The sequence below is a fragment of the Sorex fumeus genome, unplaced genomic scaffold (genome assembly GCF_029834395.1).
Source record: "Sorex fumeus unplaced genomic scaffold, SorFum_2.1 ptg000095l, whole genome shotgun sequence".
NCBI classification, from domain to species: domain Eukaryota; kingdom Metazoa; phylum Chordata; class Mammalia; order Eulipotyphla; family Soricidae; genus Sorex; species Sorex fumeus.
Window position 1 is genome coordinate 4,298,438 of NW_026606152.1, and position 116,171 is coordinate 4,414,608.

A 116,171-nucleotide genomic window follows, 5' to 3' on the forward strand; every position below is an offset into this window, starting at 1 on the left:
TGCAGTGGGGCTATCTGAGGACCCCTCGGCCCCTGGGGACCTCACAGCAGCTGGGACATGCAGCTCCTCAGCCAAGGCGGACGCACTGCCTCTGGAGCCTTGCCCGCCTTTCCCTGAACAAATGATAACCAGCCTGAGCCTCTACCCTCTTTCACTGCTGCCTCACAGCCTGAGGGTGTGCAAGAGGGTGTCATGGCCAAAGATGTAGGCAGGGCCAGGTGGCTTAGGGGGGTGCTCGGCATGTGTCTGGGTCAGGGTTGGATCCTGGGCTCCACAGGAAAGGGAAAAGAAAATGTGGGCAGGCAGTGCTCACACAGACCCCATTCCCGCGAACCCCATTCCCACAAACCCCCTTCCCTCAGACCCCACTCCCTCAAACCCAATTCCCTTGGACCTCATTCCCTCAAATCCCCGTTCCTGCAAACTCCATTCCCCCAGACCCCTGTTCCCGCGGACCTCACTCACTCAGACCCTGTCCTGCAGACCCCTTTCCCAAGACCCCTTTTACCTTTTCCTGCTTCCCAAAGCCCCGCCTTTCTCCACAACACCTGGGTATCACTAATGCGAGGCGGGCTGGGGAAGGGACCCGCACGGGCAGCTGACCCAGTGCTTCCTGCACCTGGCCTGAGGTTGTTCCATTGTGGGGGCTGCAGGGCAGGAAGGGGAGCCAGGGCTCACAGCGGGCCACCTCATCTGGTGGCAGGTCCATCTCCCCCAGCAAAGGCCACCCTGTCCTTGCTCCCGGCACGCAACGCCTGGACACTGGCTGGAAAACGGGCCCTCAGCCTGGGCTCTGGACCTTGCGTGGGTGTGAGTGGGGGTTCAGGAGAGGAGACCCAGGGCGACAGATGGCGGGCGCTTTGGAAAGGGGCAACTGCAGACTCGGGCCCTTGAGGCTTGGGGGTGGGGGAAGCGTGTGCCAGGCAGGGCCAGTGCTGACTACCAGGAGGCTGAGCCCATTCACCTCCATGGGCTGGGGCCAAACCCTCCCCGCCTGGGGTCCCTCAGCCCCCTCGGCACACGGCAAGGTGCACACCTCACGCAGGTGGGCCCAGAGAACACGGCCTGCCAGGGGCCAGCTGGGTCTAGGTGCCGCGACCACCAGGACGGGAACTTGGGGTGTCCTTGAGGTGGCCAGTCTCGCCTGACCTAGGTAACCTAGGAACGGGGCCAGGGGCCAGCGTGCCCGCCTGCCCGTGCCCACCCCCATCACACATTCCAGGTAAGGGGGCTCAGCTCCGCGGCACGCCTAGCCGGGCCCCAGCACTCATGGTGTCTACACTCTGCAGAGGCCCAGGCTGGACCTGCATTGCATTTGGCCCCTTGCTGGGCTGCAGGCTTTCTGCTCCCCATGAAAAAAGAATGTGATGGGGGTGTGGGGAGGAGGGGAGAAGGGAGAGGGGGAGGAGAGAGAGAAGGAGGGAGGAAAAGGGAGGGAGGGGAGAGAAGAAAAGGGAGGAGGGGGGAGGGAGAGAGAGCAGGGACTCCTGAGTTCATCAAGGTTTTTATTTATTCTGCCGTGGGGGACCCAGACCCACTGCTGGCCCCCAGGTACTGACAGGAGCCTTCAGGGCCCCGGAAGGGACTCAGTTCTCTGTGTCCTGCAGGCTGGGCAGCTCCAGGACAGACGCACTCACCAGACTGGCCTCTGTGCTCCGTGGGAGCAGGGACACTCAGGCGGGCAATAGATAGGAAGGGGGGGACGAGGTGCGGGCGGGGGCTTCCGTCAAGTGTTGTGGGGGCAGCGGGCGGCCAGTGTCGCTTCACTCGGAGGGGTGGGCACTCTGGGGACATGCGTTCAGGAGCGCCGGGTCTCGGGGTGGGAGGGGACCACCCTGGGCCTGCACACACATGCATGCACGCGCACGCAGACACTTGGATCGCACATACTCGGGTCACACGGTCGGCATCACACACGCGCTCGGGGCCACGCGCTGGGGGCCACACGCGCTCGGGGTCACACGCGCTCGGGGCCACACGCGCTCAGGGCCACAGGCGCTCGGGGCCACAGGCGCTCGGGGCCACACGCGCTCGGGGCCACACGCGCTCGGGGCCACACGCGTGCAGCCACACCCCCTCGGGCGCGGGCTCAGGCGGCCGACAGGAAGGGGAAGAAGAAGAAGTCGAAGGCGAACCTGAGGGCGCCGCGCACGACGCCGCGCCAGTCGCGCTCCAGCTTCACGTGCCGGCGGGCGGGTGCCAGCTGGGCCATGCAGTTGAGGCAGCGCAGCGCGCGCAGCTCGAACACGGGCCACTTGCTGCCCAGCCGGCCCTCGAGCACGGTGCTGAACTCCAGCAGGCTGCCGTGGCGCAGGTGCAGCAGCGCCTCCCGGAACTCGGCCCCCGCGCGCAGCACGATGTCCTTGGTCACGTCGTCCTCCTCGGCGCCGCGGCCGTCCGCCCCGCCGCCCAGCGGCATGCCCACCGTCAGCTCGAACTTGTAGCGGTCGAAGCGCTTGATGTGGCAGGGGTGCTTGGCCAGCTGGCGCAGGCGGCACAGCTCGGCCGGCACGGTGGCGGCGGGCCCGGGCGCGCAGTCTGGGTAGGGCTCGCCGTAGAGGCAGCGCAGCCAGTCGCCCAGCGCGTGCGGCAGCATGTTGACGGCCGCCTCGGCGCTGTTCTCGATCTCCGTCACCCGCACGTACTTGAAGCGGCCCGTCCAGGTGACGCGGTGGCCCTCCAGGTGGCTGCAGAGGATCTGCGTGCGGGCCATGTTGGTCTCCTTCCAGGCGCGCGGGCCGCACAGGGCGCTGTACTGCGGCCAGGTCAGCGTGGAGTTGTACACCTTCATGCCCTCCGAGCGGTACACGTAGAACCAGCAGAAGAGCACGATGGCCGACAGCCACACCAGGATCAGCTTGACCACGGAGCTGCGCGACAGGGACCGCAGCACGCCCAGCACAGACACGTGGGCCCGGGCCCACCCGCGGCACAGCAGGGGCAGGCCACAGGCCGCCAGCGTGACCGCGATCTTGGTCAGCTCCAGGGAGAGGAACCAGCGGGCCAGCTGCACCACGCCCATCAGCGCCAGGCCGGCCACCAGCACGGGCAGGGCGAAGAGGAAGAGCACGTAGCCGATGGAGGCGCGGACCAGGCCGAGGGCGGTGGCCTGCAGCAGCAGGACCACGGCCAGCTCGCACCACATGAAGCACACCAGGTAGGGCACCAGGTAGCAGTAGGTGCCCTTGAAGCCGCGCAGTTGGGCCATGCGGAAGAAGAGGTAGAGCAGGTAGGCGTAGAGCGCGCAGGGCAGGCTGGCGTGCAGCACCACCGCCTCGCCCAGCGGCAGCGTGAAGAAACTCTGGCCCAGCGGCTTGAGCCACGGCCACTCCCCGGGCAGGCTGGGAAGCAGCGACAGCAGGCCGGCGGCCACCTCGGAGAGCAGCGCCCGGCGCGTGTAGGGCTCGGCGGAGGCGCTGAGGCTCACGTAGCTGGCGACGGTGAAGAAGACGGAGAGGGCGGCCAGCTCGGAGCAGGGGATCCAGTCCTTGCTGGCCACGGGGAAGGAGAAGATGACGAAGAAGACGGAGAGCAGGAAGTGCAGGTGGGGCTCCAGGTGGTTCCAGCTGAAGTTGCCCTCGGCCTGCTCCACGTCCAGCCGCGGCTCGAAGCGCAACAGCAGCCCCGTGAGCGTGCGAAAGCTCTCCCAGGCCTTGCTGTCCTGGAAGACCTTGAGCGTGCAGATGACCATGGACACGAAGGACAGGTAGAAGACCACCAGGGGCACGGCGAAGGCGAAGAAGTCGATGGTCAGGTTGCTGATGATGAAGAAGAAGACGAGGGCGTTGATGTGGTGCGTGGGCACGATGGTGGACAGCCAGTGCATGCCAGCCCGCGAGGCCACGTCGATCAGGTACTCCTTGACCTCCATGATGGCGTGCAGCGGGTACTTCACCACCTGGGGGTGGCACCAGGGAGCCTCAGCCCAGCCCAGCGGCTCTCAGCCCCGGCGCCCTCTGCTGCCCTCCCGCTCTGCCCTGCCGACTCCCCCCTCCCCTGAGGCCTTGGGTGCAGGTGTGGTTTCCGGCGAGACCCCAGGATCTGGGCCCCCTCGATGGCACTGTGGGCTGGCGGGTGACGGTTTGGACTCTGCTGGTGCCCACCCACCCACCAAGGGTGCGAGGACCCTCTCAGGGCCCTCGGGAGTCGGGGCAGCTGGAGGGGAGTGAGCGGGGGTCCAGGACAGGCTCACAGGCGCCTCTGACCCACCACAGCAGGCGCTGCGGGCAGCACGAGGCCCCCGCGGCCACTCCCAGCCCCCACCTTGAGGTGCAGCGGCAGCTCCTCGGGACCCTTCCCTGCCAGCTCGTCGTCCTCGTCCTCGTCCTGCAGGCAGAGATCGGCAGGGAGGATGCCGCGGGCGTACTTCTTGGTGAGCTCCACGAAGTCGTCCAGCGCCATGTGGCTCTTGGCTGCACACAGAAGGGCACGTGGGCGCCCGGACCACATGCCAGGGACCCTCGCCGCCCACTGTGCCCCCTGAGCGTGGCCCATGTGGCTCGCTGCCCCCCAGCCGGGCACGCCCACCCCCACCCACAGGACGCCGGTGAGCCCCTGCTGGGCCCAGGGCTGAGGGTCCCCAGCCGTGACGAGAGCAGAGTCGCCAGCCAGCAGGCAAGAGGGGGGCAGGGGCCATGGGGACAGGGACCCTCCCCCACAGGCCTGGGGATGGGGACCCCCTCCACAGGGCCGGCCTGAGTCCGGTGATACTCACACTCACTGCTCACCAGTCGCTCCAGCACCCGCCTCTGCTTCTGCAGGGACTTGGGGACGGGGCCTGGCTGCTGCCCTCCATCTGCGGGGACAGAGTGGGCCAGGTGTCTGTCCCTTCACTCCCCCGAGCCCATGCTGAACACAGCTCCTGGGTACCCAGAGCTGGGCCACCTGCCTGGGCAGCCGGATGGCAGCGAGCCCCCGGAGATGCACACGGGCTCTGGGCCGGCAGGGGGACCCCGGGGCACATCCGCCCCTGCTCGCTGATGCTGGGTGTCCCCCCTGCTGGCCGACCCCGGGGCGTGTCCCCCCCCTGCCCCCCGCCGGTTGGCCCCGGGCTGTCCTACCCTGCTCATTGACCTGGCCCACGTTCTCCAGCAGCTCCGACACGGCCACCTCCTTCTTCTTCTTGGGGTTCAGCTTCCAGTACATGACCAGGGCGGCCTTGCGCACGGCACGCTCCAGGTCGGTCTCCGAGGACAGCTGCCTCACCTCGGCCTCGTTCTCGGAGGTGATGCCTGCGGGACAGGCTGTCAGCGGACCCTGCCCACCCACCCTCCTCCTCCCAGCCCCTGCGGAGGCCACTGGTCCGGAGCCCCCAAGCGCATGGGCAGGACCCCAGGGGGCAGGGGTGGGGCAGGACGGGTCTGGCCTCCCCCGCACGCAGCCCACACGGCATATCTGCACCTCGGCCTTCCCAGAGCCGAGAGCGTGAGCAGAGGGGGCTGAGGCTGGGCCACCCCTGCGCCCGCTGGGGCTCTGACAACAGGCTGCTATGGGGCGGGGGGAGGGCACAGAGTGAGCTGCACGGGGGCAGCGCCATAACCAGGGGCCCCGCGGAAGCAGTTCTCCGGGACAAACCGGCTCAGGCCACGGAGAGACCCCACACGGGCCAGAGACAGGCTGGGGAAGCGGGGGACGCTGGACGCCAAGGGGTCCCGCCGCACAGCAGCCTCACCAAGCCTGCTCCCAGAACAGCCAGGGTGCTGAGAGAGTCTCCAGCACGGCCCACCCCAACCCCAGGACTCCCTGGCCCCGTGTCCAGAGTGTCCAGGCTGGTCCCACAGGCCTCCCGGCCCCTGTCCCGTTCTGCCCGCAACACCCAGAGAGCCCTGAACAGAGGCTGCCCCCACCGGTCCTCAGCCCCCACTTCTGCCTGCGCCCCGTCCCGTCCCAAGCCCTCACTCTCCTGTCCCAGCAGTGCCCGTCGCCCCCCCCCTCACCTCTCCTGTCAGCCAGGCAGCGGCGCAGCAGCTTGACGGCCTCGCGCCGGCCCTGCTTGGCGGCCCGCAGCAGCCAGTCCACCGCCGAGCAACTGTTGAGCTCCTCGTCCTCCTCGGCCGCCAGCTGCAGGTAGCGCTTCCCCACCTGCGGGCCCCACCCCCATTCACTGGAGCTTCCAGAACCTTCTCCAACCCCGCAGCCCCGGACGCAGTGGGCGCGAGGGGTGGGGGGTCAGGCAGGGGCGGGGGCGGGGAGGAGAGGGCGCGGGGCCTGCTGCTACCCGGGGGGTCCTCACCTCTGTCTGGGCCTTGGGGTCCCCGGCCTTGGCCTTCTCCAGGACTTCCTCAAACGGAGGCTCTGCATCTCCCTGGGACCCTTCCCCTGGGAAGCAAACGGAGACCAGAAGCTGCTTCCGGCTCAGTTCCAGGGGTGGGGGCAGAGTGAGCCCAGAGAAGCATCTAGAAAGCTCCCACATACAGCGCACCTGAGGGCTGCACTCGAGAAAGATGGGGGCTCAGTCTGAAAGCCCGGGACCCCCCATGCAGAGTGGGGCATGCACCCACACACATGGCAGAGCGCCCTGCCCCCACACCCCGGTTCACTGGGCAGCGTCTGGCCACAGAGCTCAGGATCCAGCTGCTCCCCTCTGGAGCCACCCAAGCCCGACGGTGCCCATCAGTTAGGCCAGAGAACCCTCTGCGCCTCCTTGCTGGCCCTTCAGGACCGTCTGTGGGGGACAGGACCCGCCCTGTGCAGACTCGCCCTCCAGAGCAGGGGGCAGGCACGGGAGGCTCAACCCCGGGGGCGCTGCCTGATCTGAGTTCCCTGGACAGCGGGAGAGTCCCCGGAGCAGCCTCCCGCCCAGCCTCTGCCTGCCTCCCCATTCTTCCTCCCCACTCTCTCCTTCTCTCCCTCCACCCCTCCGTCCATCCCTCCCGCTGTCCCTGTCAATCCCCAGCCCCTTCCTCAGGGCTGTGGGTCTCTCCACACACCATCCAAGCGGATGATCAATGCCCCAGTTCCTCAGATGAGGGCATGTCAGTGAGTTGCCCCTACTTAGAGGGTCCCCCAAAGCCCACCCGTACACCCACACCCCCGAACGCCCTCACACCCCCCTACCTACACACCTGTACACCCACTCCTGCACACCAGCCGACCTGACATCCTTACACGCACACACATGCCTGCACAAATAGTCGCATGTTCGCATGCCAACACACGCAGCTGCACCCCCCACGCCCACACACAGCTGCACCCCGCAGACACACACAGCAGCACCCCCACACACAGCCGCACCCCTCACCCCCGCACATTGTATACATGGAATGGGGGTGGCCCTCCCCATGCCAGCAGGAGCCCCCGGGAAGGACGGACCCAGCGTTTTCACCATCAGGGCTCTGCGTCTCCCTGGCCATGCCCAGCACATGGGCGGGCCCTGGGACGAGGCTGCCCTCCTGTGGGTGGGCAGAGCTGGCCAGAGCCCTGGGGCCAGGGCGGGAGGGGCCTCTGGGTGAGACTCAGACCCCTCCTGGGTGCCAGGACCTGGCAGCCAACGACCCTGCCACCCCCGGTGGCAACACTGTATGCACATCTGGGGACAGGCACCCCTCCCCCCTCGGGACCACGGTACTCTGCACCCCTCTCCTGTGTCTAGACAACAGTCTCCTGCTCCCCTTCCTGTCCTGTTTGAGTGCGTACTAAGCATGCGTGTGAGTGTGAGTATGTGAGCTGAGTGTGTGTGCCAAGTGTGTACAGTGTGTGTTGTGTACCAACTGTGTGAGCAGTGAGTGTGTGCCCAGTGTGTGGGCCAAGTGTATACACTGAGTGTGTGTGCTGAGTGTGTGTTGTGTACCAACTGTGTGAGCTGAGTGTGCCGGTAGAGCATGTGGGCCAGATGCGTGTGCACCTTGCAAGCTGGGCCCCCCACCCCCGCCCGGACTCCCCAGGCCCAGCGGGGCAAGCCCCCTCCCGAGATCAGACCCCAGGGGCAAAGGCAGAGGGGGCCCGGGCGGCAAGGCCGGCTCTCACCTGCTCCTCCCGCCCGGCACTGGCTCCTGGAGCGGGGCCCCCTGGGCACAGCTGCGGCAGGTGGGTCTCCCGTGCCGGGTCTAGGTCCGGGCTGGGGTGCGGGGGCGGGCGGTGCCCCCATCCTCTCATCTTCCATGGAGGTCGTGGCGTTGAGTCGGGCACGGGCTTGGGGCGGCAGCGGGGGCAGGGGCGGCTGGAGGGCCGAGGGGCTGGGGGTGCGGGCACTGGAGTCCATCCTACGGGCAACACAGCAGGGGAGTGGCCAGCCCCGCATGGAGGATGCCAACGAGCCCCGATTCCTGGCAAAGGGCCTCCCAGTGGCCCCGACGCCAGGCGTATCATGGCAAACACCCTGAGGGTCACCAGGCCCCCCAGAGGCGGGAAGGCCCCACAGGGCTTCGGGGCACAAAGCCCCCCAAAGCATCCATACTGTGGGCGTCGGGGGACCCTCTCCGATTCATCAGCCACCCGAGCTGGAGGCCCCCCCATCCCGGGGTGAAGGTGAGGGTCCCGAGCTGCACGCAGGGAGACGTGGGGGACAGTCACTCCTGCTATGCCCCCGTGCTCCTGGCTGGGCCAAGGCGCGCCCCAAGCTCCGAGCAGGAGCCCTGCCGGGTGGCCGCCCACAAAAAGGCCCTGATTTCCATCTGGACATTCCTCTCGTTCCCTTCCTGGCCAGCACTGCCCCGGGTGCAGACCAAGGCCGGCCGGCGGGGGGAGGCGCTTCCGCACAGGTCCCCTCTCACGTGCCTGAGCCCCGCTGGGCACTCGGGCAGGGCCCACACCAGATGGACAGGGACCCTTCCCTCCCCGTCTCTCACAGGAAGGGGGGACAGCAGAGTCAGGCGTGCAGACCTCTGCGCTGGGTCCCGAAGGAGACCCCCACGCCCTCACCCCCAGCCGCGCTGCCCCCTTCCCTGCAGGGCAGGTCAAGGGCTCATCCTCTCTCTCCCTCCCTCTCTCCCTCCCTCTCTTTCTCTCTCTCTCTCTCTCTCCACCCCCCTCGGCCCCTTGTGCCCTGTGTTCCCTCTGTGAGGCCTCACTGGGCAGCAGACAGTCCTGTTCCCCGATGTCACCCCTGGACGTACCCTCCAGGGTGACCATGCCCACCCTCTACAGCAGCTACTCGGCTCTGTCTTGCCATGCCCTCCTGGGTAGGCGCTCTGGAGCCCACTGCAAACTTCTCCTGGACCAGCTAGCACTGCCCACACTCGGGTGACGGAGATGCACCACGGCCTCCGGGCTGGCCATTGTGCTGACCCCCGGGGGAGCCCTGGATCTGGCCCTCTCTCCTCTGGCCACTGTGCTGACCCCCAGCCCTCTCTCCTTTGACTCGTCCCTCTTGGGACACAGGGCCCAGGGGACAGGGCTGCTGAGTCTCCTTCACTGGACGGAGCGCGGAGCACAGGGCAGCTGGCTGCGGACCCTGCCTGTGATTGTGTGCAAAAGGACCGCTCGGCAGACTGCAGCCCCCAGGACACCCCACCCTTCCCGGGAGCCACTAGCCTGAGCGCCCGCATTCTTTCCGGGTGAGCCTCGGGCATATTTTTATCCCGAGCAAACACAGAGGAGGGCGGCCAGCGGAGGGGCTGCCCGGGACAGGCTTGGAAGTGAGCCCCACCCACGGGGACCAGGAGCCCTTCTCCGAGGGAGAGCAGGGCAGGAGGTTTGCTTCACCTCGGTCTGGGAAGCCGGTGCGGGCTTTGATACTAAAATAAAACGCTCCTCTAACACCCACCTGCGGCTCCGCTTCAAGGGGGGGGGGGGGCGAGTCTGCCCAGACTAGGGGTGCGGCAGGGCTGGATCGGAGTCTCCCACTGCACCCTCGGGAGTTCGGGGTCACGTGGGTCCAGGTGGGCACTGACCACTGCAGCCGGGGCCACTACAAGTGCCAAGGTGCTGGTGCCCGCCAAGGAACTGAGCCCCATCACCCCGGGCCCCGCGGGACCCAGCCCCATCACCCCGGGCCCCGCGGAACCCAGCCCCATCACCCCGGGCCCCGCGGGTCCGAGCCCCATCACCCCGGGCCCCGCGGGACCGAGCCCCATCACCCCGGGCCCCGCGGGACCGAGCCCCATCACCCCGGGCCCCGCGGGACCGAGTCCCATCACCCCGGGCCCCGCGGGCCCGCGCAGGGTCGCAGTGGGCCTCGCGGAGCGGCCGGGCGCGAACTTCGGGGAGCTGCGGGGCTGCGGGCCCGGCCGTCCGTTCGGAACCGGGGAACCTGGGTCCCGAGCCGGCCCCAAGTACTCACAAGCCGGCGGGCAGCCACGCGCGGCGGGAGAGCGGCCGCACTGAGCGAGCCGGCCCGAGCGGGCCGGGGGCGGGGCGGGCGGGGGCCGGACCGCCGGCCGCGCTCCACTCGCCACGCGGCTCAGGGGACGCGCCGCCGGGTCGCCGCGCTGAATGGTCGCGGCGCCTGCCAGTCATAGAGCACTTCCGCCAATCACGGCGCGCCTCGCCTGACTGCGGAGGCACCGGGGGCGGGAGCGACAAGCCCGCAGCGAAAGTTTCCGAGCGGTCTCGGCCCGGTCCGCGGGGTCCGGGGCTGGCTCCGCCCTGCCCCGCCCCGGCCCCGCCCCGCCCGGCCACGCCCTGTCTGGCCACGCCCCCGGCCGGCCCCAGGGTATCAGGCGTCTGCACCTGGCCCCCTGACCCGTCTTGGGCCCTCGGACCCACCTGGGCCGCCTTTCACCCAGTGCCCTGGCCCCAGAGGCGGCATCCCCAGATACCATCTCTGCTCTTGCAATAGTAACCGTCAGGTCGAGCGAGTTCTGTTGCCCGGGCGCTCACGGGGAAACTTTCCATTTCGCAGCTTGAGCTTCGGTTCACAAACAAGGAAACCAAGGCTTGGGACCGCTGGGCAACCGCCTCTGTGGGATGGGAGGCCCGGGACAGAGAGAGAGAGATGAGGCAGAGAGACAGACAGGCTGGGAGGGAGGGAGAGCGAGAGAGGGAGAGTAAAATTGAATCTCAGACATAGTACATTGCAAAATCACTCGGACCCTGTACCATCACAAGCCCGGAAAGTTTCTACCACAGAAAGAATAAAAATACTACTCCAATACTGTGGGTGGGGGGGAGGTGGTACTTAGTGAAGAGCTTCTGGGGTAGCGAGATGGCTCAGAGGACTGGAGTGAGGGCTATGCAGATGGGAACCCAGCTTGGATCCTGGGAAATGCTCTGTCCTGCTCTTGCCAGAATGACCTCTGAGCACTATGGCAGTAACCCCCAGTACTTATGGATGTGAAGGAAAAAGATGAATGGGGTCCGAAGAGGTTCAGCCGAGGTGCATTGTGGGACTGCCCTGCCGGGCGAGGTTCGGGGTGGGGGCAGAAGTGTGGATCAGGAAAGACCCTTTCTTGTCTGAAGCTGTGTTTTGCCAAAACGATTTCTTAAGGTTGTTTCCAATTCATCCCTGGGGACACACCGAGGAGACCTTCATTTTTTTTAAACCCTTTCCCAATGTGGTAAATAAGAAATCAATCACTTTGCAGCTGCCACTTGCGATTCCAGAAATTTGCAAATCTGCCATTTGCAAATCCTGCCATCTGTGGCTAAAAGGGTGGGCATTTTGTGCTCTTTCATGTCGGGGCTAGCCACGGTCTCCCTTCTCTGCTGGGGTCTGAGAGACTCTCCCCTTCCCACACTCCTGTCTCACTGCACCCCCACACCTGCTGCCATACCAAGCCTCACAGCCAAACTCCTGCAGGACTTGCCCTTCCATCCTCCGTTGCACAGGGAAGATAGCAGTGTGTCATCCACCCTCTGGGGCTGGGTCACCACCCCACGAGACCACCTTGGTGGGTCCTCAGGGCCAGCATACTCCCCAAACTCACAAAAGTACTCAGTAAGCTGAGGACGAAGGACAGGGGAAGAAGAATCCCAGGGAGCTTAGGGAGGAGAGAACGTGGGCCTCCAGGAAGAGAAGATGAGGCAGCTCAGGGAGCCTCTGTCCGAGGGCGCTCCAGGGAACCAAAGAACTCCAACAGCTCCCAGCCGATTCAGATTGCAGTGCCTCAGACAGAGGAAGCAAACCCACAAGACCACAAGACGTTCATCAGGAAGAGAGAGGCTGTGGGCAGGAGGTTCAAGAGTCTGGAAGGAAAAGAAGGGCAGCCAAGCTGAATAAATGAATGCTAGGGCACACATGGCGTTGAAGGAATGCAGAGAATAAAGGGGAAATTCTTCAGAGCTCCTCAAAGAGCCGGCCAGGGCTGGGGAAATAGTATAGTAGGCAAGGCACTGGCCGTGCACATGCCTGGTTTGATCTCAGGCACCCTGCAAGCCATCAGGAGTGACCCCTGAGCACAGAGCCAGGAGTAAGCCATTGGGTGTGGCCCTCAAAACAAAAGAGCTGGCCCTGGGAAGGAGAATGGAGTGAAGGAGTCTCAGGACCCTGGAAGCCGCAGGTCTGGGGTGCTGGTTGGAAGCTGTCCCTCGCCAAGGATGGGTCTCATCTGCCAGTCTGCCGAAAAAGATGCTATCCCACACTGCAAGGTGCAGAGAGGGGCCCGCATGTTACTGGAAAGCCAGAGAAGACCCCTCGCACAGAGATGTCAATCTCAGGAGTATGGGAACGGAGTCAACACAGAGAACAGGAAACAGTGGTGAGCCCTGACTTGCAAAATCGAGTTTCCTCTAGTTTCCATGGGATTTTGAAGGATGTCTGCTAAGTCAGGATCCTTAAAACATCGGGCATGTTTGGGTGAGGCCGAACCACCTTGCATACCCAAGAGTGTAGGCAGCAGGAGATGGCGTGAGTGGAGGATGCGGAATATTCTAGACTCATATCTAGTATGGGAGAGGTTCGGGCACTGGACTGGCTTTGGAGCCCGTGGGGAGTGTGTAAGAAAGGGAAATCGGTCATCTGATGTGTGTGTGGGAGCGGGGGCGGGGGGCATCACTCATCTTAATGTACTAGAAGGGAAATCGCAGCTTTACTCTGACTACAGGGATTGCAAGTGAAGCAAAGGGAATGGGAGAAACAGTTTCTGGAAAGTCGGTGCTGGCCTGGGTCGGCGGAGTGGGCAGATGAGGAGGGGCAAAAAGCAGAGATAACAACGCGCAGCTTCAAAGAAGTGACCAGGAAACAAGCCAAGCTGCTCATCTTGGACAAGAAGTGTGGATGGGAGGGGCAGCAGGGGAAGCGCAGGGGAAGAAGATGCTTTCCCTGACCCGGCTGGCCCTTGGTTTGATTCCCGGCGCTGCCAAGAACACAGAGCCAGGAGCGAGCCCCAAGCACTGCCAGGAATGGCCCCAAACACATTGGGCAAAAAGGAAACATGGGTGGGCTCAGCTTCTTATCTACGTCCTCTAAGGTTGGCATGAAAAGGGGACTCCCCAGCTCAGAGCTATTGGCAAGAAATACACCCAAAATACAGATGCATACTGGACAAGGTCCAAAACTTGAGATAACAAAAATAAAAATAATAATTTCCATATCAAGAATGGGAATTGACATCGCACGATGAATGAGACCCTGGCGGGGGGGGCGGGGGCTCTCCGGTAATGGTGTGGTATGGAATGATGTATAAGTAACAGGACTGCAAAGCCCATCACCTCAATAAAAGAGAAAAATAATTCCGGGCAGAAACATTTCCCAGGGAAAGAGGGAGGCTGGGGTTCAACAAGGCATAACCCACCAAGACCTCATGCCCGGGACTTGGAGCTGCCGGGCCGGGCCGGTCCGATACGGCAGTGCAGGGAGACATGTTGAAGATGAGTCAGCACTGAACACTGTGGACTTTGAGCAAAGCAGCTGAGGTTTTGGCTGGGGGTGGCCACCGTGAAGTTGTGCAAGGCCTGAGGAGAAGCAGTCCGAATGAGAGGAAGTGATGCTGGGGGCCTGTGTGACCCCAGCAAGCGCAGGTCAAGGCTGGCCAGGGCTGGGCCCAGGAATGAGAGTTTTATGGGGTTCTGGGGAGCAAGAAGGCCGGTGGAGGTAAAGAAGCGGAAGCCTGAGATTCCTCACTCAGCCTTTCACACGCTGACCCTTGACCCTGCCGCCTAGGCACGGGGCCCAGCGCTGCCCCTGCCCCCAGACCTCCAGGGTTGGGATCTGTACTTTGAAGGGACACTTCCCTTGTGGGGCTGGCGCGCGCGCGCGCACACACACACACACACACACACACCAGGACTCCTCGCTGCGTCTGTGCTGTGCAGGCCAGGGAAGCAAGAGAGCGCAGTTCCTGAGGGTGTCCTAGAGAGTTGGGGGGCCATGCCCATACTCCCCTGGCGAGCAGGACCCCTTCCCACTCTACCTCGGAGCACCTGCTGGAGGAGGCCCTGTCTGTGCCACAGTCAAGGAGGAAAGGTCTCTGCTGCCGCATCTATTCTTTCGTTTTGTTTGACGGTGTCAGGGCTGACTCCTGGCTCTGTGCTCAGGGGTCACTCCGGAGGGACTCGGGGGACCACATGGGATACCGGGGATCAAACCCAGGCCAGACACACGTAAGGGAAGTACCCTCCCGCTGTGCTTCTCTGGGCCACAGGGAGGAGGCCGTGCCTGAGAGCAGGGTGGCTGCACAGCCCTGCAGAGGATTGATGCTCTCCTCTCTTTCCTCACTCTGGCAGCACTGGGGGCCAAACCCAGGGCCTCATACTGCCAGGTAGGTGCTCTCCTGCTCGGCTAGCACCTGGCACTGCAATGCCACATTTGAACGGCTCCCCCAGTACCTTGACCAACCCAGTGCCCTTCCTGTCTCCAAGGAGATGGGGACCCCCAGATCACAAGCCATCACCCAGGGGGCTCCACGCCTTGCTCGACCCCCAGGCCCTGAGCTGGGCCAGCCACTCCCCTCAGCCTGAGCTCGTGTCCAAGCTGTCTCTGGAGACAGCTGAGTGGGTAGAGGTTGGGGTGCGCACCCCCAGCACCCACACACTGCACCGAGGCGGGAGTTAGTCATCCCGAGGGCAGAGACGACCCACAGGGCGAGTCACCGGCATGCAGGAAGCTTCCTGTGGGAAGGAGCCGAGGAGGGGGTGCAGGGGGGAGCACAGGGAAGCAGGCGGAGCACCCAGAGTGCCCACCAGCCGTCACTGCAGGCGCTCAGACCCACAAAGACGAGGACTAAGCCTGAGACCCGCAGGGCCACAGGCTCCAGGCCCTGCTTCCTCCCCACTCAGCGGGATGCAAGCCCCTGTGAGCCCACCCTGCCCCCGCCAGGCAGGACAGCTGCTCCAGCCCTGCAGGGCTGCTCTGGCTCAGCGGCCCAGAGGCTGCACCAGTCTGGAGCCAGCACCCCTCCAAACCTCAAAGAGGGTGGGGCAGGCGTGCCCTCTGAGGAAGCCCTGGAGGGGCTAGTGGCTGGTTCTCTTGTTCCGTCCTTTTCCTCCTCTCTCTTCTTTTCAAAATGGACTTGACTTCTTAGGGGCAGTTTGGGGGCCTCAGCAGAATTTAGCCTGAAGGACTGAGACAGCCCCAAGCTCTCCCCAGGCCCCTCCAGACATCGTCAGCCCGCAGCCACGCTTCCTGCTGACCCAGGCTTCCCTGCATGCCAAGGACACGCGTGCCCCTCACCTCGCCTGGTAGCGCGCGAGGGCTCGGCTGCCCCATTAGAGTGACGTCAGAGTCCCTCGTCCTCAGCTCTGGGCTGGGCCCGGCGAGAAGAGGAAGGCACAGGAGGAAGCTGGGGCATCCTACCGCCCCATCTGTCCTGGCGACAAAGCCCACAGCCCCCCAAACCCAGGCCTGCGGGCTGTGGTCCCCGTCCTGCTTCTGTGTCTCTGATGTGGGCCAAGAACACTGCAGAGTAAGACTCAAGAGAGAAACCACATTCCCCGATGCCCGAGGGGCTGTTGTCACAGTCGCTCAGTTTCCTTGTTCTGCTGGTCACTCTTTCCGAGGGTCTGTGGCTTAGAACGTCCCCTGGGGATAAAGGTGGGGATGCTGTGACTATTGTCCCACTGCCCCAAATCCCCTGCCCCTGGGCCCCTTACAGTCACAGTCTATTCCCCCTCCACCCCCCAGTCTCAGTGGTTGGGCCCCAGGGACAGTCCTGCAGGGCCTCACACACCCAGACCTGGGTCCCTCACAGGCTGGCCCACCCTGCTCTTGGTGTGACCTTTCCTTCCAGGAGGCCTGGAGCTGGACCCCAGCCTGCCCCCCACATCCCCGCTCCTCTCCTCTGGGCTGAATGCTGGGGAGTGTGGTTTTGAAGCTGGCGGGCCCATCCCACCCTGCTCCCCAAGACTGTGTGGAGGAAGGTCCCTGCACTCTCTCTGGGAGCCTCACCCCCTAGGGATGGCGGGACAGCCAGGCCACTGGGTTCCCTCCACATCCGCGCCCCAGAAATCAGCACCACGACTCACCCAGTGACACACCCAGGTGGGGTCATGAAACCCTCACGACTGTCCTGAGGGGCAGGGGAGGGGTAACCCCCGGTGGGTCACTTTCAGGGACCCACTGAGACTGCACATCCTGGCTGCCGCCCAGCAGCTCAGAGCCCACGGGCTCATCAGGGAGGCAGGCGTGCAGCGGTGGGATTGCTCAGGGGCTGAGACCAAGGGCCTTTCTCTTTGCAACCAAGACCCCCAAAGAGTGGGCCCCAGGCTTCCTCCCATGCGTTCGGGGGGTGGGGGACAGCTGCCCCTCGCTTCTGCAGGAAGGCTTTCCGCCCAAGTCCTGTCAGCCTGGCAAAGCCGGAGCTGGTGGGCGAGAGAACTTCGTGTCACTTTAGAAAAAGACAATAGCAGAAACTCAGACATTACAAGACTTAGAAAATGTCATAGGGGCTGAAATCATTCAGTTCTCCCCCAGACTTTGCAGCCCCCTGTGTGGCTCATCATTAGTGCTCAGAAGTACGTGGGACCAGGTTGGCGCAGACTGGCAGAGCACTCTGGATATTTGTGGAAGCAATTAAATTCCCAGCCACTCGCATTTAAATTGCCCGGAAAGCTCTCCCTGCAGCAATTCCAGCTTCCTGTCAGTGCCTTTAAGGAGTGTCAGAGTGTCGTAGGTCGAGGTGTGAGCAGCCAGCTGCCTTCCAGAAGGAGGCAGGAGGAGGCGGGAGATGAGGTGGCTGGGCACCGCCCTGCTCTCCCTCGGGGGCTTCACAGATGTAGCGCTGTGCCAACACCGGAGCTGGGCAGAGATGGCCCTGGTGCCTGCTGGCCAGCCCCTCGTCCGTGTTCCGCGGCCCCGGGGCACAGGCATTGGGGGGTCAGAATGTGAACTGCCTAGTCGGTCCCAAGCGTCTGGGCCAGACATGCCGAACTCAGGCCAGGGTAGCACGGAGCCCGCACCCCTGAAATGAGGCACGGAGCAGTGGCAGGTGAGGCAGCCAGCAGGGGTCTGGGGTGAGGAAGCAGCTGGAGCTGCCCCAGGAGAAGGAAGTGTGTGGGGGGCAACTCTGTCTATCTCCCCCGCAGCCTGAGTTTGGGAGTCTCACGCCCCTTCCCCCACCCGGGGGAGGCCCGTGGTGGAGGGCAGGTGAAGGAAGGACCGAGGGCCATGGTTGGTGTCCGCTGCAGTTCATTCCAAATGGAGGCTCTCCATTCTCCTCTGATTCTTCTCCTGCTTCTTCCTCCCCCATGCTGCTTCGTTCTCCTCCTCCATGCCCCTTCATTCTCCTTCTGGCTCTGGAATCCCTTCTCCTCTTTACATCCTAGCTAAATCCCCCTGTACGGGGTAACAATTGGGGTAACAATTACACAAGAAGCGGATGTAGGTCCTTCCCTCAGGGGAAGCTACTTCCAGGACAGATTCTTATCCAGCAAGACTTGCCTAAAGGGTGTGTTTCTCCTCTCCTTAGTCCAACAAACATATAAACATTCACAATATTAATCATTTTGTATGGACACAGTAAGAGTTACATTAAGCTTATAGAATTACTCTCCTAGGGCCATCTCAATCTCAGACTACAGTGCTCAGGCCAGATTAGTCTTTTCTATCCCTAGCAGGGTCCTTATCGCGTCATTGCTTTTGGATCATGACAGATTTGTCCATGACCATGCTCTCAACTTAGAGTTGAGTATCATGGTGCTTTGGCCTGGCCCATTTCGATGCCAGAGTAGCTCACAGCTTGCCCTGGGTCCATTCAATCCCTCGTCGGGGCCCTGCTTTTGGGGTGCTAGGAACTAAGGGCAACTGAGGCTTAAGTCGAGAAAGCAGATGCCCGGGAGGGAATAATATTCAAAGTGAATTAAATCCCAAATTACAAAAGCATAATATTAACTGTCTTCCTGTATCTATGCAAAAGGACATTGCTTTAAAGTAAACTGTTCAAAAGACATAAGGAGAGGAAAAAGGCAATATTAACTTAATAATACAAGTTCAGTGTCCTAGAAAGATCTGACCTCACAAATTAACAGAAACTGATTTGGGGAATAAGCTGATTAACTGGTTGGGGAAGAGAGCATAGAGAAGTCACAGATAAGCACAAAGGAATGGGAGTGACTCGGGAGCACTGTGATGGGTGTAACCCAATACATCTCAGCTCCTTGTGGCAAGGGAGAAAGGACAAATCAATGCTATCCTACAGGGAAGGGACATTGAGGGCCACGTGGTGCCACCTGCCACCTCGGTAGGGGGCTGGTTCCCGCCTTGGGGCCAGCGTAGGAAGCTGCTTCTTAGTCCCGGGATTTTGGCCCCAGCAGGCACAGGCTGGGCTCATTTGTGAGGTGGCATGTTGCTGCTGGTGGCTGAGCCGGCTGGAAGGTTCCAGAAAGCTTCCCCCAGCTGAACTGGGTGGCAGTCCACAGGCCTCATCTCTCCCTGCAGTGATGAGCGTCTCCCTCCAGCATGGCCCCAGGTTTATGGGGGATGCTTGGCCCCAGCCTCAGCAGTCTCCTCGCAGCATCACAGAGTCACTGCAGGCCCAGTGCCTGCGTGACCTTTCATTCCAGGGTCAAAGGGGGGCTCCCAGGCAGAGTCTCCCATGCTCCGTTCTCCTGCTGGCCAAGCCAGTGCAAACCACATTGTCAGAACGAGGGGTGGTGTCTCCCCTAAAGCTGCTCATTCCTGGGGCTCTGGGCTGGGGGCTGTGCCCACACCTTTTCCTTCACGGTCATCTTCCCATCCCTGCTGTGGGCTGGAGTGACCCATCTGCTTGAGCTCCGGGCTCACACAAGCGGAATGTAGGTTGCACTCAGTGATGTGGGGTGCTCTAGAACCAAGCCACGTCCTCAAGTCCCCAGGGAAGGTTTTAGTCTATTTCGCTTAACAAAAAAAAAAGCAGGAGGAGTTTGTCTTTTGTGGGGGAAAATAAGAGCCAGGAGCCTGTGTTACTAAGCAACAAACAGAAGGTAAAATGGAATGAATAAGCTTCAAATTACACAGGGCTTCTCAGTGTTTTACACGTCACTGCACTCAGAACGAGGCTGTTGGCAGAGTGGGGAAGGCGGGTAAGCCACTGGAGAGGGTCTTCACCAGTCCTGAGGGCCTTTAGGTACCCCGGGAAACTATGAATTCCAGTGCCGAGGAAGCATATTCTAGCACACAATAACCAATTTTCTGTTATCATCATCACCATCATCACCAACAACACCTTCACCATCATTACATCCTCACCAACATCACCATCATCACCATCATTACCATCCTCACCAATACCACCATCATCATCATCCTTACCAATGTCATCCTCACCAACATCACCATCAGCACCATCAGTGTCCTTACCATCATTACCACCATCCTCATCAACATCACATCAACATCATCATCACCATGACCATCACCAACACAACCACCACAATAATCACCACCATCATCACCATCGTCATCACTGACCCCACACTCTCACCACCACTACCAACACCACCACCAGCAGCACCATCACTGTCATCACCACCACCACCACCACTACCAGCATGACCACCAGCAGCAGCAGCGCCATAACCCCACCAGCACCAGCACCACCGTTTCCAACATAGCACCATCCTCACCACCACCCCCCACCGTCAGCATCATGATCACCAGCACCATCCCCACTGCCATCCCCCCCGCCACCACCATGATCATCATGATCGTTATCACTAGAGCCATCATCATCATCAATAGCCACATATAATGGGAACTTTCAACCCCACTTTCCACTCCCAAACTGCCTAGTCCCCCAACATTGTCCCCGTGGCCCAGGAAGCCCCCAAGCCCTGCAGGGGTAACCCAGGTAATTCTTGGCACTGCAGGGCCTGAGCAGAACCACATCCTCTGACCCGAGTATTGAACCGTCTGACCCAATTGGCTGAGTGGCCCCTAGGAGTGGCCCTTGGCACATGAGAGCCACTTGGTTGGTTTCCTACCCCCTAAAATAACACAGTCCTAGAATCAGGAGGTCAAATTTTGTCTCCCCTTCTTGTCCAGGGTCTGTGACCAAGACCACAGCGTGGTGGCACCAGTGCACTGGGGAAGAGTGTGAGGCGAGGCTGAATCTGGGAGATAGGATGCTCTGTCTTCCCAGAACTTGTGCTCTCTGAAAGCCTTTTCAACAAAGGGTGCTGGGAAGCTGGGTGGTTACCATGTGGGGAAACCGGGCAACCCCGTGGCAGGAAACTGGTTAACTGCATGTAGAAGCATGAATCGGGACCCGACCTCACACAGTACACAGGGGTTAATTAAAAATGGATTAAAGACTCCATATTACACCTCAATTCATAAAATACATCCGGAAAAACAGGGGCAGGATGCTTCCTGATAGCAGCTTCAGAGGCATCCTCAAATGACGCCATGCCACTGACCAAGCAGGCAGAATCAAAAACAAGATGAGATCACATCAAATTAAAAAATTTCTGCACTGTGAAAGAAAGATGATTGGAGTATAAAGATCCCTACTGACTGGGAGGAAGTATTGGCTCACCAAACACCTGACAGAGCTAACACACAGATTTATAATGCACTTGCAGAACATATCAGTTAGAAAAAAAAGGGCCAGAGAGATAGGATAGCCAGTAAGGTGCTTGACTGGCACAGTCCCAACTGGGTTTAATCCCTGGCACCCCATATGGCCCCCTGAGCCTACCAGGAGTAATCCCTTAGCACAGCGCCAGGACAAAGCTCTTAGTACCACCAGGTATGGTCCAGCCCCATCCAAAAAATTAACTTAAGACCAAAATACAGAAAGAAGAATGAAGAGACACCTCCTTAAAGAAGACAGACAGATGAACAACAGGTATGTGGAAAAAACGCTCTCCATCACTGATCAACAAGGAAAGGCAAGCACAGGCAACAGCCCCCGCACACAGCACGCATCCTAGAGAAGCGACAATGAGTGCTTATGGGCAGGTGGGAAAAGAAACCCTCATCCACTCTCGGTTGGAATCCTGTGGTTCTGTCTCTGTACTAAATAGTACGTAGACTTCTCTAAAAGTTAGAATTGAGTTTTCATGCCATCCCGAAATTTCACTTCTTGACATCTGCCCCGAGTCCAAAATTGCTATTTTGAATGACTCTATGTTCTGACGTTCATTCAAGTGCTATTCACAGAGCCAAGACCTGGGAAGAACCCAGAGCCCAGGGACAGAGCCGTGGACAAAGAGCTATGGTGTATGTTCACAGCACAGTGCTGCTTAGCTTGAAGAAAAGATGGAATTCTGCAATTCACTGCTATGTGGATGGCATTGGAGCATTTCATGCTGAGCGAGGTCACTAAGGAGAGGGAAGACGCAGAGCGATGGCTCTCGTGTGTGGAACATAAGGAAATTGTGAAGCAAGAACAACGGTGACAGACCCTGGGAATCAGCTGAACCAGCAAGGGTGTGTGTGTGGGGGGGGGGGTGAGAGAGCCGCAGGTGGCAGGTTTGATGTTGGGTCTTTGTATGCCGGAAACACTACTATTCACAAAACTGTATGCCACAGTCTCTAGAAACAAGTCGGAAGAAAAGCAAAACAAAACTTACAGCATTATACACCAAGCAACAACTAAAAACCAGGCGGGCTCTGAGCCAGGAACTACATTTCCCAGCGGCCCTTGCTCTCCGCTCATCACGTGACAACCTCTCTCCAATGGGCTGCATGAGCCCAACGTCACTTCCAGGCTCGTGTATTTAAACCAGAGCCGTCTTTACCGGAGGATGATCAGAGGTCATTGCTGCGCCTCCCGAACGACCTTCTCGGGTTGACCTGCTGAAATCTGGGGCATCTTGGTCACAGCAGCGGGACGAAACTGTTTTGACTCTGGCTTCACCTCTGCTGTCCTTCTCACCTGGGCGGGGATCTTCCTTCCAGCTGCAGTTCCCCTTCTCTAAGCTGCCAGAGCCTCGCGGCTGCAGAGGGGTCAGAGGAGGACGGAGGAGATGGAGGCCGGCGGGAAGTGATTGGCACAGACTCTGGTGGCCAGCTGGCCTTCTCCTGGGAGCTGGCCAGGCCCCGGGCTTCCCTCGCTCAGCTGACATCACTGGCTCTGGCTTGCAGGGAGCCAGCCACAGTGACATTGGTGGGGCTCTCTGAGCCATCCCGGACAGTTCCACCGTCCGTGCTGACCATGCTGGCCCCTGCCTGGCCCCGGTTCCCAGGCGCCTGATTGCCAAGGGCAGTGCTTCCACCCCACGCCTTAGCAGGGCTGGGAGGGTTAGTCCTGAATCCCCTGGGAATATGCATTTTAGTCGCCCACTCTGGTTCCTGCCAGCTGTTGGCTCTGATTCTAGAATCTGCCCTTGGGTGAGTGGGGGGGTCCAGATGCACCCCGCGGTAACTGGGTAGGGGGGACCTTGCGTGGCTCCTTGGCTTCCTCCACTTTCCCTCCTGCCCCCTCTCCCCGACAGCCACCCAGCAGGGCAGGTGTGTGTCTCACCTGAGCACGCCCCCTCCCCCCCCCCACGGGGCCACTGAGCATGGGGAGTGTGGGATCGGCTCCCCAGAGCTCAGAGGGAACAGACAGGGCACGGGCGGTTCAGTAGGGCGAGTCTCCGGAAGCCGACCGAGCCCCCCAGCTGTTCTGCAGGCAGAGATGACCCACGGCCCTGGCAGGCCGGTGACCAGCACACTGATAGCCCCTGGAGAACTCATGCCAACACACGTGCACAGGCATCAGCCAAGGCCACGGGTGGACTCCACGGAGCCAGGGGGCAGCTCCATGTTCGGGACAGAGCAGAAGTGAATTCCCCAGGAATGAGAGCCGGGGTGCTGGAGGGAACAGCTTGAGGTCCCTGTTGGGGGGGGTGACTGTGCATTCAGGGTGCTCAGCACTCAGCCGTCGCCTGCTGCAGCGCATCCGACTGACCTTGGGTTCTTGTGGACGGAGTGCAAGGACAGCACGCTGGCCATCAGGCCCTTACAGCTCAGAGGCACATCTGGACAGGGCAGCTCTCCAGGGAATCTGCAGTGGGAGTAACGCAAGCTTCACCTCTGCCACTGTCCTTCCTCCTTCCTCCTCCTCCTCTCCCTCCAGGCCTCTTCCCTCTCCTGTCCTCTTCACAGCCTGACCCGCGTTTTATGTCTTGCACATGGCCCACCCCCTTGCTGTTTCTGCTGCTTGGTCATGCCCGATGTAAATGAGGGTCTTTGGACAGACCATTTGGATCACGTGTGACCCACTAGCTTGCACTTGCCCTTCTGCAATGAGGGTCCGTAGGACGACCAATCTGATCATGCTATGAACCAGAGTGTGGGATGATTATGGAACAGCCAATTGGATTACATATGCCCTAATAAGGGCTTGTTAGAGGCCCCACCAGAAGTCTTGGGTGTGGGACCCCCACCCAGCTTCCGCACTTCCTCCTACCACACACTGAGCAGGCAGGGGGTGGGGCAAACAAGGGCTTGGAGGTGGGGTCCCTGCAGATGCCCGGGGAAACCTCCCATCCAGGCTCCAGCACTGTGCCGCCTCCCGCTGCTCCCGCGTGCCTGGGGGCAAACCAGCACCCCCTGTGCACCTGTGCAAGCACAGGTTTGGAGGTAAACACCCTTTGCGGCCTGCGGGTGGGGATGTGCCTGGAGGAGGAGCCGGCAGAGTCAGCCCTTGGGCCACGCCTCTGATCTGACTGTTTTTGCAGGGCGGCCGCACCCCCCAACTAATTAACCAGCGGGCTCTGGTGCCCTCTAGTGGATATACTGCTAACAGCACTCAGGACCAGGCGCAGTTAGTCCTGGCGGCTCACAGGTCACGGGGTTAGAAGCGCAGAGTCCGGCCCAGGCGTCCGCGGTGAGGCAAGAGTCTGCGTTTCTCATGCGCTCCTAGGTGACGCCTGTGCTGCCGAGGGTCCAGCACAGGGATGAGCGCGGAGGGACGGAGCAGGGTGTGTGGGGGGGTGCATTCAAGGGCTGTCTTCCTGCCCTGGTCAGAAGGGCAGACTCCACCCAAGATCCCACCCCATCCACGTGACCTCCTGAGAGTCTTCTGTGAGCCCCTGGTGCTGGGGCGGGGGCTACTCCCAGCTCAGTGCTCAGGGGTCCTGTGGCTTGTGGCTTTGGGAGAAGAGTGCGCTGTTCCTAGTGACTTGCCAGGTTCTCTTCCAGGGCCCAAAGGGTGACCCTGTAGCGCCCTTCCCAGGGCTGCTTTGGTTCTTCTGCCAGGGAGAAGCGGATGTTTGCACACAAGCCCCCAATGCCCCCAGAGAGCCCGTTGCTTGCTCCCGACCTCGCTCCGTTGTAACTGAACCTGGTTCAGCATCAGTGCGACATCAGCTCCCTGAGCCCAGGACGAAGACCACGGGGGGTGGGGGATGCCCTGCCAGGAGCCCCCAGCCCAGCCCCAGGATGGAGGTCCCGTAGCGGCCAGCTCACTGGGCCGGGTGAGAACAAGTCCCGGGACCCAGGGATGCGGCCGGGAGCCCGGGGAAGGAGGCGGGGGCCAAGGACTGGCCCTGGCCAGGCGGAGCAGGTGGTCCTGAGCAACTGTGGGTCCCCAGGGGCTCACGTGTGTACTGAACCCCCGGAGCACGGCAGGATCTTGAGAGCAGGTGCCCAGCGCATGGACACTGCCCTGGGAACTCAGGAGGAGAAACCTGCCACAGAGGGCCGGCGCCCTGAGGCGACACCAGAGGCAGGGAGGGACTTGTTCAGACACAGACGCTTTATTTCTCCTCGGGAGCCGCGTCCTGCTGTCCTGACCACGAGGCACGAATCTCCCGACGTTCCCCCAGGACGCCAAGGAGGCCGAGGTCTCCGGACTCCAGGACAGACGTGGGGCTCCGGGCACAGGGAGCGCTGCTTTAGGCTGCGGGGTTGGGGACAGAGTCAGCCTGGGGGAGGCCCGGCGGTGGGGGGCGCAGAGCGGAACCTCCCGCACACGCTAGACAGAAAGCTCGGTGGGCACAAAGCGGAGGGTCCAGCTCCCTGCTTGCCTGTAGTCTCACGCATGCGCACCCAGGGCTGAGGGACCGCCCTACACCTGACTCGACTCCCCGAGCAGCCCACACCCTGGGCACTGGTGCCGAGGCCTTACACCACCTCCGGGCTTGCTGTGAGGGCATGTGGGGGGTTATCTGGGCCGGGGGCTGGGGTTCACCTCCTGCTTGCCCCCAGCCGATCCTGGGAACTGATTCTACATGGAAATGCTACTGAGCACTAGTTCCAGGAAGGGAGGGTCTCTGGCAAGCTCTGCGCCAGGAAACTTCCTGTGACCCCCACACCTTGCTGCTCTCCATGGGACCCTTCTGGGGGCCAACTGGTGTCACCCCACACTGTAATGGGTCCCTGGAAGGCACCGCCCAGAGCACAGAACCCCAGTGTCCAGGGCCTGCGCCCAGCACTGCAGTGACAGGGGTCTGTCCGCTCAGGGCTGTCCTGACCGGGTGAGTACAGATACTCTGGCCAGGGATTCCCATACTGAGGAGAAGTGAGAGGTGCAGGTGGGTGTGGGGTGGGAGAACTTGGCCCTGGGGGGGCACGGGGGGTGCGGCTCACCCGTGAACGTGGCCTGCATCCCCGGGGGCCACAGCGCCCGCGCCCGGTACACACTCTCCAGCTCCTTCTCCAGGACCAGCCCGTAGGCGCGCAGACCCGCCAGCTCCAGCTCCAGCCTCTGCCTCTGGTTCTGGAAGGAATGCGGGCGGTGGGCAGGTGGCACTGGCAGCTAGCCCCGGCTCCACCCTGTGGGCCACGCCTGGCGATGCCAGCAGTGCTGATGCACCAGGAGGTGCTGGGTGGGGGCTCTGGTGGACACAGAAAAGGCTGTGTGGACACTCTCCTGGCCCGCTGCAGGAACAGGCTCCTGGAGGGGGCGGGCCAGGTGAGCAGAGACTGGCCCTGCCCCTGCAGTGCCCGGCCCGTTTCCAGAATGCCCCCCGTGAGCTGCCAGTGAGTGGTCTGGTGACGGCTGTCCTCCCCTCTACTGCCGTCGGGCACCTTTCCCTGATCCCAGCAACTGAGTGAGCGGAGGGAAGGAGCAGCCCCCCGAGAACATGGAGCGTGAGGCACACAGGGGACTGGGCAGAGGCCGAGAGGAGGAGTGCTGGGACTGGGCTGAGTTGGCCTCTGGGTCCCTTCAGGGTGCCCGGGTTGAGCTGGGTCCATAGTCTGGGCAGAGCCCACTCTCACCCACTGACACACGAAAGGAAGGAAGGAAAAGAAAGGAGAGAAAGGGAGGGCAGGATGGGAGAGGTGGGAGGAGGGAGGAGAGGCAGGCAGAGGTGGGGTCAGGCAGCAGGATGGCCCCTTTGCTGGGAGGGGGTACAGCAGGGGGGCTGTGAAGTGTTGGTGGGTTAAGGGACCTTAGACACAGCTTCAGCCCCCCACCGACCCCCCAGACCCTCCCCTACACCCCCAGACCCTCACCTGACCATCCCCCTGGCCCCTCCTGCCTGCCTCACCTGCAGCTGCCCCAGCCGCGCCTGCAGCGCCTCCTGCTCCTCCTGTGCCTTTTCCAGACTCTTCCTCAGTGCCTGGAGCTCATGGTCCTTACCTGCGGGGCGGCAAGAGGCAGGTTATCTGCCACCTTCACCTGCCTGGGGTGGGGAGGGGCAGTGGTCCCCACAGAGCCCGTGAACTATGCAGCTGTCCCCGGACACCTCCAGGGACGCCTGTGTCACCGAGGGGTCATGGCCAGGGCAAAAATGAAGGGCACGTGTCCCTTCCCTGACTGCCCAGAGCATGGCTGGGGCGGCCCGTGTCACCTGGCAGGGCGGAGGGCGTGGGAAGTCTTCCAGGACGCACCCCCCCACCCCCACTCACTCCTCGCCCGTCGGGGGAGGGGCCCCACAGCACAGCTTCTCCCAAGAAGGGGCCGGGGCCTCCGTGAGCCCCTCAGCCCGGGGCTCCTGGTCTCTGCCAGTGGCTCCTGTGAGTGCCCGGGGCAGCTGCTGGCCTCGTACTCACTTTTCAGAAGCTGGAAGATGAACTCTTGCAGGAAGCACAGGTCGAAGGAGCCAGAGCTCGTCTCTGGCATCAGCGGCCTGGGCAGAAGTGGCCGTGGGCACTCAGCGTCCTTGGCCCAGCCGCCCCGGTTCTGGCTCTGTCCCCTGCCTTCCTCTAGAGGCTCCGGGCGCTGGGAGAACTCCGCAGAACCCTTCTCGAATTCCCCTGCAACAGCAGCCGCAAGTTGCCCTGTGCCAGCTCCTGACACATGCAGCCACGGTGGGCCCTGCCTGGGCCACAGACACGCCTCAGGAAGATAGCGTGTGTGTGTGTGTGTGTGTGTGTGTGTGTGTGTGCGCGCGCGCGCGGGGGGGGGGGGGGGCTCCAGGCAGGGCTCCTGACTGCTGGCAGGGGTGGGGGGAGGCCCTGTCTTAACCATTAGAGCGTCATTCATGTTCCACATCTCCACATTTACGTTTCATGGGGAGGGAGCTGGGGGCTGCACCCAGCCGGCTCCGGCTTCCTCCTGCCTCTATGCTCAGGACCATATCTGATGCTGGGACAGCCCTGGGCTCAGCTGAACAAAGCAAGCGCCACAGCCCCTGCGCTCTCCGTCTGCCGGTGACGTTTCAGGTCAAAGTGCACCCGGAGCAGTTCCGGGGCACCCACAGGGACCTGCAGCCACCCTGACACATCAGAGCCCCTGGCCCTGACTTGCCCGGCACCCTCAGGGTCACCTCCTGCCACCCAGCCTGAGCCACGGTGGCTGTGCCCAGGCGCCACCAGGCCTTTTCCTGGACAGCTTGGGCCTTCCTCAGGCGGGGCTTCCATGCCCAGAGCCGGTCTAGCTGCCTCCAGCGGCCGCTCCCGCCCCAGCCCATGAGTTTATAGGTGAATCGCCCTGTCCTCTCCCAGGGACTGCAGCAACGATGCATTTGTGCCTGCATCACCTCAAGCCAGGCCCGCGTGGAGGGCTGCTTCCTCCTCGGGACAGAACGTGGTCTCCTGCACAGCGACTGCCCCCAGCTGCAACTGCTATGAGCCGCATGGGCCCACCTGTGCAAGCAGGCATGTGTGTACGCGCAGGGGGTGGGTGCATGTGTGCCTGTCGTGCGCAGATGATGATGGTGTATGCGTGTGTGCACGTGTGTGCACGGTGGATGAACATGTGCATTTACGTGCATACACATACGTGGTGGACACGTGTGCATAAAGGTATGTGGTGGACACGTGTGTTCATGTGTGCGAGGCTCATGTGCATGTGTTTGGCAGTTGCATGTGTGCACGGTGGTGTGACGTGTGTGCGCACAAGTGTGCATGACTGCCCATGTGAAAATGCACGTGTGCATGTCCGTGTGTGTGTGTGTGTGTGTGTGTGTGTGTGTGTACGGGTGTTTCTCTGTGCGTGACAGTGCATGTGTAGACTAGGGTGCATGTTCATGAGTGTGCATGTGTGTGTGCAGTCACAGACCAGAGTATGCCGTGCGTGCATGTCTGTGACTGTGGCGTGCCAATGACATGTTGACCATCTCCATGCAGAGGGCACGGCTGCAGCCCTTTGGGCCAACTCTGATCTCTCAGAGCCCAGCGCTGGCCAGGAGTCTGGGAAGGGCCCCAAGCCCGGGGAACTGGCTGAATGTGTCATCCGATCACACACGTCCGTCCACCTCGGTGGCTGGCAGGAGTGTGGGAAGGGCCTGACCCCAGGAACGGCAGCGAGCAAAGCAGGGAAAACAAAAATCACACACTCGTGCGAGTGCACATGCACACACCTGCACACCCACCCACACGCACACGCACACACGAGGGCTTGGGGAGAGAGCGAGCAGCAAGTGAGTGGGCTCACGGGGGAGGCAGCCGGGCAGGGTGGCGTGCAGGAGAGGAGCGGGGAGGGCAGGAGGGGAGGGGTGCGCTAAGGAGTCAGCCTCAGGGAGGGAAGGGACGCGGGGGAGGGGGCAGCGGCCGAGGGGCGGTTCCCCATGTCCCCTCCACATGCCCCGGCAGGAACTGCCCTTGGCCAGCGGTGCCTGAGTTCCATCAGTGGCTGTCAAGGCCCGGGCACGTCCACTCACCTGCGAGGCTCTGCGGGGGCTGCCGGCCCAGCAGGTGCTCCCTCGTGTGGTGCGGGCCACTGAAGGACTGGCTGCAGGTGCCGCAGTGCCGTCTGCTGCCCTCCGCCCTCTGCGGGGACAGACGGGCTGGCGAGCAAACCCGGGCCTCCCTGCCCAGCTGGGCTCTTCGAGACTCCCCACTCATCCCAAGTGAGACCGCTCTGGAGAGCCGGCGGGACTGTTTGCAGGCATCCATCACCAGCTCTGGGTCAGGTTTGAAAGTGCCTCTGGCCAGCACCGGGGCTGTGTCCAGTCTGTGGACTGATCCTCTGTGCTTGTGGAGCCCTGGAAGCTCTGGCAACTGGTCACTGAGTCCCGGACACCTTGGGATGCGGGAGCCAGAGGGCAAAGGGCAGAGGGCAGGACAGCCTGTGACTGGAAACCTATTATTCCTTTAAACTATGCTCATGTGATCTATTTGAAATGAAAATCCTCATGGCCGGGTGGCACCGTGGCAGAGGCCCAGGTTGCATCCCTGGCACCGCCCACTCTCCATACCCCACAGCACCACCTTCAAGGGCCAGAGCCCTCGAGGGCCATCGGGCCTCACCCATGGGTGTGCGGGCCCCCAGGCGTCGTGGACACAGCCAAGAGAACCGTGGTGGGGAAGCGAGGCAGTGACCTCAGTGACCCTCATCACAAACAGTGGGCAGCGTAGACTCGCTGGGCCCGTGAGCTCAGGACATGCCACCCAAAGCCCTGCTGAGACGGATTCGTGCAGAGGTGACGTCCCTTCCCTGGCCCATGTCTGAGGGTCGCACGCCTCCCCCGTTTCTCAGCAGTCTCCCGTCAGCGGGGTTGCCCTGTGCGTGGGCAGAGCCGGGCCCCAGGACTGAGCGGAGAGCAGTCAGTGGTCCTGGGTCTCACAGGAGGGAGGAGCCCCGGGAGGGAGGGGCAGTGGAACCTGTGCAGGGAGGAGGATGTGAGGGCACACTCGCTCCTCCTGAGAGAGTCAGGCGGCTCCCTGCCTCTGGTGACCCAGTCCAAGCCTTTGGCCCGGGGGGCCTTCAGAAAGCCGTGGGAATCGAACTCCCCTCCTGATTCTGCGTCTGGATCCCTCCCTGACCTGGAGCAGAGAGCCCACCCCGGGGAGGGGCCCGGGTGCTCCACCCGCCTGCCGAGCCAAGCTGGTAGTCTACTAATCACGCTTGTATTTCACTGTCAACCAGAACCCAAAGGGGAGGCGCCCCAGAGTGTGAGGACAGGGAACTTGCCCTGTGTGCAGCGACCAGGCGTCCCTGCCACCCCTTAGGGCCCCCACCAGGAGTGATTCCTGAGCCTCGCCAGGTGTGGCCCCTCAACAGAGAAATCACCCAGAGGAGACACCTACAAATCCCACCTCAGGTCCCACCAATAGCTGACGAGTCCAGTCCCCGCTGCCCGGTCCTCACCGCCCTGGGGGTGTCCTGCACTCTCCCTCCCCGCAGGCCTCCTCCCCAGGCCTGGGCGACACCTGTCACTGTCACCTGCAGCTCCCACTGGATCGACCCTTCAGCCTCTACTGAGTCATTGAAACTGGAAGCCCAGTGGCTGAGAGCTGGGCAGGGGTTGGGGTCCAGGGTCACCTGGGTCCGGCGTGGTTGACTGTCCATCCCTAGTACCACGTGGCTCCCCAGGGAAATTCTGGCACCCCAGGGCCCCGCGGCACCTCATCCTGGTCCTTTGTGGACCCACTGGCCAGCTGCCCAGGAACTGCCCAAAGGCCCTTGGAGCGCAGCTTGGAAGCCCCCGGAGCACCTCAAGCCTCCTCCCTCCCCCGGGCACTGGCACTGGGAGAGCTTGCCTCTCCTCCCCTGGTTCAGGGGCTCCATGCCCACCTGTGGGAGGGGGCTGGGGAGACCCCAAGTCTCTGCTGGGTGCCTCCCCCAAGCCATCTCCACACCCTAAGTGGCTTCTTAGCCCCTACTGCAGGGAGCTGCCCGCATTTCCCGCACCCCCTAACACCTGTCCAGGCATGGCTGGGGGAGGCTGGGCCTGAGACCCCAGATCCTGGGGCCGCAGAGCAGACAAGGTGGGGCCCAGACCCTGCGAGGTGCTGGCAGCGAGGGGTGGGTAGCGTGGGCACCCACCTGCGGTACCCTCTCCCCCGTCTGACTCCCGTGGCTCCTGCCGTCCCCCTCTGCCCCACCCTGGAGGGACACTGGCCACATGGTCGTCCCCCCACCTTCTCCATCACCTGCTAAGGCAAACGTCACTGTTCCTGGGGTCAGGGCCCGAGGGGTCACTCCCCGCACCCCCTCCTGCCCCGACACAAACACTCGCCTCCGCCGTGGAGAAGCCAAGTCCCTCGAGCTCCAGTTCCCTGCTGGCAGCACCTGTGCTCGGGGTGGGGGGACAAACGCAGTTACTAGAGGAGCTGATTGGGCCGGAGCACTCACCTGGGGGCAGCTGCAGTCTGGTTGGGACCCGCGCCTGGGCCACTGCACAGCTTCTTTGAGGCTGGGAACCCAGGGTGATGCCAGGGTCAGTGAGGCAGGCGGGGGAGGGGAGGGAGGGAACGTCGGGCTGACCTGAGAGCCCGGCAGCCCCCCATGCTGCTGCCAATAGGCCACGATTCTCTGGCCGGGAAAATGCGAACAGTTGCCTCGCTCGTAGAGCCATGCCGCATGCCGTCTTAAGACCAAGCGATGCTCAGGGACCCTCCTGGCTCTGCCAGCAGTTACCCCTGCCGCTGCTCAGGGGACCCTGTGGGACGCCGGGATCAAACCTGGACTGGCCGCGTGCAAGGCAAACGCTCTCCCCACTGGGTTATCAACCTGAGTGGGGTTCAGAGTGGGCACCGCAGGACTGGATGTGAAATGTTACTGGCAGGCCGGGCACGGAGGCTCTGACAACAACCATGGCCGGCAAACACTTGCTCTGCGAGGGGCTGACCCGCAGACTCCCCAGGGGAAGGCACAGCGTGCCCGCGACTGCCCTGCCCGCACCTGCCCCTGCCCGCACTTACACCTTCCCAGGCAGGCCCACACCTGCACCTCCCCACACCTGCCCTGCCTGCCCCCCATGTCTGCTCACCGCCCGGCGGGGCCAGCCCCGGCCGTGTGCACCTGCGCTGGACAGCCTGGCAGGCCTCGGGGCCCTGGAAGGTCTGCAGCTCCTGGACGCAGCTCTGCTTGTCCTCGTCTGCCTCGCACACATACCTCTGCAGAAGGACCGTGGCTCTGGGGTCTGCTGCCCGGGGTGAACCGAGTGCCCCCACGTCCCTCAGGGAAGCTACTGCGCTTGCTGCCAGGGCCGAGCTCACTGCCCACCCTCAGCTGGTCCTGTTGGGATGGTGCCCCGCGGCTGGGCAGAGTTTCTGCCCCAGGCTGCCTGCAGCCTCTGGGAAAGGGCCCCATCCGCAAAGTCCTCATGTGTCCTTCCGGGACCCTGGGATGAGCGCGGGGCTAAAGGGGTGATGCACCCCAGCCCCTGGGACCCCGTCTGCCACCGCTGTCCCTCACACCAACTGTGTCACCCCCAGCCCCAGCCATCAGAAGGGCCCTGGTGGGGGCAGATTCACCCCCACTGGACTGGGTGTGCCTGAGTCCTCCCCAGCCTGGTGCCCACCATGTCCCCACCGGGCACTGCTCCCTGGACTGTGGGCTCCCTGGGGGAAGGGACATGACCTCATGGCTAGTGTCAGGAGTGTCCGGTGTTAATTTTGGATCCTGGGGGCCACTCAGGTGCTCCCCGGGACTTGGGAGTGTGACGGAGAAAGGCAGAGATCTGTGCAGTGGGCCAGAGAGATGGAGCGGTGAGCAGGACCCTTCTCTCGCACATGGCTGACCTGGGCTCGATCCCTGACACTGCCTTGGGCACCCAGAGGTCCCTCCCAGGAGTGATCCCTGAGTGCAGAGCCAGGAGTCAGCCCTGAGCACTGAGGGGTGTGGCCCAAACCAAAAAGTACACGAGGAAAAGCAAAAGGAATACTTTTTTTTTTTGCTTTTTGGGTCACACCCGGCGATGCACAGGGGTTCCTCCTGGCTCTGCACTCAAGAATTACCCCTGGTGGTGCTAAGGGGATCCTATGGGATGCTGGGAATCGATCCCAGGTTGGCTGCATGCAAGGCAAACGCCCTACCTGCTGTGCTATCGCTCCAGCCCCCCCAAAGGAATACTTGCCAGGTCCCTAGCAGGCCGTGTAACTGCTTTATGCTTCTGCACTCTGCAGTGACTATACTAAACAAAAACATATGGTATTGGGGGACTCCTAAACAGTGCTCAGGAGGCCCCAGGCCCAGTCCCGAAGGTTGTGAGCCACCTGGGCTGGGCAGTTCAATGGTGGCTGCAGGACACGGAGGTGCTCAGGCCCGCTGTGCCAGTGCTCATGCAGAGCCTGGGACGCCTCAGCTGGCCCGGTCCTGGCGGGGGGCCCTGAGTCAGGGTGCAGCAGAAGACAGCAGGCAGGGGCAGCTGCAACATCGAGCTGAGAGCCCGGCAGGGCAGAGCTGCCCCCACCCACCCACAGGAGCGCCCAGCTCTGCCCTCGCCGGTGTGAGTGGGCACCGGAGGCGGGCATTCCTGTGCTGCTGGTACCACGGGCGCTGGGCTGCGGGCCCCTCAGTCGCATCCAGCACTTGCCCTCCGTGGTGCGGGTCTGCCGAAGGCAATGGGGAGGGCACGGACTCTGGCGATGGGCAGGGCAGTACCTGCTGCTGCTCCCAGGACAGCTGTGCCCACTGCGCGGCCAGCATCCTGGTGACTTCCGGGAAGGGCAGGTCCGGGTGCTGGGCCCCCAGCTGTGTCCTCTGCTCGCTGAGAAACAGCACGTACCTGCGCAGGGGCAGACAGGCGGGGAGACCAGGGCCAGGGCAGGCCAAGGTGAGGGTGAGGGACAGGTCAGGGTGAGGGTGAGGGACAGGCCAGGGTCAGGGTGAGGGTGAGGGACAGGCCAGGGTCAGGGTGAGGGTGAGGGACAGGCCAGGGTCAGGGTGAGGGTGAGGGACAGGCCAGGGTCAGGCCACGGTGAGGGTCAGGTGGAGTCAGGGTCAGAGGGTGGGACAGGCTCAGGGTGTCGGGCTTACCCTGTGGAGGGAGCGTGCGGGACAGGATGGTCACTCGCTGGCCTACGCTCCTTGCCCTTGGGCCAGCCTCCTTTCCGCCTCTGCAAGAGGGACAGGATAGCCTTGAGATTGTCCACGTCCCTATCACACCTGCCCACGTGCAGAGGACAGGACAGGGCACAGTGTCGGGCAGGGCTGGGGCGGGGACACTGCCTCCTGCCCACTGAGGCCATGAGGAGACGCCCTGAGACTTCAGGGCTCCTGGGAAGAAAGGGAGCTTGGCTGGGGCCAGGGCTGCATCTTCGAACTTGGAGGACACTGCCTGGGGTTCACCCAGCACTGACCCTTGCTGGGCGAGCAGACAGGAGCTATGAAACTCAGGGCTTGGCGTGGCCCTCCTGGGCACTTCCAGAGCAGAGGGGCCACGGGCTGGCTAGGCCAGGCTGCTGGGGAGGGGGGCGTGCCCAAACAGCCCTCTGGAGGGGCTCTGGGCACCCCCAAGCCAGCCCCTTCCCACTCTGCTCCCTCTGGTCCCCCCATGCCTGACCCTGGGTGCCCCCACGCTCGGGCCCATCACAGGCAGCCATACTGAGATGAAGCGGGACCAAGCCCACCTTCCCTGCAGGCAGCCCCACATCAGGGCTCAGGGACATGGAGACCGCAGGTGGGAGAGTAGTGGACACATGGCCTCAGAGACCTGTTCTGAGGACAAAGCCTGGGCCGGAGAGACAGGACAGCGTTTGTACCTGCTTTGCATGCAGTGGGCCCATTTGGTCCCCAGCACCCCATGTGGTTCTGACCACCAGGGTCACTTCTGAGCACGGAGCCAGAACTAGCCTTTCACACTAAGGCGAGGGGGAGGGACGCAGGCGCTGTGGGGGAGGGGTAGTACCGCACCGCTACACGCACGAAGCCCTGCTCTAATGTAAGAAGTCTCAGTCGTTCAAACACAATTTTAGGATGGAAGAAAGAGAGGGAGGGAGAGGGGGACAGAGGGAGGAAGGAATGAAAGAGGGAAGGAAGGGGGAAAGGGAAGAGGGAAGGGAGGGAGGGAGGGAGGGAAGAAAGGAAGAGGAAAGGAAGGAAGGGAAGGAGGAAGGGAGGGAGGAAGGAAGGAGGGAAGGAAGGAAGTTCTGTTACAACTGAGTTTTCAAAAGTCCCTTTCAGAGGCCACATGATAGTACAGTGGACAGGGCACTGGCCTGCATGCAGCTGACCCAAGTCCAATCTCTGGCATCGTACAGGGTCCTTTGAGCCCTTCCAGCTGTGACCCCTGAGCACAGAGTGAGGAGTAAGCCCTGAACACCACTGTGCGCTCCCCAGACAAGCTCTTTTGTACCACAGGGCCGGGAGGGACAACAGTGGGCAAGGAGCCGGCAGGGCTGCAGGCCAGGCCAGATGTGCCCAGAGGCACAGGACAGGGTCTGGGCGGCGGCTGGCCCCAGGGGCTTCAGGGCAGGCACCAGGCAGGCCAGAAGTGAGTCCCTCGTTCACTGGCTCGCTCCTGTGCTCAGGCAGTGCGGATCCCCCAGTTTCGAGGCAGAACCTATCAGGACCCTGGAGAGCGCCGCGCTGAAGCCCACCCCTGACCCTCACCCCCCATTAGCTGGGAAAGGACAGCATCTCCATCCACCATGGAGAGCGAGCAGGGCCTTGTGTGGGCCACTGAGGGCAGTGCCATGCCCAGGGCGGGCACACCACACCTGCAGATAAGCCTGGCCTCCTTGAGCCCCCTGGTCCCCTGGAGGACAGCCTCACCCCGCTGTGCTGGCTCCCGCCGAAACACTGGGCCTTGCTTCCTCGGAATCAGAGACAGCATGTCCATGCGTTATGCCGTGTGTCTGTAGCCTCCTCCAATAAGCCCCCCACCTCCCATCAAAATTAAGGTGCGTACCCCCCGCCCCCACCTGGGTGCTGGGCTGGCTTCTCTATAGACAGGAAACCCTGAGTGTTTGCCTGGTTGGCCCAGAAACCATAGTGACGGAGACAAAGGCGCAGGGAGCCTGGGGCTGCTTTCCTGCAAGCTTTTTGTTCTGCTGCATTCCTCACACGGGATTTATTCTCCATCGACTCAGCCCAAAAATAGAGCCCCGAGACCTCGAGCTGGTCACTCACAGGGGCTGCCCTCCCGGGTCGCTGCACGCACCAGAGTGGAGCCCAGCGGCACAGGGAAGAGGGGGCTTGAAGCGTGCAAGCCGTCAGAGGCACAGAAAAGCGACTTGTGGGCAAACCCGGGGTGGAGAAAGTCCCTTCCCGTAGGTGCTGGAGGGGCTTGGACTCGGGTCCCAGACACAGCAGAGACCGAACCTGGGACATAGAATCGTCTACAAAACGATTATCTTTTGGAGTGCGTTCAGAACCATCTCAGCGTCCAGCTCTGCCTTGCCCTCCGCGGACTCACTGGCCATCACGTTCCTGTCTGGAGGGCTGCAGCCCTGCGGGGACACAGGACTCAGTGTGCAGACCCTGTCACCAGGCAGGAAAACACGGAGCACAAGCGCAGGGCCTGATCCCGCAGGGAGACTGACCGCCTCCGGGACAGGCACACGGGGTGGATGCAGCGTCTGCCCGGGCAATGGCTACCAGCGTGGCCTCTGTGGGCTGCACCATGAAGGTCTCCAGCAAATTCTGTGCCCTGAGGGGGTGTGCCCGGGTGGCAGGCAACCCAGCCCACACCATCGGGACCACCAGTCTGCTTCTCATAGTTCCACGAACAACATTCCATGGTGCAGTGCCACATGGTCGCCTTTAGGAATTACCTCCTTGGAGGGCGGGAGTTACATTCCAAAGCACAGACTCAGCAACCCTGAGAACAGGAGCCCTGAGCTGCAGCCCAGAGCCTTGTGATGTGCCTGTCAAAGATGGCAGGTGGGGGGCGGGGGAGGGAGAAGTAAAGGACCCTGGCAGGGGCAACTTGGCACTGGTGACAGGACTGGTGTTGAAATCTGCCTAAAACTCAATTATCAATGACTCTGTAAATCACGGGTCTTTAATTAAATAAAAGGTATTTAAAAAATAATTGTGCTCCTGGGGCAGAGAGATCACGTAGCGGGCAGGCGTGTATCTTGAATGTAGCCTACCAGGGGTTCCATCCCCGGCACCGCCCAGTTTCCCTGGGGCACAAGGAGTGTGGCCCAACGCCCCTCTCCTCAGACAAAAAAAAAGAGAAATAGCCAGCAGGAAATGATGCTCCTGACTACAGGGTACGTTTATTTCTGAAGGCCCTCACGGTACAGTTGCCCCATGGAAATGGCACTTTCTGGGCTTTCAGCTGTGGGGGTGGGAGCTCCCTGTCACCCTGCAGGGGAGATGCTGAAGGGAGCATCTGAGGTTCTGAGCAGGAGGAGGGTGAGGCTCCCACCTCCTGAGTCCAGGGGAGCCTGACAGCCACAGGGGGTCTCGGCCTCAGGTCCCCAGAAGGACACCCCCATGATACTGCCCATTGTCCCCCAGGGGCCTTTCCATCCTTCTGCTTCAGCAATTCAGAATTTCAGAGCACATGGTCACCTGTTTCTCAGCCTCCCTTGAAGCCAGTGGGACCAAGGGACTAAGTTTGGGCCCAAGAGGTAAGTGGAAACTTTTGAAATATTTTCCTAAAAGGGAGCTGGAGTGACAGCACAGAGGGTAGGGCGTTTGCCTTGCATGCGGCCGACCTGGTTTGATCCCCAGCATCCCATATGGTCCTCTGAGCACCGCCAGGAGTCATTCCTGAGTGCATGAACCAGGAGTAACCCCTGTGCACCACCAGGTGGGACCCAAAAAAATTTCCTAAAAGGAAGAAGCCAAATTCTCTTCTTCCCACCTGCTGTCTGAAACACAGATATGAGGGCAGAGCCTCAAGCAGCCACTGTGGGTCATGAGGCTCAGGAGAGCAGAACAGGGCTGGAAGGAGTTGAGAGAGCAGCCAATTACAAGGCCCTCACAGCAGCTCAGCATCACCTCCCTCCCGAAATCATTCACAGGAGAAGAGCAAAGGGAGGAGGGCAGAAGGAAAGAAAAAGCAAAGGGAAAAAGAAGAACGAAAATTTCGTCTTGCCTAAACCACTATTTTTTTTTTTTGAGATTTTGTTGTTCTGTGCCGCTGAGTTTGGCCCTAACTGACATGGAGTATAATGACTTTTATTTTCCTATGGCTGGAGCGATAGCACAGCTGTAGGGCATTTGCCTTGCACGCAGCCAACATGGCCGACCCAAGTTCGATTCTTCCGCCCCTCTCGGAGAGCCCGGCAAGCTGCCAAGAGTATCTCGCCCGCACAGCAGAGCCTGGCAAGCTCCCCGTGACGTATTTGATATGCCAAACACAGTAACAACAAAGTCTCCAATGGAGACGTTACTGGGCCCGCTCGAGCAAATCGATGATCAACGGGAGGGCCTTTACCTTTATTTCCCAGCAAAAACGGTCAGTTGTCAGGGAAACTACTCTTCTGTGTATCTGTTGCAAAGCAGAACCTTAGGGCGACCATCAGCCCCCCAGAGCCTTAGGGGGTCCCTCAGTCCCCAGACACAGCGTCACAGTGGGAAGTACCAGCCCCACTGTACCAGGAAGGACCTGGGGGTACTACAAGCAGGACCTGCACAGTCATGTGTCCCCAGTCCCGTCTCTTGCCCCGTCTCACCTCTCCCCATCGGCTCCACCCACACTGCCAGATTCCCCCATGACAGTAGCTGGGGCCGTGACCCGAGACCTGCTTGTCGCCCAGGGTCTTCTCCGGCAGAACCTGAGCTGAAAGCCCACCTGGGCCAGTCATGTGGCCTCTCTCTGCCTCAGCTGTGGCCCACTGGGCAGCAGGACGAGAGATCTCAGCCTCGAGGGGGGCTTTCGGGAGAGACCCTGTGCCCGGGACGCCCTGCTGCCCACCCCCACCGGCGGCGCCTCACGTGCCTTGCGCTGATTCTCCTCCTGTTCCTGCCCGTCCCCTGGGCTGAGTGCCGGGACCCGCTGCCTGGGCACTGCCGCCGAGTCCTGGCAGTGGGACTGGATCACGGACGTCCTGGGCTGCAAGACTTCTGTGGACGCTGAAACAGCAAGACATGCCTGAGGCCAGGCCCCGTGGCCCCCACGCCCTGCCTGCCCCCATGAGGACACTTCGTGGTGGGGCAGTCGCGTTTCAGATGCTGACGAGTGACAGCACGTGCCTGGAGCCTGAGCCAGGGGACAAAAAGAAGCGACTGGAGGTGTGGACTCCCCAGGGACGGGCAGCTGGCGCCTGCAGCTCTGTTCACAGTGCTCAGCAGATAGAAGGCGGGGTTACAGGTGGGCGTGAGGCACTGGGGCGATAGGCCCAGGATGCGGAGGCCTGAGACTGCGGGGTGTGGCTCAGTGACCCCAGTGCCACCAAACATAGCGACTCTCAAAGGTGCGGGCTCTGGACTCAGGAATTAGGGCTTAGCCCCCGCTCCCAGGCATCGGCTCCCCCACATCTTGGTCCCGCCCGTGGCACGTCCCACGTACCCACAGGTCGCACAGAGGCTGCTCACTGAACAGGGAGCCTCGTGCGTAGGCAGGGAACAGGCGCCCACCAGCCCTCCGGGGTTGTACCTTCTTAGGAATAGGGTGGGTGGAAGGAAGATTTAGAAAAACAAAAGCTTGTGAAGTTCAGGAAGAGCCGTGGCTCTCAGTAAGTGCCACTGTTGTGCCTGTGGGTGATTTGAGTCGTAGCATTTGCAGAAACCTTCCTCATGAGAGCATGGGGTCACAGAGTGCAGGGCTGCCCCCAGAAGGACGCAGGGTGGTGGCTAGGACCCTCTTATGAATGAAGGGGCCGTTAGACAAAGGCCCATCAGTGCCTGCACAATGTTATACATACACACATACATGCATGTGCTCGTGTGCACACACGTGCACACACGCACACACACACACACACACTGTTCAGTGTAGATGGGGAAACCAAGTCACAGAGCCAGAAGATGCTACCGGGTCTGGAACCCAAGTCTCCCAGCTGCCAGCCCGAAACCTACCCCCCAGTCACCTGTCCTGGCTGGAAGGGACGGAAACTGCTCTGGGGGCGCCCCCCCCCCCAGGTGAGCCAACTCCGGCGGGCCGTGTGCTGCGCCAGGCTGCAGAGGCCTCTGCCAGGCCGCCTCCATTCAGCTCCGCCGAGCGCGCAGAGGTGAAGGGAACCCACAGACTTCCCAGCCAGCCTCCACGGAAGAGGAAATGCACAAACACAGGATTCCAGAACCCTCCGTGTCCTTTTCTGCACCACCATGGCCAAGTTTGGCCAGGCCTAATCTCATTAGCTGCCTTTACTCTTGTGAATGGTGCATGCGATCTTTGCAGGATAGTTTGGGAGACCAGCTCAGAACTCAAGAGGGGTCTGCGGGTGAAGACCACACGGAGCCCAGCCCTCCCCGCCCCTGCAGCGCCAAGGCGACCTTGGCAGGAGGCACCGTCCAGGCCCCGTCGGAGCTGGGGCATGCAGGCAGGGGCCCTGCCCCCACGAGGTGGCAAACAGGCTGCGCTGTGCTGGTTTGCTCGTTTCCTTTATGTCTCCCGGCTCTTCCTGCCCTGGCCTGGCTAGAGCTGCTGTGATTTTTGGGCAAGACGTGGTCACAAATCATCGTTGGGCCAGAATGCGCCAAGCAGCGGCTGGAAATCGGAATAGCTTGTTCCTGGTCTCTGCCTGCACCCGCTGGGGACCCTCCCCTCCCCCCCCAGGCAATCAGGTTACTTGGCTAGGGGCTGGACCTCTTGGGGGCTGGACACTCGTCACACGCTCAGCAACTCAAATCCACCTTCCTCCCTACTCCCTCTCCCCCTCTGCACCCCTTCCTCCCTAGCTCCTGCTTCTCCTCTGCAGGTCCCTGACCTGCCCGAGAGGCTCCAGGCACCTGAGCCAGTGTCACTCCCACCCAACTGAAACTGGCTCAGGGAAGGACCCAAACGGGCAGATTTGGATCCTTTACACCTGACTCTGCTTGAACCTCAACAGGGCTGATGCTTCCCTCGTGAAACCTCAGAGCTGCGGCCTGGACATGCTTCCCCAGAGGATGGGGGCAAAAGGGCCCCTGCATCCGGGGCGGCCTCCTTCCGTCTCCAGCTGTTGCCACCAAGCTGGACCCCTCCCTGTCCCGCACAGCCTCGCTCCTCGCTGGGCTCTCTCCTCGCTCTCGGCCCCCTTTCCCGGGTGCTGTGGGGAGATGGGGGGGCCGGGGAGTCCATTTGGGAGGCAGCCCTCTGTCAGTCCGGTCCACCAGAGGACAGCTCAAAGGGCAGAGCTAGACCAGGCCGGAAGCCAGCAACAGATGCAGAAACAGTCCCAGGAGTCTGAGTTCCGGGAGGGCGATGGCTCTACGGATGATTCCCTTCAAATTACGAGGTTCTGGCTCATATCAAAGCCTCCAGGACAGTCACTGCCCTGTGGGCTGTGCCTCCTCCCCCCAGATTCTGGCTGGGCATGGCTGCAGTTCCTGTGACTCAGCTGGATTACCGGGCTCCTGAGACTGCTGCCCCCTGTCGTCTCTCCAGGCCTGTTTACTGCCCAAGGCTGGAGGCTGACACGTGCACAGGCCTGGGATGAAGCTCGTTTGGCCTCAGACAAGGCAGGCTGCCTTGGAACGAGAGAATCCTGTCGGCTGCCTCCACCAGAGGCCCCACTGGTGGCAGATTCACATCAGGGGCGAAGGGCACCCCTGTCACTCAATTATTATTCCTCGGCCTCGGGGAAAGGAATAGGTCAGGTTTTCATAAGGAAAGGCCCAAAGAAAGACCCGAGACTTCCCTGCAGCAATCCTGACGTTTGTGGCTTGGTGCCGGCCTCCTTACTCCCCATCCATGTGGGTTCGGACCTCATTAGCTCAGAAAGCACCGACTTTGGGTTTTTCATACGTCAGCGAGGTGCTCCCAGCCTCCCGCTGCGGTGGGCCTTGATCAGGACAGCCAGGTGACCACGCCCCGCTCCATGCCCAGTCCGGGCCAGCAGCCTGCTCCAAGCGCGGAGCTCCCACTTCAGCACCGTGGCCTGGACAGTGCCAGGAGGCGCCGCCGTGCAGGGATGCCCGGGCCGCCGAGAGACCGGAGCCAAGGACGCAGGGGCTGGACCGGCCAGCAGAGGCCCTGGTCACGTGCCAGGGGGGCACCACCCTGGACTCGCCGCCGGTGTCCTGGGGAGCTCGGACCCCGTCCCGGGACGACCCCCAAGCTCCCGGGGGGCGGGCGCGCGCGACAGGGGGAGTGGGCGCCGCACGTGCAGCACTGACCCGCAGCCTGGCCGCTGTCCCGTTGCATGTCGCCCGCCCGCCGCCGCCGCCGCTCCGCGCTGGCTCCGCCCCGCGCGCCGTGGGGTCACGCCCGGAAGTCGGTGACGGACTGATGACCACCGGCTCCCCGCACCGCCCCGCTCCGCCTGCTCTCGGGCCGGGGCGCGAGTCCCGTCCGGGGCTCCGGACTCCGCGCTCCGGGCTCCGCGAGCAACCCTGGGGGCGTGCCCAGGGGCGTGTCCAGGAGGGGCGTGTCCAGGAGCCCCGCCCCGCTCCCGGGCCGCGGCCCTTACTTGCGGGCTCCTGCGCCTCCAGAGAAGGACCCTTGGTTGATCTTTAAATACTCCAAGGGTCTTTTGCTGGGAGGTCGCAGAATTCAGAGACTCTTGGACCTGAGAGCCAGCCACCTGCTAAGCCCTCCCTCAATCCTTCTATGCGAAGGGGATTGGGGAATTCACATTTTCATTTCAAAGATCTTTTTTTTTAACGGTTAGAAAGACAGATTTGACGGCTTTAAGGTAGAAGGCAACTGATCTCGCTCTAAAAACAAATGAATATTAGCACACAGGCTCAACATGCAAGAACATGGTAGTAATCTCTTATACAAGGGCTTATCGGCTTTGTGTGTGTGAGTGGGGGACAATACCACAATTTTCACACATTTTTCAAATTTTCCTTTAAGGAAACTGTTGGGGATCATTTTAACGTATTATTCATAACAAACCATACAAAGCAAATTATTTAGGACTTGCTTTTGTGACAGACTTGGGTGGTGGCAGGGTAATCCAAAATAATGGAGGTGGGAAGGTTCTCATGATGGTGATGGGATTGGTGTTGGAATACTGTGAAGATTTTTTTTATGCTGTGAAGACTTTTTTTTAAAAAGGGAAATAGTCACAAGCTTCCTTCCCCACTTCTAACCAGGACGATTCCATGCTCCCGTGTGTGGATTTCACGACCCTCTCGGGTGAGCTTTCCACCAGGACGGCACCACTCCACAGCCGGCACTGGCCTCATCATCTACCCTTGCTAGGGTCTCTGCTTTCCCCGCTCCGGGCCTCAGTGTCCTCCTCTGTGGGGTCACCACCATGCCCACAGGCTAGGGCAGCCATGAATCGATTGGTTAATACAACTGGTGCGCGCAGCAAATGTTAGATCTCTTTTTGTTGTTAGTGGTTTGTTGTTTGTTTTGGGGTCACACTTGGCTGTGCTCAGGGTTTACTCCCAGCTCTGAACTCAGGGAGCACTCCTGGCAGCGCTTGGGGTACCATAGGGGGTACCAGGGATTGAAACTGGGTTGGCCACTTGCAAGGCAAATGCCCTCCCCACTGTGCTGTCGCTCCAACCCCGAATGTTAGCTCTGCTTCATGAGGTCTTCTGTGTGTAACAAGGGGAGTGCTCAATGATGGTGTAACAACATAAATTGGTCTTTCGTATGCCCCAGAAATCCCCACTTCATTCCCTGTCTAATATTTCAAATTTATTTGATTTTTAAAAAATAAATAGACTCAGCAAACAAATCCCCCGAGCTGTTTCTTCCTCTCTGGAAAATCGTATTCGTGGACTCCCAGGGATGTTTCCGAGGGCGACTGGGAGGGTCGCATCAGAGGCATGCGAGAGTCTCGCTGATGGGCATTTCACTGCAGGAGTGTATCTTCTCTTCTGACTGGCTTGCCCAGGGTTGGGAGGAAAGTCTCAGGGCTGGATCACAGTTGTGATTTCAGAGCAGCAAAGGAGGCCAATGTCTAGAGTGCCCTTCACTGCTTTGCCAGTGGGGAAACTGAGTCCCACAGGAAATAAGCAATGTGCCCCAGTGACACTCCTTCCACCTCCCATATAAGTAGCTCCTTAGCACAATTAAATGCAGCAAATACACGATGTGATTTCCTCTTTGTAAAAGGAGCGAAAACCATTCCCTGAAAAGAAATCCTTCAGAAGAGCTAAGAAACTTATGAAATGGAAAAATATTCTAGTGACTTGCATTTTTAAGGGCCAGACCATATATCACACCGCTGGCATCTAATCAGTATGGCGCTGACAGAAACGAACAAATGCTTGAGACAACGGAAGTCAGAACTGAAATGAAGTTCTAATCTGAGCTTGATTATTTTAGGACGAACAGGATAGCTCCATTCAGGGGAAAAGAATGAATTATTAATCAATACTGCTGAAAATGAGCTGACCATCCAAAAAGGGGAAAAGATAGTCTCCAATCTTATTCTCAGTATAAGATTTTAGATGATTTAAAGACCTACATTAGTGCCTAATTTAATAAAGGTAAAGGCCCTCCCGTTGATCGTTGATTTGCTCGAGTGGGCCCAGTAACGTCTCCATTGGAGACTTTGTTGTTACTGTGTTTGGCATATTGAATACTCTTGGTAGCTTGCCGGGCTCTCCGAGAGGGGCGGAGGAATTGAACTCGGGTTGGCCATGTTGGCTGCTTGTAAGGCGAACGCCCTACCCGCTGTGCTATCGCTCCAGCCCGCCTAATTTAATAAGCAGCAAAAATCTTACAAAGAAGAATCTGGAATCCCAGAAGCAAGCAGAGTCAATGCAGCAATGCATCTAGGCCATGTTGGGGGGACGCCCAACATCCAAAGTCTCTCTGTCTGTCTCTGTCTCTCTGTCTCTATCTCTGTCCTCTTTTTCTCCCTCACTCATCCCTCCAGGGTTCCAAGGCTCCCGGAGCAAGCAGGTGGCAGGGGTCATTTCCCATACTAGGCAGAACTGGGAACTGCCTCAAGGAGCTGGTGAGAGGCGAGGTTGCAGGTAGGCAGGGGCTCAGGGCCAACTTACATCAGTCCTAGATTCCCCCAAGCATTTTCCCGGATGATGGAGGTTGGAAGAGAGGGAAGCCATAGACTTGTTTCTCCAGGCTGCCGCCTCCCTCCTGCCCACTTCACATAAGCCAGCTGGGACCCGAACCTTCTGGGGCAGGGGCCGTTTCTCCACCAGCAGCACTTGTGTATGTGTCTGAGGTTCAAATCTGCAGTCCCAAAGTAGACCTTTCCCTCCCCACCTCCGACACATACCACACGCACACACACGCCCCAATGCAGATCTTACCAAATGTTGCTGGACATCAATAAGCTTAAAATGATCTTAAAAGCAAGCTAAAACTATATCACACCAAAGGAAAAGACGTGAGACCAGCACAGTCCCACAGCACAGATTTTCAAAAGGTCTTACAAGTCAGTGTGGTGTTGGCATGAAAGACAGACACATGGGTGGACTCCGTGGGTGGGAGAGATGGCACAGGGGTCTAGATGCTTGCCTTGCCTGCAGTTAACTCAACACAGATGGCCCACCCAGCCCCCACCATGCACGTGACTGGCCCCTGTTTTGATCCCCGCCACTCCACACGGTTCCCTGAGTATACCAGGAGTGATCCCTGAGCACAGAGGCAGGGGTAAGCCACCAGCACGGTCAGAGGGCGCCCCTGTAAAAAAATAAAAAATATATAGTATAGCTGGAGCGATAGCACAGCGGGTAGGGCGTTCGCCTTACACGCGGCCAACATGGCCGACCCGAGTTCGATTCCTCCGCCCCTCTCGGAGAGCCCGGCAAGCTACGGAGAGTATTTGATATGCCAGACACAGTAACAACAAAGTCTCCAATGGAGACGTTACTGGGCCCGCTCGAGCAAATCGACGATCAACGGGAGGGCCTTTACCTTTACCTTTTATATAGTATAGTATCAAAAAGCATGACAAGATTAATCATATAAGATTAAAAGGCAACACCCATCTAGCACATGTTTATGAGACCCTCAGAATGACCCCTCCAACTCTATAGGGGTTGGCTAAGGAGAGGGGAGGACAACAGGCTGGTGGGGGTGGAAAATGGTGCCTCTGCCAGTCCTTAAAATGTTAAAGGCCCATTTGGTGCACGGCTTAAGCACTGCACTGTCAGTTACAGAGCCCACAGCAGCGAGGGCATTTGCCACCACAAAGATGTCCAGAAAACCGGACTCTAAGAGCTGAGAGCTGGACACAATCCAGATGGCCATTAACATGTGCACGGAGAAGCAAGTGGGGTGTGTCCATGCAAAGCGCTCATTCCCTGCAGCTAAAAGAGAGCTCACTGCTAATGGGCAGCAAGCCGGGGATCTCAAAATAACCCCCCGAAAATAAGACTCCAAACGAGGAGAGGATGCTCTGGGGGAGGGAAACATACAAACTAAGAGTAAGGAATTTTTTTTGACACACCCGGCAATGTACAGGGGTTACTCCTGGCTCTGCATCAGGAATTACTCCTGGCGGTGCTCAGGGGACCATATGCGATTCTGGGAATCAAACCCGAGTCGGCTACGTGCAAGGCAAGCGTTATACCTGCTGTGCTATCACTCCAGCCCCAAGTAAGGAATTTTCATAAGATTGTAGAAGTAGCAGATGCAACAGACTTTACAACAAGAAACAATGCCAGAGACATTATAGCATGATAAACGGGCTAAATGATCCAGAAAACAGGGGCGATTGAAATCAAGTATCTCTCTAATACTAAAGTAGTACTCTAATTCAAAATGCAGTACCTGTATTGCAAACCATAATGCCCAGAAGGGAAAAGAGAGAGAGAGAAAGAGAGGGAGTGGGGAAGTGCCTACCACAGAGGCTGGTTGGGGGCAGGGCAGAGGTTTGGCTAGAGGGAAACTGGGGACATTGGTGGTGGGAAAAGTACACTGGAGAATGGATAGGTGTTGGAACACTGTATGTCTAAAACCCAATCATGAGCAACTTTGTAACTGTGTATCTCATGTGATTCAATTAAAAATTGCATTCATCAAAAAATAGCAGAATCAGAGGTTGGAGAGATAGTCCAGTGGTAAGGCGCTTGCACTGCATGCTGCCCACCCAGTTTGACTTTCAGCACTGAAAATGGTCCCCAGAGCACTGCCAGGAGTGAGCCCTGCCTGAGCACAGAGCCAGGAGTAAAGCCTGTGCAAATCCTGGTGTGACCTCCAGACAAAAAACTAAAACAATATTACAGAATTAAATGGAGAAACAGGCATATTCACAATTATGGTTGCTGATTTTTAGATTATTATACTTGAAACAATATGTTTACAGTGTTGTTGGCATCCCGGCTGTTAAAAGTTACTATAACTATACAAAGTTACAGTTATGCAAAGTTATAGATGTACAAAGTTACTATAGTTACTGATTTTTCACCTAATTCTCTCAGCAAGTGATAGAAATAAACATAAATCAGTAGGATTATACAAACAGCTCTGCTAATCAATTTGATGTAATTGACATAGTCCTTTATCCAATGACAGCAGAATGGAATATTTTTCTTTTAAAAACTAAAGTGTAGGGGCTGGAGTTATAGTACAGCGGGTAGGGTCATGCTGTCAACCGGGGTTTGATTCCCAGCATCCCATATGGTCCCCCAAACACTGCCAGGAGTAATTCCTGAGTGTAAAGCCAGCAGTAACCCCTGGGCATTGCTGGGTGTGATCAAAAAAGCAAAACAACAGCAACAACAACAACAACCTGAAGTGTGACATTTTGTTAATTTCAGGAATACAACCTAAGGCTAGTACATCTGTATATCGATCATTTGTACATACACTATTAAAGGATCACCATAGTTTAACTTGTCATCTTATACAATTTTTTTGCTTTGACAATTTTTTTTAAATTTATTTATTTATTTATTGAATCACTGTGGGAAAGGTTACAAAGCTTTCAGGTTTAGGTCTAAGTCATGCAAATATCAAACACATTTCCCTTTACCAATACTTATTTTTTTACCATGAAGAACCCCAATAAAACCCCAGCCCCCCACCCCTCCCAGTCCCTGTGAGGCAGATGAATTCTAGTTAACACTCTATGTGCTTTGATTAGATTCATTGTTTCAATAAAAGATTCACCAGTATTATTTAGAGTTTACCCCCCCCCCCCCCCAAATCAGACATGCTGAAAAAGCATTGTGAAGTGACCTGCTTTCTACAGCTAGGTTCAAGAATTAAATGTTGGTTTTGGATTTCTGCTATTTTACCCATTGACCCTGGAAGTATTTCTACTGAAAGTCAGATAGTTAAGAAATTGGTTTCTGTGTTCTGGAGTCGTGGCCGTGCTGGAGAGCCGCTTGTGGGGGCAACTGTTGGCCTCGGTAGGGCGTGAAGGACGGACCGGAACGCCCCCCTTCCCATGAGGTTTTAGTCGCCCCCACACCACCAGCTCATACCTGCTGTCCACAAGGCTCCCATGCGGCCGCCATCTTTCTCCAGAGAGGAGAGGGCGAATGGGACAACACCCTTTCCCCTCCGGACAGACATGATGGCCTGGATTAACGCATAGTCCGTTCACTTTTCTGCTCCAAGCTGCCAGGTTCTGCATTAAGTCCGTGTGCTTCTGGGGCCGTGGCTGTGCTGGAGAGCCGCTCGCGGGGGGCAACTGGTGACCTCGGTAAGGCGTGAAGGACGAACCAGAATGCCCCCCTTCCCATGAGGTTTTAGTCGCCCCCACACCCCCGGCTCATACCTGCTGTCCACAAGGCTCCCATGTAGCCGCCATCTTTCTTTCCAGAGAAGAGAGGGCGAATGGGGCAACACCCTTTCCCCTCTGGGCAGACATGATGGCCTGGATTAACGCATAGTCCATTCACTTTTCTGCTCCAAGCTGCTGGGTTCTGCATTAAGTCCTTGTGCTTCTGGGGCTGTGGCCGTGCTGGGGAGCCGCTCGTGGGGGCAACTGGTGACCTCGGTAGGGCGTGAAGGATGGACCGGAACGCCCCCCTTCCCATGAGGTTTTAGTCGCCCCCACACCCCCGGCTCTTACCTGCTGTCCACAAGGCTCCCATGTGGCTGCCATCTTTCTTTCCAGAGGGAGGAGGGCGGAAGGGAGCAACACCCTTTCCCCTCCGGCAGACTTGATAGCCTGGATCAATGCATAGTCCGTTCACTTTTCTGCTCCAAGCTGCTGGGTTCTGCATTAAGTCCTTGTGCTTCTGGGGCCGTGGCCGTGCTGGAGAGCCGCTCGTGGGGGGCAACTGGTGGCCTCGGTAGGGCGTGAAGGACGGACCGGAACGCCCCCCTTCCCATGAGGTTTTAATCGCCCCCACACCACCAGCTCATACCTGCTGTCCACAAGGCTCCATGCGGCCGCCATCTTTCTTTCCAGAGAGGAGAGGACGAATGGGACAACACCCTTTCCCCTCCGGACAGACATGATGGCCTGGATTAACGCATAGTCCGTTCACTTTTCTGCTCCAAGCTGCCAGGTTCTGCATTAAGTCCGTGTGCTTCTGGGGCTGTGGCTGTGCTGGAGAGCCGCTCGCGGGGGGCAACTGGTGACCTCGGTAGGGCATGAAGGATGGACCGGAATGCCCCCCTTCTCATGAGGTTTTAGTCGCCCCCACACCCCCGGCTCATACCTGCTGTCCACAAGGCTTCCATGTGGCCGCCATCCTTCTTTCCAGAGAAGAGAGGGCGAATGGGGCAACACCCTTTCCCCTCCGGGCAGACACGATGGCCTGGATTAACGCATAGTCTGTTCACTTTTCTGCTCCAAGCTGCTGGGTTCTGCATTAAGTCCTTGTGTTTCAGGGGCTGTGGCCGTGCTGCAAACTTAACTCTGATTTTCAGGGAGAAAGGTTGGGTGTTTACTTCCCAATGATCACTTTGTATATAGAGAGAGGTCGCGCATCCACGTAAGCGGCCCCTCGGTTTTGAAAAAAAGTCCTAGTTCCCGCATACTTGAGCTGTGCTTGTAGAGGCTTCTGGTCACCGGGGTTCCATCTGGGGGAGGCGAGATGTGGTACCTACCCCATTTGGGACTTGCAGGTGATCTCGGCTCTTTTTGGAGCCTGTTTTTTTTTTTTTTCCCCCTCCGGGATCTGTGGTTCCCGCCCTCCATGTGGTCCTTCTCTTAGGCTTTATGTTGTAAAAATGGCCTGCTTTGACAATTTTTAAGAGATACCTTGCTGGCAACTTTTAAATAACATTTGTAATAGTTTTCCTATAGTACTGTTACCACTTCACAATATCCCCCTGGGCTGGTTTATTTAACTGGGAATTTGATCCTTTTCATCCTCTTTTTACCCATTCTGCTCAGCTCCTATTTCCCTGCTTCTGATAACCACCAACATAATCTGTACTAACTTGTTTTCTTTATGTTTGGAGCCTGCATGCCAATGAGATCATACGGGATTTCATCTTTCTCTGGCTTGTTAACTTAGCGGGCTGGAGCGATAACACAGCGATAGGGCGTTTGCCTTGCACGCAGCCAACATGGCCGACCCGAGTTCGATTCCTCCGCCCCTCTCGGAGAGCCCGGCAAGCTTCCGAGAGTATCTCGCCCGCATGGCAAAGCCTGGCAATGGCAAGCTCCCCTTGACGTATTCGATATGCCAAACACAGTAACAAGTGTCACAATGAAGGCGTTACTGTGACTGTTAACTTAGCATCATGCCCTTGAAGGCTACGGAGTTGTCATAGATGACAAGATTTCCCCTTTAGCTGAGTCATGTACATGTACATATCTTTACACACATGGGTACTACTACATTTTCTTACCTCTCTTTTAATAGACAATGGGGTTCGGGCTGTTTCCATGGTGTTCCCACCAATGACACCGAACGCCTCTCTCCACATCCTAGCCACACTCAAACTTCCCTGTCTTGCTAACAACAGCCTCTCTCACGGGGCTGAGGTGAGGCAGCTATGTTTGGATGGGCACTTTTGGATGATTAATGGCACTGAATACCTTTTTACCCACCTGTTGGGCATCCGAGTATCTTCTCTGGGAAACTGTTTCTGTAGGCGCACTTTAAAATCAGACTGCTGGGGTGGTGCAGTAGTACAGCGGGTAGGGTGTTTGCCTTGCATACGGCCAACCTGGTTGGATTCCTGGCATCCTATATGGTCCCCAGCACCGCCAGGAGTAATTCCTGAATGCAGAGCCAAGAGTAACCCCTGGGTGTAACCCAAAAAGCAAAATAACAACAACCAACCAACCAAACAAAAAATAAACATTGGCCCCTGATTTAAAGAAAAAATCAGACTGGTTTATTTTTTTGAGATATATAAGTTACTTATATAATTTTCATACTCATCTTGTATCAGTTCTGTGATTTGCAAATATTTCCACTCATTTACTGGTTGCCTTTTCATTTTGCTGATTGTTTCCTGGGCTGTGAAGGAGGCTTTTAGTTTGATGGATCATACTTGTTTATTTTTGCTCTTGTTGCTTTGACTTTTGGTGCTAAATATAGATAAAAATTCAAACAATCACCAATAATTTTCTTTTGTCTTGGGGGCCACACCCAGTGATGCTCAGGGTTAGCTCTGTGCTTAGAAACTAGTCCTGGTTCTCCTTGGGGGATCATATGGGATGTCAGCAGTCAAACTCAGGTGGGCTGCTGTGCAAGACAAGTGCACTGTACTATCTCTCCGCGTCCCCTCCCCCCACCAATAATTTCTAATCAAGTCAAAGAGATTATTGCCTGTGTTTTTCCTCCCAGCACAGCGGGTAGGGCGTTTGCCTTGCATGCGGCTGACCTGGCTGACCCGAGTTCGATTCCTCCACCCCTCTCGGAGAGCCCGGAAAGCTACTGAGAGTATCTCACCCGCCCGGTAAAGCCTGGCAACTACCCGTGACATATTCAATATGCCAAACACAGAAACAACAAAGTCTCACAATGGAGTTGTTACTGGGCCCGCTTGAGCAAATCGACGAACAACGGGAGGACAGTGCTACAGTGCTACAAGTCTCACATTCTGGTCTCCTGTTCATTTGGGCCAATGTTTTGTACATGAAGACAATGATGCAGGTCATTCTTTTGCATGTGGTTGCTTGTTTTCCCGGAACCATTTGTTGAAGAGATTGTCCTTTGCACATTGTATATTCTTTCCACATTATATATTCTTGTAAATTAATGGACTATATGTGTGCAGATTGAGTTTTGGACTCACTATTCTGTTTTATTTATCTGTGTCCATTTGCTCGCCCAGTGCCTTTCTCTTAATTATTGTTGTTTGTATTATTGTTTGAAATCAGGGAGTGTGATACTTCTAGCTTTGTTCTTCTTTCTCAAGATTGCCTTGGTTTTGGGGAATTGTCTTTGGCTATACAAAAAAATTAAGAATGCTTGCTTGATTTCTGTAAAATTTGCAGTTGAAATTTTGTTAAGGATGATATAGAATTTAGCCACCCGTGATGTATTCGATATGCCAAACACAGTAACAAAAAAATCTCCAATGGAGATGTTACTGGGCCTGCTCGAGCAAATCGATATAGAATTTATAAATTACTGTAGGTAGAATGGACATTTAAGCAAGATTAAATCTTTAAATCCATTAGCATGACAATTTTTCTTATTTGTTTATATTTATTTATTATATATTTATCACAAAATATACTAATTGTGTAAACTCACACAAAATAGGGGGCACGGCACCCACAGCAGTGGTGGCTCTATCTCTCCCGCCACCCGCGTTCGGTAGTCTCACCCTTCTCCCACCCCGGAGAGGTCGATGGCGATGGTCAGGCGGAGGAAGGAACGAGGGCCAGGCTGGTAGGTATTAGTCGTAGTTTATTCTGATTCTCTCCTCATCTGTCTCTGCTCCTGTCTCTCTCTGTCTCTCCTCGTCTCTCCTTCTGTCTCTGCCCCCCTGCCCAATCTACAGTCTCCTTATATCTCTCTCCAAGAGAATGGGGGAAACAATTACATATAGGTGTGGTCACAATCAATAGGGGTGGAGATCAACAGGGGTAGAAATCTTAGCCTCAGGGAAGACCACTCCTAGGACAGATCCTTCCTCAGCAGGAGGACCCACCCTAGAGCATAATCCCATGGGCGTGCCTCTCCTCTCCTTGTCCGAAAAGCATATAAGAATATAATATAAATCATTTTGTATGGATACAGTAAGAAGTATCTTAAACTTATAGAATTGCTCTCCTAGGGCCATCTCGATCTCAGACTACGGTGCTCAGGCCAGATAGTCTTTCCCACCCCTAGCAGGATCCTAGTCTTGTCGTTACCTTTGGATCATGACAGCATTTGTCTATGATCAAACTCTTAACTTATAGTTAAGAATCGTGGCACTTTGGCCTGGCCCATTTCGTTGCCAGGGTAGCTCACCGCTTGCCCTGGGTCCATTCAGTCCCTCGTCGGGACTCTGCTTTTGGGGTGTTAGGAACTAAGGGCAACTGAGGCTTAAGTCGAGAAAGCAGATGCCCAGGAGTGAATAATATTCAAGGCCAATCAAATCCTAAGTTACAAAGCATAATGTTAATGGTCTTCCTGTATCTATACAAAAAGGATATTACTTTAAGGTAAACTGTTCATAAGGCATATGGAGAGGAGAAAGGCAATATTTCACTCATACATATAAAATCATAGATTTCTGGGAAACTGATCTTACAAATTAACAAAGTCTGATTAAGAGGAAAGCTGATTAACTGGGTGGGAAGGAGAGCATAGGGAAGAGTGTTTACATGTTTACATGAAACACAATGGAAGTGGAAGTGCCTCTGGAGCACTGTGGTGGTGTAACCAGATTAATGGGTGTAACCAGATAAAACCTAAGCTTCTTGAAGGACAAAGCAATGTTACCCAACACTAATGGTGACTTCCTCAGTTTCTTCCTTATAATTTTCAGCGTATAGGGCTTTCAACTCCTTGGCTGATTTGTTTACAAGTATTTTATTCCTTTGTAATACAGTTCTGAGTGTGTTAGTTTTCTTAATTTTTTTAATAATTTACTTATTAGGATGTAGAAATACAACAGAATTTTTTTGTTTTTTAAAATTTTTTCCTTTTTGTGTCACACCCAGCCGATGCCCAGGGGTTACTCCTGGCTCTGCACTCAGGAATGACTCCTGGCGGTGCTCGGGGGACCATATGGGAGGCTGGGAATGGAACCTGGGTCGGCCTCGTGCAAGGCAAATGCTCTACCTGCTGTGCTGTCGCTCCAGCCCCAGAATTTCATGTTTTGATTTTTGATCCTGACTTCGCTGAATTTATTGATTAGTTTTAACATTTTTGGTAGAATTTCCAGGATTTTATATATATCATGTTGTCTGCAATACGAACAGTTTTACTTCTTCCTTTCCAGTTCAAATACTTTTTCTTTTAATTGCTTAATTTTCTGGCCAGGACTTCCAAGATTACATTAAATAAAAGTGCTAAGAGTGGACGTTTTTATTTTGCTCTTGACTGTAAACTACTTGTTTGCTCTTGACATTCACTATACAGTACAGAATCAGCCATAGTTTTGTCATATCAACCCCTCCTACATTATTTACCCATTTTGCTGAGTTTTTTTTAAAAATCACATTGAATTTTGTCTAGATATTGAATTTTGTCAAGTCCTGTTTTAGGCATCTATTGAGATGATTGTATGATTTTATTTTGTTCCTGGTTTTCTCTTTCTGGAATTATACTTGTAGTTGAGGCACAAACATTTTGTTTTATCTTTTGGGTTTTGGGGGGTCACACCCAGCAGTACTCGGGGCTTCTTGTGGAAGGGCTTGGGGAACTCTACAGGGTTCCGAGGATTGAACCTGGGTCGACTGTGCAAATCTGTAGTGTCTCCCAGGCTCTCTAGGCATGAACATCTTGGTGGCAATGCTGCCTGGACTGCAGACTCCCACAAGCTCGTCAGAGACCACACTGTATGGCCATGGTGTGTGAGCATCCTTCGTTGTGACATTTGCCGGGGTTACACCATTTCGTGGTATTCATCCACACTCCTGTCTGCAGGATGTCCAGGAGTAACTGTGGTGCTGAGCAGCCAGGGTCAAACAGCAGAGTTACCAGGGTCACGGTGAGCACCTGTGGCTACTCCAGGGTTTGTCCATGTGCTTGTAAGGGATGTGTCCTCAGCCCCTGAGTGATGACCCTGCATCCTGATAATGTGTTCTATCATACCAATTGATCCGTGGACATTCAACTGTACCTGCCCCATGGAATAAATCCCACTTGATCACAGCATACGATTCTATTAACACATGCTAAATTCAGTTTCCTAGTATTTTGTTGGGTGTTTTGCATCAATGTGCATCGTTACACTGGCCTATTTTTTCCCTTCTGTGTTTTTCTTTATTTTTTCTCCCTTTGATCTTCTTTCTCCTCCTCCTCTAGCCAGCAGGAACTCAGAGCTAGCATCATTAGGGAAGGCTCCTTCCCCCCTCAGACCCAGCTCCCCATGCATGATTAGGAATGATCACAAGTTAGGTAAGTAACTGCATCTTCACAGCAACACTCCAGAGTCTGTAAAAAAAGGTGTTATGGGGCTGGAGCGATAGTTCAGTGGGTAGGGCGTTTGCCTTGTACGCGGCGGACCCAGGTTCGATTCCCAGCATCCCATATGGTCCCCCGAGCACCGCCAAGAGTAATTCCTGAGTGCAGAGCCAGGAGTAACCCCTGAGCATCGCCGGATGTGATCCAAAAAGCAAAAAAAAAAAAAAAACCAGTGTTACTACCCTGGCGAACTGCCTGTCCTCATCGCCCCTTTACCAGGATGCCAATCTTACTGGACCAAGGGCCTGCCCATGGCCAGCGTGCACTGCAGCTGCAGCAACCCTATTTCCAAGTTAGGGCACGTTTTAGGGTTGTGGGAATTGGATTCAGCATGACTCTTCTTCTCTCCAACCTGCATCCAAGCCTTGGGCAAGTCTTGCCGTTTCTAGAGCCCTGCGTTCGCTGATGCTCCATCCCTGGTCCCAGAGCAGCCATATCTGCACTCCCACAGCTGCAAGATGCCTCCAGGCGTGTCTGCATGTACCAGGTCTGCCCTCTGCGTGGGACGGGAGGTCTGGGCTCGCCTCCCGTTCCAAGCCAGGCTCGGCCATGCAGCTGGTGTAGGACACTGAGGCGGGAAGGGATGTGCTACATCACTTTCAAGTGGAAACTGGGTCTCCCTTACATCCCTCGCATCGTCAGCACCTAACTCTCTCCAGTCAATGGAACTCAAGAGTCTTGAGTCCCTACAGTAAGCGAAGTCCCCTGCTGTTCAGGTGTGATGTGTCCCTTGAGCTGGAGCTAAAGGACCAAAGGGGGTGGAGGGGTTATTCCAGGGGTTGTCCACGCAGGGCCCTATTCTAACCTCGCAGGCAGAATTGAAGGACGCACACCCGACAGTGGCTCTAAAGTCCACTACCCGAGCGAGACGCACTCAGGACTTGCTCCAAATTCCCCCGCAGAGCCAACAGGTTCTGGCAGCTGCGGCTGCTTCCCGCCCCTCCCCCACCCCCTTCCTCTCTCTCCTCACTGAGCGATCAGTGGTCGGAATGTCAGCTCTCTGGTCCCCAGGAAGGCCTCGTTGGCGACCGAGCGAGAGAAATGCTCCCGCAGCCCGCTCGCGCACGCACCAGTTGTGCAGGCATCATGCATTCCCGCTCTGCTGTGATGCTCAGCCCCGGCTCTCCCGCGTTCGCCTCCCTTTCCCCTGAGACCCTCATATGGCATCTTATATATATATATATATATAGCAAGCGCGGTGGCTGCGCCGCCCCCTGCCCGCCACCGCCTCCACCGAAGACCTAGGAGGGCCCCAGCTCCAGGTTACATAAACGCGGGCGCCCCCAAACCGCGCGAGCGGCCCCCCTGGGGCAGGGACGGACTCGTTTCCCAGGACCCTCGGCTCTGGGGACGCGCCGGGAGCACCTCGGCCCTAACGAAAGGCGGGGGTCGCTCGCGGGGAGACCCCTCCCCCGCCTCCACATACCCGCGGCGCGGGCAGGGGTCCCAGTGCGCACGCTCCGGCCCCGCGGAGCCCCGGCGGGCGTAAGCAGAACCGCTCCGGGCGGGGCCGTGGGAGGGGGCGGGGCGGGGGCCCCTGACTGGCAGGGAGCGGACCAATCGGAGGCCCGGGACGGGAGCGGGGCGGGAGCGCGGGCGGGCTGAGGCGCGGCGGGAGAGCACCGCCTCCCATGACTGGCAGGAGGCCAGGCCAATTGGCGGCCCGGGCCGGGCGCGGGGCGGGGCCGGGCTGGGCCGGGCGCGGGGCGGCCGAGGGAGCTGCAGCGGGGAGCGTGCGGCACGCGCGGACCGGCCGCCCCGACCGCCGCCCCTGGGAGCCTCGCGCGCCCGCCCGTCGCCGCCCCCACTGGCTTCTTAAGGATTTCATCATCATTATTATTTTTCTTTTGGCACGCTTACGTTTTCTGTTCCGTTTCGTCCTTTTCCCGGCGGGGGCGGCGGCTGCGCGAGCTCGGGGCGGGGAGGGGGCGGCCGGAGGATGCGGCGCGGGGCTGCAGCCCGGCTCGGGCCTGCGCGCGGAGCAGGTGGGTCCAGGTGCGCCGGCGGGCTCGGGGTGGGTGCGGGGCGGGAGGTGCGTAGGGACCAGTAATCGGTGGGCCGACCGGCTCCGGGGGACGCGGTGACCGGTGCCGCCCCGCCCCGCCTTCCCCCTCCTCCAGGCGCCGCACCCTCGGCGGACCCCCGCCCACCCTCGCACTCACCTCCGGGGCCCCCTTCCCGCCCCGTGTCCCCTGCCGCGCCCCGCAGCCCCTGCCTCTGCGGCGCCCCCCCCCCCCCGCACGCCCTCGGCGGTGCCACCCGCGCCCCATCCTCCCCATTCGGCCCCCACGTCCAGAGGGGGAGTGGGCGCGCCGGGCGCTGTCCGGGAGTGGCGCGGGGGGCGTGGCCGCCGTCTCGTCCAGGGAGCCCGGCTCGCGGCCGGCCGCGGTGGCACCGAGGATGGGCACCCGCGCGCGGCGGCCGGGGGGTGGCGGCTGGGCGAGGCCGCCGGGCCCGCACCCCCGCCCCGCGCACGGCACACGCTGCGGCGGCCTCGGCCACGCACAGCCCCGCGCTGCTCCGCCCAGGTGGGCGCCGCCGGGGAGGGAGACGTGGGGAGCAGGGCTGGGGGGCCGCGTCGGCGCCATGCCCGCTCGCGCCCGCTGGCCGCCGCGTGGGCAGCGCCGGGCTCGCGGTGGCCTTCGAAGCGCCTCGCGCCCCGCACGCAGCCGGTCTGGCGCTGTCGGCCGGGCCACCCCCACGCCTGCCTCCGGCACGGGCGCGGCGCCCTGGCCTGTCCTTGGCCTTTCTCCTTGCCCCAGCCGGCCCCTGGCCAGCGCTTTCAGCACCTGGCCAGCGCCTCCCAAGGCCGCCGGAGCGGGCCCGCACCCGCGCGGAGGGGACGGCGAGGGGCGGCCGCGCCTTGGCCTTCAGGACTGGAGTGGCAGGGACCCGCGGCCCGTGTGTCCACGGAGCCCGGTGGGATAGAGGGCCAGGACTGGGGAGTGGCGAGGGCGCCAGCATGCGGGCGCTCTCCCTCGGAGCGCGGGAACCGGCTTCCTTCTGTGTCGCCTCTGTAGGCTTCGGGATCCCGGCACGGCGGCGTTTGGTGTTAGACGCCCTCAGGACGCGAGGTGCCTAATATCCCTTCTAAATGACCCCCGCCCTGGCGTCTCTCCACAGTGCGCAGCGGGGGCCTCCCCCCACCGCACCCCAAGTACGGATGAGCTCCCTGCCCTCACCAGCCACTGGAGCTCCCTGCCCTGGCCACACCAGCTTCTCCTAAGTGTCCCCTCCCCACCAGCCACGCATCAGCCATCAGCCCCCTGAACCACCAGCCTCTCCTTCCTGCCGCCCCCGCGAGCCGTGGGTGTCTGAACTGCCTCCTCCCTCCTATCCCTGTGAGGCCCTGGTGGCGCCTTTTGTGCGCGGGATGACGCAGGGCTCCAGCCTATGAGGGCTGTGGGTATGGGTCTTATTCTTAAGCAGACAGACTTTGCCCTGTGGCAGCTAGGGACGGAGTGAGGTCTGGGGCCCAGGCTCTGGGGGGTCGGGGTGCCGGGGGCAGGTGGTGGCGCTGGCACAGGGCGGGGAGGGTGAGACCGGGTCTTGGGCATCAGGCGTCCTGCGGCGGATGTGTGGCTGTACGGGGTCAGCGACGCCTGTCTCCCTCCAGAGGACAGCAGCTTCCTCCAGGCTGGCCCTTCAGCCAGACGGTCAGAGGCCCCAGCCTCACCCGGCTGCGGCTGGGCAGGTGCCATCATGCCGGGTGTGCTGACTGACGCCTTGGGGCACCAGCGCCTGTGGGCCTCTCAGCTGGCTGTGTCCTGTTCTCTGGGCTGTTGATGATCTGCAGGTCCTGCCCTCATGTCTGTCTAGGCTGGGTGGGGTCAGTGATGTGGTCCCCGGGCCCAGGACGCACTTGATTCCTGGTCAGGATGGTGAAGGGATGTGTGACCAGCGATGTCAAAGCAGGCCCCTTTGCGATGTGGCAGAACAGAGGCCTGAGGCAAGAGTTCTGTTGGTCGTCGAGCTGAGTCGTCACTGAGGGGCCTTGTGAGGTGGGGAGAGTGACCATGGGGCTGACGCATAGTGGGTGGGCAGTGGGTGACCCACACCCTCCTGAGCAGTCCTCTGGGGCCTCTTGCTTCCGGGCCTGCTCCAAGGGCTGTAGCGATATCCACCCCATTCTTGGGAAGCCCTTCGTGGAAGCATCTCAGCGTGCCTGGAGGTGAGTCGCGGGCTGGGCAGATGGCCCTGCGCAGGTCACGGAACCCCGTGAGTCGGGTTCCTCTCATGCCAGTGTTCCCGGGGGTGATGTGAGGCTGTGAGAGGCAGAGGCGGCCATGAGCTCGCCCGTGGGGGCTCTGGGTTCCCGGCCTTTGCAGGCCTTCTGGGCTGTTTTGCGATGTCTGGGGGACCCTGACAGGTACGTGACTGCCCTGGGCGTGGCCGTGAGGATCCAGGCTCGGCTGGTCTGTGTGTCTCCACACCCGCGTGCTGCAGGAGATGCTTCGTCCGCTCACCTTTTCCGAAGCCAGCCAAGAGCCTAGGGTCAGGGGAAGGGCAGGGCCAGGCCCAGGAAGGGGTTAGGTACTGGGGATGCACTGTGAAGGGCCCCTCCTGGGTGGGGACAAGCCAGGGTGTTTGCAGGGGGAGCTCTGAGGGAAAGTAACGGGGGGTTCAGAACCAGCCAGCCAGCAGCCCGGAGGTGGGAGGCGCTGTCCTGTGCACAGGCCTGCTTCTGCCTTTGTGTGCTTACTTTCAAACCTCGAGCGGAGTCGGACTCCTCGGCAGTGAATGGAGATGAATGCGGACTCCTGGAAGCAAACCAGTCACCATTTGTTAAGCTCTGACCACGTGCCAGGGAAGCTGCAGCCTGTCTGCCACCGCCTGGGTTTTTTTTTGGTCAATAAAGTTTTATTGGCACACTGCCCCGCCCACTCACCTGCATCCTCCCCGGGGCTGCTTCTGTGCCGGTTGGCAGGGGTGGGCTGTTGCTGCCACCTCCTGCGAACCCCAGCACCTTCCCCGTAGGGCCCGTCCCAGGGGTTGGCTGCTCTCCGTCTGTGCTTCCCTGATTGAATCCATCGGATCCTGGACACACTGCCCAAGCGTGGCTGTGCCCCCTCCCCGACGGGCACAAAAGTGGGGAGCAGGCACTGGGATGCAGGAAGCCTATGTTCTGTACCCCACTCTCTGGGGGACAGACTTAAGGATTTTTTTGTTTTCCTCTCATTGAATCGCATCCTGATATATGTAATGTCTATATCATACATACACGCACACACACACGTGACAGTTTCCTGTCCCTGCCGAATTGTGCATGCATGTGTTTGCTGTGGTGCGGCCCCCACACTGTCTGCCCCAGAGCTCCCGCCTCTCAGAGCCCTTGCCTGTGGGCCACCCTTGGTGGAGCCGGGGGTCCTCTCTTCTCAGTGTTCAGGGGTCGCCCTCGGTGCAGGGTGCTGAGGCCAGGGCTCGCCATGCAGAGCGTGCTCGGTCTGTTGAGCCGTACCCCAGCTCTCTTCGCCCCACCACATGCCATGGGGGTTAGAGGGTCCAGGAGAGAAGCTACCCTGGCCCCTCATTTAGCGGATAGGGTAGCCTGGACTCCAGTGCCAACACTGCAGACAAGGGCCTGCAGCGCTCGAACCCTCTGCCACTCATGGTCCTGTGTGTCAAGTGGGAACATCCCAGACCCTTCAGTAAGACGGGGGGAATGGTGCCGCCTCCTGGGAGACTAGGCACACCCCACCAGGTATGGACCTCCCCAAATCCCACCCCAGCAGCAGGGTGTGCCCCGAAGTCCTCCACCAGACCTCGGAGGGCCCCGGTGCCCTGCTGCTGTTCCCTCACTGTGACACAGCCCTGGCCAAAGGCTGCTGCGGGTATGAAGGGAGGGCCAGTGCAAGGTGTCCAGTGGTGCCTGTGTGTGCAGGGGCGGGGGAGGCAGGGAGGATGCCCGCTCACCTGCACGCCCCATACCTGTTCCCGGGGTGCCTGGGCTGACTGCTGGCCTCTTCCTTGGAGAGGAGGGCGTCTTGCCGGAGGTGAGGCACGGTGGGGACTGCCCGCTGGCCACTTCTTGGTGCACTGGCATTGTCTTGCTGCTGCAGAGGCTGGAGTTCCATTGGGGTTTCATTTCCCTGATCAGGGTCTCACTCCTCCCCGCTCCCTTTTTTCTTTTTTATAAATTTGTTTATTAAATCACCATGAGAGCAGTTACAAAGCTTTTGGGATTAAGTCTCCGTCATACAATGATGAAACACCCATCCCTTCACCAGTGCCCATTTTCCACCACCAAAAACTTCAGTATACTCCCCATCCCCCACCCTCCCCTATCTGTAGGGCAGATGATTTCCATATTATTCTCTCTCTCTACTTTGATTACATTCAATATTTCGACACCATTATTATTTGGGATTTTACCCCAACACTCAGATCTGCCGAAAAAGCAACCGTAGACAATTTGTTTTCTGTTGCTGATTATGAAGAACATATGATGATGCTCAGCCTTAGTAGTGGCTGCGTGATTTTGGAATCCCGAAATTTTAACAATTAACTCTGGAGGGATTTCTGACAGAAGCCGCTGGGTTTTGAGATTTGTTCCTGAGTCTCTGGGATCATGGCCTTTAGGCAGTTTGACCAGGAGCCAGAGAGGCCATTTGTGGGTGGTGACTAGGGGTCTCTTTGGGGCAGGGAGGAAAGGACTGGCTCCACCCCTATTCCATATGGCCCCGCGTGTCTTGTCACTGCAGGCCCAAACCTGACTGTCCAGTGGCCTCTGGAGGATTGCGGCCACCGAGCTGCCAGGCGGAACAGGCCAAGGCACGAAACCTATTCCCTCCTACGGTGGCCTGGCACTGGTAACCTACTGCAGAGACCGGATGCATTTCTGCCAAAAGCTGTTGGGTTCCAAGGTTTGTGTCTGAGTCTCTGGAATCATGGCCTTTAAGCAGCTCGATCAGAAGCCAGAGAGGCTCGGGGTCTTGTTGGGGCCTCCCTGCTCACTTTTTATTGGGCAGAATTGATACAATGAAACATGAGCCACTTTGAAGTTGTGGACTCTCCAGTGGCATTTAGTGCGTTCCACAAGGGCTGGGGGCCATTTCTGTCTTGTCAGAAACATTTTCCTCACCCCCGAGGAGTTCCCATATCCATGGACTTGCGCCTCCTTGTGGGATCTGAGCCCAGCAGAGGGCTGGCTGTGGCCTGCCTCTGCCCCTCACGGATGCACAGTCAGTATTCCATGTCTACGTGGACCACACCCAGACATCCGGGGACGCTCCACTGTTTCCCCCGTTTGGGCGAGGGTGCACCGCGCAGATTTCCTTCCCGGGCCTCCCCCAGTCTGATTCTGTGCTCCGGGGCTTGGCTCCCTCCCCTGCCTGCTGTGCCCCTGTGTGGGGTGCATGGGGGCGACACGTTCCAGGCCATTCCGCCAGGGCCCCACGTCTGGAGTTTGACATGCTGTGGGCCTCTGCTGGGAGCTTTGCAATCTCCTGGTGTCCTGAGCCTGAGCGTGGGAACAGCCAGGAGGAGGACAGTGTGGGGTGAGTGTCCTGGAGAGGCCGCTGGCACCGTGCTTGGAGCTTGGAGCCGGGCGCTTCCGCTTGGTTCCTGGAACACGCTGGTCCGTCTCCCGAGTCTGTGTTGGCTGCAGCCCACATGCCCTCTGCTGCCCTCGCCCTCCCAGGCTCTCCCGGAGTGCCCCTTCCCTGGAGAGGCTGGTTCCCCTGAGATCTCCCGCTCTTCCCTGGCCTGAGTGCTCGTGAGCTGGCCCCACACACGGCTTTGCCACCTGTCACCACCCTTCCCGAGAGTCACTTCCATGTCCGCCTCAGGGCAGAGGACCACCGTGTCCCTTTGGGGGTTACGGTGATCATCAGGATAGCCTGCAGGGAGGGGCCGAGGGGGTGCAAACGATGGTCATCCAGGGTGGATGTTGCCGCAGGAGGAGTTGTGCCTGAGGCCTCCAGAGGACCTATAAGGTCACCACATGGGCCCACTAACATGAAGATGAGGCCCCTCTGAGTGGACAGGGGCCAGGAGGGAAATCTGTATGCTGAATCTCAGAGGTGTCCAGTGAGGAAGAGGGCAGAAGATGTTGGTGATAATTTTAACAGTGATTCCACATTGAAATGATACTCGGGCCACCAATATATTATAATATAAGGTAAAGGTAAAGGCCCTCCCGTTGATCGTCGATTTGCTCGAGCGGGCCCAGTAACGTCTCCATTGGAGACTTTGTTGTTACTGTGTCTGGCATATCGAATACTCTCGGTAGCTTGCCGGGCTCTCCGAATATTATAATATAATAATTATTATTATATATTATAATAATATAAATAATAGTAATATTGCAACAGATGGGCCGGAGCGGTAGTGCCATTGGGAGGATGTTTGTCCTGTGTGCAGCTGGCCCTGGCAGTCCATACGGTCTCCGGAACCCCCCAGGGTGATCCCTGAGGACAGAGCCAGAAGTAAGCTCTGGGTTTAGAGCCCCCCGCCCCCAGAGGAAACCAGACCTGTGGCCTGCTTTATTTTCATTTTCTTTAACAGGGTAACGAGGAGCCCCAGGTTGCGTGGGCTCACGGCGGGCTGTCCGGGGGCGCTGCTGGCCTCTCCCCGTCCATGGGAGGCTCTCACCAGCGATTTGCATCCCCTTTAGTTTCCGGAAACAGGCAGCTGGGTTGGAGAACGATGACGGAGCTTGTATGAGGGCGCCCACGAGCCCTTGGAAGGAACTGGCCCCCAGAAGACCTGATGTGACGAGGCCCAACCCAGATGGGTTGGGTTGGACCCGGGCCGCCATGGGCAGGGGTGAGGAGGAACATATGGGCCGCCCCACTGCCCACTAGCTCACTGGCCATGATCACCCTGCCCCACTGGCCATGGTCACTCTCTCTGGCTCTCTGGCTCACTCTGCACTGTGCAGAGGGGACCAGATGTGAACCTCCATCCATCCTAGTCGTCTTGGACGCAGCCAAGCTTTGGAATGGCCGAGAGCACTGGCCACTCTCCTGTGTCCTCTCCAAGCAGTGCTCTAGAGCCTCATGTTTGTCTTAGGGTCACAGCCAGCAGTGCTCAGGGATCATGCCTGGTGGTGCTGGGGCGCCCGTATGTGGTGCTGGCCCTGGCACTGGGGGTGGGCTGTGCACCAGGCAGGTGGGTGCCTTCCGCTCTGCGGGACCCCCGTCCTGCCCCAGAGTGTTCTGGTTCTCTCAGTGTCCACTGGGCATTTGCATGCTCAGTGCAGAACAGGCTGCTTCCGGCAGTGGGCGTGGCTACCCCAGGCAACTCTGATTGGACACACCTGGGGGCCTCCTGCTGGGCATCGGCTGGGGGTCCCGGGACCCCATGTCCATTGGGAATGTGGATGAAGCACCCCCCTGCCCACTCCCCACACCAGTCTGCTCCGTGTGGTGCCACGAGGGTGCTGTGCCAGCCTGGCAGGAACCAGCCGATGCACCCTTGGGTCTCCCGTTGCTTCGCATGTGCCTGCCTGTCTTGCCCTGGTGACCCCAGGGGCAGATCTGCTTCCTGTACGGCCTCTCAGGGTCCCCTCTCAGCTGGGCGGACAGGGCTTGGCTGCGTGGGTAGACAGGGCCAGAACCCGCCGGATCCTTCTGAGGAGCCAGACTCCCAAGACCCCACACTCCCTCCCCAGACCCCTCCCTCCTGTAAAATCCCACAGCTTCCCCCAGACCTGCATTCACAGCCCCTCCGCCCTGGACAGAGCTGTGCCTGTGCTCTTTGCCGGCGGCGCTGTCCAGCAGACGCATCTTCGGGTAGCGCGGGAGACAGGACTTGGTGGCCTGGCGGGGCCTCTGCCCTACCCCCCTCGGTGCTGTCCCCTAGGCTGGAGCTGTCCGGTAGCTGTCAAGGTCACACTGGGACCCCAGCCTGGCTCCCTGGCCTCTGTTGCTCACAGCCTCCAGGCCCAGGGACTCTTCTCATGCCTGCCTTGGGCCAGGGTGCTGCCTGTCCCCCCACCTGGGTAGACACTTTTCTTTGTTGTTCTGGTCTGCCCTTCGAAGCTCCAGTTCAGTCTGCAGCCGTCAGCTCGAGCGGCCAGTGCAGCACGCAGTGGAAAGGGTTCGCGTGGTTTCTGCCTGCTCAGTGAAAGCCGGTGAAGCTGGTGAGTGTCACCGCCCCTTTCCAGGAACTGTGCTGCCCTGCCAGGCCACTGCCATAGAGAAGACGGTAGCTCGTCCATCGGTGACCTGCAGGACAATGTCCCTTTCTCTGAGGCTGCCTCCTGGACAGTGCTCTGGGAACACTTCCTCTTGGCACCTCCCTGGGGCAGGGCAGCTGCGTGAGGGAGCTCTGTCAGCCAAGACACGATTCCGTTTCTGCACGTCTTGGTGCCTTCCAGGATCAGGGCTGGATGAGGTTCTTTTTTTGCCAGAATTTTAATTTTATTTTTTAAAAAAGTATTTGGGCTGCACCCAGCATTGCTCGAGCTGACTTCTGGCTCTGCACTTGGGGATCACTCCTGGCTGGGCTCGGGGGGGGGGGGCACTGTGGGGTCTGGGGGTGGAACCCAAGTCAATTGCATGAAAGGTAAGCCCCACCCCCCCCGCCCCGAGCAGTAGTCATCTGAAACGTGGGCCTGGATGCTTCTGCCTGATCACATCTGTTTACTTGAACCGTCTCTCCAGGCTTTTTTGCAGGGCCAGCTCAGAGTGACCGCAGGCCACTTCAGAGTCAAGACACAGTTGCCTCCTTTGTCTGGGTTGGATATCTGAAGTTAGGGTGCTCTGGCCCGGAGGTGGGGGCAAGTGCTGGGCCTGCAGGCGCTGATGTTCACAGCATTACTTGTCAGCTGGGGGCTTGTGCCCGGGGTTTTTTCTTTCTTGCATGTTGGCAGTCGGGTAGGGATTTTGTAGGTAAACTGAGTCCAAGTGCTCGGGATGTGTCATGCCACTGAGCAGGCCTGGGTGCTGGTGGGGCTGGGCAGGTGCAGGTAGGACTGTTGGTCTGTTACTTCTCAGAACCAGGGGTATTGGGGCCCCTCTCCTTGCAGGAGAAGCCACTGCATTTGAAACCCCAAACCAAACTCCTGGACCCCATCAGGAGTCCTCGACACCCCTGCCACCATGCTCTGGAGCACCGGCTGTCACCTCACCTCATGTCACCTCATACCGTGTCCTGAAGGTCATCCCCAAGACATGTGAATTTCCCCTTCCCCCCCTCCTCGAGAGAAGGGCAAGTTGTAGTCTAGAATCTTCCAGCCGGGAAGCTGGTGATAGACATTTTGGCAGATGATGTTTTCTGACTATTGGATCAAGAATTGATTTTCTCCTCTTTACTGGAGCCAGGAAGAAAAGTTTGTGATCGATTAAAAGTGGGCCACTTAAGAAACTCAAAATAGAGCTAATTTTTCCATCATGGGCTGGAAAAGACGCAGACCTTTGTCTTGTGTGTCCAATGCAGGCCTGTTCCAGTTAGTGCAGAAGAGCAGGGAAGGAGGGAGAGGGTTCGGAGTCGCAGACAAAGGAGAGGAGACAGCAAGCGGGAGGTGGACGCTCGCCCTGGCCAATGGTAATGCTGACCATAAGTGGAAAACAGCACAGCTGAAAGGCAGGCAACAGATAGAACAGCAGAAGGTAGAGAGAACATATGAAAGAACTCACTTTCTACTGTTTATGGGAGTCATGTCTCTAGATTTAAAGATACAAAGTGACTGACAGTGAAAGAATAGAATGAGAGGCAGATATGATTAACCACAAGGAAACTTGGGGGAACACTGGCCACTATTCCCATAAAAGATAGGTTTTAAAAAAGGAAGTGGATTCGGGGTGTCGCTCCCTTCCGCCTTTTTCCCCCTGGGCAGCAAGATGGCGGCCGCCTCAGGGCTTATTGGAAAGCCAGGTATGAGCCGGCAGCGGTGACAGGGCAACTGCAACCTCATGGGAAGGGGGCGTTCCCAGCTCTTCCACGCCCTACTGAGGTCACGAGTTGCCCCCCACGAGCGGCTCTCTGGCACAGCCATGGCTCCAGAGCCACAGAAACCAATCTCATAATTATCTGGCTCTTGGCAGAAATCCCTCCAGACTTAATAAGTAAAATATTAGAAATCCAAAATCGCTATTATGGCTGTGCAACATCATATGGTTCTCATAACCAGCTGTAGAAAACAAATTATTTCACAATGCCTTTTCAGCAGTTCTGATTGTTGGGTGTAAACTCTACACAACAATGGTGCATCTTTTGTCGAAATAATGTCATCAAAGTAGATAGAGAGTTAAGTAGAATTCATCTTCCTCACAGGCATTGGGAGGGGTGAGAGGGGGGTATATTGGGGTTCTTGGTGGTAAAAGGGCTGGAGCGATAGCACAGCGGAAAGGCGTTTGCCTTGCACGCCGCCAACATAGCCAACCCAAGTTCGATTCCTCCGCCCCTCTCGGATAGCCCGGCAAGCTACCGAGAGTATCTCGCCCGCACGGCAGAGCCTGGCAAGCTCCCCATGACGTGTTCGATATGCCAAACACAGTAACAACAAGTCTCACAATGGAGATGTTACTGGGCCCGCTCGAGCAAATCTATGATCAACGGGAGGACCGTGACTGTGACCGTGGTGGTGAAAATGAGTACTGGCGAAGGGAAAGGTGTTTGATCATTGCATGACCGAGACTTAAACCTGAAAGCTTTGTAACCTTTCCCACAGTGATTCTATATATATATATATATATATATATATATATATATATATATATATTAAGTGGATGGAGCTGGAGTGATAGGACAGTGGGCAGGACACTTGCCTTGCAGGTGGCTGGCTCAGTCCTGTCCCTGGCAGCCCAGATGGCCCCCCCAAGCCTCCAGGGTGGTCCCTGAGCATTGAGCCAGGTGCAAGCCCCCAAATAGTACAAAACAATGAAAGTAAAGATAAGGTGGGACCATTGGTCACGATGCTTTATAACTCCAGTTTGTAACTAAGGAAGTGAGTCCATCAAAACGATAGAGTAATGATAAATGTATGCCCCGGACAAAGAGAACAAAAGGAATGGAGCCCAAAAGGAACAGATGAAGGAAGGGAAGAGCCAGCAGCTGCAGTTGGATCTCTCGTACCCTACCTTCAGTGGTGGAGAGAACAGCCGGGTCGACACGAGAGAACTCGGGCAGCTCCGTGAGGCAGCTGGGCCGAGAGACACTCGGGCGAGCCCCTGCTGCCCCCGTGCTCTCCCCACAAAGCCCCGGGGGGCTCAGCCAGCCAGGAATGGAAATCCACTTTGAAGCCAGCCCTCTGGCATCTGTAGGAACACGGACAGAGTCTTTTTTTGTCATTGTTCCTTCAACAATGTAGTGTGGCAACAAACGGGGCACTTCCATAGTATTAGGTATTAGAAGTAACCTAGGAATGATTTAAAGTCTACCCACCAGAAGATGCGTGTGAGCTGCGTGCAGGTACCCCGGTTCACTGTAAGGATGAGCATTTGTGGGCGTGGCTGCTGCTGTTTAGAGAGCCAGAAGAACGATGGTGGGCACCATTCCAGGGCTCTGGACCATTTTTCTGCCTCCGGATGCCAGTGCAGTGCAGTTAGCCGTCAGCATTGGTGAGCTCTAGTGTCACTGAATGCCCCAGCAGCCTGACGCCCACACCCCACTCTCCCTCCCCGTCACGCCCCATCACTCACGTCCATGCCTCCACGGCCCGGCTGGCACGACTACGGATGTCCCACGCCTGGTTTCCTGTTCCTTCATCTTTGTTCATGCCACCCTGTCCCTCCAGTTCAACCCTGCCCATCCCGCCTCTAGGCCCCGAGAGGAGAGCCTGGCATCACCAGGTCAGAGCCGAACGGCTCCCGGCCCCACCTCGTCAACATTACTGGGTCCTAACAGATGCACGTTCTCGGCCCTGCTGAGCGAGTGGGTCTGAAACATCAGGCGGAGGTGGGCGGGGGCAGGTCGCAGAAATCTGCCTTGGAACACGACCCCTGGGAAATTCTGCACTTTGCAGTTTGCAGTGGAGGGTGGATCTGGCGTGGGTGCTGGTTACTCCCGAGGTCGGTGGGCCTGGGTGTTCCCGCCCGCTGGCCCCCGGTGCCCTGTGGATCTGCAGGGCGGGCAGTTCTGCTTGGTGCTTTCTGTGCTCACAGTCCACACTGGCGCTGAGGAGGGCGCACCAGCCGGCTTCGGGGCTCTGGGAGGGGTCAGCCCTGCTGCGTGGGCACCCTCTCGCCCCCAGGGAGGGAGCTTGGGGGGCACCACAATTTTAGTTACAAAGGGAAGGTGTCAGGGATGAGACCGCCCTGGCTGGGAGGGGTGGGGCGGGGCTCTGGCTCCTGTGGTCCTCCCTCCACAGCTGTCTGTGGGTGCCCACCGTGGGCGGGGCACGTGGATTCAGCCTTCATGAAGCCGGCTGCGAGGAGGGCGACCAAGACAGTCCCTCACCCCTGTCTGGGTGTCTGTGCCCCAGCCCGTCACCCCTCCTTGCCACGCCGGGTGTCCTGTCTCCTTTATGACCTGTGTGAGAGCACGTCCGGTGGCTGCCCCGAGGAGAGCGGGACTGGATCAGACTGTGGACCTGAGGAGCCTCTGGTTGCCAGGCTGCTCACTCTGCAGTGCTCCAGGTCCCGGCCCGCGTGGTGCCCCCTTCCTCTCCCCCTCACCTCTGCTGTCGCGTGCGGCCTGTTTTTCTGCCTCAGCCTCCAGGTGTCCTTCTGATCCTCAGACCAAGAGGTGGGGAAATGGAGCCCTCGGACCACCAGGAACTGACCCCGAGGGAGTAGTCTGGGAACTGACCTTTGAGGGTCCAGAGCCCTGGAGGGGGCTGCCTGCTCGCCCCTGCCATGGGCCCGCTCTGAGGGGTGGGTCCGGGAGGGGAACAACAGTCAGACAGGAGGCGACGTCTCTGAAAGCGCTTCCGGAGGCCTCGCCGCCACCCTGCAGCCGCGTCCTCCTCCTCGTCTGCCTCCTGTCTTGAGGTGCTTTTGCCCTTCCCCGGGCATCTGGACTCGCTCAGAGTGGCCGAGGTGGCAGTCCTCTGCTCCTGTTCGGGGGCTGCTCTGTCGGGCGGGGGCACTGCTCTGCCCGGCCCTCCCTGCAGTTCTGTCCACGGCCTTCGGTGCCGAGTGCTCTGGGCGCCTCTGTCGAAAGGATGCGGAAACCACAAAGGAAGTTTCTCTTCACCTCCGACACCAGTCGTGTGCTTTGCTGGTGTGATTACGCGGCACCACCTGCTGGGCAGGGCCTCTTGGAAGGAACTTCTTCAAAGAGCCTCGCGCGTCGGCAGGGGGAGATGCCAGATGGTGCAGGGCGTTGCCAGGAACCAGCCGATAGTGGCTGCAAGCGCAAAGGCGTGTAGCAGGTGGAGACGTGAATGAGCCCTTTCGCTGCTTCCGGTGGACGTGGTCTGCCCAGGAAATGGAGATAACAGTGAGATTGGGTGCATGAAGACATGAAGCCCCCGCTGGGGCCGGCCAGTTGCCAATGACTGTGGGTCCCCTGAGGTTCCTGAGGCGGGGCAGTGCTTCTCTCTGGAGGCCTGGCCTGATGCCGGCGCCCGGAAGCAGAGCAGGTAAGAGCCTGGACACACGGGGGAGCGGCCAGCCCCCCATCCTCTGCTTTCTAGCTGGGACACTGTAGCCAGAGCACTTCGTCGTCTTCTGCTGAGACACAGAAATGGGCCGTTCTTTGAGGAGAGAGAATTTGTGAAGGTGGAGAACTTTTGGCCGTAGGACAGTTGCATAAGCACAGCCATATCAGTGGGTGCATGTTTGTTGAGTTGGTTGAGTTCTCTGACGGAGAGAAGTTTGGGTCTGCCGGGCTGCTCCTTCTTTCTGGGGAAGTCACATCCAGCTGTGCCGAGGGCTTTCTTGGGTCTGTGCTCAGAGATCACTCCTGGGGGCTTCAGGGGTCTGACCGGAATCCACTGTGTGGGCAGATGCCCAGCCCCAGGACTCTCTCTGGCCCCGCCTTGCGTTGTTGGAGCTTGGGGCTCATTCTCCACTGCTCATCCCCACCAGGCCTTGCCTGCAGTGCGGCATCTGGTAAGCTTTTACGAGGAGCTGGAGGATGCATGGGAAAAATAAACCTCCGCACACACAGGATGTTCTGAAGCCAGTTTCCGTGGCTTCTTGTGGACGTTGATTAGCTTCTCTCCTCTCCTAGGGCGCCTTTCATTGTGTGGGTTCTGAATGCGAGTAGCATTTTTAATCAGAAATTGTGCTTCTGGGTATGTTTGGCAAGGAGTGGAAGTAGGTGGTTCGGTAACGATATTGGAAGCGTCTTGTGAGTTGGAGTATGTGACGCTGCTCTTGTGCGGACACGTGTGGCTCATTCAGCAGCACTGGATAGGCCGGAGGTCCCCGCTCTTCTTGGAGGGGGCGGCCTGAGGTCCAGGAAGCTTGTTCTTCAGTCCAGAGCATCCCAGGCAAGCCTCAGTGTTCCCCGGGTCCCGGGGGAGCGGACTTGCAGACAAGCCTCCCAGCCCAGGTCTCGGCTCTGCTGCTTCGGAGCTGTGGGCCTTGGGAAGTGGCTTCTCTCGGAGCCCGTGTTCCGGGGGTTTAATGCTGTCCTGGGCCTCCTGGGATGTCTGAGACAGCTGTGCTGGGAGTTGGGTCTGATGAAGGTCGTCTCTTGGTTCAGCTGCTGCCAGCGTCGGGCTGAGGGGGGCAGGTACGATGCCCTGACCTGAACCTTCCTGCCTGTCTTCCCCACCCCTACCTTCCCGGGGCTGGGCAGGGGCCCCTTGGCAGAGGAGGGGCAGGGGCGGGGGAGGTGCCATGGGTTTGTGGCCCAGGAGACAGTCGGGGTGGAAGGCTCAGGGTCCCTCCCTTGGACCCAATCTTTGGCCCTGGGCCTTCTCTCCAGGACACAGCTGCCCATCAGCTGACCCCCGGGTGTATCCTCTTGGGCCAGGCTCTGGTCAGGCCGGTGTCCGCTGCCTGGGCAGTTTGATGGCCATGCTCAGGGTGACAAGGTGGCAGGGAGCTGCTGGGCAGCTGGCCTCGCACTCAGCGTGTGGACCGTGAAAGGATACAGGAGCCCGGCGTGCGGCCTCTGTGCCCGTTGGGAGCCTCGGGCTGTTCTTCTAGAGGTGGCAGGACATTTGTGGGGGAAGTACTGTGCTTTGTCCATGGGTCAGGCTTAGTTTCGGGGCTCCCCTGTCTGTTCTGGCCCTGGGCATGGCTCCCACCTCCCTGAGCCACACGGCCTCGGCAACCCCCCACCCCAGCTGCTGGTGGGAAAGGGTTCAGTCAGTGGCCAGGGAGCACGGGGACCAGCCCCTGGCCAGGCAGTCTGGAGGGCCACTGGGCTTGGCGTTTGTGAGCGGGGCAGGGGAAATCCGGGTGTTTGCAAGCCATCGTGGTCTCATGCTCAGGATGGGTGGGGGGGGGGGCGAGACTCCAGGCCTTATCTGGCTGTTGGACTCAGGCTGGCCATGTGGGGGGCATGGGCGAGGAGGTGGCCAGCAGAGGCCTGGGGTATCTTTGTTATGACTGACCCTGTCCAGGAGGCCGGGGCTTCCTCTGGGAGCTCGGGGGTCCCTCCAGGAGAGCCTGTGGGTAGGTAGGTAGGAGGGCTTACTGCACGCTGGCCTGGGCTGACTGATGGGGAAACTGAGGCCCACAGTGTCTGGGAGGTCTCGGCCCTCAGTTCCCAGCATGTGCTGGCCTGCCCAGGTGTGGCCAGCCCTGAGGGCAGGGGATGTGGGACCATGGACCAGGGCTGACCGCCCTGGCCTGCTCAGGCCCAGCCTCTGGTCAGTGAGGCTGACCAGGACCTCCCTGTCCTCTTTCCTAGGATTGTCTGTGGGAGTTTGTGGTCTGGGCGCCGCTGACGAGGAGACTGGCTTGGGTGAGCACTGGCTCCTGGCTCTGTGGGTGCTGGGGATCGAACCCTGGCTGGCCATGCGCAGGGCAGATGCCCTCCCTGCTGTACTGTCCTCTGAACTCGCCCTTTTATTCTTTTTCCTTTTTTTAATTTTGAAATTTCATTACTTATTTCGGGACTGTGTTTACTGTGGGGAGAGGAGAGACGAGAGGAAGGGCTGGGACCTGGCACTGAGTGAGTCGGACCCCGGGCCTCAGTGGGGCTCTGGGGGCGATGTCGGCCCCGCTCCCCTCGGGCTTCTGTGCTCTCGGCTGGTGCGCGAGTCCAAGTGGGAGCAATGTACTGGGGCCATCAGCAAGCTGCTCCCTCCCCTTGTGGCAGGATGGTCCCTCCCTGGAACAGAGAAGAGCCTGCACATCCCCTCCCGGCCTGCCCTCCCCCCACCCCCGTCGTTCACCGGCTGCCGTGTTCTGCTCCTTGAAGGTGCTGCTTGGGGCCGCTTCCTATAGGAAGCCCCCCCAGGCTGTGAGCACTGGCCTCGTCCACCACTGTCATCTGATTACTGGCCGCTCCCCTGCAGACCTTGAGGAACTACAGGGCAGCGGCTGTTTCTGCTTCCCCAGCCATGGGGACAGTGACGTGGACGGACGGGCAGGGGTGCAGCTGAGTGAGCAAACTGGGCAGCCTGGATGGGCAGGGCGGTCTCATATGTCGGACACTCCTTCCAGTTTGTGGGAGGGACTCGATTCCGGGGGCCTGGGGGTTGGGGCACGGTGGCCTCTGCGTGAATGCCCCTTGTGGGCCAGGTCCAGGGCTGGGCCTTGTCCAGGCATGCTCAAGGGGCCGGGGGCACGAGCAGAGGCTGGACCCGTCTCCCGCTGCTCCAGATTAACGGAACCTGCAGCTCACCCCACTGGGCCTCGAAGCTTCAAGTCCAGCAGATGTAGCCGGGGCCTGGGGCGGCAGGGTCTGTGGTTCCAAGCGGCCTGGGGGGTGGGGGCAGGGGTGGGGTGTAGGGGCTGAGCAGACCAGGGTTCAGGGGGTGGCACTGTGGCTGGCTCTGTGCCCAGGAGCTGGGGCGCTGGTTGTTTGTGGTCTCATCAGCGCTGCCCCCTCAGGGGCTTCTGCCAAGCTCGGCCCAGAGTCCGGTGGCCTGGGGAGCGGCATTTCCCCTGGGCAGTTGGGCAGGACTGAGGGGCACGGGTGTGGGGACTCGTGCTTGGAGCAGGAGGCAGAGGCTGGTACAGCTGGCCAAGAGAGATGCACGCAGGGGACAGACTCCCCGGGCCCCACACTCGCGCGGCTCTGAGCCCAGGCGGAAGGGGCTGATGCAGCCACGGCATCAGGGCCTGGACGCCCCGCTCATCCCTGTGCCTGCCCCAGACTCCTAGTCCTCAGTGGTGGGCACTGCGGATGGGTGCCGGGTGGTGGTCATCTGGGGGTCGTGGTAGGCAGTGATGGCGGCGATGGTAGTAGTCAAACTCGAACCCCTAGACCACAGCAGACCCTCCCACACGCACGTTAGTGACGATGAGCCACCTGAAGGCTGTGATACCCGGAGACCCTGAGGCCCGCCCTGCGGTGTGGTGACTGGGTTCAGGCCCTGCTGGGCTGGTGTCCGGGCTGGGTGGGGCAGCGGCGCCTCTCCCGAGAGCTGGGTCCTGCCCTCCGGCCAGCGTCTCTGGGGGAGGGGAGCCCAGACAATTCAGGGCGCGTGGCTGGGCCTTTGCATCAGGGGTCTGCATCTGTCCGAGGGCAGGTGAGGGCAGTGGAGAGGAGGCGCACGGCTTCTCTCCCAGCTTCCTCTGGGGTCTAGGCTATGGCCCGGCCTGGGGCCCCGTGCCCCGAGGGCTGAGTCAGAACAGCAGCCCACCTAGGTTCCGGGTTCAGGAGGCCTGGGGGGCCTGTGTCCTGCTTTGCTGCAGTTTGGGGGCCTGGGGGAGACGATGTTTGCTGCCCTGACTGCCCAGGCCTGTCTCCCTGACTCTGGGAGTCTGCGTCTAGCCTGGACCCTGGCCGCCTGCCGCCTGTCTGGGTGCTCAGCGAGGGCAAGGGGCTCTCCAGGGGGAGCCTGTCTTGCTCTTGGCCCCGCACCCTGCCAGAGGCGAGAGGGGAGCCAGCCCCTGCCCTGCCGCACGGGGACCTGCCTGACCTGCCTCTCCAGCCCTGCTGGGCACCGTGACCTCTGCCACGTCGGCCAGATGCAGCTCTTCTTCAGCAGGGAGCCCCACCATTTTCTCCAGGCCGTGGAATAAGGCGTCTGTGTCACTGGCGAGCCGCCGGGGAGCCCTCCACGTGGGGGGCCCGGTTCTGGGCCGGGGTTTGGAGCGGCAACGGGGGGACTGCCTGGACTCGGGGACCCCCTGTCACTGCAGGGGTTCCGTGCACGGAGTTTGAGAACCACTGGGTCACCCGGTGCTTTCAGTGATGATGAGGACGACCCCCAGGTTTCTGGCGGGGCTGGTGAGCCTTGCTGGGGTGCAGGGCCTGGCTGTGAGGAGGGGACCGGGGAGCGGGCTCGGGGTGGCAGTGGGCAGGGTGGGGTGCGCTTGCTTCTCAGACCTTGGGTGTGGGTCCCGCAGGGAGGTGTCTGTGGGGCTGACAGGACAGTGGGCGGGGACGGCCTGCCTCTGGGGCCGCTCTGCCCCTCAGCTGCTGCTCCCGCCAGGCACCCAGGCCCTGCCCCCTCCTCTGCCCTCCCTGCCCAGGCCTCTCTGAGGCTACTCCTGGGCATGGTCACCAAGGGTGTGTGCGTGTGTGTATGTGTGTGTATGGTGTGTGTGTGTGTGTGTGGTATGAGTGTGTGTCTGTGTGTGAGTGTATGTGTGCTGTGAGTGTGTACGGTGTGTTTGAGTGTGTGTGGTGTGTGTATGATGAGTTGTGTGGCATATGTGTGTGTGAATCGTCTGTGTATGGTTAGTGTGTGTTATGAGAGTGGGTGTGTGTGTTTGTGTGAGTGTGTGTGGGGTGTGGTGAATGTGTGGTGTGTGTGGTGAGTGTGTATGTGAGTGTGTGTGGTGAGTGTGTGGTATGTGTGAGTGTGTGTGGGGTGTGTGGTGAATGTGTGGTGTGTGAGTGTGTGATGAGTGTGCGTGGTGTGTGTGTGGTGTGTGTAGTGAACGTGTGGTGAGTGTGTGTGCTGTGCGTGTCGCTGGCCCAGGAGGTGTCCCCTGTGGGACAGAAGTCCTGCCCGCCGTGCTCCTGACTGTCCCCCTGGGCGGGGGCTGTGTCCCTTTGCGATGCGTGGTGCCCGCTGCCAGTCACCCAGTCACCCCCCCCCCCCACCGGCAGAGGGTGACCCCTCAGAGTCCTGCTTCCCGCCTCTGGGGGTGGGTGGGGCATGGGCGTGGGCGTGGGCCTGGGCGGGAGGCCAGGCAAAGGTCACGCGGGGGCTCCCCTTTCCAGCTGGAGGGACCTTGGCCGTGGGTGGGGCCTGCCAGGCTCTCGCTGCCGCAGACCTGCGGGCAGGCGTGCTGGGGGCCCCACATCCCCAGGAGGCCCCACGGTGCCCAGGGGAGTCGGGCCGACACTTTCTGGAAGCGGATCCACTTCCTGGTAAGGCCAGGAGCACTGTGGCTCAGAGCGGCCGGGAGGGAGCAGGCGGCCGTGGGCTGGGCGGGTGGGCCTGGGGCCGAGAGTGGTGGGAAGGGGCTCCCGGAGGCGACTCTCAGAGAGCCGCAGTGCCGGAGGCCCTGCGGGCTCCCCCCCCCCCCCCCCCCAGGACAGCAGGGGCGTGCGGGTGGGTTGGCGCCCAGCTTGGGGGATCCGCCGCCGGGCTCCGCAGACTGGCCGTCCCCCTGGAGATGCCTTACAGCAGCCCGGCCTGGGCAGGCGGCACCTGGAGGACAGGCAGGGCTGCCTCGGTCAGGGGCGGGTCACTCGCAAGGCTCGGGCCCTGGCACGGTGGGTGCCACTGGGGTGAGGGGCGCAGAGGAGGTGTCCGTGCTGGTGGGCGAGGCCGGCGCTGGGGAGGCCGGGGGGGGGGGGGGGGGTCAGCTGCGAGAGGACAGATAGGTGGCAGTGTGGCTCCGCCCAGGACGGGCCCGGGGACAGGAAGCTGCCCCGGCGCACCCTGGCCTGGCCTCGGGCCTCAGCCCTGCCACTCTCAGGGCAGCTCTCCCGAGTGTGCGTCCACGTGGGGGGCCCGAGCGGGGAGCGTGTCCGCCCTGTCCTGGCCGTGGACCTCAGAGCGGCTGGGGAGAGGCGGGTCCTGGCCGGGGCACCCCGTGGGGGCCTCCGGCACTGCGGCTCTCTGAGAGTCGCCTCCGGGCGCACGGGACTGGTGGCTGGGTCCCAAAGGTAGATGCGGGGCTGTGGCGGGCAGGAGAATCGTGGCCGGGCCCCTGGAGCAGTCCCTGGGCTTGATCCAGGAGAGAGGCCGGGAAGGGGCTTGTACAGGCCCCACAGGGCAGCAGCCGTGGGCGAGGGCTGCCCGAGCTGCTTCCCGCGGCGCTGGCTCTCCTTTCCCGAGCACCGTCTCTGTTCCTCCGCCTCTGGGTTTGGTTGTAAACGGCATCGCCTCTTCTTTATCTGGGACCTGGCGGTGGCTGGCGTGTTCTGGGCCTCTGCTCTCCCCTTGGGTTGGGCCCGGTGACCCACTAGGCTCTGCTGGGCCTCTGGGTAGCTTCTCGGAGTCTGCCCTGGCCCCCTCCCACCCGGCCCTGCCCACCCGCCCTGCCTGGGTGGCAGCCCTTTCTTTGGTTTACGGGGATCCCGAGCACTGTGATATCAGTGGGTGCCGTGATGCAGGTCCCCCCTGGGAAATGGGGCCCCACTGCCTGCGATCCGCTTCCTGTGCTCGTGGCAGGGGGCAGAGACCTGTCCAAAGCCTCTGCGGGGCGGGCCTGGGACGCCGGTCACCAGCCTGCACCAGTCCTGCCCCCGGGCATTCCCGGGTCACGCTCATCCCTGGTGACAGGCTCTAGCTGTCTCGGAGCAGCACCGTGTGCTGGGGGTCAGTGGGAGCCCGCAGGCCGCATTCCAGATGTCATGGCCACCGGTATCCCCGGCAGTGAGCCTGCAGCTGCCTGCCCAGAGCACCGCTGGCATGAGTACTGCACACCTGTCAGCGAGAACATCCTGCTGGTTCTTGGCCTTTGCCTGCAGTGAGGCTGGACTCTGGGCACAGCTGTGGCCCTTGGTGTTCCCTGTGCAGGGGACGGACTTCCCTGTGGTCTGTGCTACCCCCGTGTCGCCTAAGGCCCATTGGGCTGGGAGCCCTTTGTCTGGGAGGGACGTCCACCTAATGAAGTGTGGGGAGACCACAGCCGTCTCAGGCCCACGTGCCACTCGTGGGTGGGGGCGCGCGGGGTGGGGAGTGGCCTGGAGCAGCCTGGAGCCTGTCTGGGCCTCTGCCGGTGACCACGCTGCCATGAGGAGCGGGCAGCGCAGAGCAGACACGGGGCTCTTCCTGCACAGCAACCCGGGGCTCTCGGCATCGGCTTCCGCTTTTAAACACAGTCAGGACCTGGCCAGAGGGCCAGTCCGCGGGAGGCACTTAACTGGCACTGCCCCGGCTCGATGCTGCACTCGCCCCACCAAGGCCTTGAGCGTCCCAGGGGCCTTTGCACGCCCTGCTTCATAAGCAGGAGCCCCGGGCTGCTGGTCCGTGCCTGAGGCCCCTCAGCAGAAGGGAGGTGGGGGCTCTGGGTGGCCTGGGCAGCTACTGCCTGCGCGGGGGCCCCAAGCCAGGCTGGTCTCCTCGTCCCTGTAGTCCTCAGAGCATCCCCAGTGCCCCCCAGAGACCCACCACCCCCACCCAGGCATCTCCCCGACATCAGCCCCTCTCACCCCACCCAGCCCGAGACCCCGTCTGGAAGCCCACCTGGCCCCTGTCACACGCCCCTGCAGGGCTGCTGGGCCAGGCCTTGGGGGCTGGGGGCTGCGTCTGAGGCTCTAGCCCGGCTTGTCCCTCTCCACTCCCCTGACGGCATGGCCAGGCTGCGGGCCAGGCCCCCTCCCCTCCAGGTGCGCAGCGCTATTCAGGTCCCCAGAGCCTGGGGGCCGAGGTGGGGGCCCTCATTTATGTCCCAGCCTCCAGAGCAGCCTCCCGGAAGTGCCCTGCCCAGGCCTCGAGGCTGGGGGCACAAGACAGCCCACCCGCGGGTTTCGAGGTGACCCTTCTTCCTCCCTAGGACGTCGCAGAGCCTGGGTGTGTTAGACACCCTCAGGCACTTAGGGGAGCCCAGATACCAGGCGGCAGAGGCAGAGTCCCCTGGGGGAACCCTGGTGTGAGCGTTTGGCTTCGGGGAATCCAGGCTGTGGTGTGGGCCCCGGGCACAGGCACGACCAGGCGACTGGTACCGCTTGGCCCCTTGGCGGTTGCGGGCAGAAGGGACGAGTCTGGGCCGGTGGACTGTTGGACTGTGGCTGGTGCTGTCAGACTTGGTTTTCTTTCTCAGGTTTCCCTGCCAGCACTTGGATACTGTCGTTTTGGGGTATTAATCTGGCACCTTGCTGCCTTGGGGAGCTCACTTGTTCCGTTCGTCTTCTCCCTTCTCCTCCCCTCTCCTGCCCTCTCTGCTCTCCTCTCTCTCTCCCTCCCTCCCTCCCTCCCTCCTTCCCTCCCTCCCCTCTTCCTTCTTTCCCTTCTTCCCTCCCCTCGCCTCTCTGTCCCCCCTTCCCCGTTGCTCCCACTGTCCCTTGTCCTTCCCCTCCCAGCTGCTCCCAGGCCCCGCAGGACGCGAGAACCTCCTGCTCCGGTCCTCCCGTGTTTTCGTCGCGAAGGGTGCCGGGCCTTAGCACTTGCCCTCCCGCCCGTCTCTGTGTTCTGTTGACACGCGGTCTGGGCCCCCTTGGCCTTCAGGCTGGCTCTGCCTGGGCTGGCCCCACACACTTGTGTGCCGCTCTCAATTCTTCCAGAAGCCTTTGTGCGTGCCGCTGGATGGGGCCGCTTCCTCCCCGGGAACTCTTGCTCCCGTGTCCACAGGGGATGTCCCAGGCTACTGCTGGCCGCAGGGACACTCAGGAAGTAGCCCCAGCCCTGGCCCTTCCCTGCTGTGGTGGCCACGGTGTCTGGGGGTCACGTGCAAGAGCTGTGGTACCTGTCCCGGCTGCAGGGGCACGCCCGTTTTTTAGGCCTGTCCACCCTGACCCAGGGGCTGCCCACAGCACCGCGAGACCCAGCGTCCCCCCCCCCCACCCCCAGCCACTCCTCTCCCCCCCTTAACGGCCTCCCAGGCTGACCCCTAGGGCTTGCCCTCACTGCCCTTTCCCCTAAGTGTCCTCCTCGGATGAGGAGCGACCCTCCTCCCTCCGACACCACCCCAGCCCCTTCAGCTGCCTGATGTCACGGTGACTGTCCTCAGCCGAGCGAGACCCCGTTGTGCCCCAGGCCGTTTGCAGGCCCTGGCAGAGGTGGATGTGCCCCGGAGATAGACGCGCTCAAATGCCTTTTCGGATTCTTGGGGCTCTTGAGGTGCATGTGAAAGAGTGAACCGCCGGGTGGGTGGAAGCTCCGTTCTCAGTCCTTCCAGAAGCCTCTGTCCAGCGGCTGGACGGGAGCCATGAGTGCGGAGGCCCTTTTCGCCACGTGCCCCCCACACCACTGGCTCCCAGCCTTGCGGATTTGCCCTTCTCTGAGGAGCACTTTCTCGCGCCCCTGTTGGCCTTCTCTGAGGAAGCGTCTGTCCAGCTCTGCCCCCTCCCATTTTGGGGGGCCCCTGTCTCGCTGCTCGGTTCTGTGAGTGCTCTGTGACTCTTGTCGGACGTGTGGTGAGCGGCTGTTTCTCCCCGTCGGGACTGCTGTTCCCTCCCGTTCACCCGCTGCCTCCCGTTGGCCTGTTTTGCTCCTGTTCTCCTCAGTGGGGCTGCGCCGCTGAAGGCCTCCCAGACCCGGCACTGTGGGTTCTGGGTGCCTTCCTCTGTGCATTCTCTGGACTCGGGTCGAATGTCAAGGCTTGTGCTCTCGTGTTTTGTTTTGGGTCTACACCAGGCGGGCCTCAGGGTTACTCTTGAACTCTGTGCTCAGAGGACCCGGGAGTGCCAGGACTGACCCGGAACCTGGTTAGCCATGTGCGGGAAGGTGCCCCCCCACCGCCCGCAGTCTCCCAAACATGCTCCCCCCATCTCTGATCCATTTGGAATTAACTCCTGAGTATGGCATGGGACAGGCTTCTCCACATTCCTTTTTTGCAGCATGTGGCTACCAGTTTCCCAGCACCATTTGTTGAAGAGACTTTCCTTATTTTTTTTTATTGGGCGGATGGGGGATTCTGGGCTATAGCCGCCGGTGCTCAGGGGTCACTCCCTACTCTGCACTCAGGAATTACTCCACGGTACTTAGTGGACAGTCTCCAATGGAGACGTTACTGGGCCCGCTCAAGCAAATCGATGATCAACGGGAGGGCCTTTACCTTTACCTTTACTCAGTGGACATATGGGATGCCGGGGATCGAACACAGGTCTGCTCTGTGTAGAGCAGGTGCCCTCTCCGCTGTGCTCTCTCCAGCCCCTGAAGAGACTCTCCTTGCTTTATTTCTTACACTGTGTCCTCGGTGGGAGGTGGCCTGACCATGTAACTGAGGGTCAGCGTGTGGCTCCTGGTGCGATTCCATCAGTCTGACAGTCCTTTCTTCTGTGTTCCAGTGTGGCGGGCATATTGTAAGGAGTGGAAAGTGGGTTTGATGTTTTAATGTTGCTGCTGGGAAAAATGCCAATGATCTGCAACAGAAGCTGAGCTTCCTAGTGCTCCCGAGTCGGCTGTGGGCTTGGAGGGTGTGCAGACCTGCCCAGAGCCCAGGAAGGCTCTCACAGCTCTCGGGGGGGCACAGGGCCGGGGTGGGACCTTGCACCGTGTCCCGCAGCTCCAGATGTGCACCGTGTTTGCTGGGGAGGCACAACCCCACAGCCTGGATGGTCAGGGCCCAGCACTGGTGACGTTTTCTGCAGGGTCTTATGATGCTCTGAGGGACGGGGCAGAAGGGGAGCCCTGGAGGGGGTCTGAGACTCCGGAAACCCAGACCGGGAGGAGCCTCCCTGGGGCTGGGCACAGCCTCCTGTCCTGCCCTCCTGGCTCCCCAGCGTCCGGCTGACTCCCAGCTCTGTGCTCCGCATGGCCTCATGTTTTCCTGGCACGTCTGGCTCCGACTCTGTGGGCTTGGGGGAGGCGGGTATCCCCATTGCTGTGTGGAGCCGGCCACCTGTCCCTGTGCTCGCCGCTGCCGTCCACCTGGCCCTGGCTTCTGCCCGGCTCTGCGGCTGTGTGATGGCCACAGGCCAGGGCAGCAATAGGGCCGTGAGCCGCGCTGGCCTCAGGCTGCTGCTCTGGAGACGGCAGCCCCGCGTGGACAGCCCTGCACTCTCTGGCCGCACCGGGGGCTGAGGGAGGGGGCCTGCCCATGGTCCAGCTGCCGGGGCTCACTGGGCCTTCCCCACAAGTGCAGCAGGGCCCCCTGCAGCCCCCCACGGGGCACTGCGTGACGGAGGGCGTGGTACCGTCCTAGCGTGGCACCAGGTCGGGGAAGCTTGTGTGGAGGGGCTCTGGGCCCAACCCTGCATGGCACCGCGTGGAGGGGGCTGCTGCACACACACACACGCACACACATATGCACACACATGTGCACGCACAGGCACACACACGCACACACACACGCACAAACACACACGCGTGCACACACACGTATGCGCACGCGCTCACACACACACACTCCTCCATGCTGCGCTGGGCTCTGCAGTGGCACGGCTGTTGCAGAGCATCTCAGTGGCCTGGCTGCAGACACCCTCAGGGGAGCTCAGGGGCACTCAGACCAGCAGTGCCCCCAGGCTCCCCGGCCCTGACCCAGCCCCAAGGTGCGCAGACTGGGGACGGGGGGGGGGGGGGGGGGGGGGGGGTGAGCTCCTGCCAGGCGCCCCTCCCGTTTGCCAAGAGCCAGGCCTCCTCATTCTGGGCAGGTCGTGGGCTGCCCTCTGGTGGCCGTGACCGGGAGGGCCGGGAGGTGTGTCCAGGGGGCCTTGGCACAGGGCAGGGCTGGGCTCCAGGGGGAAGTGGAGGACAGCAGCAGGGGCTTTGAGCACGGCTGGGGTGGGCGTCAGTGAGGGGGGCAGCCTGCGTTGCTCAGCCTAGAAACGGGGGATATCAGGTCAAACAAGCCACAGTATGTCCCTGGCACCGAAGCCCTACCTGGGGCTCTGCGGGAGCGAGTAGGACTCTGGGGACCTTGGTGGAGCCCCGTGTGGTGGTGTGGAGAGGCTTGAGTGAGTCCCCCCTGGCCCTGTCAGAGCCTGGTCTGAGCGCGGGCTGAGCCGAATGAGTTAGCAGTGCGAGGACGCGGCCAGGCCCGGGGCACCAGGCACTGGCCACCACAAAGGCTGGCTTGGGGTGGCCAGCCCAGACACTGCCCCTGCTGCCTCCTCCGGAGCACTGATGCAGGGCCTTGCCTGGTGCTGCCCTCTGCTGATGCAGTGCCTCACCCAGTGCTGCCCTCTGCTGATGCAGTGCCTCGCCCAGTGCTGCCCTCTGCCTGGCGCAGGGTCTTTCCCGTGCTGCCCTCTGTCCTTTAGAAAGGCATGCTCTAAACAGCAGGAACAGCAGGAAACGGGGGTTGGGCTGGGAGCATGTTGAGAGGGAGGAGAGCCCAGGAGGAGGACACCCTGTTGTGGCCTGCACCCAGGTCTCACAGGGGCCTCACAGCAGCACACAGAACAGCCGCAGCCAAGCGGGGAAGAACCACAGCATGTAAGGTTCAGAAATGATGTTCCCTCTCGGCATGAACTTCTCCCCCCTCAGCGCCCCCTGTGTCCACGGGGCCCCTGTCTGGGTATCCCCCTGCCCTGCATCTCTGGGGGCTCCATTTGGGTTCGGGTCAGTGCTGGGTCTGTGTCCCCTGCAGAGTCGCCCGCTTATCCGCGGGGGTGAGGGTGGCTGAGCCCAGCCGCAGGAGGGCCAGAAGCAGAGCCCTTCCCGGGGGCTGTCTGCGGAGCACTTCCTCCCGTGTTCCTGGAAGGGGCTGGTCATTTCTGAGTGGGGTCCTGTGTCTACAGGTGGTCAGAAGGGGAGGACCATGTGAGGCCTCGGCTCTGATGGGTCCCATCTGAGCGCACATGGTGGTCTGCAGAGGGTGGTGGGCGTGCTGGCCACCCAAAGTGGCCTCCTGGTGGGCGTGCTGGTCACCCAGAGGGCCTTTTGGCTGGTGAGTGGACACCCAGAGTGACCTCCTGGCATGCTGAGAAAGCGTTTGGCCTTGTTGGGTCCTGCCGCCTTCCCTGGGTCCCAGGCAGGGTCTTACCCCCTGGATCCAGCCTTGAGGGTCACCAGTGGCCAGTTAGGGGCCATCTGCGGACACAACCCCTGGCATGTGCTGACCGGACTCTTGCCCCGCCAACCTGAGCCCACACTGTCGAGCTGTTTGGCCACCTTTGAATGGTGCCGCCTCTGTCCCCTCCCTGCCCCCTAATGGGCATCTTCCTCGCTGGATCCTGGGACTCTCCGGCCAGCGGGGCTGGAGGCCTGCTGCTCTGAGCCCTTAGCCTCAGCAGGGAGCATGCAGGGCGCCCAGCTTCAAGCAAGTGTGTCAGGGTGTCGCAGGCCCCCGCAGAGTCGCTGACAGCCATTCTCTGGGGTCTGTCCCCACCCGAGCCCGGGGCCACGTCCCTCCCTGTAGCCTGGGCCCCGGCACGGCTACGCACCTCCCGGTGCCGAGGGGTGCAGTGCCACAGCGGTGCAGGGGGCATCTCGACGGGCACGGCAGCCTGACCCCCGTGTCACAGCCAACAAGCCCCGGGACGAGTGTGCTGTGGGGATCAGGGCGGGGCTGGCTGCCGGGCGCCGAGGGTTCCGGTCCCTCTCCTGACCCTCGCTCCTCTCCCTCTGCGGCAGCCTGGCCCTCTCTGGTATCGCCCGCGCTGGGCACCTGTCTCGGCCGCCTCCCAGCCCGCCACCTGCTTGGCTGCCCGCACACCTTGGCCCCTCCCTGCCATGGCTGTTTCTCTGGCGTTGGAGTGTCTGCCCCGCCCCCCGCCCCCTGCTGACCAGCCTCTTTCCCGCCCGCCCAGGATGCCCAGTGATGGTGGCTCACGAGGAGGACACGCAGATCCCCCCCGAGGAGACTAGCGCCGTGGAGCTGGTGGCCGCGCCCGCTGCGGGCAGGTGGCTGTGAACTGTGGCCTTGGCGGTTCCCACGAGGAAGCATGTCGAAGAAGGGCCGGAGCAAGGGCGAGAAGCCCGACATGGAGACGGACCCGGTGCAGATGGCCAATGAGGAGCTGAGGGCCAAGCTGACCAGCATTCAGATAGAGTTCCAGCAGGAGAAGAGCAAGGTGGGCGGGGCTGTGCAGCCGGTGGGCGGTCCCTTCCGGAGGCCGCCTGCCCCCCCCTCCCCAAGGCCCTCCCAAGCCCCGGCGGTCCTGGCCCCACCCAGGGGCCACTTTGCCTCTGCCTCCGACCGGGCGCTTCACTTCGGGGCTGGCCCTGGACAGAGGACGGGGTTCGGGCATGGCTGTGCTGTTGGCTGCTCACACAGTCTGCAGGGCCAGGCATGCAGTAGGCGCCTACTTAGAGCAGGTCTGGCTGCCCACAACCGGTAGCCCAGAGGGCCGGTGGACACACAGGAGTTGAAGTTCTGTTTCCTCCTTCGTGGCCCGGTCTCTGGAGGCCCAGCTTGGCTGCCGTCCGCAGGCCACCGCTCCGGGTCCCCCAACTGTGGACACTTGTCTGTGGTGGTCCCAGCCGAGTCCCAGCTTTGGCGGGGGAGAGGGGGGTGCTTCTCCATGGGCCACTGTGCCCCTTGGCTGGTGGGGCTGTGCTGCTTTCCCAGCTCTGACCACCAGGGGGCCCACGGGGTCCGGGAGGCTGGGGCTGCCCACTGAGCACCCTGAGGCAGGGAAGGTGGTGCCCTCCGGGGCCACCCCCACCTGCGCCCTGGGCAGGGCAGTGCAGGAAGTGACTAGAGGTAGGACTGGCCCCTGGGCAGGGCGGTGGCACAGACATCTGGGGCCTTGGCATGCAGAATGAGATCAGGGGGCGCAGCTTTCAGGGCGTGGGGGCAGAGGGTGTGGATGGTGACGCGGTCACACCTCACACCTCCGGGAAGGTTGTAGTGGACACGGCAGCTGTGTCGGTGACTTCCCTAGGGGGTCTGCGTTATTCCCAAATGCGCAGAACGCATGCCTGGTGCCATGGGTGAGGGGATGGGTGGAGTCGGGCAGGAAGCACCCCTTGGCACTGGGTAGGAGTCGGGGGCGCTGCTGATTGGCCTGTAACGGGCATCGTGGGCATGGCACAGCCCTGCCCCAGGCCAGGAGCCCCAAGGACGGGCAGGCTCTGCATTCTGCAGGCGGGCGACCTTGGCCCGGGGAGGTCAGGCAGTGGGCCAGCCAGCCCCGCCCCCTCTTCCCTGCTCTGCCCCCCTGCCCCCGACCGGTGCCAGGAGGACCGGACTCCGGGGCGCGCTGGGGACCGACGCTGCAGCCCAGAGTCCCCAGGGCGCGTCGACCCCCACTCCCTCCGTCCCGCCGGTGGGGCGCAGTCCGGGGTGGGCCGGGGGCAGCGCGGCCCTGAGCTGCCCTCCGGCCGCAGGTGGCCAAGCTGCGGGAGCGGCTGCAGGAGGCGCGGCTGGAGCGCGAGCAGGAGCAGCGGCGGCACACGGCCTTCCTGTCGGAGCTGCGCGCCAAGCTGCACGAGGAGAAGACCAAGGAGCTCCAGGCGCTGCGCGAGGCGCTCATCCGGCAGCACGAGGCGGAGGCGGCGCGCGCCGCCAAGATCAAGGAGGGCGAGCTGCAGCGGCTGCAGTCCCTGCTGCACGTGCTGCGCGACGGCGCGGCCGACAAGGTCAAGACGGCGCTGCTGGCCGAGGCGCGCGAGGAAGCGCGCAGGGCCTTCGACGGCGAGCGCCAGCGGCTGCAGCAGGAGATCCTGGAGCTCAAGGCGGCGCGCAGGCAGGCCGAGGAGGCGCTTAGCAACTGCGTGCAGGCCGACAAGGCCAAGGCCGCCGACCTGCGCGCCGCCTACCAGGCGCACCAGGACGAGGTGCAGCGCACCAAGCGCGAGTGCGAGCGCGACATCCGCCGCCTGGTACGTGCCCCGCGCGCCTCCCGCGCCCCAGCGCGCACCCGCCCTCCCGCGTCCCTCCGTGCACCCTCCCACCCGCGTCCCTCCGCGCACGCGCCCTCCCGCGTCCCTGCGCGCACCCCTTCTTTCCGCTTGCCCTCAGCCTTTCCTTCCCGCACCCCGGAGAGGGACTTTCTGCATGCGGTGCCCTCGGAGGGGCACAGTGGAGTCCCCGGTCCCCGGCTTCTCGCCAGGCCCAACTTTCCCCACCAGGTGGACGGCCTTTGGGTGATCACCAAACCTTGTCAATGCGGGGAACTTCTCTCCTGCAGAATGAGTTCGGGGCCACTGTACCAGCGCGTGGTGCGGGGCAGGTGGGCTGGGTTTGGCGGGTTCGCTGAACAGACCTGTCCCTCGGGTAAGGGGGGCGATGCGACTGGGAGCCGGGGGCGACCCCTGGAAGTCCCGACAACCATGCTTTTATGGGACAGGGATGGGGACAGGGAGGGAGCACTCCCCAGGGCCCTGGGTGTGCCCGAGTGTGTGTGTTTGAGTGTGAGTGTCTGAATGTAAGTGAATGAGTGTGTCTCTGTGTGTGAATGCAAGTGTGAGTTTGTGCATGTGTGTGCATGACTGCATGTGTTTCTGAGTGTCTAAATATGTGAAGTATATTTAAGTATGTGTGTGTGCATGTATGAATGCATGTGTGTCTGTGAGTCTCAGTGTATGAATGCATTTGAATGACTGCGAGTGTGCACATGGGTACATGTGTGCTTATGTGTCTGATTGTGTACTTGAGTGAGTGCATGTGTGTGTGAATATTTGAGTTGTATTTGAGTGAGTGTGTGTATTTGAGTGTGTGTCCATGTATTGAGTGTGTATCTGAGTGTGTGAGTGTGAATATTTGAGTGTGAGTGTGTGTGTGTGTGTGCATTTGTTGCCTCTGCACTAGAGTCAGGAATTGGACCTCCGCAACCGGGAGCTTCTACTGGTTCTTACGGGGCTTCTAGGATTCGTCAGTGGGAGGAGCTCCCCCCAACCCCGGCCTGGTGACACTCTGGGATATTCCGAGTCTGGAGAGTGGCCAATCTGTGAGCCAGGCTGCAGCGGCTGTGGGGGCGCTCCCAGGCCCCATGAGGAGAAGAAGCCCATCACAGCGCCTGCTGTCCAGCCTGCCCCTCCCATTCCTGCAGCCCTAAGCTGTGTGGTGCAAGAGGTGGGCACGGCCGGTTAGTACTGCTTCCCAGCTTGGACTGGCCAGCTGCGGTATTTTGGTATCCACCAGAGATTCGCAGAATTTTGAGAACACCATCAGAGCAGATGGGAAAGAACCGGGAAGGCGCATCTCCAAACCGACCCAAAGGAAGCAGGTGTGGGGCGTGATTGTCAAAGACGTGGAGGGGAGAAGGCAAGGAGGTGTGTGTGTGTGTGTGTGTGTGTGTGTGTGTGTGTGTGTGTGTGTCTGTGTGTCTGTGCATGCGCGCGCGTGCTCATACATGCTCAGGGACCACGCGGTGCTGGGGGTTGAGCTGGACCCAGCACCCCAGGCTGTCACTCTGAACCATCCCTTCAGCCCTGAGGAGGGCTGTTATTAATAGTATAAATAGTAAAAGTAAACTGACGAGCAAAACTTCAAAACAGTTTCAAGGGAAACATCCAAACTGAAAGGAGAGACGGGGAAACCCACGGAGAGTGCTGGAGAACAGTGCATCTGTCTCAGTGAGAGTCTCGGCAGTGCAGCTCACCGCCAGGAGTGGCGCCTCAGCCACAGAGCACTGTCCTGTTCAAGGGGACATGGCACACGTTCGTAAGAATATGCCATATTCCCAGTCGGTGGGTTGTGATTAAGTCGGCCCTTGGAGTCACACATATTTTAGGGGTACAGAAACAGCGAGGGCCAAACAGCTCGGCTTCCATTTCAAGAAGAGAGAACGTCAAATTGAGTTTCATGAGAGTAGAATGAAGGGACTGAGAAGGAGCCAAAATCCCCTCAAAGCAGGAAGTGAAAGCAGCGCCTCTGTCAGCTCCTGAGGCTGCCTGGCGTGCTGTCCGGGACATTCTGAACAGCCCGGGAGAGTGAATTTGACAGGCGGCCAGAGTGGGTGTAGTCCTGAATAAGTATAGAACTGACACCATGAGAAATATAAGGTGTTACGGGCCTGTCGTGCTGAGAAACGGAATCCACGATGGCTGACTTCCCACAGCGAAAGTAGAACCGATGGCTTCATGGCTGAACTCTGCCAAGTATGGACTAGTAAGACTAGTTCTGTGCAATTGAATTTTAACTTTAAAAACATAGACTTTATGCTATTATAAAGAAATAGGGGGCCTAAAGCCTAAGCAGGGAGGGCGCTTGTCTTGAATGTGGCCGCCTGGCCCCATATGGTCTCCTGAGCCCCACCAGGAGTGATTCCTGAGCAACCAGGAGTAAACCATGAGCCCCACGAGGTGTGGGCCCAAAGCAAACCAAAATTTCAAAAGCAGGGGGATAAATACATTTTGCTCCTTTTATTAATTATAACAATGACCTGGATTCCCAAACCAATGCACTTGCAAGAAACCCTGCCTTCTGTTTATATGGATGCATGGACACGGGAGAAGACAGCAACAAATTGAGCCCAGCAGTAAAGGGAAAGGCTAAGAAATATGAGTAAACAATCCACAAATTCGGCTCGTTTTCAGAAACAAAGAGGGCCTCCTCTGCGGCCAGTGAGTGTGTCAGTGATGACAGATTAAATAAAGAAAAGGCTGATGGGCCATTTTAAAAGATGTCACCACACACTTGACGAAGTTCAACTCGGCGGCCTGATTTCTCAGCACACCCTGATTAGAGTGAAGTTTCCTAACGCAGTGCCAAGCGCTGATAAGAATGAGCGTGTGGGTGCTGTGCTGAGGTGCAGGGGCCGTTTCCCCTCCTGCAGGTGAGCAAGACCCCGCCTCACCCCACCTTGACATTGCACTGACCAGGGGCTCCAACACAAACACCAAGACCAGCCTGAGAGGGTGGGCAGGAGGAAGTGCAGCGGGCGGGAGTGGGCAGGCCGTGGCACGCTCCCCGCCGTGAGGAGTGTCCTCCGAGCAGCTTGAGGCGAAGACGCAGACGCAGAAACCAGCCCCCGGGAAACAGGGCCCAGAGAACAGAACCGAGAGGGCCTCAAAGCGCCGTCTGTGACAACAAGGAAGCTCATCTTCTCCCGGGGCCTCCCGGTGACGGACCTTACAGAGGGGCTGCCTTCCCCTGTGCTCGTCTGCGTAGCAGGCCGAGGGTCTTGAGAACCCCGTCTGCTGGGCACCGTGCCAGAGTACTGGGAACAGTCGCACCACCCTTCCTCACACCTCCCCGGGTCCCCGCCACTGACGTCCCCTGGACGTGAGACCAGGTCTCTCTTCTCAATGCTCTGCAGACTCACTCGAACCCAGAGCTGACTCGGGCTGTGGCCCCTCGGGCCACGATGCTGCGCTCCTTCAGGGTGCTGTGGCCAGCGCAGCCTGAGCCCTGCAGGAGGCCGAGACAGCTTCTGAGCGACCCAGCCCGGAACCGAGTGTCCATAGCTCTGCTGCCCGTGGGGTGTTGACAGAAAAGCCCGTCCCCATACATACGCACACACACACATGCACACGCATGCACACACGCACACACACACGCATACATGTGCACACACACATGCACACACACGCACAGTGCAGGGCCCAGAGTGCTTCCTCACGGGCTGCAGAGTGCCCTGGTTCTGGGTCAGGGCGGAGACGCCTCTCCCCTGCCCGAGTGTGGCCTGTCGTGCTAAGGCAGCAGCCAGGGTACGGAACGTGCTTGTGGGGTGGTGTGTCCCCCAGCGCAGAGGCAGACCTGTGCCCACGTGAGACAGCCCCGCCCTGCCGCTTCCTCTGTGTGGCCGAGCTAGTGACCCCTAACCCCCCAGAGGGGTCAGCCTGGCGGCTGCTCTGTGCTCCGAGCCTGCCAAGGGGCCGCCTCCTTCCCCTCTCTTAGAAGGGCTGTGGCTTCCCCAGCCTGCAGTGGGGTCCGTGGGGGGAGCAGGTGAGTCGCCTCCAGTGGCCGCAGTGGACGCTTCTGCAGTGGCTCCCAGGGAGACTGCCGGCAGGGGGCAGCAGGGGGCAGCGGCCCAGCCTCCCGCCCGGAAAGCGGCTCTGAAGCCTGGGAGAGTGACGCCCGCTCTCTGCTCGCAGGCTCCTTGCTCCCCCTGCTGGCTTCTTTTGCACCCAGGCTGCAGCAGTGCCCGGCAGGCCGCCACAGAGGGGGCCACGGAGGGGGCCTGCCAGTCATGCCGGGTGGGCAGGCTTCCTGCTGTGTGTGTGTGTCCCAGTGTGTGTGTCCATTCTGGTGTGCATGTGTCCATCCATCCCCCTGTGTGTCCATGCCAGCATGTTCATCCATCCCAGTATGTGTGTCCATCCATCCTAGTGTGTGTCCATCCTGGTGTGTGTCCATCCTGGGGTATCCATCCCGGTGTGTCCATCCTGATGTGTGTGTCCATCCCGGTGTGTCCATCCATCCCGGGGTGTGTGAGTTCTGCAGTGTGACCGCCCCTTCCCCGACTGACTGCCACCCTCTGCTGCCCAGTCAGTGCTGTCCCAGCTCTGAGGGCTGTGACTGGCCGGCTGACACCCGCCTGCTGCCTGGGGTCAGCCCCCCGTTGGCTGTGGGGTCGCAGACAGCTGGCGCATCTTCTGGAGGCTCTCCTTGGCGTCTTCCGGGCAAGCTGGGCGGCTCTGGGTGAGGGGTTCTGGGATGGGGTGAAGATGCAGCTGGCGGGAGGGGGCACTCCTGGAACCTCAGACTCCAGCGTGGTATGCAGGGAGGGGGCAGCGGGTGGGCTGAGAGAGCAGTAGTGGTGGCCGTGGGGGCAGAGAGGGACCGGAGCCGCCTGCTCTGAGGCGCTGCTGGGGCCCGGATTGATTGATCTGGACAGGCAGGCTGGGTTCCAGCATCCCCCTTCTGCCCTGGACCATGCCTGCAGGGAGGTGGCCCCGCCACCTGCCGACCCACCAGCCTGTCCACCTACCAGCCCACCTGCCTGCTGGCTTGTCCACCCCACAACCCGCCGCCCACTGCCTGGTCCGAGTTCAGCTGAGTGGCCTAGACCTGCTAGACCTTCTGGGCAGCAGCGAGGCCTCTTGGGGCCCCAGCCTGCCCAACGGGCGCCTGCTCCTTCTTGGTTTCAGATGGACGAGATCAAAGGGAAGGACCGCGTGATCCTGGCCCTGGAGAAGGAGCTGGGCGTGCAGACCGGCCAGACCCAGAAGCTGCAGCTCCAGAAGGAGGCGCTGGACGAGCAGCTGGTCCAGGTCAAGGAGGCCGAGCGGCACCACAGCAGCCCCAAGAGGGAGCTTCCCCCTGGCATCGGGGACATGGCTGAGCTCCTGGGCGCCCAGGTGAGCTGACCCGCCTGCCCCCGCCCTCCCCTGCCCGCCTCCACCTGCCCCCGCTGCCCTGCTGGAGCTCTTCCTCCCCCTGAAGCCTGGATGGCAGCTTGGCACGCTGAGACAGGCTGGACCGGGCTGGGTCCTTCATTCCGAGGTGCTCACCCTGCGTGCAGGGACCGCAGGGTGCCTGAGGGACCCAGGCCAGGAGAGAGTCAGAGGGGCTGTGGGTAGGGCTGAGGCCTTGCATCCTGGAGGTGAGGTCACGAAGCCGAGCAGGACTCAGGGTGTCGTCAGGTGGCCTGACCCTGGACACCCCCGTGAGGCTCTTGCCTTCTGTGCGTGCTGCGTGTCCTCAGAGGCACCCGGGGGTTGGGAGCCCCCCAACCTGCTCAGGTGCTTCTGCCCCGGGGCGCCTCTGCAGGACCAGCACATGGACGAGCGCGACGCCAGGCGCTTCCAGCTGAAAATTGCTGAGCTGAACTCGGTGATTCGGAAGCTGGAGGACAGAAACACGCTGCTGGCCGACGAGAGGAACGAGCTGGTAAATGGGCTCAGCGGGTGCAGGGACGTGGGCCCGGGCAGCCCCAGTCTGCAGCAGGACACGGAGGTGCCCACCCCTGCTGGTTTCTTTCTGGGCAATAAAAATAAGATCACCTGTTGCTCCCTGGCCTTTGGGCCAGGCAGGAGTGTGCCCCCAACAGAGCTGGCGTGGTTCCGCGAGAAGGCAAGAAAGGGTGTTGGTACAGTGGGGCCCCTCTGGCCAACGACACGGCCCGGGCTGCCCAGCGAGTGTCTGGTGGTCATTACGAATGTTACCTGGAATGGCCTGAAGCTTGTTCACAAATCAAACAATGAAACCTTCGCGGCCCAGGGCAGCTGTTTCTGGAGGCAGACCTCCAGGCCTCGGCATGTGTGGCTGGGCTCATCCATCAAATGCCCTTCGCATGAGAGCATACAGGGTGCTGAGTCATTAGTTTTTAGAAGCGAACCTTAACCTCTGGCTAAAACTAGGAAACCCTTAGAGAAATAACAGTTTCCTGGCCACGTCTCCGTGTTCTGGGCCCGCAGCCTCATCTCAGAGACAGCCGCGTGTAAACCCCGTGGTGCCTGTCAGGCTGCCGCCGCCTCTGAGTTGGGTCACGGGAACTGGCATCCCTCCACCTGGCCGAAGGAACCCTTGGTCCACGCCACCAAGTCACGCTTCAGGCTCAACCGACGTCTGCCTGTGGCTCTGCTCTTGGCCCAAGGCGCACGTGCCAGTCGCCTGTGCAGCCCAGGGGAAGAGAATCACAGCCCCGACCCCTGAAGTGTCCCCAGAGGTGGGAAGGTGCCCGCCCATATCCTCCGGAAGCTGTTGGCCATGGCGTCCCCACGCTCTCTGCGCCAGGAAGAGGCGTGGACGCCCTGGTGGGTGGCAGGGGCCACCTCCTGGGCACTGCCCCCGCTTTCTCATGGACTGCTTCTGGCCCTAACCCTGAGCTGGCCGCCTCTCGTCATGCTGGGGGTGGTGCCTGTGGATCGGAGTCCTTCCTGGCCACTCTGGGGGGACTTCTGGAAGTAGGGCCCAGGGGCAAGTGGCATGTTTAGTTTTTGTTTGTTTTGAGCCCACTCCTGCGATGCCCAGGGCTTCCTCCTGGCTCTGTGTCCAGGGTCACTCCCAGACGGGGCCCCCCTGCGCGCTGGCCTCGCGTCTCAGCTCTGATGGCCACACTCGAGACTGCGTCTGCAGGCAGCCTCCGTGTCCCTGGTGCTCCCAGTACCTTCTTGGTGCACCTTCTTGGTCTTGCTCCCTGTGGTCAGGCTGGGGGCAGTGTCCTTCTGGGGGTCCCTGGGAGAGAGAGGCAGGCAGGGCCGCCCAGTTTGGACGTGGGGGTGTGGGGGTACCAGTCAGAAGGACGGCGAGAGGCTTCTCCCCGCTGTGTCCCTCTGAGGGAGCTGCTCCCTCCATTCCGTTCACAGCGGACATAGACCGAGGCCCCAGCGGGCGGGGCGCGACTGTGCCCTGGGTTTCGCGTCCGGCAGGGCGCCTCCGTTTGTCTGGGTTCTCTGACACCCCCATCTGCTTCCTGGCCTGGCCTCTAGTGGCATGGTGTGATGGATTGTTCTAGAAACCTCCTGCTCCCAAACTCCAGGGGCTGGGGGCTCTACCGAAGGGCTGAGCCTGTCCACTCCAGGGCTGGGGCAGCATGTGCACTTTTGTGCCCTGCCCGGGGCCTGGCACCAAGGGTCTCGACTCTCGAGTCTGAGTGGGAGGAAAGAGCCCGGGGGAGGGTGTCCTAAACGGACTCGGTCAGGGCCCCAGGCGAAGTGTGCAGACTGGGGGCTCCCAGCACATCTGGGGGTCCCTGGCACTCCTGTGTGAGGCCGGGACACACTCGGGCTCACGGGTGTGGGGCTGTGCGGTTCCAGCAGCCCCCGGGACGTGGGAGCGTGGGGTCAGGCCCCGACGCTGGCCCGTGTCTGCCCGCAGCTGAAGCGCTCGCGGGAGACCGAGGTGCAGCTGAAGCCGCTGGTGGAGAAGAATAAGCGGATGAACAAGAAGCACGAGGACCTGCTGCAGAGTATCCAGAGGATGGAGGAGAAGATCAAGAACCTCACGCGGGAGAACGTGGAGATGGTGAGCCCGTGGGGCCCTGCCTGCACCCACTGAGCAGGGGCGTGTGGGGGAGGCGTGGCATGGTGGGCGTGACCGGGGGTGTGACGGGGTAACGGGTGTGATGGGGAGTCGCGGGGCGTCATGGTGTGCTGTGGTGGGTGTCACGGGGTTGGCTGGGTGCCGAGGTGTGGTAGTGGGTGTGACTGTTGTGCCATTGGGTGGGTGTGGGAAGTGTCCCCTTCCCTAGCTCCCGCGGCTGTCCTGGACATTGGCCTCCTGTCCCCCGAGGCCCTCCAGTGCTGCCCAGTCCTTCCCCTCAGCAGGGGCCATAGTCGGGGCTTCCTGGGCGCTGGGAACCAGGGAACCCTCTAGCTCCGCCCCAGCCTCCTGCTCCCCCTCCTCCTCCTCCTCCTCCTCCTCCTCTGCAGCCTTTCCCCTCCCCCACCCCCCACCCCCGCCTCACTGAGCACTACCCGCCCCCATCCAGAAGGAGAAGCTGTCCTCGCAGGCGTCGCTGAAGCGCCACGCGTCCCTGACGGACCTGAGCCTGACCCGGGACGAGCAGGAGATCGAGTTCCTGCGGCTGCAGGTGCTGGAGCAGCAGCACCTCATCGACGACCTCTCACTGGTGGGTGTGGGGGCGGTGAGGGCCCCCCAAGCAGCAGCCCCTCGTACTGAAAGGGGTCCCTGCTCCGGGGGCGGTTTCCAGGGGGGTTTCCAGCCTGTCCCGGGGCGGGGCAGGTCGGGATGCGTCTCGCTCATGGTCTACCTCTAGCGCCCTCGGGATCCCACGCCCCACTGGGGTCCAGCGCCCGCTGGGTGCCCCGCCTCACTGCAGGAGTCCTTGCTCCCCTCTGCCGGGACAGCCGGAGCCTGAGACTATCGTGTGTCCCCGGGTGGCTCCAAGCCACGGGCCGCATGGCAGCCGCCACCCCTCAGCCCCTGCGGACTGGTCATTCTCAGCCCCGGCCCCTCAGCTGGGGAGACGGGGGGGGGGTGCTCACGGAGGGGGGTGCTGGGCTGTGCTGGGCAGCCCCTGCCACTTCCGTCCACAGGAGAGAGAGCGGCTGCTGCGCTCCAGAAGGCTGCGGGGGAAAGGCCTGAAGCCACCCAAGGTGAGGGGCGTGGGGCCTGGGGAGATGCTAGGCGTGGGAAGCGGGGCCCACCCCTTCCTGCCTACCACCCCCTTTCCAGACAGACTCAGTCAGGGCCCCGGCAAAGCCGCCGCCAGTGGGCTGAGAGAAAGCAGCCCGCCAGCCCGCCCCCAAATCCGGGCCGGAACGCCATTCCAGAGTCACTTTGGGAAATGCTGATAGAAGGGGCCCCAGGCTCCAGGCACGGCCACCCCAGACACCAACGTACAGGGCTTGTAGCTCCCGCCCTGCAATGCGGGGGCCGCTGGGGCTTGTGCTGGAGGAGGCGGCTGGGAAAGCGGGTGCCCGCGTGTGGCAAGAGGGAGCCAAGCTGGGCCCCCGCAGACACCCACGGGCCTGGCTAGGGTGTCAGAAGGGCCACAGGGAGGAAAGGGGCTGGAGCTTAGCAGACCTGGGTGAGGCCTCGCGGCACCAAAAGAAGAAAATGAGACGGGGTGAGATGAGACGGGGTGGGATGGGGTGAAATGGGGTGGGGTAGGGTGAGGCGGGATGAGATGGGGTGAGACGGGGTGAGACGGGGTGGGATGGGGTGGGATGGGGTGAGATGGGGTGGGGTGGGGTGGGGTGGGGTGAGACGGGATGGGGAGAGATGAGATGGAATAGGGTGAGACGGGGTGAGAGGGGGAGGGTGGGGATGGGCTGAGCTCCCGGGGGAAGGGCTGGGTCACAGGTCAGTGGGGCCCATTCCCTCTGCATGGCGACGGCCCCTGTGGCCCCGAGCTACTTCTCTCTGGAAAGACGATGACGACGACGGCCGACGGCCGGGGAGCTGCCAGGAGAGGGGACAGGGAAGGCGAGCACGGAAGTGGGAGGGAGACAGAGAGACGGACAGACATCGTGCAGGCTCTGCATTCCAGGCTTTGGCTGTGCCAGGCTCCTCTCACCCTCTGGCACAGGCCTGCCCTGTGTGCCTTGGCCATCTTCTAGGATGCCGGCCACCTGGGGTCAGAGGCCACCTGCCTCTGGGTGAGCTCATGTGGCCTGGTCAGTGGACCCGCCTCCTCTTGGGGAAGATCTTCAGCTCCAGGCACGGCAGGACCCAGCCACCCCTACCCCACCCCCAGCTTCCCTGCCACTTTCTCACGGGCTCTCACGGCCACCTGGGCCGCAGCCGCGGGCTTCTGCGCATTTGTCTGGCCAGCATCTGTGGCGGGAGGGCAGCTGACAGTCTGTTGGGGTCTGACCCATGTCCCTGCCTGGCTCCTGGCCCCATCCTGTTCCCCAGGCCACACGGGTGAACACCCTTTCACCTGGGCTGGCCCCAGGCCCGTCTCTGACAGCGAGACTGACGGGTGGTCCGCCTGAAGGGCGGACAGTGGCTGGCTCCACCTGACGCCCAAGGCCTTCTTGGAGCTTCTTCGGTGTTCTTGGGGCTGGTGTGTTACTGGGGGACGTGTGGACAATGTCAGAGATGCGGATGTTCATGCTGTCCTTCTGTGAATTGTCCTTTGCCCTTTGTTGTAACTTTAGCGACTGACAGAGGGCAGTATTTTTCCCTTCTTTGTACAAACTGATGGGGTCTGTCTAGAGAAGGTCACTGGGCGCTGGCCCTGGGTGTGGCCCCCAGGGCAGACATGGCTGCCGGCTCTGTGGGCGCGGTGGAACCTGGGTTTCCAGGCACACGAGTGTGACGAGTCAGGCGCCGGGGGAGGCTGTGCTGGTGACACGGTTGCTGTGCTGTTCCCAGGGGCCCCTCCAGCCACCGGGGGCCCCAGGCCTGGACCGGATTGGCAGCGGGAATGCGCGGGGCCCCAGGGAGTCAGTCAGCGCGGAAGCCGTCCTTGGTGGTGACGAACGCACCCCTGAAAACTGGCTCTGCTCCGTGCCGCCCATACCCCAGCTCTCTGCTCGGGCTGACACCCTCTTCTCAGCGGAGCCCGCCTGCCTGAGCGCCCACTTCCAGCACCCCAGCAGCCCCGGGCCCGGGAAAGGAGGTGCTTTGGGGGAAGCTGGTGCTTTCTCCAAGGACTGGGGCTCGGGGAAGGGCCGCTGCCCGCCATGCAGCACTGAACTCGTCTGGCCCAGGCTGGCAGCGGGGCTGCCCCATGGAGTACATCCTCTTTGTGCTCTACTTCTCCTTCTTCCTCTGTCTGTGCGCCCTGGTGTGTCTGTACTTCTCGGGCTGCCAGGAGATGACCTACAGGCATGAAGGTAAGCTCGGCTACCGGCCGTGTGCCAGCCCTGCAGGCTCGGAGGGGCCAGGGACGCCCGGCTCGGCGGCAGGCACTGGCGCCTTCGAGGGGGTGGGGCCTGGCAGAGAAGGTCCGGGCTGGGGTGAGACACAAGCAGGGAGGACAGCTGGGGCCTGGCATCGCACCTGCGCGAAGATGAGGGCACCCAGGCTGCGCTCGCCTGACCCAGCTTCACAGTGGCATTTGGGTTGCAGGGGAGGGCACGGCTGGCGGATGACAGTGTCCTCTATGCGGGGGGCCTGTGGGGCACCAGCGTGGCAGCCGCCCCCTGGAAGCCCCCTCACTCAGGGAGTGCCAGGAAGAGGAGGCGATGGAGAGGGAGATTCCGCGGGACCTTGACTCTGACCTGCCATCGAGAGGGTTCTGTCTCCCAGCCGTGGGGAAACCGAGCTGGAGAAAGGGTTCCTACTCCTCTGAGAAGCCCCTGGGCTTCCCCCCACGCATGCATGGGCCACGCCTCACTGTGCCCGGCCCCTTCAGGAAAGTGGCGCTTCTCCCCAGCTGCCCAGCGGCGGCTTGGAGTCCTGGCCAGCTTCAGGGTGCCCTGGCTTTCAGGGGCTCTGTGCATCTGTGCTGGCCACCGGAATGCAGTGCCTACCCAGCCGGAAGCCCCCGCGGAACACCCCGGCCGCAGCTGTGGGTGAGGAGAACGGCTGCATGGGGCCGGCAGCAGTCACCACGCCTTGGCCAGCTGCCAGTCAGCAGCTGCCCTGCGGCAAACAGACGGTCCCCTGTGGCCAGGCAATTAGCGCTGTTTACAGAGAGGGGCCTCCAGAGGCTGCCCCGAAAGTGAGGAGCCTGGGGCTCCCGTGGCAGTGGGGGCGTGGGGGTCACTTGCTGCTGTCACCGGGCAGCGTGGCCATGCTCCCTCAAGGTGGCAGCGTTGGGTGCCCGACCTCAGCTCTGGTGACTCGTCTGCAGCGGAGACCTGCGTGTCTGAGAAAGATGAAGCCAGCGGCCCTCACATCTCTGCCCCGTCTCCTGGGGCGAGGGAGGGGATATGGGGGGAACCCGCGGGCGGGGCCTGGACGTGGAGCTCAAGGACGGACACTGTTTCTGCCGCACCTGCTGCGCGCCCCACCCCAGGAGCACCCATGCTTCTGTCCACCCTGGCTCCCGTTCCCCAGGGGTCAGCGGTCACCACCAGCCACGTGTTTTCCCATCAGTGGCCCGAGTGCTGGGGAGAAACATACGGAGGATGAGAGGAGGGCGGGCAGGGCTCGGAGGGGCCCGGACACGGGGTTGGGCGCGGCCCCATCCGACGAGGGGCGAGGTGGAGACAGGACGGACACGTGGGTTCTGGGAGGAGCTGACAGGTAGGGCTAGGGCGGGGCTGTGGCACGAGGGGCATGGCCACATGCAGGTGGGCACGTCCACAGATGGGGGCGTGGCCATGAACAGGCGGGGCGGGGCCACAGGCGGGGGGGGGGCGTGGGCACATATTGAGGCGTGGTGACCTGCTGCTTCCTTTTTGTCAGTCCTCCTTTCTCCCGTGGCCTGGATTATCTATCACAAAAAGTCAGACAACAGTCCCCTCTTAGGGGGGTTGCTTCAGTGTGGCCCACCCTTGCCCAGGGTGTGCGCCCCCCGCCCCCCCTCTTGCCGGTGTCTGGCAGGAAGTGTCCCTGGGGTCTGTCTCCGGCTCCCCTCTCCTTAGCGCAGGCTGCTGGCGGCCCTTCCCACCCCGGGCACAGTGCCCGCACGTCCTGACTGTGCCCAGGTGGGGAGCTGTGTGGAGAAGCAGCTGTGCCCGGGGGGCTGAGTGACTCGAGACACCCCAGCAGGTCCTGAGCGCAGAGCCAGTAGCGTCGCCTGTGCTGACAGTGGCCACGACTCGTCCGGGCTGTTATTAGCCACCGCTTCCCAGAATGCCCCGGGAGCAGGGGCACCCCTCCGTCTGACTCTCCCGCGCACCTTGCTGTTCACAGAAGCATGTTGTGGAGACATTTTTTGGATTTGACGAGGAGTCAGTGGACTCAGAGACCTTGTCTGAGACCTCGTGCACCACGGACAGGACGGACCGGGCCCTGGCCACCCCCGAGGAGGACGTGGATGATGTAAGCCCACCCGGTGCTGTGTTGCTCCCGCCTCTGAGGGGCCTTCTCCTGGGATATGCCTGGCCACGCGTACACATGGACATGCAGAGATGTGGACCTGCACACTCGCATGCACACAGGGCATACACACACCAGCATCCATGTGTACATGCACGCACACATGGCACTCACATGCACACACGGATATGCACATGTGGACATGAACACACAAGCATACACACACATGGGCACACATGCACACATGGACAGACATGGAGATGCACGCACAGACATTCGCACACACGGACACACACGACCTACTGGAAATGGTGGCAGTGCCTCCCTCCCGCTTGTTCTCCACGTGGAGAGAAGCCGGGCTACACAGGGTGGAGCCAGTCAGCACCTCTGGCTCCCCAGGCTCAGCTAATGGGTCCCACTGCTCCTGCTTGCAGGCAGTCCTCCTCCTCTCCTGCGTCTCTGCAGAGCCCGATTTCATCCCAGAGAGAGCCTGGGAATGGACAGTTCTGGCTGGAGGGGTCCCCAACCACCGCTCCCCTTTCGCGGACGCTGGGGCCCTGTTCCTGCCAACTGCGCCAGGTCCCCGGGGCTTACGTGAGGGGGGCGCGAGGCCCGCCTCCATCCCCTGGCCTGTTCCCTCTGCCTTCCCCACGTTCCCTCTGTCCTTGTCCACGCTGTCCAGGCCCCCAGCAGAGAGGAGGCGGACCTGCGCTTCTGCCAGCTGACCCGGGAGTACCAGGCGCTGCAGCGGGCCTACGCGCTGCTGCAGGAGCAGGTCGGGGGCACGCTGGACGCTGAGAGAGAGGCCCGGGTGAGTGGTCACCCCACGAGTCAGCGACTGTCACGCGTCTCCTTAGGAAGCTGGGCCCCACCCCCAGCTGGCCTGTGAAATCGGGACCATCGGGCGCTTCCTGCTGGGGAAAGTCCTAGACAGCCCCGAGCTGGCACGGCCAAGCGCCCGCCCCCAGGTCACCATGCCCTCTCCCCTCTCCGCTGCAGACCCGTGAACAGCTGCAGGCCGACCTGCTTCGGTGCCAGGCCAAGATCGAGGATCTGGAGAAGCTCCTGGTCGAGAAGGGGCAGGTGAGCTGGCCTGGCTGTCGTGGGCAGAGGTCATCCCTCCACCTGCTTGCTTGGCTCGGTGCTGCTCGACCTCGCGCGCCAGGGCCTGGGAGACGGGTTAGCAGCTCTGAGAGGCGCAGCTGGGGAGTTCTACTGCCCAGTTCCCCGGGTACCCCACTTCTCCTCCTCAAGGCTGCCCTGGCCGTTCCTGGAGGCCTGCGGGCAGCACCAGATGGCAGAGCCCAGGCCCAGGTTTTGGCAGGCGCTTGCTGTCCCCTGCAGGCCACCTGGCCAGCTGGGCATGGGCAGCGGTGCTGGAATCCTGCTCTCTCCTCACTGGGGCTCCCTGGCTCGCAGACCCTGGGGCGGGGGGGAGGCTGTCAGGAGGGGATTCAGGCTGGAGTGAAGGCAGGAAGGTCCACCCCGCGTTGTCCGGGATGGGCTGGCCAGCCCCTCTCCATGAGAGGACCCCCGAGCTGGCCCTTGCAACTGCGTGCGGGGGACCAAGCAGACAGGGCCTGGGAGGGGCCCAGGGGACATTCAGCAAAGACATGGACCCCGGCCAGCTGGCCACAGGGTCAGGCGCTGCCCCACTGGGGGCATGAAGGGCTCTGGCAGCAGAGCTGCCCACTGTCCTCGGCTTCTAGGTGGGGCGGGGGCGTGGGGGGAGGCGGCCACGCTGGCTCTGTCACCCCAGAGAGTCCTGGACCCATCTAGCTTTTTCCTCAGGACGCAAAATGGGTGGAAGAAAAGCAGCTGCTCATCAGAACAAACCAAGACCTGCTGGAAAAGGTGAGAAGCGGGCACGGCCGCGGCTTAGGGCCTGACCCGCCCCCAGGAGCCACGTGACCCAGACACCCGCCCCCCTCCATCCAAGCGACCGAGACAGCCAGCCCCATCTTAGGACCCCACGTGACCTAGCCCAGCCCTCACCTGCCCATCCTCGTGACCTAGAGACCCGCCCCCGTCCACGTGACTAGAGACCAGCTCCTCCCCCATCCATGTGACCTGGACTCCTGCCCTGCCCCCAGGATCCATGTGACCTAGACAAATGTTCAGAATCACACATGGCCTAGAAACACACACAAAGACACACACACCCCTGCCCCCTCAGGAACCCATGTGAGGCAGACACTCTCCCCCCGCCCCCATCGAATTCCACCACATGTGACCTCCATACCGGTCCTGCCTCTTGTGGTCTGTATGACCTGTATGCCCGCCCTGCTCAGGGTCGTGGACACCTGGATGTCCGCCCACCTAAGTCCCCCATCGCCTGCATGCCTGCCCCTGCATATCCCGGGCCCAGACTTAGCAGGGCTCATGCCCCCCCCCCCCTCCCTGGAGTCTCCTCCAGGCCTTTCCAGTCAGAGCACTGGCTCTGGTTCTACCCCCTAGGGCTGAGCCTTACGAAGGGCAAGGGTCCCTCCCTCCAGGGTACAGAGGCACCCTGAGGCCCCTCAGGCTGGACCCACGGGCAGGTCAAATGGCCTGGCTTCCCCCTCTGCCCTGGAACTTCCCAGTTGCCTTGGAGGAAGTGTGAGGCCCTCCAGTGCCCTCCTGAGGGCCAGTCCGTGGGCTTTCGTTTCAGTGCCTTTATTGAATGTTGTAGAATATCTCCCGCAGCCCCCAGAGATGTCAGGTGGGTCTGGGCAGGCTCTGTGCAGCCCCTGTAGCTTCTGCTGTGGAGCAGAGTGGCTCAGACTTAGCTTTCAGGAACGTTCTAGAAGGTTGACGTGGACGAGCCTGCTATGAGAGCGTGCATGTGTGTAACTTGGCTCAGTTCCGGCTCTATCACTGGCCACAGTGAGTGGCTACTCCCATCCTGTCTCTCCACAGCTCTGGGGGGCCTGGGCCAGGACCCTCATCATATGGGAGAGGTGGACCGTCCCTGTCGCTGTGGTCCTGGGAGCCAGGGCCTGCCGCCATGGTTTCCCAGAGCCCAGTAGGAGTGTCCAGTGGGTGTTGACCACTGACCATGGCGCGTGCTGGTTACTTCATTCTGGTCAACCAAGTTGGCTGGGAAACTGGGCTGTGGGCCTTAGAGGGCTTCCTGGCCCTCCCGATGACCTGAGATCCCAGGAGAAGCTCTGGGACACCTGGGACAGTGACTGCCTTTGCTGGGCTGTGTGTGTGTGGGGGGGGGCGGGGGGTCAGAAACGCCCTGGTCTTCCTTCTGCCTGACCTTAGGGAAGGGATCCTCGTTGCCCAAGCCTCAGTTTCCCTAGCCTTCATTTAGCCTGCAGATGCGTGAAGAGAGCTCGGCTCACCTCTGGGTATGTCTACTCTAGATTTATAGGCTGGAGCTGGAAGAGAACCAGCTGAAGAACGAAATGCAAGACGCCAAGGACCAGAACGAGCTGTTAGAGTTCAGAGTGCTAGAACTGGAAGTAAGAGACTCTCTCTGTTGTAAACTCTCAAACGGAGCAGACCTTCCCTTTGAGCCCAAACTGAGATTCCTGTGATGCTCCCAAAGGTCTGCAAGCATGTGTAAAGGGGCGTGTCCTAGCTGTTCCCCCCTCCCCCCCTTCCTTTTTTAAATCTGTATGTTCGGAATAATTTCACTGCCTTAACTGTTCTGGAGAGAATGCTCACCGGTCTTTGGACATGTACCAGAGCTAATATATTTATCGCCTACGGCTTGTTTTGCACTTAATAAAATAATTTGGTTTTGCAATATTTTGCCTTTTTTTTGTGTTCATTTCCATGACGACTTCTTTCCTGCATGCATAGTTGCCTGGGGGGCTCAGCAGCCGGCCCCCCTCCCGGCACACCTTTTTACCTGACTTTGCATGCCGTGAAGCCCAATTTTGAGTGAGCCGGGCCGGCCCAGCCCCACAGCTGACCTAGAGAGCGTTCCCTGCTCAGGTGGCTCGTTTTCTCTTTGCCCAGGTCGACCGGAGGTAAGTAAAGACATTGTCCCAGGAGTTCCTGGCTCAGGGGGTGAGTCATGGCCCCAATCTTCCCCTGCGCCCCCCTCAGCCGCCTGGCAGGAGGCCAGAACTGACACCCAGAGCTGTCTGAACCTTCCATGACCCCCAGCACAGAGTCGGATCCAGCATCAAATGTTGCTTGGAAGTCTTGCCTGGTGTGTCACTGTCTCGCTTTGCTACCATGTTACTCCATAAGCTGTTTTTTTTTTCTTCAATGGTTGGTTTCATTTGAAAATCATCAACATTTCATTATTTTTAAAAAATTATTTTGTTTTTTTCCAGTGAAGCAAGATAGTAGTTTTTTTTTTTTTTATTGAAACATAGATGTGAGAGGAGAGAAAGAGGGGAAATGTGTTCAGGTGCGAACACGTACTGCAAGGGGCCAGAAAAGCCAGCAAGACGCCTGTCCCAGGGAGCGAGCCCAGCCGTCAGCCTCGGCTTCTAACCCTCCTCACCCGGCTGGGACGCCCCTCAGCGCCCTCAGGGTGCTCCGCCTGCGTGTATGGGCCCCGAGGCTTGCTCTGACTGACTTCTCCATTTGCACAAACCTCCTGGGGCCACGGCAGGGCTGCATGGGTAGGGCCGCCTGGCAGTCCCCTGGGCCGGCTCTGGGGCGCCACCTTCTCCTCACAGCTTTGCTCAGGGGCCTCAATGCGCTGACGTGGCTCCAACCTCCTCAGAGCCCTAGTAAACGAGTTTTCCACTTGGTTCCTGTAGAGACACTCTCTTCTCCTGTGGGGACGCTGGAAGGAAGCGTGGCGGGTAGGGGCCCCTAGGGCCTGGCCGGAACCTTTGGCTCTAGGCCAGCTGGGCCTGGGCTTTGTGGAAGTGACTGGATTAACCCGGCTTCTCTCTCCTGTCGCCCTGTGCCAGAGCTCCTCATGAGACCCCCGCCCGCTAGGGCCCTTCCTGGGCTCCTTCTCTGCGCCTGCACCAGCCTCCCTGACGTTTCGAGCCCACCCCCACTAGCCAGAGTCCTGCCCGCTCCCCCAGGCCAGCTGAGGTCTCACAAGGGACTAAAGGCTCACACCCACTCCCCCCACGCACTCTCGTCCACCCCCACACTCACAATGACGCACACGTACACTCTTACACAAATCACATTCATGCAGTCCCACATGACTCCCACGTACACACTCATACACCCACGCACTTATACGCACACTCACACACTCCTAACGCAAGTGCTAAAACACACACACGCCTCTTCACTGACTCACACATCCCCTTCACACACATACACATTCTCACACACACACCCCACTCACACACATACACATTCTCACACACAGACACCCCCTCACACACATACATCCCCACACTCTTCTGTGTACACATTCTCACACATACTCACATCCCACTCACACACACATACACATTCTCACACTCACACCTCCCTCACACACACTCACCCCCCTCACACACATACACTCACACCCCCTACACACATTCTCACACTCATACCCTACTCACAGACATTCTCTGTCTCACACACACATGCTGATACACCTCCACGCTCATACGCAGACACTTGCATCTGCACACACTCATACACATACACATGCGCACACTCTTACACACAGACACACCCACCGCCACAACATTCCTGGTCACCCCCACAGACGCAGGACAGCGACCGTGCGGGGCGACCAAGGCAGCCGTGATCCGGTCCTGCTCGTGGCCTCAGTCTCCGTCTCAGTGAGAGGTGACATCTGGGGACATGGGCGATGTCGCCCTGGACGGCCCGTCCTAGCTGGGAGCCCTGACCCAGGAGGCTCCGTGCCTGGCGGGCGCGGGCGCCACTAATGCTTCCTCCCTAGCCATAGGTAAGACGCCCCCGGGCGCCCACGCAGGAGGGGGCTTCGGCCTGGAGGACAGCCGGGCCAGCGGGCAGCGGCGGGCGCGGCAGGACAGAGGTGTGGGCACAAGCCGGTCGGGTTCTGTGTTTCAACCCCGTCTTCTCCCCAGGAGAGAGAGCGGAGGTCGCCGGCCTTTAACCTCCAAATCGGCGCCTTCCCCGAGAATGCCAGCAGCGCGCTCCAGCTGTTCTGTCGTCAAGAAGGAGTGAAGGTAGCGCGCGGGGCGGCTGGGGCCACGGGGAGAGGACGGGCTGAGGACAGCGGTCCCGTCTGGCCAGGCCAGCAGCCGACTCAGCACCACGCTGGCTGCGGCCACCCAGCGCCATTCTGTTCTTCCCAGCTTGGCTGGATCGGGTGTGAGGGCTTCCTGGAGGCCCTGTGCTCAGGGACGGCTCCTGGCGGGCTCGGGGCTCTCCAAGGTGCTGGGCTGGAACCCTGGATGGGCTTCGCCCTCCGGCAGCGCCGCCTCTCGGCCTCCCCCGCTGTCTTGGCAAAGGTGGAGCCCCCGTCGCCTCTCTTCTGTCTCTGGTGCCTGTCTGGGGCACACCTGCCCACAGGAGTCCTCCCGGGGTGCTGGCCGGGGCCCTGACGATGCCAGGCCATGTGGAGAGCCCTCACTCGCGGTTAGGCGGCCTCCGGTGTGGGCGCAGACGTGAACACCCACGTCTTTTCCAGGATGTGGATATCTCTGAACTCATGAAGAAGTTAGATCTCCTGGGCGATAACGGGGTAACTATCGGCCCAGCTCGTCCGGGCTGCTCTGTGCTCTGTGCTCTGTGCTTGTCTCGTGTGTCCACCGACTCCAGAGTCTCAGGTCTGATGGGTGTCATGTTCCGGGGAAGGGGGCGGGCAGGGGCCGCCTTTGTCAGAAGCAGTTCCAGAGTTAGGGTCCTGAGTGGAGGGGCGGGGGGGCCGCGAGAGAGCCTGGGGACTACTCAGGACGTGCTGTTGGACGGCGGCCTGGCACCCCCCAGGGGGATGGGCCCGCGGAGGCGGAGACCACCATCCAGACTGCCCTGCGCAGGCCGTGGGAGACGCCCTGCCCGTGTTTCTGTGTTCTAGAATTTGAGGAATGAAGAACAGGTCGCCATAATCCAGGCCGGAACCGTGCTGGCCCTGTGTGAGAAGGTAGAGTGGCCGGCAGCCTCTGTGTCCACCTCGTGTCCGAGCTCCCGGCTCCGGGCCACACACCGTGCACCGGGCCTCGCTCTGGGGACTGCATGCGTGCCCCGCCCCGTCTGCCCTGCACGAGCCGCATGTGCATGTGACCCCTGCCTGGCCAGCAGCGTGGGCAGTGCCGGACCTCCCACCGCACGCCTCCCACGAAGCCTGGGCACAGACATAGCTCCAGGGCCTGGCCGCGCCCTGCCTAGTGCCCAGCCCTGGAGACTGGCAGCGTGGTTTCCAGAGAGCGCTGGATCCCACCCCACCCCTGACCAGCCCCTCAAGGCCACCCTGACCCAGCTAAGGCTTCACGCAGGGGAGGAGAGGCCACTGCCAGGCGCTGCCCCGTCCCTCCGGCTGCCCCACTGCCAGGTGCTGCCCTGTCCTTCCCAACTGGCTTCCTGTCCTATAGCACCACCCACTGCTCTGATGCTGTCTGTGTGTCCGTGAGGCATGTTTGGATTCACGCACCCACTCCTGTATCCGCTCAGGGCTCCCCTGTGCACTGGGGCCGGAGCCCCTCTCGGTGGTGCTGGCTTGGTGTCAGCTCAGCTAGCTTACAAGTCATTCCCCATATGACACCGTGGCTACATAGCTTTCACGTAGCTTCCCTGCCAACCCACGTGAGTCAAACCTCCAGGTGCTGTTTTTAAAGTGCTAATGATCCTCACAGTTCCTCATGATGGTGGCACCATCACCCTTGTACCAGCATACCTGGGCGCCAGTCTGCCTGCTGCTCTGGAGAATGCCAGTGAGCCGAAAGCTCCATCCACATCCATTCACTCACTGACATACTAACACACTCATACTCACACACACACTCACACTCACAACTCATACTCATACACTCACACACACTCACACACATATTCAATCACACACACACACTCAAATACGCTCACACACCCACTCACACACTCATTCACACACGCTCGCTCACTCACACTCACTCCCTCGCTCACTCACTCTCACACTCACACTTGCTCACTCACACACTCATCCACTCGCTCATCCACTCAGTTCTCATTTTCTCACTCGTGTACCCACTCACTCGTTCGCTCTATTCCCTCCCTCCCTCACCACTCACCAGGCGGCACCTGCAGGTGTGTGAGCCGCTCCCCGCCCCAGGGCCTGGTGCCGCCTGAGCCTCAGGGCCTCAGAGCGTTGCTGAGGGAGTGGCCATGCACGAGCACCATGACCCAGTCTGCTCCCAGCCTGGGCCATGCTGGCAGGCAGAGCCCAGGGGCTGCCAGACCCTGTTCGTGCCTCAGCCCTTGTCGAGAGGTGACCCCCCTCGCTGCCAGCCTCACCAGCCCTGCCCTTGGGACCCTCGTCCTCTCAGCTGTCCCGAGACGAGCACCTGTGTCCCCCACACAGGTGACCACGGGCTTCCCTGGCATGCACCCCCACCCACGCCAGCAGCTGCCCGAGCGCTGAGCCTGAGCCTCCCCCCAGTGGCCAGCATGGTCCCCGTGCCGTGCCCTGCTCCTCTGCGTCCCTTGGGGTGGCCGGAAGCCAACCCTGACCCCTCCGAAGCCCTCCTCGTGACTGGACTTAGTCCAGCGCTTCTCGTCCTGACTCGGGCTCTGGGGTCTGGCACCCAAGGACAGCGAAGGGACCAGTGTCCAGTTTGCCCAGGGCTTCCGGGCAGCTGGCGGGCTGTTTTCTGGCGCCTTGGGGACCCACCACTCCCCAGAGGTGCCTCCCCAGAGTGAAGCATGTGCCCGCCGGGGCTGTGACATGCTGGATGCCCCCTGGGCTGCTCTGCCTCCATCTCCTCCATCCTCAGGGACCCACTGGCCGTCAGAGCCACACCAGGGACCCCCGGTGCCCCCAGCAGACGTCCACTCGGAGCCCAGTGCCCGGGGGGCCCAGCGCCCTCCCACCATGTGCCCAGCCAGCAGGAAGATGCGCGTTCCCATTCCTCTGCACCCCCCGGGGAGGGTGGGGACAGGCCAGCACCCAGCCCTGGCTCTAGGGGCCCGGGGGTGCTCCCGCCCGGACTCCCCAGAACCTTTCGTGCTCCCCACCCAGGGCTGGCTCATCTCGTCCCACACTGGGCCAGAACCACCGGCGTCAGAGGGGAACCCGGCAGCCTAGATGAATCCTCCGGGAGCCGGGACTCCTCTGCAGTGCTCAGGGTTCGACACCACATGACCCCAGTGCATGACCAGAGGGGCCTTGCAGCTGGGCACCAGGCAGAGATGACTGGGGTGGGGCAAGCAAGGGGGACTTCCTGGATGAGGTGAGAGCCGAGAAGCTGAGCGCCCGAGCAGGTGGGTGAGGTCAGGGACTGATGGGTAACGGCTCGGGGGTCAGAAGGAGAAGCCTGCCAGAGCAGGGAAGTCAGAACCAGCTCTCCGAGCGGCTGGAGCAAGGCAGCGCCCCAGGACCTGGGACTTGGTGGGGATACACGGCACTGAAGCGGTGGGGCCCCAGGAAAGGGGTCAGTGGTCTCCGCAACCACAGAGGCCCTGGAGACGCCAACACTGCAGCCCTGCAGCCCTGCAGCCCTGCTCACTTCCCCTTGTCTCCCGGGCCCCCCGAGGAACAGCCCCCGACAGTTACTCTGCCCTGTGCTGGCAGGCAATGGAGCCCCCTCCCACGCACCCCTTCCCTGAGGGCAGCACCAGTCACACCACCTCCTCTCGCCAAGCACCCCCAGGGGCCTCGCTGCTCAGGGCCCCCAGGTGGCTGCAGGGGTGCGTGCCCAGACTGGGCCCTGCACAGTCACCCCTCAGCGTGGGCAGCTGTGCTCCCCAGGGCGCCCCAGAGGGCAGAGGGCAGCTGACACAGCACCTCACATGTGCCCCTGGTCAGCATCCCACAGGTGACCCGAGGCTGGACCCAAAGGCTTCCCTCATGTTGGGCTTGAGGGGGCCCCGCAGGGACTGCCAGTTCTCACGGCCACACCCTGTCCCCCTGTTTTCCAGTGGCTGAAGCAGATAGAGGGGACGGAGGCTGCCCTGACACAGAAGATGCTGGACCTGGAGAAGGAGAAGGTGACCCTGCCTTGAAGTTCTTCCCCGCTCTGGGGGCTGGGGGCCTGCCAGGATGGGTGATGGCATCGCAGGGCACACTGGGAGGAACAGGGGGATGGGCAGCTTTGGGGGCGGGAGGTTCTTGGGATAGGTTTTCCTCCAGGAGAGGGGACTGGAGGGCAGGGCAGTGGGGAGGGCCTTGTACGCGGCCAACCGGGTTCCCTCCCTGTACCCCACATGTTCCCCCAAGCATCGTCAGAGTGACCTGAGCCAGGAAGGAGTAAGCCCCCAGCACCGCCGGGTGTGACCAAAACAAAAACCCAAAACAAAACCAAAAAAGAAAATTTCCCCCAGGATAAACTGGGGGCCTCCCCCTGCCTCGAGGGCCTCAGGACAGACAGGTGAAAGTCACAGCTGGCTGGCCTTGTCGCCAGGCACGGCTGCTGCGTGCCACCTGCGGGCATCAGAAGGCATTTCGAGCCTCCCAGAAACAGTGCTGAGGGGGGGCCTGCAGGTGGCAGCATCCGTGAGGAGACACGGGAGGGGCCACCCCAGGCTCCGTGAAGTTTTCTTGGTTTTGTCTTGTTTCGGTTTTGGGGTCACACCCGGTAGTACTCAGGCTCTGTGCTCAGGGACCACTCTTGGTGGTGCTCGGGGGACCTTATGGGATGCTGGGCATTCAACCCAGGTTGGCTGCATATAAGGCAAGCACCCTATCTACTGAACTATCTCTCTGGCCCCTGGTGTTTTCTGTAAAACCCAGAAGTTGCACACAGGCTAGAGTCCTGAGGCCTCCCAGGAAGCCCCCTGGCCTAGGGGTGGGCAGCTGGCCGAGCTAGTGGAGTCTTCTCAGACTAATCAGGAAGTGGGCAGGGTCCCTGGGACTGTGCCCGCTCTCTGGGAACCGGGGGCGAGGAGGGTCCGCTTCACTGATCATCGGCAGCCAAGCTGGCCCGGGGGTGAGGGCAGGACTGTCTCACCAAGGCTCCTGGCCTGGGAGGCCTGCTGCAGGGCTCAGGAGACACAGCAGATGCCTCTTCCTGCCCCTGCACCCAAACTCATGCAGAGGGGAGTGGGGATGGGCTGGCCTGAGTGGGGCCCTGGGTCCCTCATGGTGCCCTCCTGTGCAGGATCTGTTCAGCAGGCAGAAGGGCTACCTGGAGGAGGAGCTGGACTACCGGAAGCAGGCCCTGGACCAGGCGTACCTGGTAGGGGGGCCTGGTGTCAGGCTCTTGGGTGCGGGAGAGGGGGCTGCCCTGTTCCCAGGTGGCCGGGCTCCATGTCCACCTTCTGGTCAGTCTGCACAGTCATCTCCCACTGCATGAGTATTCCGTAAGGCCATGGCCACTCTCTCCTTTGGATTAGAATGACCTCACCAGGGGCCACAGCGAAATGTGGGCAGAGGGGCTGAGTTAGCCGGAGCCTGTGGGGAGATGCCACCACATGCAGGGGACAGTGGCCATCACGGGGTTAAAGTGTCTGAGTCCCCTCTGCAGTGTTGAGGCGTTTCTGTGAGTCCCCTCTGCAGGGTGAGCGTGTCTGTGAGTCCCCTCTGCAGGGGAGAGGCGTTTCTGTGAGTCCCCTCTGCAGGGGTGAGGCGTGTCTGTGAGTCCCCTCTGCAGGGGTGAGGCGTGTCTGTGAGTCTCCTCTGCAGGGGTGAGGCGTCTCTGTGAGTCCCCTCTGCAGGGGTGAGGCGTGTCTGTGAGTCCCCTCTGCAGGGGTGAGGCGTGTCTGTGAGTCCCCTCTGCAGGGGTGAGGCGTGTCTGTGAGTCCCCTCTGCAGGGGTGAGGCGTGTCTGTGAGTCCCCTCTGCAGGGGTGAGGCGTCTCTGTGAGTCCCCTCTGCAGGGGTGCGGCGTGTCTGTGAGTCCCCTTTGCAAGGGTAAGGGCATTGCATCTAGGTCCCTCGCAGACAGCAGCATCAGAACGTCAAGAAGACAGGTGTCCTTGGTGCAGGCTGGAAGGCCCAGGAGTGGGGCCCTCTAGGCCACTAGGCGTCCTTTCTGCCCAAGAGATGCCTGGGGTCGTGTGGCCTCCGCGCCCTCCCACACTGCCCGTTGTCTCAGAAAATCCAGGAGCTGGAGGCCACGCTGTACACGGCGCTGCAGCAGGAGCCGGGACACAAGGCCAGCGAGGCGCTGAGCGCCGGGCAGCGGGAGGACCTGCAGGCGGCTGTGGAGAAGGTGCGGAGACACATCCTGCGGCAGAGCCGTGAGTTTGACAGCCAGGTCCTGCGGGAGCGCATGGAGCTGCTGCAGACAGCACAGCAGGTAAGTGGAAGGGAGCAGGGTAGGGGAGCAGGGTCAGAGAGCAGGTTCGCGGAGCAGGGCTGGGGGAGCAGGGGTGGGGGAGCAGGGACGGGGAGCAGGGTCAGGGAGCAGGGCTGGAGGAGGCCGAGCCGGTGAGCGGGTGGGCAGGTGAGTGGGTACCCGAGCAGTGAGGGGTGCGGGGAGCGGGCCGCGGTGGGTGGGGTTCGGGGCGCGGGCTGAGTGGGCAGGTCCCCGACCCTTGCTTGGCCTGTCTCAGAGGGTCCGGGAGCTGGAGGACAAGCTGGAGGCGCAGAGGCGGCAGCTCAAGGAGCTAGAGGAGAAGGTGGGTGTTGCTGTGGGCGCAGGCCCAGGGGGTTTTCTTGGGCCCCAGGACCTTGCTGAGCGCCTCCATCATCAGCTTCTGATTCATGTGCGGGGACGCAGGCACAGGCGGCTCGGGGCCTCACCTGGCTCTAGCACACCCTGTACACTGGGGGCCTCCTGCTCCCCGGGTACCCCTGGGACCCCCGTAATGGCCAGGCCCAGTCCTGCCACATCCTGCACTCAGCCTGAAGCCCATCTGGCTGTGGATGCTGGGGGTTGAGGGGTGGGCTGGGGGTGCCTGGACTCCCTGAGCACCTTTTGGGCCCCCAAAGGCTCCCCCAGACACCTCCCAGTGGCAGTTGTCTGCTGTGGGTGGCTCAGCCAAGGAGCCACGGGCTGGCCTGGCTGGGCCCGTGGGGAGGGGCAGAGGGTCAGGGGGCTCAGGATGCTCAGAGGGGGACAGGGGTTCCGGCGGGGTCAGGCGGGGTCAGGTGGGGCAGGGGGCTTGGGGCTGGGCAGGCTCTGCATGCTGTGGTCTGGGCTGCTGTGGTTCCAGAGCCCTGGGGCTGTGCTGTGAGTGCCGACTGTCGTGGCCCAGGCCCCACGCCCTCCGCTTCCTGCAGATCCTTCTCCATGGAGCAGGCCGAGTCCCCTCCCTGTCTCCTGCCCTGTGTCCCCAAGCCGTGGTTATGCGTGGAACAGGGTGGGAGGGGTCCTTCTGGCCACACAGGGGTGACCACAGTGCAGCTCTGCTGGCCCCCCCTTCCAGGGCTTTCCTGAGGACCCGGGGCTGCCCGGGGCCAGGAAGTAGGGCTGGGACCCCCGTGGCTGCTCCTCTGTGCCTGTCCTGGGCCCCATGGGCCGTGCCCCAGCCGGGGATCCTCAGGTCTGCCTTTTCTCCCAGGAGAGCAGTGAGGATAGAGCGAGGGGGGAGCCCCAGCCCCCCAGCTTTGGGACTTCTGTGGGCACACGTGGGTCCGGGGGGCGGGGGTGCTTGCCTTGCTGGGGCCAACCAGATTAGATCCCCGCCATCCCATCTGGTCCCTGAGCCTGCCTGGAGTGATATCCGAGTGCAGAGCCGGAGTACCCCCAAGCAAGCCCCCACTGACGCCAGGCAGCCAGCTGTCCTCACGGGGTCCCGGGGCTGGTCCACGGGGCAAGCATGTGCCAAGGCGCCCGTCCCACTCCGGGGCACTGGGTGGGGGCAGGGCTGTCTCAGCTTGAAGGGGCCGGGCTGGTGCTGTACCGCCAGGCGCCAGGCGGAGACGCGGCTGTAGAGTCGGACCCGTGCGGGCACCCCGCAGCCCAGGGCACCCCACGTGCCGGGCCCGAAGTCCTGCCCTTTCCCCAGCCTCAGTTTCCCAGAGCGGAGTCTGAAGGAGCTGTTCCGGGTTTAGCACGGCCAGGAAGGTGTCTCTGCGCACTGGCCATCTGCCTTCCCAGGTCCCGCGGGTCTGAGTGATTGGGGCTCTTCGAGCAGAGTGGGAAGACATGGTTCTCAGGCCCGCGGGGTCTCCCTCCCTGCCGCTGGCCCTTTTAGTTTGTTTGGGGTCCACACCTGGTAGCAGGGCTCCCCTTCCTGTCTCTTCGGTCCCGCCCCAGTGCAGCTGTTGGGAACCCGTCTGGTGGGCGCGGAGCCACCTCTGACATCTCTTTCCTTCTCTCTCCCCCCCTTGTTTTATTTTGGTTTCTAGTTTTTGTTCCTTTTCTTGTTTTTCTCACTAGCATTCATTCTGTGGCCTTGACGACGTCAGCAAACCGGGAACTGGGGTTGGTAGAAACAATGCTTGGAAGGACTCCCCCCACCCCGATGTTCTTTGGGCGGGGGGGACCCTAGGAGGAGCTCAGCCCTTGGGTCCCTGCCCAGAGAGCTCTGGAGGCCTGGGAAGTGGGGAGAGCATGTAGGGGACAACCACTATCCCCGTTCCCACAGCATGTCAGGCTGGAGACAGCACAGGAGCATGGCCTTGCATGCGGCCAACCCCGCTGGGGTCCCTGCCCCAGAGAGAGCGTCGCCCCTGGCCCTGACCGGGCGTTGCCCCTGGCCCAGACTCCAGTGCTCTGGTGCTGCGACCACTGTCCCCACACAGCCTGCTGGCCTCTGGCCCAGTGCCCGTGGCTGCCATGGACACGGCCAGGGCCGGAGCCTCGTGGCCAGAGTGTGGGCTCATCTCACCTCCTCGTGCTCTCCCCAGGGTGGACCCCCGGCCCTCGGCACACTGAGCCCTTGGATGGGGAGGGGACAGGTGGGGTCCCCACGGCCGGGGCATCCCCACCCTGCCAACCCCAGGCTCTGGTGTCATCTCCAGTTATCTTTCACTTACAGGGTCGAGAAAGAACTTACGGCATAACCTGAGTCCCACGGCCATCCCAGCCCCACTCACCCCAAATTCAAGCCCAGAGACTGACCAGCCCCCCCAGAACCCACATGCGCCCAGGCAGCTCCCAGGAAGCTGCAGCCACCCTGGCCGGGACCTGGTCAAGCCAGATGCTGGGGGCTCGTCCAGTTCCAGGCCACACCTTATTCTGCCTGCAGCTGCCCAGGAGAGGGGTTGCTGGAGAACCCGCTGCGTCCGGCTGGGCCTGGCACAGTAGCACCTGCCGTGGCCACCCTGTGCTCCTGCGTCTCCATCTGCTGTCAGGGCATGACCGGGGCAACCTGCCGGTGTCCTGCAATCCGGATTCAAGGTGCAGCCCTGGCAGCCAGACGTGCCCTGGAGGGCCTGAGCCACTGGACCTTCAAGCGGGGCCAGAGACAGGCACGAACAGCACCTGAGCCGAGGCCCAGGCCCGCCAGTCCTGCAGGGGAGGGTGGAAAGGTGGCGCGGCCTGA

At 60.9% G+C, this 116,171-nt stretch overlaps 2 protein-coding genes across 3 annotated transcripts; one reads left to right on the plus strand and one right to left on the minus strand.

The window, feature by feature from the left end:
- Positions 1–2,052: 2,052 nt before the first annotated feature.
- On the minus strand, positions 2,053–10,286 carry WFS1 (wolframin ER transmembrane glycoprotein). The gene is made up of 8 exons (XM_056132773.1): positions 10,220–10,286; positions 7,966–8,201; positions 6,233–6,318; positions 5,937–6,081; positions 5,061–5,231; positions 4,715–4,795; positions 4,264–4,412; positions 2,053–3,898 (listed from the first exon to the last, which is right to left on the minus strand). The coding sequence occupies exons 2-8, from the start codon at positions 8,198–8,200 to the stop codon at positions 2,090–2,092; spliced, it is 2,676 nt and encodes an 891-aa protein (XP_055988748.1). The 5' UTR covers position 8,201; positions 10,220–10,286; the 3' UTR covers positions 2,053–2,089.
- Positions 10,287–57,383: 47,097 nt separating this feature from the next.
- Positions 57,384–115,755, plus strand: JAKMIP1 (janus kinase and microtubule interacting protein 1). 2 transcript variants are annotated; one of them, XM_056132774.1, is made up of 22 exons: positions 57,384–57,670; positions 85,404–85,667; positions 86,926–87,420; positions 92,575–92,784; positions 93,197–93,316; positions 95,246–95,392; positions 95,859–95,999; positions 96,427–96,486; positions 100,646–100,774; positions 101,454–101,582; positions 101,771–101,854; positions 102,563–102,625; positions 104,122–104,220; positions 106,732–106,833; positions 107,298–107,351; positions 107,685–107,750; positions 110,720–110,788; positions 111,898–111,975; positions 112,832–113,035; positions 113,292–113,357; positions 115,033–115,108; positions 115,665–115,755. In XM_056132774.1, the coding sequence occupies exons 2-21, from the start codon at positions 85,539–85,541 to the stop codon at positions 115,081–115,083; spliced, it is 2,496 nt and encodes an 831-aa protein (XP_055988749.1). In that variant the 5' UTR covers positions 57,384–57,670; positions 85,404–85,538; the 3' UTR covers positions 115,084–115,108; positions 115,665–115,755. The 2 variants fall into 2 exon arrangements, with proteins under 2 accessions (XP_055988749.1, XP_055988750.1); XM_056132775.1 differs by having other exon boundaries at positions 112,841–113,035.
- Positions 115,756–116,171: the final 416 nt, after the last annotated feature.

What these genes read in the sequence shown, in the direction of transcription:
- JAKMIP1 (XM_056132774.1), top strand. Translation starts at nt 85,539, where the DNA reads ATGTCGAAGAAGGGCCGGAGCAAGGGCGAGAAGCCCGACATGGAGACG. An exon ending in TCATCGACGACCTCTCACTG is followed by an intron (nt 96,000 to 96,426) that starts GTGGGTGTGGGG and finishes TTCCGTCCACAG; the next exon opens with GAGAGAGAGCGGCTGCTGCG. An exon ending in TGGACCTGGAGAAGGAGAAG is followed by an intron (nt 110,789 to 111,897) that starts GTGACCCTGCCT and finishes CCTCCTGTGCAG; the next exon opens with GATCTGTTCAGCAGGCAGAA.
- WFS1 (XM_056132773.1), bottom strand. Translation starts at nt 8,200, where the DNA reads ATGGACTCCAGTGCCCGCACCCCCAGCCCCTCGGCCCTCCAGCCGCCC. An exon ending in ACCCCAAGGCCCAGACAGAG is followed by an intron (nt 6,082 to 6,232) that starts GTGAGGACCCCC and finishes TGGGGCCCGCAG; the next exon opens with GTGGGGAAGCGCTACCTGCA. An exon ending in CTGCCTGGCTGACAGGAGAG is followed by an intron (nt 5,232 to 5,936) that starts GTGAGGGGGGGG and finishes CCTGTCCCGCAG; the next exon opens with GCATCACCTCCGAGAACGAG.